The following is a 112,188-nucleotide window of genomic DNA, read 5'->3' as shown; positions in this document are numbered from 1 at the left end:
ATGTGAATCTATTTGAGTCGTGGCGGCGGGAGTTTCTTGAAGAGGTTGAGGCTGTTGCTCTTCTTCGGTGTTACCTGCGCTTTCAGCGTCATGCAACTCCTTGTAGCTGCTACACAAACCTGGTTGTGGCTGTGTTTTTTGTTCTTTCTTAGGCCTGTTGAGGTTTATGTTAGTGTTAGATGCCCATCGTTCAGAGGCAGATTTTTTGTTTGTAGTGCTCTGAAATCTAAGACCACCTCCTCACCACCATTATACCCTGCCGAACATATATGTATCTTCTCATTGCTAACGACCCCAAACTTCATTTGGCCCGTGCATTATTGGCTTATCTTATTTTTATCTAACATCCATGAGTGACATTAAGATTATTTCTTTAAACGTCAAGGTGGTCGGCCATGTTGTAAAAAGACAGAAGATTATCTCTTTATTGAAGAGAGAGAATGTACAAATCGCCCTTCTACAAGAAACACACCTGACAGATTTGGAACACGCTAAATTAAGGAGAAGATGGAAGTGTTCTACTCATCCTTCAATTCACACAGTAGAGGAGTAGCCATTCTCATTCATAAGAACTTACCGTTTACTCTAGATGAGGTTATTAAGGACGATGAGGGACGATTTGTTATTATCTCAGGTTTCCTTTATGGGGAGCGAATCCTCATCGGCTCTGTCTATGGTCCTAACGCATTCGAACCCTCTTTCTTTTCTAGACTGCTTGCAGCGGTGTCCTCGCATTTAACCCCCTTCACAGTATTCGGAGGAGACTTTAACTGTGTTCAGGATGCTAGTGTTGACCAATCTCCATCGAAACCTGCTTTTTTATCAAGAAAGACAGCGAGGCTGAAGGAGCTGTGTGCGGATTTGGGTCTCTTTGACGTTTGGAGAATTATAAACCCAACAGCAAAAGACTACACGTTTTACTCCCACCCACACCAATCTCTATCAAGAATCGACTATTTTCTAGTGTCTAGAGAGGTAGTAGATAGAGTGCAAGCATGCTCAATTGGAATACGCACGTTGTCTGATCATAACCCGGTATCTATGATTATACCCCCCCCCCCCATCTCGATCCCTCCACATACCACTGGAGACTTAATTCTACACTTCTAAGTAGCCCTCTATTTTTGGACTTTCTAGAGAAGCAATGGGAACTTTTTATGGCAACACATAACACACCAGGTATAAATCCTTCACTGCTATGGGAAACGGCTAAGGCGGTTATGAGGGGGTCCATTATATCTTACTCAGCAGCTCATAAGAGGGATACAATCAGGAAGCAATTGGAATTGGAACATTCGATACAGGATTTAGAGAACACGTTTAAAAGATCTCCATCTAAACAAAATCTTAAAAAGTTAGAAGCAGCAAGATCGGCACTTAATCAACTCTTAACAAGCAAAGCAGAGGCTTCCATCCTTTTTGCCAGACAGAGGCTGTATGAACACGGCAATAAGCCTCGACGCCTTCTTGCCCGCCTGGCAAGGGGCAGAAATTCCATTAATTCAATACCATCACTTAAAGATAGTAATGGAGACAAAGTTCATGAATCAAAGAAAATTAATAATGTTATGAGACAGTTCTATCACAAGTTATATTCCACCGAATGCAACTCATCGGATGAACTAAGAAAATCCTTCCTGGATCAAATCAGTCTCCCCTCTCTTACAGAAGAACAACAGGAGCTCTTGAATAGACCGGTTACCAGGGAAGAGGTCCTGGATGCTATTCGCACACTTCAAAGTGGGAAAGCACCAGGGCCGGATGGCTATGGGCCGGAGTATTATAAAAAAATGAGCAGAGTTGTGGTGGGCCCTCTGACCGATATGTTTTTGGACTCCTTTAGGAATAGACGTCCCCCCCCCCCCCCCCCCCCCTCTCTAAATCTAGCCAATATCTCTTTAATCCTGAAGAAAAATAAACCATCAGATGAGTGTGGTTCTTATAGACCTATTAGCCTCATAAATGTGGACAGCAAGATACTTTCCAAAGTGCTGGCCAGAAGATTAGAGAATTATTTACCTTCACTTATAAATGACGATCAGACAGGTTTTATCAAGGGGAGGTTCTCGTACTCTAATGTGAGAAGACTTCTTAATGTGGTACAGTACTCCTAGGGGATGCAATACCGGGCACTAGCTATCTCATTGGACGCGGAAAAGGCGTTCGATAGGGTGGAGTCGAGGTTCATGTGGGACGTCCTGGGCCGGTTTGGATTAGGAGAGGAGTTTATAAACTGGATAAAACTCATTTATCATTCACCAGAGGCCTGTGTCTTGACCAATGGCATGCGCTCTTCCCCCTTCCCGCTCGGTAGAGGAACAAGACAGGGCTGCCCACTCTCCCCCCTCCTTTTTGCCCTCACTTTACAGCCATTGGCGGAAGGCATCAGGAATAGTAAGGAGATACATGGCGTTACTCTAGGCAAGACCACTCACAAGATAGCATTATATGCTGATGACATTTTACTTTTTCTTTCAAATCCTGAGGTATCAGTCCCGGCCACTCTGTCAATTATCAACTCATTTGGCTCCATATCTGGTTACAAAGTAAATTACACTAAATCTGAGGCCATGCCCCTGGGGAATTACAGTAGCACAAGCTTAGATACGAATTTTCCGTTCAGATGGGCCACTTCAGGCTTTGTTTATCTTGGTATTAAAGTGTCACCTAATGTTGAGGACCTGAGGAGACTTAATTTTGTGCCTACAGTCAGAACAGACCTTGAGAGGTGGCATGACCTTCCCCTCTCCTGGATGGGCAGAATCGGTCTCATAAAGATGAACGTACTCCCCAGGCTGCTTTATCCTTTGCAGATGTTACCATTATGGATATCAAAGAAGGTGATCTTAGATCTAGAAAGGGCCCTTTCACAATAAAAGACCCAGAATCAGAATTAAGACTTTACAACTGCCAGTGGAACGAGGAGGCTTAGCCCTACCCAATCTGAGATTTTATAACTGGGCCTGCCTCACCCCAATAGTTTGGGACTGGCTCCAGTCTCATTTAAAATCTGAAGCAGGTGTTGATGAGTGGTTCTTCTCCCCCTACTCCCCGCTGAGTAAACTCACTGATTATGGGAAAAAGAGGTCGCCAGACATTAAGCGTAACTCTATTATTTACAACACTATCAGAGTCTGGCGAGACATGACAAGGCATTTTGGGGAAACCGCTTCATCCTTTGCATTAACACCTGTGACTAGGAATGAGGAGTTCGCCCCAGGAATTAATAATAGTGTGTTTGATAGTTGGCATAGGAAGGGCATCAGGCTTATCAGGGATGTATACCAGGGTAATACACTGATGTCCTTCCAACAGCTTCAACAAAAATACAACATTGCATCTGAACACTTTTATGGATACCTCCAACTCCGTAGTTTTATTATGTCAATGCTGAAAAATCTCCACACAGGCACTCCCTCTCTCAGTGATATAGATTCATTTCTACTGAATCAAAAAGACACAAGACACTTTCTTTCTCATTCCTATTCGCTGCTCTATTCCTTAGATCCGACAGATATAAGGAAGGTGATACAGAAGTGGGAATGTGATCTTGGGGGGCAATTCATCGAAGATGATTGGCATGAAGCAATAGTCTCTGCCAAAACCACATTTATTTGCAACCAAATGAGAGAGACCCAATATAAGATACTGCATAGATCCCACATAACACCGTTCATTCTTAACAGGATGGATAACCGGACCTCTCCCCTTTGCACCAAATGTAAATTGTCCGTTGGGACAAACATTCACTGCTTTTGGGAGTGCCGTCTGATTACAAGGTTTTGGAGCAATGTAGCCCAGGAATTGAGTAAAATTTTCTCACTTAAAGTTCCAAAGGATTCTGGCCTCTTCATATTAAGTCTGCCTTCAAAAACACTATCTCTGAGCAGGACGGATTTTAAACTTTGTGACAAACTTCTGCTTCTGGCTAGGAGATGTATTTTAAAGCAATGGATAAGTGATAAACCTCCAACTGTCACACAGTGGTACCAAGAAACGTATAAAGTTCTACCCTTAGAAAGACTTACTGCGCGAATGAAAGGGGATCATAACTTGTTTGAGGGAACATGGTCGGCCTTTCTGAGGTACTTACCCTCCGGGACACTGTAAATAAGGGGAGATATGCTTTTGACTGGAATATCTCCACTGGATGATTTATGTTATGATATCTGCTAGTCCTTCTCTGCATTTGCTCTGATTTTATGTGACTATTTAATTGCATATGTATGTATATACAGTATATGTGTATGTGTGTGTATATATATATATATGTATATTTGCTGTACTGAATTTATTTAGGTATTTTACATTTAATTTGATTGTTTATCTGTTTTTATTTCATTTACTTATCCATGTGTATTAATGTCACCCACCCTGTTATTGTCTCGGGTATTTTCTTTTTTTTTTTCTTTTACTTTCACTATATATGGGCAAGAGAAGACATAGCATGTGTTTAGGGTGACTGATACGACAGTAAGCGGTGGCTGTAGGACTCTTCTTTTGATGTCTTTATGAATACAGAGAGCACTTGTATGTTGTTTATGTTTTGTTGTGAGAAAAATCAATAAAATCTATTAAAAAAAAAAAAAAAAATGGCCACATTTTTTTCCCGCGATATTTCTGGAAGAGCAAACCCTCCAATTATTGGTCATCAGGATCAAAGTTAACAGAAAAAACACAAATAAAAAGTATGACAGACGATGTCAGGTTCAACCCATTTCCTTTAGCTTTTGAGACTTTGGCCCCCCGACTAATTATATTATAATGTTTATTTAACTGAAAGTCACTGTAACGTTTGAATGCAGTCATTTAATGCAGATAATATTATCTAATGCAACATACACAATGTTTTGAGTTTTACTACTGCTTGTATATTAAAAGGTGATAACTATTGTTATGATTAAACTGGTTTCAGGTCATGTAGTCTGGAAATCGCCTTGTAGGCAAACAACATCTCATGTCTCCTGGAATTATTTTTCTTTAAAAATTAAACATTTTGTATCATGTGGCTTGTGTCTTCTACTATTTTGATTGTTTCTTGTAATGTTGGAGGAAAAATGTATCTTTAAACAGGTGAAAACAGGTGAAACAGTGAGCTGGTGTTGAAGTCATTAGTGGTCTGAGGATTCCTCCTCTGGTGGCTTCATGTTACAAGTGTTCAGGCACTGAGGGGTTTTTGTTCAGCTCTACTGATGCTTTGTGTCACTGTGGCTCTCTGGCACAGTAATACACCGCAGTGTCTTCAGGCTGTACATTCTGTCCGTTTAGAGTCACTGTGTTGCTGGAAGAGTCTGGGTCGATACTGAACTTGTTCTTCAGCGAATCTTTGTAATATGCAGTGCATCCAGTACAGTGAAGTCCAATCCACTCCAGTCCTTTCCCTGCAGGCTGTCTGATCCAAGCTGTGTAGTAGCTGCTAACAGAATAAGAGACCTGACAGGTGATGGTCAGACGTTGACCTGGCTGCACAGTCACAGAGGCTGGCTGAGTCAGCGTTTCACACTTTACACCTGTGGAGGAAAACATGTTGAATATTCAATGAATGTAATAAGAGTGAACAGTCAGTGTGCTGTGATCATACTGTCAGTGTCTCTGCCTCAGTGAGACTCACAGGATCCAGCAGCCAGCAGCAGCAGCACAGCTACAGAGAACATGGTTGGTATTGAAGGTGATCTGATAGGAGCTTCTCTTCTTCTGCTGCAACTGACAGCATGATATCAAGTCTTTATAGCAGACTGTGAGGAAGTTCACTTTGCATAGAGAAGGACACTGACAGGCTGTAAAGGAAGGATGGACTGTCCTGTCATAAGTAGTGTGGGACTCTCCAGGTGTTTTAACCACTGGTTCAGACTCAGTCAGTGTTTGACCCTCAGTACCTGCAGACATTTAAACACCTCATTAGTTACTGTAATCTAGACGTATTGTCTTTGTACCAGGAGCTTTGACAGGAAAGCATTTATTGATTTGACCTGTCCAGTTAATTGACTGGGTTAAAAAAACAAGCAAAATTATGTCTGCTCGTTGTGTCATATATGGTGGCCCATTCATGTTCTAGACACATCATGTATAAATGTCCAAATATATTATCAATACCTGCTGTTATTCATTAAATCAACAATGGGAACATTATTAACCATGTTTAACCCGACAACACAGGAAGTCACAAACTACAGCATCAACTGTAGCTTTCACAGTGTGTGTGTGTGTGTCTGTGTGTGTGTGTGTGTGTGTGTGTGTGTGTGTGTGTGTGTGTGTGTGTGTTTAGAGACATCCTCTCCTTCTTGTCATCTGACTTCTTATCTTCTACTGCCACCTGTTGGTACTTGTGAGAATAACTAGTTTGAGGTTTTTGGAGAGTCTCTCTACTTCCTTTAACCACTGTGTGTTTGGCACAGTAATACACAGCAGAGTCCTCTGGCTGGAAGTTGTACAGTCTCAGATACATCGTGCTGTTGCTATTATCTCTAGTGACTTCTATTCGTCCTTGCACACTGCTGGCGTAAAATTTTGTACTTGCATCGTTGTAAATACGGCCGATCCATTCCAGAGCTAGATCCCTGCAGGAGCGACTGAAAGTCTCCCCGGGCTTTTTCACCACTGAACTGGAAGGAAGCAGGGGCAAAGGGGATGAAATCTTCTGAAAATGTTTCCTTTAATTTGTTCTGAAGGAAGTTTTGAAGAAAAGTCTTGATCAGACACGCTACGTCCTACCGGGGAAACTCCTCCTATCAGGTGACAAGAAGCGGAGTGCTAACTCCTCATGTATCGGAGGAAGCATGAGTCTAGTTCAGGGCTCTCCCCAGGCTGACAGAGACAAGGTAATGATATGAGTGAAAAGGATAATGATAATGGATAATGATATGAGTGAAAAATAAATGGGTTGCAAAAATCACAAACCACTGTCCACCACCGGGGGGGCAACAGGAGGAGAGACAGGACAGGAGCAAAGAGACACATGAAATGTAGGGTGAATCCTAGGAAAAGAAGCTGGGAGCTTCAGACAGACAGCACAGGGATTGACAACTTCTGACCTGGGATGTAGCTAGGAGCTGGCACAAGGCAGTTCGCTGGGGCCTGAGTCCTTGATGAAGCTCGGAGCAGCGCAGCACGGGCACGCTTCCAAGTGGCCCGGCAGCGGCGCATATGTGCCTTGACCGATGGAACGGCAATCTCCTCCTCCTGATCTGGGAACAGAGGGGGTTCATAGCCGAGAGAACAGTGGAATGGAGACACACCATCGATGGCATTACCCTGGCCTCCAATACCACCGTAAGGGATCTTGGAGTTATCTTTGATCAGGATCTGTCATTTAACTCCCATATAAAACAAACTTCCAGGACTGCGTTTTTTCACCTACGTAATATTACAAAAATTAGACACATCCTTTCCCAAAATGATGCTGAAAAATTAGTTCATGCATTTGTTACTTCAAGGTTAGATTTCTGTAATTCCTTACTGTCAGGCTGCTCCAATAAATCCCTTAAACCTCTTCAGTTAGTCCAGAATGCTGCGGCTCGTGTACTAACAAGAACCAAGAAAAGAGATCATATTTCTCCTGTTCTAGCTTCGCTGCACTGGCTCCCTGTAAAATCCAGAATTGAGTTTCAAATCCTTCTTCTTACTTACAAAGCTCTAAATGGTCAGGCGCCATCACATCTTAAAGACCTCATAATGCCATATTACCCTTCTACAGCACTACGCTCCCAAAATTCTAGGTTACTTGTGGTTCCGAAAGTCCTTAAAAGTAGATTGGGAGCCAAAGCCTTCAGTTATCAAGCTCCTCTCCTGTGGAATCATCTCCCAGTCTCAGTACGGGAGGCAGACACCCTCTCTTTATTCAAGAGTAAACTTAAAACTTTCATCTTCGACAAAGCCTATAGTTAGGGCTGGGCTTCTGATGTTTTTGCTACCTTGTCACTTTTAGCTAAGAATGCCGTGAGAAACCATGCAGAACCAACAGCACTGAGCGCATATTATCGGCGCCAGTGAGGCTCGACACAGCCTTAGCTGTTGGGGAGGGCCGCTTGGTTCTGATGTTTTAGCTAAGAATGCCATGCGGGACCAACAACACTGAGCATGCTTGTACGGCGTGAGTGAGGCTCGTCACAGCCTTATTCGTTGGTGGGGGCCGCATGGTACTTGCAGTGGTGGTGTGGACAGGGGTGTGTCCACTCCCTAGGACTATGGCACAACGGATAGTATCATCTTGTCCTGTGTATTATTGTATGTATGGACTGTGTCTTGATGCGAAATTAGAAATGTAAAGAATTTCTAATAGTTTCGGTTTAACATTTAAATTGCTGTTCTGTCTTTGACCCTTTTATGAATGAGGATTGAGGAATCTTTATTTTGTGTTTCTATGGGTTTTCATGATGTGTCAAATAATTCATAACAATGAGAAAAAATGTAATATTTTTAACACAAGACACTTAAACATTAATACAAGATTTATATCCACAGCAATTAATGAAAAACACTACATGTTCTATCAGCCAGTAAGAATGAGGACTGTAGGTTTTTGTACAGCTGCTCAACCAACTCCAGTCACTGTGGCTCTCGAGCACAATAATAAACAGCAGAATCTTCAGTCTTCAGACTGTTCATCTGCAGATACACCTGCTTTCTGCTGTTGTCTCTGGAGATGGTAAACCGCCCTCTGACTGACTGAGAGTAGTAGATGCTGCTGCTGCCACTGCTGATATAAGCGATCCACTCCAGTCCTTTTCCAGCAGCCTGTCTGATCCAAGCAGCGTGTATATCACTACTAAAGCCAGGGACTCTGGCTGTGGGACTCTCCAGGTGTTTTAACCACTGGTTCAGACTCAGTCAGTGTTTGACCCTCAGTACCTGCAGACATTTAAACACCTCATTAGTTACTGTAATGCAGTCATATTGTTTTTGTCAGAAAAACAGTTATTGTTCTTACCTGCCCAGTTAATTGACAGGATGAGAAAAACAAGCAAATAATCAGGTGTGATCATTGTGAAAGCCAGTTGTCTCTGTCCAGTCTGCAGTGTGTATGTCAGTGATTTAATGTCTGTCCTTCACTCTGCAACACATATGTAGAGATGGAAGACGTCACAGATTTGCATTGACTCCTCCTCAGAGTCAAACACCACATCTCTAGAAAACATTTGACTTAGATAATTTTGTATTACTATTATGGTAATTGTGATGATTTCATTAATGCTTTCCAAGTAATTCACGTAGCTTAAAATATTTATAATCAAATAAAATATATGTTTTTATTTCACTTATGCATTAACATATCATGCATAAAGGTCAAAATATCTTTTTCAGGACTGTTACAATTTAATGGGGACATCATGAGCCATTTTTCACCTTGGCAAAACAGGAAGTCACAAACCACAGAATCAGCTGTGGCTCTCACAGTGTTTGTTTGTGTTTAGAGACACTGTCATATTAATTATTTGACTTCTTGTCTTCTACTGCCACCTATTGGTATGTGTGAAAGTAACTAGTTGAGTCCTCGTTGTAGTGTCAGTTTTTGTATGTATTGTCACCGGCCTCTGACTGACTGAGAGTAGTAGATGCTACCACCACCATTAGTAATAGCACCAACCCACTCCAGTCCTTTTCCAGGAGCCTGTCTGATCCAGGCCATCCAAGAGCCAACAAAGTTAAAACCAGAGGCTGTACAGGTCAATCTGTGAGATCCTCCAGGACTTTTAACTGCTGGTTCAAATTCTGTCAGAGTCTGACCATCAAAAAATATAAAAACTGAAATTCACTGCTAAAACAAATAAAAGCAATGCTATATTTAGATCAGTGTATATGTTCACCTGCCCAGCAGACAGTTAGAAGCAGCAGTCCTGTCCTATAGTCCATCATGTTAAACTGTGTGTCCACTGTCCTCTGTCCTCCTCTCTGCAGTCAGATAAGTAGAGGTGGAAGACATCTGAGTTTTGCATTGACTCCTAAGGTCAGCCTTATCATTCAGTTTTTGTTCAGTGAAGTGAGGATTTGATTACGGGCAGTGGTGAAATGTAACAAAGTACATTTACTTGAGTACTTCATACCCTTCTGTACCAGTGAAAACCTTGTTTCTCCAGATGTGGTGATGGTGAATTTGAATGTTTTTGAAGGATACATAATTAGAATTTTACTTAAATCCTATAAAGTTTTAAATACAGGACTTTTCATTGTCATGGAGTAAAGTGTATACTTTTACTCAAGTTAATGGTCTGAATACTTCTTCCTCTGCTGGTGATGAGCCCTGTATTTGTAAAATGTTCAGGATGTAACCCACTTCTCACCCAGTGTCACCTGGACTTAACTGCAACCTGTATTACATTCAAGAATAAACGAGTACTGCTATTGGAAAGTTTGATCGATGGAATGTTAATTTTACATTCTTCTGAATCTACACGTTCAAGTAAAGACTTTTCTGACATGGTCTGATCATATTTGTTTTAAAAGCCTGATATGAAGATGCCTCCCTTGTTTCTTTCAGAGAATCAGAATCATACTTGTGTTTTCCTCAATATCAACACCTTGAACCCCCCCTCAGCATGACCTGTACTGCCCTCTCCTCAGTTCAATTGTATCTTTATCATGGTAATGTAGTGGAAACTACTACCTCAAATTGAGTGAGAAAGTAAATCAAAGATCAAGTCGAAGTTCCTTTTGGTTTTTTCCATTATCAGACATCAGAATACACAGCCTAGGTACAGCAGAGGAGAACTTTGTCCAACCTCAAAGGCTTCTGAAAAAAGTCCTTCTCTAATCAAGCCTGAAGTCTCTCTGCATTTTTCTGTCTGTGTCAGATCATTTAATTCAATTCAAGGTAACATCCCACACCCCACGTAAAGGGCATGTTTTACGGGAACGCACACACTGCCAAGTCTACTTTTTAACCGTAAAAGGAATTCAACTTATACGGTTTATATTTCTGCCTCCACAGCCTCTAATGTCTGACAAATCCCAGATCCTGCAGTACATTATTCTGGTTAAAACCGGCTGTTACAGTTCTATTCTGAACAAAAGGTCAGACTGGGGCCCTTTAGTAAAGCAGAAGACTTACATTAAAAGTAACATAAAATATACCACTTGTAACATAAAATATACTACTTTGTACCAAGGCGTCCCCCAGGGCTCTGTGCTAGTTCCTCTGCTGTTTTTTATGGTCTTCCATCTGTCACCCATGAAGTTGGAGTAACATAGTTTTTACCTCTTTCCATGAAATGATTGTGACAATGTGACTTATTATTAGTAGATTAAGTGTATATTTCCTCAAAATGTTTTTAATGAATCTCTTCCAAACATATCAGAATGAAAATGAATCAACAAATAACAGAAGATTGTATGTGGAAACAAAATTATTCCAACTTTATTTGGGACTGTGTATCATCTGTCATGATTATTTCAGACACACAAATATGATCAGTCACACCTACTTCTTTAGGCCACAAACAGTAAGAAAGATAAAGGAACCAAATTGGATTACTTGTTGGACTGTGTTAGAAAACTAACTGAAAATGAAATATTTATTACCAAGACAAAAATGTATTAAACGGAGTGTCTTTGTGTTGATTGATACATTCCATGCCTGAGATGTTTTTGTATTTACGATCAGAGTGTTTCTGTCTCTGTGTACATTTGAGTGTACCTTCATGCAGAGACGTAGTTGATAAAAGAAAGCAATACATTTAAAATTAGTTTGTCTTTAGTGGATCCCAAGTGGAATTTTGGTCTTGAATAATACAAATGTAGGACAAGATATACTGTGAAAACTGAATGATCCTTGTGGTGGTGGTAAATAGAGGAAGTAGTTTTTGTATGCACTGCTATTACTGTTTCTCATTGTGTGTCTTCAGGCACAGTAATACACTGCTGCGCACTCGGTCTTCAGACTGTTCATCTGCAGATAGAGTTTACTACTTCAGTCATCTCTGGAGATGATGAATCGACCCTAGACTGACTGGGGGTAGTAGTTTGGACTACGACATGTGCATACATAGGCAATCCACTCCAATTATTTTCCAGAGGCCTGTCTGGCTTCCTCTGAGTTTAGTTATAAGACTTCTTCGACCATGAGTTTTGTAGATATTTTTCACCTGCCCAGCAGACAGTTAGAAGCAGCAGTGCTGTCCTATAGTCCATCATGTTAAACTGTGTGTCCACTGTCCTCTGTCCTCCTCTCTGCAGTCACATAAGTAGAGGTGGAAGACGTCTGAGTTTTGCATTGACTCCTCCTTTCTGATTGAACAGTGTCTTCCATTCAATCTCCTTCAAACTAATTTATTATTTTGGCTTTTTCCTCACGCTTTCAGTTTTTTTAAACTAAAGTTATTATCACATTATATCATAATTAGGGCCGGGACTCGATTACATTTTTTTAATCTAATTAATCAGAGGCTTTGTAATTAATTAATCACATTTTAATCGCATATAAATATTTGACCTGAGAACAGTGAGAAGTAATTTTTTTCACATGGATTTTTAGTATACCATTGAATAATGACTGAATACATAAGCTTAAGCAACAAAAATATTGTTTATTTTTGTTCAAGTCCAACAGACCAGTGCAATTTTTGCCATTAAGTGTAGCAATAGCATATTTAGAAATATAGTACATTTCATAAATTCAGGTAGCCTATAGGTAGGTAGACCTTCTGTAAACTATAATACTTTGGTTTTTTAAGTAAAACACAATCCACGCTAGCTACCACACGAGCCGCTAGCTGCTATATGTTTTGCATTGAGGTGATACTTGAGGCTGGATGTGCTGCGGTGATATGTGAATTCCTTGTTGCATAGCAACACAACCATGCTCTTATCGATGCTTCCATCCGTTGGTTTTTTGTAACAAAATGTCCCATCATCCACGGGGCCAACCAAAGCGTCTCGGCCCTAATCATAATGCTTATTTAACTGCAAGTCACTTTGTAAAATTTGAATGAAGTCATTTAATGCAGATAATAATGTTAAATCCAAAATTCACAACCTTTTGAGTTTAAATACTGCTTTTACATTAAAGGGTCATAACTATTGTTATGATTGAACTGGTTTCAGTTCATGTAGTTTGGAAATGGCCTTATAGGCAAACAAAATCTCATGTCTCCTGAAGTTATTATTCTTTAAAGGTAAAGTTTAAAGTATTTTGTATCATGTGGCTTGTTTCTTCGACTGTTTTGATTATTTATTGTGATGTTGGACCAAAAATGTATCTTTAAAGAGATGTAACAGTGAGCTGGTGTTGAAGTCATTAGTGGTCTGATGGGCTCCTCCTCTGGTGGCTTCATGTTACAAGTGTTCAGGCACTGAGGGGTTTTTGTTCAGCTCTACTGATGCTTTGTGTCACTGTGGCTGTCTGGCACAGTAATACACAGCAGTGTCTTCAGGCTGCACATTCTGTCCGCTTAGAGTCACTGTTTTGCTGGAAGAGTCGAGGCTGATACTGAACTTGTTCTTCAGTGAATCTTTGTAGTGTGAACTACCATACGAATCTTTCATTCCAATCCACTCCAGTCCTTTCCCTGCAGGCTGTCTGATCCAAGCTGTGTAGCTGCCAAGAGAATAAGAGACCTGACAGGTGATGGTCAGACGTTGACCTGGCTCCACAGTCACAGAGGCTGGCTGAGTCAGCGTTTCACACTTTACACCTGTGGAGGAAAACATGTTGAATATTGAATGAGTGTAATAAGAGTGAACAGTCAGTGTGCTGTGATCATACTGTCAGTGTCTCTGCCTCAGTGAGACTCACAGGAGAGTCCAGCAGCCAGCAGCAGCAGCACAGCTACAGAGAACATGGTTGGTATTGAAGGTGATCTGATGGGAGCTTCTCTTCTTCTGCTGCAACTGACAGCATGATATCAAGTCTTTATAGCAGACTGTGAGGAAGTTCACTTTGCATAGAGAAGGACACTGACAGGCTGTAAAGGAAGGATGGACTGTCCTGTCATAAGTAGTGTGGGACTCTCCAGGTGTTTTAACCACTGGTTCAGACTCAGTCAGTGTTTGACCCTCAGTACCTGCAGACATTTAAACACCTCATTAGTTACTGTAGTGCAGACATATTGTCTTTGTACCAGGAGCTTTGACAGAAAAACATTTATTGTTCTTACCTGAAAAACAAGCAAAATTATGTGTGCTCATTGTGAAATGTGATTTATATTTTTCTTTTATATTATTATTGTCATTGTGATGACTTAATTCATGATTTTCAAAAGATTTAACTACAATTAAATGTATTCATTTATTTTGCTCAGCAGCATTTGGTGGTCCATCCATGTAAACAAACAAGATTGAGAGAAATAAGAGGGGGACACAAATAGTAGAAACATATTAATGGTATCTGAGAAACTGCTCACCTGCCCAGCAGACAGTTAGAAGCAGCAGTCCTGTCCTATAGTCCATAAATACATTTAAAAAAAAGAACCACATGGGCAAAGGAGACATATGACATATAGTGTATGTGTGCGTGTGTGTGTGTGTGTGTGCAGAGAGAGATGTCCACATTCCACAGGACAAAATTTAACAGTGTCTTATTAAGCTTTCACACCCAACAGCCACTGATACATGTTCCAAGCTAACTAGCTAGGTTAAGTACCTATTTTTGCTATCTTGCTAATTTACTTTTCCGCCAAGGCCATGATGATTGATTGGGTGCTACCCACACGTTTAGCCACGTTGCTCATTCCATGAATGCACGATCCTTACAAGCTGTACCTCGTTGTAAAGGTGACTAATCAGGCTTTCCAACAATATACAATTCATCACCAGTTGGTATTATTAAAAGGGCAGTTTTTATTCATCATTGATTTATTCGTATAACAAATGCCTGCTACGGCCACTAGGGGGTGCTTTTGAGGTGGCCCAATATCCAGATTTGTTTGAAACATATTCACCAACACATCTACCAAATTTCATGCTTTTATCACAAAGTGAACGATTGGTGTAAAATATTGAGCTAATCCGCCCCACTATAGTAGTTTCAGTTTAACAATCAAATTGCTGTTCTGTCTTTGACCCTTTTATGAATGAGGAAACTTTATTGTGTGTTTCTTCTTGTGTGTTTTTATGATGTGTCGAATAATTCATTCAATAATTCAACAATAAGAAAAAAAGTATTTTTTTAACACAAGACACTTAAACAAACATTAATACAAAATGTATATCCACAGCTCTTAATGAAAAACACTTCATGTTCTATCAGCCCAGAACGAAAGAGGACTGTAGGTTTTTGTACAGCTGCTCAACCAACTCCAGTCACTGTGAGTCTCGAGCACAATAATAAACAGCAGAATCTTCAGTCTTCAGACTGTTCATCTGCAGATACAGCTGCTTTCTGCTGTCGTCTCTGGAGATGGTAAACCGCCCTCTGACTGACTGAGAGTAGTACTGGCTGCCACCACCATTGGTAATAGCAGCGATCCACTCCAGTCCTTTACCAGGAGCCTGTCTGATCCAGTTCATATAGTAGCCACTAACATCAAGTCCAGAGGCTGTACAGGTCAATCTGTGAGATCCTCCAGGACTTTTAACTGCTGGTTCAGATTCTGTCAGAGTCTGACCATCAACACCTGTGAATAGAACAAAAAACATTGAGTGAAATAAGCGGGTGACACTAATAGAAGAAACGCTTTATTAATATCTGAGAAAGTGTTCACCTGCCCAGCAGACAGCTAGAAGCAGCAGTCCTGTCCTATAGTCCATCATGTTAAACTGTGTGTCCACTGTCCTCTGTCCTCCTCTCTGCAGTCAGATAAGTAGAAGACATCTGAGTTTTGCATTGACTCCTCCTTTCTGATTGAACAGTGTCTTCCATTCAATCTCTCCACAAAACTAATTTAATCCTTTCACTTTCTTCTAACTCATTCATTTTTTTTAAACTCAAGTTATTATAACATTATATTATAATGCTTACTTAACTGTAAATTAATTTTATCTGTGGATAATTACCCAATTCAACATACAAACAACACAGTTTTGCTACTGTTTGTAAATTAAAGCTTATTAAATGTTATTATGATTATTCTGGTTTCAGGTGATTTAATATGAAAATTGCCTTATAGGTAAAAAAACAAACAAAACACCTCATGTCTCCTGAAATTATTTTTCTTTAAAGTTTAAAGATTTGTGTCACGTGGCTTGTAACTTCTGCTGTTTGGAATATTTCTTGTATTATTAGACCAAATATGTATATTTAAACAATTAAAGGTCAAAACAATAAGTTTAACGTTTGAATACATTATAGGTTAATTGATTATATTATTTGTAAAGTGTAATATTTATCAATGGTTTGTTGGTGATTGTAACCTAAAAGCATTTAAAGAGATGTAAGGGTTAATTTCTACTATAGTGAGAAAGGTTTTTGTACACACAATGATGTTTCAATGATGATAATTGTAGATTATCTATTTGATATGATATGTTGCTGTAAAATGAGACGAAGAACCTTTGTTCTTAGACTTCCTGTTTACTGTAACAGTGAGCTGGTGTTGAAGTCATTAGTGGTCTGAGGGCTCCTCCTCTGGTGGCTTCATGTTACAAGTGTTCAGGCACTGAGGGGTTTTTGTTCAGCTCTACTGATGCTTTGTGTCACTGTGGCTCTCTGGCACAGTAATACACAGCAGTGTCTTCAGGCTGCACATTCTGTCCATTTAGAGTCACTGTGTTGCTGGAAGAGTCTTCATCAATACTGAACTTGTTCTTCAGTGAATCTTTGACGTTGGTGTCACTACTCATCCACTCCAGTCCTTTCCCTGCAGGCTGTCTGATCCAAGCTGTAGTTTCGCTGCTAACAGAATAAGAGACCTGACAGGTGATGGTCAGACGTTGACCTGGCTGCACAGTCACAGAGGCTGGCTGAGTCAGCGTTTCACACTTTACACCTGATGGAAAAAGAAAATGTTTTGTAAGTTAAAATGCAAAAGAAGAAGTGATGACTTGACAAATGCAGAGAGACTCACATCCAGCTGCCAACAGCAGCAGCAGAGCTACAGAGAACATGGTTTATGTAGAAAGTGACGTGCTGTGAACTCCACTGACAGCCTGATGGTATGTTTTTATAGCTGAGGAACAAGGAAGCTCACTGAGTTTGCATACAATCAAACATATGAAGCATCAATGTTGGTCTGAATGGAGTCAATACAAGAGTCTGGTACCAACATATATACAAGTAGTAGTCAGGCAAATATAATAAACACTTTAATTGTGATGCTGCTGGTTTGCAGGTTTGAATAAAACACTTTTAGTGGTTTCAGTCTCTTCAGATGTTGCAGACACAGACATACAGAGACACCTGGAGCCTCTAGAGCAGAACAGCTGCTCGGGAACTGAAATATGACAAAATGCAAAAACAAAAAATGTATCTCAGATGAAAACTACTATAATTTGTCTTACTTTTAATAATCATCAAAATAGTTTACCCTCATCTGTGTGTGGTTATGTCAGAAATACAAATCATAACTAATCCATTATTAAGCAGGTGCATGGTTCAAATTACTGTTTTTGTGACCAAAAAATATAATGTGTGGGTTTATTCATGTCCATAGAGATATGTCACTATATTTGTCTTTATATACATATTCTTTATTATTGACTGTTAATATTCTCTCCACAATGTCTCTGCACATTTCACTGAAGTTAAAACACAACAATGATTCTTTGATCATTATATTTTTATACTTTATTAAGGATGAAAAAACTTTCTTCATGAAGTATTTACCTACATAAAAAATATGCATTTGATTCATTTAAAGTCACTTTGTTTGTAAAGTTAAATAGTGTCATTATTCCACTGTCCCTCCACTTTAGAGATCACTGCTGTCTGCTTGCATCAATTATTCTAATGAAGCTGCAGTATGTGATGCAAAGAGAGATCATTATTTTATCATGAAATGTAACTTTAAAGTCGGTCGTACATTAGTGGGACATTAATGTCTGTGAGTTGTGTCATTTTAAATTAGACAAGAATACACTATTTGTAGTAATATACATTTTTTGCAGAAGTTTAATTGCAGCAAACAGATGGTTTTGATCTTATTTGTGTTTTTAATGTGTTGGTATTTAATATTCATATTTCTAAGAGACAGTTTTAAAGAATGTGTTTAATGCAGGAAGGAGTTTTTATTATAATGTTCAAACACAAAAAAGTAAACCTGATCCTGTAAAGCAACATGCTAAAATTTTTAAAAAAAATAATCAAATAAAGTGTGATATATAAATACTAAAACCACTTAATGCTTTTTCCTCTACCAGCAGAGTGAAGGTGAGGACTGTAGGTTTTTGTACAGCTGCTCAACCAACTCCAGTCACTGTGTCGCTCGAGCACAATAATAAACAGCAGAATCTTCAGTCTTCAGACTGTTCATCTGCAGATACAGCTGCTCTCTGCTGTTGTCTCTGGAGATGGTAAACCGCCCTCTGACTGACTGTGAATAATAGATCTCAGAACTGTCAGCTCTGATTAAAGCGAGCCACTCCACTCCTTTTCCAGGAGCCTGTCTGATCCAGACCATCCAGTTGCCAGCAAAGTTAATTCCAGAGGTTGTACAGGTCAATCTGTGAGATCCTCCAGGACTTTTAACTGCTGGTTCAGATTCTGTCAGAGTCTGACCATCAACACCTGTCAAGACAACAAGAAAACATGTAAAATCTGTCAGCTAGTCACAAATGGAAATGTCAGATCAGTGAAAGTCTCCACCTGCCCAGCAGACAGTTAGAAGCAGCAATCCTGTCCTATAGTCCATCATGTTAAACTGTGTGTCCACTGTCCTCTGTCCTCCTCTCTGCAGTCAGATAAGTAGAGGTGGAAGACATTTGAGTTTTGCATTGACTCCTCCTTTCTGATTGAACAGTGTATTCCATTCAATCTTTCCTTCAAACTTATTTAATATTCTGATTTTTTTTAACTGATTCAGTTTTTTTTTTAAACTAAAGTTATTATAACATTATATTATAATGTTTATTTAACTGAAAGTCACTTTATAACATTTGAATGCAGTCATTTAATGCAGATAATATCCAATGCAACATACACAACGTTTTGAGTTTTACTACTGCTTGTATATTAACAGGTAACTAGAAAATTTCTAAAGAAATTTTGATTGTGTGCTTGTGTACAAGTTTCTAGGACAAACAGTTTATTAGTTATGAAAGGGGGCGTGGCTAATCAAAAAGGGCGGGACTTTATTAAATATTGTTGTGGTCAGTGATGAACCATCATCATGCATGACATGAAGTTTGAGGCAGATTGGACAATGTATGGTCAAGTTATAAGGTCTCATGCTTTATGAAAAAACGCCATGACCGTTAAGTTAGAATGTCTGTCTTGGAGGGCGGGGGGGGGAGGCGGGGGGTGCTTTGGTAGCTAAGCAACCAGGTGGCCAGGTGGAGTTGACCAATCAGAGCAGAGCAATCAACTGAAATTAACTGCTGGTGGAGACGGTTCCACCAAAGTGAGCAGGCAGAGGTGGACTATAGTCAATTTGACACATTGGGAGCGGGGCCAAGGCTGACCCCGGGCCTCTTATGATTGGTCATTTTCCAGCCCTCCACGTGGGTGCCTTTTCAGTTTACTGCTTACAGTTGGTAGCGGTGGCATCATCTAAACAACAACAACGGTTGTTTCATGACGTTCACGACCACAACTCTACGCTTCATCGCTGGTAATAAAAAGGTTAAAAAATGCTGTTTCTTGTTTCTAAATGATCATACAGTAGTTAAAGTGTTAGATCCATGGGTTTGCCGTGACACCGAGCAGAGACCTGCAGTCCAGCGGTGCAGGCTGTCTCTCTGAAGCAGAGGATGGCGGTCGTCTTAATTTACGACAGTCTTCTCAGACAGCCCACAAACATTGGAAGACTTTCTGATCATATCCTTGTCAAGGTTTCTTTTTCTTTTTTTCTTTTTTTTTAAGGGTTAAAGGTTAAAAAAAAAAAAGTGCTGTTCCGGCCTGTATTTGTTCATGTAAACAACGCCCCCAGCCATTAGCTATATGAGACCGGCTATTTATTGAGGAAATACGGTAAATAACCATCACAATTAATGATGTAAAATAAAACCAACATAGCAGTCAGAAATACTTAAGAATCAATTAATCAATAAAGGCCTGATCCAAGCACAGGCCGGATCAAAACATTAAAAACATTTGTGGGCTGTCTAGTTTTCATCATTGTTTGTATAATGCAACCATTATTTTGTTGTGTACACTTTTTTTTACAATTTATTTGTTTATTTTATTTTATTTGTTTGTTTACATATATGTTTATATATATATGTGCATACGTAAGATACCCAAGTTTTTTTATTTTATTTATTTACTTAATTGAAATATATATATATCTCTAAATATATATATATATATTAATATACATTATTATTATTTTGTAATTATTATTTGTGAGTCTGTTTGTTAATTCACTGTTCAAAATCAATAAAAATTGTTGATACAAAAAAAAAACTGAAAAACTCAACAGTGTAATAATGACTGTTTTCCATATTCTCACTGGCCATTTTTTTGAAATCCTGCTTCATCTTGATGATTTGAAGAAATCAGGAGTGCTACATAATGCACTATAAGGAAAAGTCAAAGACTGTGAGGATAAAATATTTTAATGAAACAATGTTACGTACAATTGAAAAACAGCCACTGGTAAATTTTTACCTGTTTTCGGTTCCACTGATAATGAATATTTAAACAATTTCCTTGTTGATTTCCTTGTTCCTTGTTAGTCTTAATAACTGTTGATGCTTTCTTTTGTGGCTGACTAATGTAACATCATAAAGACAATTCAAACAACACATTAATATAAGGTGTATACAATCCACAGATGATATTAACTGGATTATGGTGAGAAAATTCAGATATCATTGAGATCACTTTGACTCCTGACTGACCAGGGAACCAACTTTACATCTCGCCTGCTGAGCCAGCTGCATAAGGAGTTGGGCATAACAGCTATCAGGACATCTCCTTATCACCAAGAGACAGATGGTTTGGTGGAGAGGTTCATTCAAACCCTTAAGAGGATGCTCAGGAAGTTTGTATCTGATACACGGAAGGACTGGGATAAGTGGTTTCCCTTTCTGCTCTTTACCAATAGGGAACTACCTTAAGCATCCACCGGATTCTCCCCGTTCGAATTGCTCTACGGCTGGCCAGTCCAGGGCCCCTTGGATTTGTTCAAACGGAACTGGCAGGAGAAGGTAGGAGTAAAGGCTGTAGAGGGGCAAGGTGTTGTGCAGTATGTTCTCCAGATGAGAGACCGGCTGGAGTAGTACAGAGAAGAGGCCAGACTTAACCTCCTGAAAGTGCAGAAGACACAGAAAGGGTGTTACAACCAGCAGCCACGCCAGCGTGAGTTCCAACCAGGTCAAAAGGTCTTGTTACTTCTGCCTTCCTCGTCTAGCAAGCTGCTGGCCAAGTGGCAGGGACTTTTTGAAGTTCTACGGAGGATGGGGCCGGCAACATATGAGATCCTACATCCGGAGAAGGGGAAGCGCACACAGACGTACCATGTAAATCTCTTCAAAGCCTGGCAGGAAAGAAGCAGCCCTCCTTCCTTCACCTCATTACTGGCACGTCGGGTGATTGAGGAAGATGACTCTAAGGTGTAGTAGACGTTTGGAAACAGCCTGCCGACGTGTATCTTTCTCATCTGCATGGTATGAAGCCAGTTGAATTAGAAGTTATTCTCAACACTTTTCCTCAGTTGTTCACACAGAAACCAGGCCATACAGATGTTTTACAGCATACCATCTGGGTCAAACCGGGGCAGAATCCAGTACGGCAGGCATGCTACAGAGCACCAGGGCATTTGGTGGAGGCATTGAAGGGGGAGATATTTTTGATGTTGGAACTGGGAGTCATTGAGCCGTCTCAAAGTGAGTGGAGTAGCCCTATTGCCATTGTGCTGAAGAAGGATGGAACCCTTCGCATTTGCATTGACTTTAGAAAACTGAATGCTATCTCATTCTTTGACGCCTACCCAATGCCCTGGATTGAAGATCTGCTGGAGAGGATTGGGCGAGCTAACTAAATCACTACCTTGGACCTTTGCAAAGAGTATTGGCACATCACACTGGAGAGCCAGTCCTGGCACCTCACTGCATTCAGGACCCCTCTAGGCCTCTTCCAGTTCACTGTGATGCCCTTTGGCTTACATGGCGCAGCAGCAACATTCCAGAGGTTTATGGATAAAGTGCCCCAAGGCTGTGAAGACAGCAGTGCTGCCTATCTGGACAATGTGGTCGTTTACAGCCGGACTTGGGAGGAGCATTTGGTACACCTTCCTCGAGTCCTAGGCACAATCAGTGCAATCAGTGAACCTACAGAAGTGTGAGTGAGCAAAACAGGAAGCTCATTACCTGGGGTATTTTGGGGAGAGGCCAAGCCTCAGGTGGACAAAGAAGAGGCGATCCGGACCAGCATACAACGCATACAAAGACCCAAGTCGGGTCTTTCTTTTGCCTGTTCATTCCTCAGTTTGCCACTCTGGCAACTCCCTTGACAGACCTCACCTGCAAGATGGCCCCTAATCTCGTGAAATGGAGTGAGTGTGAAAGTGCCTTCCGAGGTCTAAAAGGGAAATTGTGCCCCTCTCCTGTGTTGCAGAGTCCTGACTTTGAATGCCATTTCCTGGTCCAGGTGGACTCATGCATCCACCTGCATCCACCGGGCATTGGGGCAGTGCTGGTTCAGCGAGAACCAGGTGAGGAACGACCTGTGCTGTATCTCAGCAGGAAACTACTGCCTTGTGAAACCCGGTACTCAACCATTGAGAAGGAGTGTCTCAAGGTTCAAGTTCAAGGTTCAAGGTACTTTTATTGCCATTTATGTAAAAAAAACATATTGGAATTTGTTTCAGTAGTTACAGTGTGTGTGTTTTAAATAACATATAGTGCAGCTAGGCAAAGACAGTGATGACACAACAGACAGATATGTACAGTAAGTGCATATGTAATGATCGAGGTAGTAGTAATAATAATAAAGTGCAATGGGGTGGGCATCAGTCCTAGTTCAATGGTCAATGACACTCAGATGACATTCAGTGGGGTAGGGGTGGGGGTAGAGGACCAGCCGCATTGATCAGCCTGATGGCTGAGGGGAAGAAACTGAGGCGGTGGCGGGTCTTCGTGGTCCTGAGCACCCGCAGCCTTTTCCCAGAGGGGAGGGTGGAGAACAGGTAGTTCCCTGGGTGTGTGGGATCAGCCATGATTTTTCTTGCCCTCTTCAGTGCCCTGGTGTCATGGAGGGACTTGAGAGAGGGCAGGGGAGTGCCAATCACCCTCTCTGCCGACTTGATCACCCGCTGCAGCTTGGCCTGGTCCTTGGCCGCTGCAGCAGGGAACCAGGTGATTATGGAGTGTGTGAGGATGGACTCAATGATGGTGGTGTAGAACTGAGTCATGATGGGCCTCGGCAGGTTGAATTTCTTTAGCTGCCGGAGGAAGTACATCCGTTTCTGGGCCTTCTTCAGAAGAGCTGTGGTGTTTAGTTGCCATTTCAGGTCCCTGTTGATGATCAGACCTAAAAAGCAGCATGAGTCTACTAAAGTCACCGGTGTTTCCCCCAGCGTGATGGGTGGGGGCGGGGTAGGATTCCTCCTGAAGTCCACCACCATCTCCACTGTCTTTGATGCATTAAGCTCAAGGTTGTAGTGGCTGCACCAACACTGTAACTGTGAAATCTCCCTCCTATATGCGGATTCGTCCCCCCTGGAGATGAGACCCACCAGGGTTGTGTCATCCGCAAATTTCAGGAGTTTTACAGACGGGTGGAGTGAGGTACAGCTGTTGGTGTACAGGGAGAATAAGGCGGGGGACAGTACACATCCCTGGGGGGAGCCCGTGCTGATGGATCTGGGGCTAGATGTGCATTTCCCCAGCTTCACCTGCTGGGACCTGTTGGTGAGAAAGTCCGTTATCCACCTACAGGTGGGGGCTGGTACCTGCAGCTGGGAGAGCTGGCGCTCCAGGATAGGAGGGATGATGGTGTTAAATGCCGAGCTGAAGACCACAAACAGAATCCTAGCGTAGTTCCCTGCAGTGTCCAGGTGTTCCAGCATGTAATGCATAGCCATGTTCACAGCATCGTCCGTGGACCTGTTGGCTCTGTATGCAAACTGCAGGGAATCCAGTGCAGGATCAGTGATGGACTTCAGATGGACCAGGACAAGACGCTCCAGCACCTTCATGACAACAGAGGTCAGGGCGACAGGTCTGTAGTCGTTAAGGCCTGTGGCCTTGGCCTTCTTGGGGATGGGGATGATGACTGAAGCCTTGAAGCATGTTGGGACACGGCACAGCTCCAGAGAGGTGTTAAAGATGTAGGTAAATGCTGGAGCCAACTGGTCAGCACAGTGCTTCAGGGCAGATGAAGAGACAGAGTCCGGGCCGGCTGCCTTGCGAGGATTCTGACTCCTGAACAGCCGTCTCACCTGCCGCTCGGTGACAGAGAGGGGGGGGGGCACCTTCTCGAACCTGCAGTAGAACTCGTTGAGCTCATTAGCAAGGGGCAGGCTATCAGGCGCCTGAGGGGACTTGGGTCTGTAGTTGGTGATCTTTTTTAGGCCCTTCCAGACAGAGGCAGGTTTCCCCTCTGACAGCTGCAGCTGCAGTTTCTCTGCGAAGCGTTGTTTCGCCTCCTTCACCGCTTTGGTGAACCTGTACTTGGCCTGCTTGAACAGATCGCCGTCCCCACTGCGCCTGGCTGCCTCTTTCTCTCTCCTTAGTCGCTTGAGCTGGAGTGAGAACCAGGGCTTGTCGTTGTTATAAGACTTCCTGGAGCGGAGGGGGACACATGCCTCCTCACAGAAGCCGATGAACGAAGCCACAGTGTCTGTGTACTCATCCAAGTTGTTGCTAGCCACTGGCCCCGCCCACTCGAAGTTCTGGTCACAGCCTCCTTTCTCCAGCCAGGCTTGGAGTCGCTCACATGCTTCACTGGACCACACTCTGAACCAGCTTATCACAGGCTTGGAGAGTTTCAGTTTTTGCCTGTAGCAGGGGATCAGGTGAATGAGATCGTGGTCACTGTTGCCCAGTGCAGCACGGCAGACGGAGTGGTAGGCCTGACGGATTGTGCAGTAGCAGTGATCAAGGGTGTTTGCTCCCCGGGTGGGACATGTTACTTGTTGTTTATATCTGTATATATGTCTGGTGATCAAGTGGTCATTAGACAGCCTACCATACTGCCTTCTTGGGAAGGAGTTTGACCTCCAGACAGATCTGTGATCCCTGACCTGGATCCAGAAAATGAAAGACTGGAACGCCAGAGTGACTAGGTGGTACCTGAAACTGCAACTTTTCAAGTTCTATGTGCGGTACAAGGCAGGAAAGGAGAACATCACAGCAGACTACCTATCAAGACTGCCAAACATCGTTGCTGCCGGAGAGGAGGGTGGTGATGTGACGAAGCCCCGTCACTGAGGTTAACCACACATTTAGTGACTCCAGTTTTTCTTGTTACTTACCTTTGTTACCACTTCCACAGTCCCATGGTCTGAACCAGAGCTGAAGAATGGGCCTGTCTTTTATACAGGCTAGAGTGACCACACAACTTATTAATTATATCATTTATGAAATGTAAAAAATGTATGATCTGATGGTGATTGTAGCCGAAAAGCATTTAAACAGGTGTAACAGTGAGCTGGTGTTGAAGTCATTAGTCGTCTGTATGAAGTATTAAGTCACATGATTGCTGAGTATTTGTGCAGGTCTGTTGTTGGTTTGTATCACTGTGGAGCTACACAGACACAGTAATACACAGCTGTGTCCTCAGGCTGCAGATTCTGTCCTGTTAATGTCACTGAGCTTGTAGAAGTGTGTGTGTGGTAAAGGAACTTGTTCTTCAGAGCATTATTTTGAGAGAAGCCACCTCCACCCCACTGATGGGAGATCTAGTCCAAGGGTTTTCCTTCACACTGTCTGATCCAACCTGTTGCATAGCTGTCATCAGTCAGAGAATAACCAGAGACCTGACAGCTGATGGTCAAAGACTGTCCAGGCTGCACAACCATTGAGTCTGGCTGGATGAGATCAATACTGTTCACACCTGTGGAAACACAAATCAACATGATCCCCATCATTCATGTGAATATTCAATGTTTCTAATGTGTTTATTAGTGTGAATCCACTGAAAGCTGCTCGCAGGATCCAGCTGCCAGCAGCAGTATAAGAGTTAATTTCTACTGTACTTTGAAAGGCTTTCATACATGCAATGATGTTTCAATGATTAGAATTTCAGATTATCTTTTTTATATAAAATGTTGCTGTAAAATGAGATGAAGAACCTTTGTTCTTAGACTTCCTGTTTACTGTAACAGTGAGCTGGTGTTGAAGTCATTAGTGGTCTGAGGGCTCCTCCTTTGGTGGCTTCATGTTACAAGTGTTCAGGCACTGAGGGGTTTTTGTTCAGCTCTACTGATGCTTTGTGTCACTGTGGCTCTCTGGCACAGTAATACACAGCAGTGTCTTCAGGCTGCACATTCTGTCCGTTTAGAGTCACTGTTTTGCTGGAAGAGTCGAGGCTGATGCTGAACTTGTTCTTCAGTGAATCTTTGTAATATGCAGTGCATCCAGTACAGTGAAGTCCAATCCACTCCAGTCCTTTCCCTGCAGGCTGTCTGATCCAATGTGTTTGATAGCTGCTAAGAGTATAAGAGACCTGACAGGTGATGGTCAGACGTTGACCTGGCTGCACAGTCACAGAGGCTGGCTGAGTCAGCGTTTCACACTTTACACCTGTGGAGGAAAACATGTTGAATATTGAATGAGTGTAATAAGAGTGAACAGTCAGTGTGCTGTGATCATACTGTCAGTGTCTCTGCCTCAGTGAGACTCACAGGATCCAGCAGCCAGCAGCAGCAGCACAGCTACAGAGAACATGGTTGGTATTGAAGGTGATCTGATGGGAGCTTCTCTTCTTCTGCTGCAACTGACAGCATGATATCAAGTCTTTATAGCAGACTGTGAGGAAGTTCACTTTGCATAGAGAAGGACACTGACAGGCTGTAAAGGAAGGATGGACTGTCCTGTCATAAGTAGTGTGGGACTCTCCAGGTGTTTTAACCACTGGTTCAGACTCAGTCAGTGTTTGACCCTCAGTACCTGCAGACATTTAAACACCTCATGAGTTACTGTAATGCAGACATATTGTCTTTGTACCAGGAGCTTTGACAGGAAAGCATTTATTGTTTTGACCTGTCCAGTTAATTGACAGGGTTAAAAAAAACAAGCAAAATTATGTCTGCTCGTTGTGCCATATATGGTGGTCCATTCATGTTCTAGACACATCATGTATAAATGTCCAAATATATTATCAATACCTGCTGTTATTCATTAAATCAACAATGAGAACATTATTAACCATGTTTAACCCGACAACACAGGAAGTCACAAACCACAGCATCAACTGTTGCTTTCACAGTGTATGTGTGTGTGTGTGTGTGTGTGTGTGTGTGTTTAGAGACATTCTCTCCTTCGTGTCATCTGACTTCTTATCTTCTACTGCCACCTGTTGGTACTTGTGAGAATAACTAGTTTGAGGTTTTTGTAGAGCCTCTCTGCTTCCTTTAACCACTGTATGTTTGGCACAGTAATACACAGCAGAGTCCTCTGGCTGTAAGTTGGACAGTCTCAGATACGTCATGCTGTTGCTTTTATATCTGGTGACTTCTATTCGTCCTTGCACACTGCTGGCGTAAAACATAAACATGTACAATAAACATGAGTTAAGTTAACTCAAAATCATTAATTGGGTTAACTATAAAAATATAAGTTCAGACAAGTCATACAATGGCAGTAAACTTGAGAATAGTTAACTCAAAATCATTAGTTAGGTTGACTATAAAATGTCAATTTTGACTACTTAAACTTGTGAGTTATGTTAATTAAGCAGTACTCATGAAAATAAGTTATCCTTACAAGTTTAAGCGTTCACATTACTAGAAAAATATCAGGAAACCGATTGCCTTGATATGTTCAAGTGAGCTGAACCAAAAGTGATAAGTTATTGAAACGAAGAGACAACAGATAACAATTTGAATGGAAAACAAAGTTTAATGATTAAACAGATATTAAGTCAACAGATATATCTTTCAACAGATATTAAGTCTGAGATAACTGACAATCAATATCACCACAATCATGTCAGCATTAACACAAAAGGGGAAAAAAGCTAGAAGGAAAGTAAGTGTCCACAAAAAAGGATCAAACAAGAAATAAATATCACTTTTCCAATAAGGCTAAAGGTATCAACATGACCCATAATGTCACGTCACATTCACATTGTGAACACATTCACTCATTGCATCAGAAGATTTTTGAGTCATTGTATTTTTGGTTTTGGGGATTTATGTCCAAGTGAGAGAAGCACCCTATGGATGAAGTCAAAGGTGTACTTCAGTTGTTGAGGGTACTCCAAATTCAGAAGGTAAGTAAGTCCAAAAAGCAAGCACATGGCATGTGGAAGATTCCCAAGGTCATCCATGACAATTCTTCCTTCCAAAATGATTGCAGTACCTGAAGACTCAAGGTGCAATGAGTCAGGGGCGGTCTGTCTGTCCTCAGGAATGACGGTCAGGATCCCGATGGGGGTATGAGCCATGTCTGGGTGTGAAATTCAAGGTGACATATCAGATGTCACTAAAAAGATGAAACTAAAAAGTTTCTTGATTGACCTGTACTGTATTTGACGTCAAGCTGAAGTTTTGATGAGTTAGATTAGAGGAGCTTTAAATAAAATTGTCAGCTGAATATTTTAATTAATTGAGTGTTTTATGTTTGACTAGGTGTGATTTAGTTTTCACTGTGGAAAATGCATGCAGCATATTATCAGTGATTATTTGTCTCAGTATTTAAATTGAGGATATTTTATCTGAAGTCATTAGTGGTCTGAGGGCTCCTCCTCTGGTGGCTTCATGTTACAAGTGTTCAGGCACTGAGGGGTTTTTGTTCAGCTCTACTGATGCTTTGTGTCACTGTGGCTCTCTGGCACAGTAATACACAGCAGTGTCTTCAGGCTGCACATTCTGTCCGTTTAGAGTCACTGTGTTGCTGGAAGAATCAAAACTGATACTGAACTTGTTCTTTAGGGAATCTTTGATGTGTGTGCTGTATCCAACACCTCCTCTGATAATCCACTCCAGTCCTTTCCCTGCAGGCTGTCTGATCCAAGCTGTTGGAGCACTACCAACAGAATAAGAGACCTGACAGGTGATGGTCAGACGTTGACCTGGCTGCACAGTCACAGAGGCTGGCTGAGTCAGCGTTTCACACTTTACACCTGTTGGAAAAAGAAAATGTTTTGTAACAAATGATAAAGTTAAACTGCAAAAGAAGAAGTGATGACTTTACCAAATGCAGAGAGACTCACATCCAGCTGCCAACAGCAGCAGCAGAGCTACAGAGAACATGGTTTATGTAGAAAGTGACGTGCTGTGAACTCCACTGACAGCCTGATGGGATGTTTTTATAGCTGAGGAACAAGGAAGCTCGCTGAGTTTGCATACAATCAAACATATGAAGCATCAATGTTGGTCTGAATAGAGTCAATACAAGAGTCTGTTCACTGATATAACTGCAGTGTCAACAATCAGTATCGTTATCACTATAATAACCAATATGAATACATTATATCAATGTACATCAGTTTTGTCACATTTTGTCACATTCACAGGTGAGGGACCGCTGGCAAGCTGCTGCCGCGCCTCGCCCGCTGTTTTTGCTATTTTATATGTTTTATAATCGATTCACCAAGTTGGTCTTTGATGAATGTTGGACCTCAAACCCACCTACTAAATTCGGCTTGCTCAAATCTAACCGTTGCGACACCGAAACAGCAGTTTTGTCTCTGCCTGTCTGCTGTCACTGCCTCACCACTCGTTAGCCCGAAGCTAGCTTCGCCGGTACAGGGCTCACCTGTTGGGATTCCTGTGGCTCCTCTCCGCACTCTGTGGCCGGATAGCCTGCGCTGGTGTGCCCCACGAAGCACACCCGTTCGGACTGGCTCGCTGCCACCCTGCCTGCTCTCCTGGATGCTTACCTGTGCCCGTGGACTGCTGTCAACGCGGAGGACGCCGCTTCCCTGCTACACCGCTACCTGACAGTGTTTACCTGCCAGCCGGCTAGCCTGCGGCTAATCCCCGACACCGTCCAACCGGCTTCCCAGTCTCCAGCGAAGCTACAGCCGGCACGCTCCACTCCAAGTGCCTCCAAAGCAACCCTCTATACTCCACTCACCTGTCTGAAATTCTGTCTGTTGAACACCAGATCCCTCAGTAATAAAGCTCTGTTAATCGCTGACTTCATTGTTGACCGCAACCTGGACATTCTCTGCCTCACTGAGACCTGGCAACAACCAAATGACTTCTCCCACCTTAATGAGGCTGTCCCACCGGGTTTCTCTTTTGTTAGTAAACCCCGTGCTACTGGGAGGGGGGGTGGCCTCGCTCTTCTGCACCGGGATCATATCAAAGTCACTGCTGTCACAGTCCCCCATCACTCCTCTTTTGAATGTCTAGCTGTAAAACTCACAGGCCCTAAACCCACTATCATTGTCACCATCTACAGACCACCAAAACCCTCTGCTGTTTTCCTCAATGAATTCTCATCACTACTAACATCTGTATGTGCAATGTCCCCCACTGTTATCCTCCTCGGCGATTTCAACATCCACATCGACAACCCATCCAGTATCTTTGCTAAGGACTTCACATCACTTCTGGACTGTCTTGGTATCACACAACATGTCAATCTCCCAACCCATAACAAAGGTCACATACTGGATTTAATCTGCTGTACTGACATCACTCCCACCAACCTTGATGTCACTGATTTCCCCATTTCTGACCACAGAGCTGTACTTTTTGACATTCGCACCCAATTACACAAAGCCAAGGAACAACGGACCATCTCCTTCAGAAACATCAAACACATCGTCACCACTGATCTCTCCACCCTGATCAGCTCCTACCCCAGCCCTCCCCCAGCATCCTCCCTGACTGACCTGGTCACTCATTACAACAACTGCCTCTCCTCTTCCCTCACCGCCCTGGCTCCTCTGAAAACCCGCTCAGTCTCATTCACTCACACTGCTCCCTGGTTCACCCCTGAGCTCCGCCAGCTCAAAGCCACTGGACGTCGACTGGAGCGACTCTACAAAAAGACTGGACTCACTGTTCACAGCCAAATGTACTTTCACCACCTCCATCACTACAAGAACGCCCTCGCCACTGCCAAATCTTCATACTACTCCAACATCATCAACACTGGTACAGGTAACAATAGAGTCCTATTCTCAACAGTCAGCCACCTACTTCAGTCTCCTAAAACCCTCCCTCCAGACATTTCCACCGACCAGTGCACTGCCTTCTTGGACTTCTTCAGCTCTAAAATCAACACCATTCACCAACAACTGGCCTCATCTTGCACCCCCTCAAACGACCCACCCTGGATGACCACCACCGACCAACCTCACATCAGCCCCCTCTCTGACTTCACCCCAGTATCAGAACACACCATCGTGGAACTCATCCATAAAGCTAAAACCACCACCTGCCAGCTCGATCCTCTTCCCACCTCCCTTGTCAAAGCATGTCTGCCGTCCATTTCCCCCATGATCACCAACATAATTAACTCCTCCCTCACTACTGGTACTGTACCCCTCACTCTCAAACTGGCTGCCATCACACCCATCCTGAAAAAACCCGGTACTGACCCAGCCGACCTTAACCACTATCGACCCATCTCCAACCTCCCCTTCATCTCTAAAACACTTGAAAGGGTGGTCGCCGCACAACTACAGTCCCACCTCGAAACAAACAATCTTCATGAACCCTTCCAATCCGGCTTCCGTCCAAAACACAGCACTGAAACAGCACTAGTCAAAATCACCAACGACCTCCTCCGTGCAGCTGACTCTGGATTACTCACCATTCTCATTCTCCTCGACCTCAGCGCAGCATTTGACACCATCTCCCACCCTCTGCTCCTGAACCGCCTGGCTGGCATTGGGATCACTGGTGCTGCCCTCTCCTGGTTCACATCATACCTCACTGACCGTCAACAATTTGTGCAATTAAGGGACCACAAGTCTGGGTGTCTGGGTGTCTCACTGGGTGTCCCCCAGGGGTCAGTCTTGGGTCCACTTCTCTTCACCATTTACCTCCTCCCCCTGGGCACAATCCTCCGTCACCATGGGGTCCATTTTCACTGTTACGCTGACGACACACAGGTCTACATCTCCTCCAAACCCACCGCTGCCATCCCTCCCACCTCACTCACCACCTGCCTTGATGACATCCGGAGCTGGATGAGCAGGAACTTCCTCAAACTGAACGGCAATAAAACCGAGGCCCTGCTCATCGGCTCCAAATCCACCCTCACCAAATCACAACGTACCCCAGCTCCACCCATCATCGTCGACGGATTCCCTGTACCCTTCTCCTCCCAAGTCAAGAGCCTCGGCGTCATTCTGGACAACACCCTCTCATTTGCACCCCATATTCAAAACATCACCCGGACTGCATTCTTCCACCTCCGCAACATCTCCAGACTCCGCCCATCACTGACCCAATCCAGCACCGAAATCCTGGTCAACTCATTTGTCACGTCACGCATTGACTACTGCAATGCCCTCCTCACTGGACTCCCCACCAAACTCATCAACAGACTGCAAATAATTCAGAACTCAGCCGCCCGGATCATCACCCGCACCAAATCAGCTGACCACATCACCCCTGTTCTCATTCAACTCCACTGGCTCCCGGTACAATACCGCATCCAATACAAGAACCTCCTCCTCACCTACAAAGCTCTCCACAACCTAGCCCCCACTTACCTCTGCGACCTCCTTCAAGAGTACACTCCCTCCCGCTCCCTCCGCTCATCCTCTGCTGGACTATTAATCACCCCCACATCACGCCTCAGTACCATGGGGGCCCGATCCTTCAGCTGCTCAGCACCCAGGCTCTGGAACTCCCTCCCCCCACACATAAGACAGTCCGACACCATCACAACCTTCAAGTCACAACTCAAAACTCACCTGTTCAAACTGGCATACACCGCTTAACTGGACACTACTTCACTTGCTTTTATCACATTGTCTTGTTTTTTACCATGTTGTGTTGCTTTTAGCATGTTGTCTTGTTTTTAAAGATGTTTTTGTACTTTGTAAGGTGACCTTGGGTGACATGAAAGGCGCCTATAAATTAAATGTATTATTATTATTATTATTATTATTAATAATATATTTGTGTGTGTGTGTGTATGAAATAATGATCATTTGATTGCTATGTTACTATTCCTAAAATATATTTAAAAAACTCTCTGTATCAAGTATTAAGCTGTAGTCCAGTCCAGTGTTTGAGTTTGTGTTGAGATCAATGAGAACAGCTGATTTGTGTCTCATTTTACTAACAGAGGAGAGAGAAACTTGACACTGACTGCCCTCTAGTGATTTTATACTAGAAACCACAACATTATAGATTCAGATTCTTGTCTCTTGACCCTTTTATGTATGAGGAATCTTTATTGTGTGTTTTCATGATGTGTATAATCCAAATAAATTATTAATAGATTAATACAATTAATAAATAAACTAAAAAATGTAACATAAATCTTATGAGCACCTCTTCATGCTTGTGCTCTGCCAACCCAGTAAGAATGAGGACTGTAGGTTTTTGTGCAGCTGCTCAACCAACTCCAGTCACTGTGGGTCTCGAGCACAATAATAAACAGCAGAATCTTCAGTCTTCAGACTGTTCATCTGCAGATACAGCTGCTGTCTGCTGTTGTCTCTAGAGGTTGTAAAACGGCCTTGAACTGACTGAGAGTAGTATTTGCTGCCACTAGTGGTCTCTGCAGCGACCCACTCCAGTCCTTTACCAGGAGCCTGTGTGACCCAGTGCATCCAGTGGCTACTAAGTGAAAATCCAGAGACTGTACAGGTCAATCTGTGAGATCCTCCAGGACTGTTAACTGCTGGTTCAGACTGTGTCAGAGTCTGACCATCAACACCTGTGAAGTCAACAAGAAAACATGTCAAATCTGTCAACTAGTCACAAATGGAAATGTCAGATCAGTGAAAGTCTCCACCTGCCCAGCAGACAGTTAGAAGCAGCAGTCCTGTCCTATAGTCCATCATGTTAAACTGTGTGTCCACTGTCCTCTGTCCTCCTCTCTGCAGTCAGATAAGTAGAGGTGGAAGACATCTGAGTTTTGCATTGACTCCTCCTTTCTGGTTGGACGAAAAAAAATAAATTAAAATCTGTATTTCATTTATATTTTTTAGCTGATGTCATCACTATCCTTATTTTACTGACAGTCACTTTGTTACTTTTAAACATGTTTATTTTTCCATGTTTTTTTTTTTCAATTTTGCTTATAAGTAATGGCATATAGCTTCTGTTTATGGATCAAAATTATTAATAATATTGCTTGAATCTTTATTCAGTGTGAACCTCCACTTGAGATAGTCAGGATGAGACATTGTGTCACAACAATAAGGACAGACTTATCTGCATTTGTTTGGAGGAAACTTTGACATCCAACATGTTGTCAGTTGTTTGTTTTTGGCTTGTAGCTTCTGTTTATAGAGCAGAAATTCAACTTCTGAAGTAAGTTCAGCTGAATTTATTTCATCTCATAAAAAGTTTAATGTTTAACAAGTTTTATAGATCATTGTGGGGAAATAAACAACGCTGTGTGAGTGAGCTGGTGTTGAAGTCATTAGTGGTCTGAGGGCTCCTCCTCTGGTGGCTTCATGTTACAAGTGTTCAGGCACTGAGGGGTTTTTGTTCAGCTCTGCTGATGCTTTGTGTCACTGTGGCTCTCTGGCACAGTAATACACAGCAGTGTCCTCAGGCTGCACATTCTGTCCGTTTAGAGTCACTGTGTTGCTGGAAGAGTCTAAGTCGATACTGAACTTGTTCTTTAGTGAATCTTTGTAATATGCAGTGCATCCAGTACAGTGAAGTCCAATCCACTCCAGTCCTTTCCCTGCAGGCTGTCTGATCCAAGCTGTGTTGTAGCTGCTAAGAGAATAAGAGACCTGACAGGTGATGGTCAGACGTTGACCTGGCTGCATAGTCACAGAGGCTGGCTGAGTCAGCGTTTCACACTTTACACCTGTGGAGGAAAACATGTTGAATATTGAATGAGTGTAATAAGAGTGAACAGTCAGTGTGCTGTGATCATACTGTCAGTGTCTCTGCCTCAGTGAGACTCACAGGATCCAGCAGCCAGCAGCAGCAGCACAGCTACAGAGAACATGGTTGGTATTGAAGGTGATCTGATGGGAGCTTCTCTTCTTCTGCTGCAACTGACAGCATGATATCAAGTCTTTATAGCAGACTGTGAGGAAGTTCACTTTGCATAGAGAAGGACACTGACAGGCTGTAAAGGAAGGATGGGCTGTCCTGTCATAAGTAGTCAACATCAACAATTAAATAAAAAAAATAATATTTTTACAGTGTCTATGGATCTAATACATGCAAATAGTTACATGCTTCATTTGGGGTTGGAGTTTATTGTGAATAAGAGACCAGGCAGGTGATGATGAAGTCTGAACTTGATGGATTTATAAATCCACCTGCATATATTTACAGAAATTATCCTCACAGCAACCACTCCCTAAAGTTTAGGGAGTTTAGGGCCAAAACAGTCTGAATACTACAGTGTGATCAGTTTTCTTCCTCCTGGACAGGGCCAATTTGTTATGCTTAACAATCAGTTATGTCCCTAACAGTTGTTCTGTCATTCAATATGTGTCTAATCATTTTATATGCTTAGTTAATTTGTGTTCTTTCAATCACTACAATTTCTATCACAGTTTCTTCTTTTAACAGTTAAAATATAACAGAAAATCCTTCACACCTGCCTGACACAATAACAGATGGGAATATCATTTACCAGTTATTTGATGTTCAAAGCACATGCTGTTAAAAACTATTTTAAAAAAGAGGAAGTCATAAACCACAGCCTCAGCTGGTGCTTTCACATTACTTTGTTTTTTTTTCTCTGTTTGTGTGTGTATGACACCGTTTATTTGCTGCCATCTGGTGGTGATTGTAAAAATGAGTTGTTTGAGGTTTTTGTAAAGCCTCTCTGATCAAATACACACTGTGTGTTTGGCACAGTAATACACAGCAGAGTCCTCTGGCTGTAAGTTGGACAGTCTCACATATGTCATGCTTTTGCTGTTATCTCTGGTGATTTCTATTCGTCCTTGCACACTGCTTGCATAGTTTGTTTTACTTGCATCATAGTAAATAAGCCCCATCCACTCCAGTGCTTTTCCTGCAGGCTGTCTGATCCAGTGCATTCCATAATTACTGAAATCAAATCCAATTCCCTTGCAAGAAAGACTGAGGGCTTCTTGAGGTTGTTTCAACACAGGAGTGGATGGAATGGACTCCAGAGCCTGGCCATTGAAACCTGTCAAAGAACCAGAAGTTAAAAGAGGTGAGTGAGAAAAAAAGTGGTAAAATACATTATTGGATCGGTATTACAGCATGAAGTGACTTACATGCCAGACAGAGCACTGTCAGCAGAACACAAAGTTTGTCCATCATCTCGAGACTGAGGATGTGAACCACTACACACTAATGAAGAAGTCAGTGGGAGGACAGATGTATACCCTCTGAAAACCCCAGATTTGCATGGGATTTCAAAGAGGAGGACCTAATATATATGTAACACCCTTTAGTTACACACACAGTGTAATCCACAATATTTCTAGTTTAACCATGTTGAGCTATATGTCACCGGCCTCAAGTCTAGGGGGACCTGGGCCACTAGCTAGTTTGCTGCACAGTCCTGAGGGACTGAGAAGCAGTAAGGACAGAGACACGTTATGTGTTTGCGATCAACTTGGCGCCATGTTTTATTCTGCCGGTCACAAAATGTCATTAACCATTCAACTGGCCTTAAATACACACTTGTAAAATTTACTGACCTCCTTAGCAAAAGCAAATACTGAAAGTGCCAGCATTGTAGCTGAAAAATACTTATATGCAAGGAGAATATTATTACAATGTCAAATGCATGACAATAATGAAACAAAACAGTTAAATAACAATTAAAACACATTAACATATATTTGGCTTTTCCTTGAGAACTGTTTCAGTCTGTTTACATAAGACAAAATGATTTGGTAGCTACGTTATCAACAATTACAGGGCTCCAAAACACTACAAATTTACCACAGTTTTACAGTTAACTCATGGATCCAAAACAGACTACTTTTAGCAAATATATGGTCATACATTCAGTAACATTAATACATATTATTTCCACACTATGAAACATAGCAGATTTAAGCGAGGCAGTGGAACACACAAACCAATTAACCCACACCTTCTCTGAGTGCCCATCTCACTCATATCACTGTCAGAACATGTATGTAACACATTATTTTTACTCATTTTATGCTGTTTTAACCACATTTAACATACCTGTGAAGCAGTAAGGACAGAGACACGTGATGTGTTTGTGATCAACTTGCCGCCATGTTTTATTCTGCCGGTCACATGACAACACAGGCTCAAGTTGTCTGTCCCCCACTGTGCCTGTTCTAACCTGCTGTCACAAGAAAATAACAGCAAGGTTTCCCCAAAATGTGAAAGGAACTGATTTATATCTGAGAGGGACTCATTTATCAAGTAGTTATTAGAACAAAATAAAAAAATAAGGGGGGTGTCAGTTTTTCTTTAACTTATTCCTGTCCATGAATAGATGCAGCTACATTTTCTTTATGTTCAGAAACAGTTTGCATCAAACTCTCAATATTCTCTCATTTTAAGATATTTCTCTGCTGTTAAAACACAACAATGATCTTTTGATTAGTCGCCCAGTGAGGAGGAACAAAGACAGAAATGTTCATTAATTTATAAGTATTTCTCAGGGAATACCCTTAGTAATTTGTGTAATGCAGAGGAGTCATTTATTAGTTTGAGAAAATGTGTATAGTAAAACATATAATTTAAGGCAACATATAAAAAGATAATATACATAATGAAATACAGTATATCATATAAATACAATAAAAATATGACATTGTTTTCCTCAAACAGCCAGTCAGAATGAGGACTGTAGGTTTTTGTACAGCTGCTCAACCAACTCCAGTCACTGTGGCCTTCGAGCACAATAATAAACAGCAGAATCTTCAGTCTTCAGACTGTTCATCTGCAGATACAGCTGCTGTCTGCTGTTGTCTCTGGAGATGGTAAACCGCCCTCTGACTGACTGAGAGTAGAACTGTTGGCTGCCATCAGTGTAGATCAAGGCGATCCACTCCAGTCCTTTACCAGGAGCCTGTCTGATCCAGCTCATAGAGTAGCTGCTGAATGTGAATCCAGAGGCTGTACAGGTCAATCTGTGAGATCCTCCAGGACTTTTAACTGCTCGTTCAGATTCTGTCAGAGTCTGACCATCAACACCTGTGAAGAAAAGAAACAAGATTGAGTGAATTAAGAGGGTGACACAAATAGAATAAACGTTTTATTAATATCAGTGAAAGTCTCCACCTGCCCAGCAGACAGTTAGAAGCAGCAGTCCTGTCCTATAGTCCATCCTGTTAAACTGTGTGTCCACTGTCCTCTGTCCTCCTCTCTGCAGTCAGATAAGTAGAGGTGGAAGACATCTGAGTTTTGCATTGACTCCTCCTTTCTGATTGAAGGAAACATATTTTATGCCATGACTTTCACCTCACTGATTATATTTAGAGTTATTTTTTAAAATAATCATCATTGTATCTGATAATTTCTTATTCATTAAAATATTTTAGCTGATGTCATCACTATCTTCATTTTACTGTCAGTCATTTTGTAACATTTGAACATGTTTATGTATTCTACATGTTTTTGTCCAATGCAACCAATATGTAATGGTATATTGCTACTGATCATGAATTAAATGTATTAATAACATTGTTGAAATGTTCTTTCCCCTTGAGATAGTCAGGTTGAGAGAGGGAGAGAGGAACATGTAAATGTTTATGGTGGGGAGGGGAGAGCTGAATGGTTTCTATCTGATAATGTATTGGCACAATATGATGATCCAGCCCTTGGCTTGTTATGAAAAACAGTAAAGATAATGTTTTAAAAAAAACAATAATGGGAAAATGTTGATAAGGTCTTAGTAAATACATCACAAAACATATTATATTTAACAATTTTAGTGTTATTCAGTTTCAATTGTTGGAAAATATACAGTGATGATGTGTGAGTGAGCTGGTGTTGAAATTATTAGTGGTCTGAGGGCTCCTCCTCTGGTGGCTTCATGAGACAAGGAAAGGTTTTTGACTTGTTCAGTTTTTGTACAGTGTTGCTCCTTCCTGTGTCATTGTGGCTCTCGAGCACAATAATAAATATTATTAGACATAGTCGGAGGAGTATTAACATTATAGTTACTTACTTGTAAGAAGCAACAGATGAAAACACAAGGAGTGATCATGCTCCAAACACGAAATACATTTTTTAATCTGTTCTTTCTGATACAAATATTTTCAGCTGGTGAAAACCAAAGAATCAAGAATTAATTGGTTTGATTTAGTTAAAGGTAACAGTCCTTTGAGAAGTCACAGAGGCTGGCTGAGTCAGCGTTTGACACTTTACACCTGTTGAAAAAGAAAATGTTTTTCAACAAATGATAAAGTTAATCTGCAAAAGAAGAAGTGATGACTTTACCAAATGCAGAGAGACTCACATCCAGCTGCCAACAGCAGCAGCAGAGCTACAGAGAACATGGTTTATGTAGAAAGTGACGTGCTGTGAACTCCACTGACAGCCTGATGGGATGTTTTTATAGCTGAGGAACAAGGAAGCTCACTGAGTTTGCATACAATCAAACATATGAAGCATCGATGTTGGTCTGAATGGAGTCAATACAAGAGTCTGCTGCAAACAGAAATACAAGCAATAGTAAGAATCATGTAAATTTGTGCATTTCAAAGTTATTTTTAATAATGAAAATGATGTCAGAAATAAAATAAGGGTTAATCAGTTATTATACAGGTGCATGGTTCAACTTGTTTTCATTTATTTATTAAATCATTCATATTACAGCCAAGTAAAATAGTTATAAAATTGTGACCAAAAAATAAACGTGTGGGTTTATTCTTGCCCATTGAGATATGTTGCTATATTTATCTTCATATTCACAATCTTGATTATTGACTGTTAATATTCTCTCCACATCTTCTCGGCACATTTCACTGCAGTTAAAACACAACGATTCTTTTCTTTTTTAAGAATAATAAAACTTTCCACACAAAGTATTTACCTACATTAAGAATATGCATATGATTCAACTAAATTAACTTTGTTTGTACAGTTAAATAGTGTCATTATTCCTCTGTCCCTCCACTTTAGAGATCACTGCTGTCTGCTTGCATAAATTATTCTAATGAAGCTGCAGTATGTGAGGAAAAGTGAGATCATTATTTTATCATCAAATGTAACTTTAAAGTCGGCCGTACATTAGTGGGACATTAATGTCTGTGAGTTGTGTCATTTTGGATTAGACAAGAATACACTATTTGGAGGAATAATCATTTACTTGCAGAAATATTTCTAAGAGACACTTGTGAATAATGCATATAATGCAGTTTTTTATTATTATTTTAAAATTCCAAAATAAAGTAAACCTGATGGTGGAAAGCAACATGAAAAAATAAATAAAAAAAGAATCAGTTTAAGTGTCAAATATAAATATTACAACCACTTAATGCTTTTCCCTCTACCAGCAGAGTGAAGGTGAGGACTGTAGGTTTTTGTACAGCTGCTCAACCAACTCCAGCCACTGTGGCTCTCGAGCACAATAATAAACAGCAGAATCTTCAGTCTTCAGACTGTTCATCTGCAGATACAGCTGCTGTCTGCTGTTGTCTCTGGAGATGGTAAACCGCCCTCTGACTGACTGAGAGTAGTACTGGTTGCCTGTATCAGTTGCAATCCACTCCAGTCCTTTTCCAGGAGCCTGTCTGATCCAGGCCATGTTGTAGCTGCTGAATGTGAATCCAGAGGTTGTACAGGTCAATCTGTGAGATCCTCCAGGACTTTTAACTGCTGGTTCAGATTCTGTCAGAGTCTGACCATCAACACCTGTCAGTCAAGAGGATAAAAGAAAACATTAAATTCAATAAACTGGCGACACAAATATGATCCGTGTAAAATTAAGAAAAGTCTCCACCTGCCCAGCAGACAGTTAGAAGCAGCAGTCCTGTCCTATAGTCCATCATGTTAAACTGTGTGTCCACTGTCCTCTGTCCTCCTCTCTGCAGTCAGATAAGTAGAGGTGGAAGACATCTGAGTTTTGCATTGACTCCTCCTCAAAGGGAGGATACAACAAGATATATTTGGCAATAAATTATGGTTTTGATTATTGGTTCTGTGATTGATTGGGGAGCTTCTGAGGATGTACCCTGAAGCTCGCCCAGAATCAACGTTGACTTTGGCCCCAATATAATCCTTAAGAATAAGCCAGTTTCACTGATGGATGAATTAAATCTTAATTTTACATTTCTTTAAGTTGGTACAATTTAGTCTTGTCTGGCTGACCTTTATTAAAACTAAGTATTTCAGTAAAGCATAAATAATGCTTGAGGTCTCCTCCTGTGAATATTTTAATGACTTTAATCCTCTCTTAACATCACCTGCACTGCCTTCTCCTGACTTAAGTCATATCTCATAGACAGACAGCATTTTATCAGCATGAACACCTCCATCTTTACCATGTTTACTCCGTCCCAAGGCATCCCCCTGAGCTCCATGCTTGGTTCTCTGCTGTTCATGCTCTATATGCAGCTCCTCTAATATGATCTGTCATCATGATCTCCACTTTTACACTGATTATATCAACCTCTATATATCCACCCAATCCATCTTCACTTACCTATCTCCACCCTGCCCAACAACCTCACCATATTAGTTAATGTATGGACGCCACATTTCAAAAACTGTGAATGAAGAATAGAAGAGAGAGTGGAGCAAAGTCCTCCATGACCAGGCCTCCTCTGATCTCACCAACCTCCACACCAACACTCCTTTCTACATTTGACTGACTCTGAAAACAATCATGTGTTGTTTTTGTCTAATATATATATATATATATATATATATATATATATATATATATATATATATAATACTGACTGATTAACTGTCCATTGTTTGATGCTGAGTATTTAATATTTTTGAGTGAATGGTTTTCATTAGATGACAGTTCTTCTTTAAAATTGTATCACAATTTGACTTTGATGGGGATGAATATATAAAGGGATGAATATATATTCATGTATATGATTATAAGATCCAATTACTTAAACTGAGAACCATTTATAAAATAAATAAAAAATGTTTGTCTCCTCACTGTAACAGTGAGCTGGTGTTGAAGTCATCAGTGGTCTGAGGCCTCCTCCTCTGGTGGCTTCATGTTACAAGTGTTCAGGCACTGAGGGGTTTTTGTTCAGCTCTACTGATGCTTTGTGTCACTGTGTCTCTCCTGGCACAGTAATACACAGCAGTGTCTTCAGGCTGCACATTCTGTCCGTTTAGAGTCACTGTTTTGCTGGAAGAGTCTAAGTTGATACTGAACTTGTTCTTCAGTGAATCTTTGTAGTATGAAGCACTAGTATGTTTCATTCCAATCCACTCCAGCCCTTTCCCTGCAGGCTGTCTGATCCAAGCTGTGAAGTGGCCAAGAGAATAAGAGACCTGACAGGTGATGGTCAGACGTTGACCTGGCTGCACAGTCACAGAGGCTGGCTGAGTCAGCGTTTCACACTTTACACCTGTGGAGGAAAACATGTTGAATATTGAATGAGTGTAATAAGAGTGAACAGTCAGTGTGCTGTGATCATACTGTCAGTGTCTCTGCCTCAGTGAGACTCACAGGATCCAGCAGCCAGCAGCAGCAGCACAGCTACAGAGAACATGGTTGGTATTGAAGGTGATCTGATGGGAGCTTCTCTTCTTCTGCTGCAACTGACAGCATGATATCAAGTCTTTATAGCAGACTGTGAGGAAGTTCACTTTGCATAGAGAAGGACACTGACAGGCTGTAAAGGAAGGATGGACTGTCCTGTCATAAGTAGTGTGGGACTCTCCAGGTGTTTTAACCACTGGTTCAGACTCAGTCAGTGTTTGACCCTCAGTACCTGCAGACATTTAAACAGCTCATTAGTTACTGTAATGCAGACATATTGTCTATGTACCAGGAGCTTTGTCACAAAAGCATTTATTGTTCTTACTTGCCCAGTTAATTGACAGGGTGAAAAAAATTAATCTGCTCATTGTGTCAAATATGATATATATCTTATATATATCATAGGGATATATATAAGATATAGGGGCGGCTGTGGCTCAGTTGGTAGAGTCAGTTGGCACCCAACCGAAGGGTTGGTGGTTCGATCCCTGACCGTCGCAGCCTACATGCCGAAGTATCCTTGAGCAAGATACTGAACCCCAAATTGCTCCTGATGCTGCGTTAATCGGTGTGTGAATGAACATGAAACATTATTAACCATTTTTAACCGGACAACACAGGAAGTCACAAACCACAGCATCAACTGTTGCTTTCACATTGTGTGTGTGTGTGTGTGTTTAGAGACATACTCTCCTTTGTGTCATCTGACTTCTTATCTTCTACTGCCACCTGTTGGTACTTGTGAGAATAACTAGTTTGAGGTTTTTGTAGAGCCTCTCTGCTTCCTTTAACCACTGTGTGTTTGGCACAGTAATACACAGCAGAGTCCTCTGGCTGTAAGTTGGACAGTCTCAGATACGTCATGCTGTTGCTATTATCTATGGTGACTTCTATTCGTCCTAACATGCTGCTGGCATAATCTGTTCTACGTGCATCGCTGTAAACACGGCCGATCCATTCCAGAGCTTTTCCTGCAGGTTGTCTGATCCAGTGCATGCTGCAGCAGCTAAATGTGAAGCCAGATCCCCTGCAGGAGAGACTGAGAGTCTCCCCGGGCTTTTTCACCACTGAACTGGAAGGAATGGACTCCATGCTCTGACCTGTACAACCTGATGAGATGAAAGGAGAGAGGAACCACAGAAGAAAGTGAGACAGTCAGTCAGTGGGAAGTTTTCTGGTATCACTGAGCGACCATCAGTCCATGTTGTCTGATCAAAGATCAAACAGCAGTCAGCAGGAGAACTCACAGGGCAGAGAGAGAGCAACCAGCAGAAGAGTGAGTGTGTTGATCATCCTGAGGCTGGAGATGTGACCTCTGATGCTCCACACAAAGTACAAGAGCAGTCAGCAGGACACAAGTACACTGCACACACTGAACATTTGCATCAGCACATCATGGGGCGGGAGGGGCTCCTGAAGCATATTGTTTATATTTCTTTATTTGTTACTGTTCTTTATTATATTTTAATTTTTTTTGCGTGAATTTAGAAAATATAGGGTTTTTTTTTCTATTTTTTTCCTATTTAAGTTTTGTTTGATTTTAAATCAGTTTAATACAGAAATCTTAAAATTCAGAAGAAGAAAAAAAGACTGATTGTATTGATTTATGTATTTGTATTTATTTCATTTTAGGATTATTTCAATAAATACCTGAGATTTCAGCAGCTGGTTGAAGATTTTTTTTTGTAAAGTTTCAGGATTCAAATTGTGTCCGTTTGAAGCAACAGACACTCAGAGGATCAACTAGTTCAGAACTACAACTATTGTGACAAGATGCAAAATAATAGGTCAGGAACTTTTTTTCCTGTATTTTCTCTCAAATAATGTACATGAAATTGTTCCTGTCATAATGAAGACAGCTAGAACAATATAGTTAGTTTCCAGATGAAAAACACTTCAAACCTCCATTTATTCTCCCAATCCACAGTCTTTGCAGTACTCTGTAAGCTAGAAACAGTAAAAAGGCTTGTAAACTAAATGTTGGACAATTAGAAAGTTAATTTAAATACACAAGAGTTGTTTCTTGTTCAGTTGCTGTCTTCAGTGAGGAGGTATTTTAAATAAAGCTCTGTTATGAGTGTTTGTTCATCTGCAGACAAACCTGCAAGTCAAGTCAAGTAGAATATGATCTGATTTCTATTATGGCCAACTTATTCCTGTCCATGAATAGATGCAGCCACATTTTCTTTATATTCAGAAACAGTTTGCATCAAACTCTCAATAATCTCTGATTTCTCTCCTGTTAAAACACAACAATGATCTTTGTATTAGCAGCCCAGTGAGGAGGAACAAAAACAGAAAAGGTTATTCATTTAATAGTATTTATCAGGAAATATTTTTAGGAACTTGTGTTATCAAGTGTTGTGTTATACAGTCATTTATTAGTCTGAAAAAATGTTTAAAGTAAAACGTAGAATTTAAGGCAACATATATAATATAGATAATATAATACAGTATATCATATGAATACTATATAAATATGACATGTTTATCCTCAAACAGCCAGTAAGAATGAGGACTGTAGGTTTTTGTACAGCTGCTCAACCAACTCCAGTCACTGTGAGTATCGAGCACAATAATAAACAGCAGAATCTTCAGTCTTCAGACTGTTCATCTGCAGATACAGCTGCTGTCTGCTGTTGTCTCTGGAGATGGTAAACCGCCCTCTGACTGACTGAGAGTAGTACTGGCTGCTGCCACCACCACTGCTGATATAAGCGATCCAGTCCAGTCCTTTTCCAGGAGCCTGTCTGACCCAGTTCATAGGGTAGCTGCTGAATGTGAATCCAGAGGTTGTACAGGTCAATCTGTGAGATCCTCCAGGACTTTTAACTGCTGGTTCAGATTCTGTCAGAGTCTGACCATCAACACCTGCCAGTCAAGAGGATAAAAGAAAACATTAATTAAATGAATTGGCGACACAAATATGGTCTGTGTAAAATTAAGAAAAGTCTCCATCTGCCCAGCAGACAGTTAGAAGCAGCAGTCCTGTCCTATAGTCCATCATGTTAAACTGTGTGTCCACTGTCCTCTGTCCTCCTCTCTGCAGTCAGATAAGTAGAGGTGGAAGACATCTGAGTTTTGCATTGACTCCTCCTTTCTGGTTGAAGGAAACATATTTTATGCCATGACTTTCACCTAACTGATTATATTTAGAATTATTCTTTAAAATAATTTTCTTAACATATCTGATCCTTATTTCATTTTAATATTTTAGCTGATGTCATCACTATCTTTGTTTTACTGTCAGTCATTTTGTAAGATTTGAACATGTTTATGTATTCTACATGTTTTTGTCCAATGCAACATAGATGCAATGTGATATTGCTACTGATCATGAATTAAATTGATTAATAACATTGTTTAAATGTTCTTTCCCCTTGAGATAGTCAGGTTGAAAGAGGGAGAGAGGAACATGTAAATGTTTATGGTGGGGAGGGGAGAGCTGAATGGTTTCTATCTGATAATGTATTGGCACAATATGATGATCCAGCCCTTGGCTTGTTATAAAAACAATAAAAATAATGTTTAAAAAAACAATAATGTAAAAATGTTGATAAGCTCTTGATAAATATATCACTAAGAACCATATTATATTTAACAATTTAAGTGTTATTCAGTTTCAATTGTTGGAAAATATACAGTGATGATGTGTGAGTGAGCTGGTGTTGAAATCATTAGTGGTCTGAGGGCTCCTCCTCTGGTGGCTTCATGAGACAAGGAAAGGTTTTTGACTTGTTCAGTTCTTGTACAGCGTTGCTGTCGAGCATAATAATAAATATTATTAGTCGTAGTTGGAGGAGTATCAAAATTATTCTTACTTACTTGTAAGAAGCAACAGATGAAAACACAAGGAGTGATCAGGCTCCAAACACCAAATACATTTTTTTAATCTGTTCTTTCTGATACAAATATTTTCAGCTGGTGAAAACCAAAGAAACAAGAATGAATTGGTTTGATTTAGTTAAAGGTAACAGTCCTTTGAGAAGTCACAGGATTTATCAGTTTTGTTTGAAATAATCAACTTTCAAAAGTCTGAAGAGATGATGATGATGATAATGATGTCAAAGTGTGCTGGCAGTTGATCATGTACTAACTTGTCTAGAACAATGACAGCAATGTGTGCTTCCTTTGGTATCTTGTTTCATAATTAAAATGTTTTTTGCTTCTATGCATTATAGATGTATGAAGAGAAAAACTAAAAAACAATCCATCAAGTCAGAGGAGGATATTTGAAAAATGCCAGAAAAAGTGCCATAAAGGTCAAAGGGGTGTTAATAACCAAGTCCTCTACAAATCCTGAATTGTTTCCACAGTATACACACACACACACACACACACACACACACACACACACACACACACACACACACACACACACACTGAATGTTCCCTGTCGTGGTGAAAAATAGAGGAAGTAGTTTTTGTATGACTCTCCTATTACTATTTTTCACTGTGTCTCTTCGGGCACAGTAATACACTGCTGTGTCCTCGGTCTTCAGACTGTTCATCTGCAGATAGAGTTTACTGCTGGAGTCATCTCTGGAGATGGTGAATCTACCCTGGACTGACTGGGAGTAATAAATCGGTGTACTAGCTGTACCTATATAAGCGATCCACTCCAGTCCTTTTCCAGGAGCCTGTCTGATCCAGCTCATAGGGTAGCTGCTGAATGTGAATCCAGAGGTTGTACAGGTCAATCTGTGAGATCCTCCAGGACTTTTAACTGCTGGTTCAGATTCTGTCAGAGTCTGACCATCAACACCTGTCAAGATTAAAAAAGAATAAATAATAATAAACATCACATGCAACAATTGGCAACCGAAAAGAAAACTTCAATTTCAGATCAGTGAAAGTCTCCACCTGCCCAGCAGACAGTTAGAAGCAGCAGTCCTGTCCTATAGTCCATCATGTTAAACTGTGTGTCCACTGTCCTCTGTCCTCCTCTCTGCAGTCAGATAAGTAGAGGTGGAAGACATCTGAGTTTTGCATTGACTCCTCCTCATAGGGAGGATACAACTGAAATAGATATGTTTTCAACCTTCTGTTTGGTGAATGTAGAATTTAATTGGTGTTAAATATGACCAGAAACTTATCAACAATCAATACTATACATTTTTCAACAGCTGTCCCATTGAGATAATCATTCAGATTGTGAATCTAACATGTTTCATTAAGTATATTGTAATGACTATCTGTCCAGAATGTATCCCTCCTGAAGCCCAATGTCACCTCGGATTGGTTCCAGTCCTCTGTGACCTTGAGAATAAGTTGACATGGAATGATCTCTCAACATCACCTGTACTGGCCTCTCTTGGTTTAACTCACGTCTCACAGCTTTAACAGGCATCCCGCAGGGCTCCATGCTTGGTCCTCTGCTGTTTTGCTACCACTCTGTAATCTTATCTTTATGGTCTCCACTTCAGCTTTTACACCAGTGATGTCTATCTCTACATATCCACTAAATCCATCATCGATGCAACTCTCTCCAAGCCTGTTGCATGAATGCAGGTCAACTTTCTCTAACTGCTCCACTCTCTCTCCCACATTCCACATGTGCAAGCTTGAACTAAACTTTGGCACTGACTTCTCATTCCAACACCAATTTATTCTTCAATTGTAAACTCTGTTTGTCTCTGATTGTCTTTCTCCTTCTACTGCTAAATCTCCAATCCACTCCTTCATCACACCCAGACTTGACAAGTGTGATCGTAGTTTTTATGTAAACCCTCCAAATTCTGTTATGTGTATAATATTTAGTAATTTTTTCAGTTGTGAGGCCTCCCCACCACCTGACGCTTCTTCACTGAAAGCATTGAGAAGTACTCATGAATCTGTTTCTCTTGTCCACAGCAAAGGTTAGCCTAGGATTCATAATGAAGCTGTTACATACACTAGTAGAGAGAGAAGCTGTTGCCAATTGTAATACACAATTTAAAAAAAATAAAATAAAAACTCAACAGTGTAAAAATGACTGTGTCTTCCATATTCTCACCGGCCATTTTTTAAAATTCCTGCTTCATCTTGATAATTTGAAGAAATCAGGAGTGCTACATAATGCACTTTTAGGAAAAGTCGAAGACTGGGAGGATAAAATATTTTAATGAAAGTGTGTTAGGTACAATTGAAAAACAGCCACGGGTAAATTTTTACCTGATGTCGGTTCCGTTTTTATTAAATATTTAAACAATTTCCTTGTTGATTTCCTTGTACCTTGTTAGTCTTAATAACTGTTGATGTTTTCTTTTTTGGCTGACTAATGTAACATCATAAAGACAATTCAAACAACACATTAATATAAGGTGTATCCAATCCACAGATGATGTTAACTGGATTATGGTGAGAAAACTCAGATATCATTGAGATCACTTTGCTGTTTGTTGTCTGTGGAGGTTTTTGTGCAGCTGCTCTACTGTCTTCAGTCACTCTGTCTCTTCGAGCACAGAAGTATATGTCATATGTACATATTTCAATTCGGAAAAACCTAAATAAAGAACAACATAAGTCATTTCTTTTAACATAATAACAAACAAGCAAACAAACAAAAAAATGTTTAATATATTGGTGAAAACAACAACTGCTAACTGCTAACATTCTTTATTCAGACCATATTGTTAGATTAAAATGTAGCATCTGTTGGGAATTATGAATAAATGATAACCTTGCACAGGGTGTCAAATATGTGAATAAAAGGGTGTTTTCATAAATGCTATCCCTCCCATAAGGATATCAAATATGTAATGATGAACCTGAGCGACACTTGTGTGAATCTCACAGTTCAAAAGTGTGGTTAGATGGCTGTAAGAATTACTAATAATTATCATAAATAATTATTAATTATAAGAAATTATATGACTTGATTTGCTCTAAGTCAGCTCGTTGAGGGCACCACTCTGTAAAACAGAGAAAAATATAGCCAATTCACCTAAATCAGTCTCATAAAGTTACTAAACTATCAATTTGGAACACTGATTATTAATTATGAACATAGCTCCTCACACAAAGGACCATAAACTCAAGCTGTGAAGGGGTGACTAGGCCTTGCCTTTTGGCCTAGTCAGAGCTGCAATACTGTGTTTGGTTGAAGTTAATTTAAAGTATATTATGTGCAAATCAATGTGTGGGCAAATCAAAGGTTAGTAAGTTAGTTGCATATAAGACTGACTGTCTGTATAGAGCGAGGTTAGCAGACAACTTTGAACAAGGTTGCTACATGACTATCACAACAAATATACTTAAAAACACACATATAAACCAAAACATTAATTACAGGTGACATCCTTGATACTAATGTCCTTGCTGATTGTGGATCTAAGCCCAGTTACATTAATCACAAATCCTTTTTCAGTGGCGGGTGTGGAAAGAAGGAAGTTGGATCTCGGGCTGAATTTCAATAATTTGCTGTCTTGCAAATTATATTGCTGGTTTGTCCTTGTTGTTGAGGTGAAGCTTTCTCTGGCAGTTGCAATGAACTTTGCTTTTATGGATGCAACTTTGGTGCGCAGGGAAGATCAGAGTTGCAGTTGTTCAGAATCCCCTGTAGAATCCCTCAGACGGAAGACAGTCTCATCTCAGCAGGCTCTGCAGGAGATGAGGGGGAAGGGCTGGTGGATCCAGAGTCCCTTCCTGGATGGAGCTGCTTCAGCAAGCAGGGTAGAAAAGAGAGAGAGGCAGATCGGGGGACACTGATCGGTTTTATCAGGGGACCCCATGTGGAGTCACAGGTCTCTTGACCAATGAGTTGGTCTGTGGGTTGTAAACACAAGGCACTTTGGGAGAGAATTTTCTTCAGAGGACACAAAATGGCCCTGACCTGCCATTTTGTGAGTTGACTCAGAAAGCTGTTGCATTTAGTCCACAAATGTTAAAGTCCACAAATTAACCCAAGATTCACCTGTGGTACGATCCCAACACATCATAATCTGCTATCATAGTTTAACAAAGCTATTGAAATATTCATGATATTTAAAAAGTATTTGAGAGATTGTTGGAGCTGTTACACTATCAGCGTTTTAAGGGACTCACAGAACTCTACACCAACACATTCAGTTAACAAAAGCAATATATTATGTTGTTAATTCTTTAAATCTTTTTGACAGGACATAATTGGCTCTGAAAGGCTAAGTTAATTGTTAAAGGTATTGTTCAACAGATACAGTGCAGCTCAGCCTCACAAGAGATGTTTAAATTTATGCCGTCTAAACTTGTGACTTGTGAGAGAAGCATAGTGTAGGGGAATGCATACATTATTCTGAATTAATGGGGTATTATGAAAACAATTTTATGTCTGTCACAGTGACATCTATAGTGGTTTATATACAGCTCTCTGGCTTCCTGTGTCACTGTGGCTTTTGAGCACAATAATAAACAGTAGAATCTTCAGTCTTCAGACTGTTCATCTGCAGATACAGCTGCTGTCTGCTGTTGTCTCTGGAGATGGTAAACCGCCCTCTGACTGACTGAGAGTAGAAGATACGATCACTATCATCTTCAATAGTTGCAACCCACTCCAGTCCTTTTCCAGGAGCCTGTCTGATCCAGGCCATCCAAGAGCTACTAATGTCAAGTCCAGAGGCTGTACAGGTCAATCTGTGAGGTCCTCCAGGACTTTTAACTGCTGGTTCAGATTCTGTCAGAGTCTGACCATCAACACCTGCGAAGAGAACAAAAAACATTGAGTGAAATAAGCAGGTGACACAATTTGAAGAAACATAGTGTTAATATGTGAGAAACTATCCACCTGCCCAGCAGACAGTTAGACGCAGCAGTCCTGTCCTATAGTCCATCATGTTAAACTGTGTGTCCACTGTCCTCTGTCCTCCTCTCTGCAGTCAGATAAGTAGAGGTGGAAGACATCTGAGTTTTGCATTGACTCCTCCTGTCTGATTGAAGGAAACATATTTTATACCATGATTTTTACCTAACTGATTATATTTATTGTTATTCTTTAAAATAATTTTCTTACCGTATCTGATCCTTATTTCATTTTATTATGTTAGCTGATGTCATCACTATCTTTGCTTTACTGTCAGTCATTTTGTAACATTTGAACATGTTTATGTATTCTACATGTTTTTGTCCGATGCAACATACATGTAATGTGATATTGCTACAGATTATGAATTAAATTGATTAATAACATTGTTTAAATGTTCTTTCCCCTTGAGATAGTCAGGTTGAGAGAAGGAGAGAGGAACATGTAAATGTTTATGGTGGGGAGGGGAGAGCTGAATGGTTTCTATCTGATAATGTATTAGCACAATATGATGATCCAGCCCTTGGCTTGTTATGAAAAACAATAAAGATAATGTCAAAAAAAAAAAAACAATAACGGGAAATGTTGATAAGCTCTTGACAAATATATCACTAAGAAACATATTATATTTAACAATTTAAGTGTTATTCAGTTTCAATTGTTGGAAAATATACAGTGATGATGTGTGAGTGAGCTGGTTTTGAAATCATTAGTGGTCTGAGGGCTCCTCCTCTGGTGGCTTCATGAGACAAGGAAAGGTTTTTGACTTGTTCAGTTCTTGTACAGCGTTGCTGTCGAGCATAATAATAAATATTATTAGTCGTATTAGGAGGAGTATCAAAATTATTGTTACTTAGTTGGAAGAAGCAACAGATGAAAACACAAGGAGTGATCATGCTCCAAACACCAAATACATTTTTGAATCTGTTCTTTCTGATACAAATATTTTCAGCTGGTGAAAACCAAAGAATCAAGAATTAATTGGTTTGATTTAGTTAAAGGTAACAGTCCTTTGAGAAGCACAGGATTTATCAGTTTTGTTTGAAATAATTAACTTTCAAAAGTCTGAAGAGATGATGATGATGATGATGATGATGATGATGATGATGTCAAAGTGTGCTGGCAGTTGATCATGTACTAACTTGTCTAGAACAATGACAGCAGTGGGTGCTTCCTTTGGTATCTTGTTTCATAATTAAAATGTTTTTTGCTTCTATGCATTATAGATGTATGAAGAGAAAAACTAAAAAACAATCCATCAAGTCAGAGGAGGATATTTGAAAAACGCCAGAAAACGTGCCATAAAGGTCAAAGGGGTGTTAATAACCAAGTCCTCTCCAAATCCTGAATTGTTTCCACAGTATATACACACACACATACACTGAATGTTCCCTGTCGTGGTGAAAAATAGAGGAAGTAGTTTTTGTAGGACTCTCCTGTTACTATTTTTCACTGTGTCTGTTCGGGCACAGTAATACACTGCTGTGTCCTCAGTCTTCAGACTGTTCATCTGCAGATAGAGTTTACTGCTGGAGTCATCTCTGGAGATGGTGAATCTACCCTGGACTGACTGGGAGTAGTAGATAGAAGAACTGCCTGTGCTAATGAAAGCGATCCACTCCAGTCCTTTTCCAGGAGCCTGTCTGACCCAGCTCATACGGTAGCTGCTGAATGTGAATCCAGAGGTTGTACAGGTCAATCTGTGAGATCCTCCAGGACTTTTAACTGCTGGTTCAGATTCTGTCAAAGTCTGACCATCAACACCTGTCAAGATTAAAAAAGAATAAATAATAATAAACATCACATGCAACAATTGGCAACCGAAAAGAAAACTTCAATTTCAGATCAGTGAAAGTCTCCACCTGCCCAGCAGACAGTTAGAAGCAGCAGTCCTGTCCTATAGTCCATCATGTTAAACTGTGTGTCCACTGTCCTCTGTCCTCCTCTCTGCAGTCAGATAAGTAGAGGTGGAAGACATCGGAGTTTTGCATTGACTCCTCCTTTCTGATTGAACAGTGTATTCCATTCAATCTTTCCTTCACACCTGGCTTTTTTTTAACTGATTCAGTTTTTTTTAAACTAAAGTTATTTTAACATTTAGTCAGGCAGCCAAAGTCTCAAACTTGGGTTGAACCTGACATCATCTGCCATACTTTTTATTTGTGTTTTTTCTGTTAACTTTGACCCTGAGGACCAATAATTGGTGGGTCTGCTCTACTGGAAATATCGCGATAAAAAATGTGGCCATTTTAGTGTATGCACCCTATCTTTTTTATCAGAAAAATGTGAAAAAAAGTTTTTTTCCCTCAACTCCTCAGTGGGTTGAGAAGGCTGTCAATAAATGCATTCCAGATGCACAGAACACATGTGCTGACAACATCCACTGAAAAAATAACTCTTAAAACACATTTCTACATGATTTTGCATCAATTTAATGGAAAAAATGTAGGCGTTTTCTCACTTTTTCCCAATATTTTAATCTTTACTTCATTGGCAATCAATTATTCCCCCAAGTTATGACATCAGTCAATATGCCATTCTTTTCACCAAACAGTATACTCAGTCCACAGAATAAATTATAAAAATCCAACAAAAATAAATGGTTCTGTGATGATTTCAGGCGAACAACAGGCTCAGAACCTCAATAGAATTTTAGGCTACTCCCTAAATTCCGAAAGACATCATGGCCTAGGCTTTTTATAAAATGTCAACATAACCCTGTTCTACCATTGGAAATGTGTCACACAAGAAATATAATACAGCAAAATGACTTTCATTATTTTATTGCCTCAGATGACAACTATTACAACTTTCATGGAACAAAATAATTTAACATATCTTAATTAATGAGGTGCAGGTCCCTGTCCCTGTGGTGGAATAATCAGGAGGGTGGCACACTGCACCCCCTTTACTTGTCCCTGTCTTCAAGTGCAAGTTCAATCCTTGAACATCTGTTGGGGTCCCCGGTGCAGAGACATGCAATGCCACACTTCACATTGGCTCTTGCACAGGAGCATCCTCGGGCACACATGCATTTCTTGCAGCGGCAGTATTTGCTGTGTTTGAGTTCAGAGGGTTTTGCCTCTTTCAGCATCATGGTTGCCAACAATTTGCCATTGACAAGTGTTCTCCCAAAATCAGTGGCAGCTCGGTAGGTTGGTTGAACCATGTGTGCCGGCTTTCACACAGCCAACTAATGCAGGGCTCGGCGTATGGCGTCATATTTGAGTCAAAAGTCGCGCGAGCGATAACACATCTGCACGCGCATTTATTTCATGTCACGCGCGCAGATTTCAACTGCCGCGCGCACTTTTTTGATCTTCGCGCACATATTCAGCAACCAAGTGAAGCAGATTCTCCCCCATGCTCGCTCGCGGTGGAGCTCTGCTCGCGTGGAGCGAGGACTTTTGACACATTGGGGGCGGGGCCAAGGCTGACCCCGGGCCTCTTATGATTGGTCATTTTTCAGCCCTCCACGTGATAAATTCAGCACAGAGCAGATCGTTCGGGACAGGAAGTCGTGCACAGACACAAAATAAAACATCCGGTATATTTTCAAAATAAAGTACCTGAGGTTAACGTATTTCACAAATTGAAGACGTCATGATGGGCGGGGACAGACCTGAAGTTTATTTATATACAGTCTATGAAACAAACAGAGATCGCTAAGTGAACACCTCCTGCAGCAGCAGCACATACACACTGTACTGCTACAGAGCTAACTGTTAGCCTGTTAGCACATACACACTGTACTGCTACAGAGCTAACTGTAGCTAACTGCCGCTAACGAGGTCGGCCGGCTTGTTAACAAGAGGCTCTTGTCGGCACCGGCCGACCTCGTTAGCGCTCGTTAAGACCGAGTCGCTGGATTTGTCTCCAGTCATTAATGAGGAGATGTTGATTCTCTTCCGGTTATATCACTTCATTACGCGTGAAATCGCGAGATCTTGTGCGTCCTCGGGACACAGACGGACCCGGTGTGTGTTGACGGTCTGCGGAGATACTGTATGATCATTTAGAAACAAGAAACAGCATTTTTTAACCTATTTATTACCAGTGATTAAGCGTAGAGTTGTGGTCGTGAACGTCATGAAACAACCGTTGTTGTTGTTTAGATGATTCCGCCGCTACCAGCTGTCAGCAGTAAACTGAAAAGGCACCCACGTGGAGGGCTGGGAAATTACCAATCATAAGAGGCCCGGGGTCAGCCTTGGCCCCGCCCCCAATGTATCAAAAGTCCTCGCTCCGCGCGAGCAGAGCTCCACCGCGAGCGACCCAATGTGTCAAAACACCTCACTCCGCACGAGCAGAGCTCCACCGCGAGCGAGCACGGGGTAGAATCTGCTTGCTGAATATGTGCGCGAAGATCAAACAAGTGCGCGCGGCAGTTGAAATCTGCGCGCGACTTGAAATAAATGCGCGTGCAGATGTGTTGTCGCTCGCGCGACTTTTGACTCAAATATGAGGCCATATCGGCCAAGGTGTAATAGGAAGGCATCTTCAGTTGGTGGAAGGCAGCCCATGTCTCCTTTGATGCTTACAAAGAGATGGGCTCGCAGTGCATCTAGAGTACCACCAAAGTCACTCCTGTCATAGAGTGACACCATGTATCGCCATGCTGCTCTTATAACCTCTTCCTGAACATCCATGCATTCCTCAGGGTCACCGTACCTACACAGCAGCAGAATGTCTGTCAGGTGTTTAATAGCAGTTGTGTAGGCCCGCCTTTTTCCTCTTCTGTCACATCCGGTAAGTATGTAGGTGCTAAGGAGAAGGGATGGACACCTTCTGCCTCCTTTGCACCTTGGCTGTCCTTGTCCTCATGGTGTTTGGTGTCATTCGCATCCAGGTGTGCCATAGCCTTTGTCTGCTCTGACACAGCTGTCAGAATTGGAAGAGCTTTTAAGTTTTTCTCCATGGCTGCTGGTTGCTGACTGATGCCAGTGAAGAGTTTTGTCTTGGCATCACGGTTGTAGGTTTTTTCAAGTGCCATGTCTGTCCAGACACCATTGAACCATCCTTCTGTTTGATGACAGTGAACTTCCCATTCTTGTGTGCAAGTGTGCAATTATGCTAAATATCCAGCATGTCTTTCGGAATTTTGAGAGTAGCCAAGCATGTTGATCGCCAACTAGTAGTGAAATCATCACAGATTCATTGATTTTGGTTGGATTTTTATTTATTTTTTTCTGTGGAATGAGTATACTGTTTGGTGAAAAGAATGTCATATTGACTGATGCCATAATTTGGGGGAATAATTGATTGCCAATGAAATAAAATGAAAATATTGGAAAAAAAGTGAGAAAACGGCTACATTTTTTTTGCATTAAATTGATGCAAAATCATGTAGAATCATGTGTTTTAAGAGTTGTTTTGTCAACACATGTGTTCTGTGCATTTGGAATGCATTTATTGACAGCCTACCCAACCCACTGAGGAGTTGAGGGGGAAAAACTTTTTTCACATTTTAAAAAAAAAAAGATAGGGTGCATACACTAAAATGGCCACATTTTTTTCCTGCGATATTTCTGGAAGAGCAAACCCTCCAATTATTGGTCATCAGGGTCAAAGTTAACAGAAAAAACACAAACGATGTCAGGTTCAACCCATTTCCTTTAGCTTTTAAAACTTTGGCCCCCCCACTAATTATATTATTATGTTTATTTAACTGAAAGTCACTGTAACATTTGAATGCAGTCATTTAATGCAGATAATATTATCAAATGCAACATACACAACGTTTTGAGTTTTACTACTGCTTGTATATTAAAAGGTGATAACTATTGTTATGATTAAACTGGTTTCAGGTCATGTAGTCTGGAAATCGCCTTGTAGGCAAACAACATCTCATGTCTCCTGGAATTATTTTTCTTTAAAAATTAAGTATTTTGTATCATGTGGCTTGTGTCTTCTACTATTTTGATTGTTTCTTGTAATGTTGGAGGAAAAATGTGTCTTTAAACAGATGAAAACAGATGAAACAGTGAGCTGGTGTTAAAGTCATTAGTGGTCTGAGGGCTCCTCCTCTGGTGGCTTCATGTTACAAGTGTTCAGGCACTGAGGGGTTTTTGTTCAGCTCTACTGATGCTTTGTGTCACTGTGGCTCTCTGGCACAGTAATACACAGCAGTGTCTTCAGGCTGCACATTCTGTCCGTTTAGAGTCACTGTTTTGCTGGAAGAGTCGAGGCTGATACTGAACTTGTTCTTCAGTGAATCTTTGTAGTATGAATTACCATACGAATCTTTCATTCCAATCCACTCCAGTCCTGTTCCTGCAGGCTGTCTGATCCAAGCTGTGTAGCTCCCAAGAGAATAAGAGACCTGACAGGTGATGGTCAGACGTTGACCTGGCTGCACAGTCACAGAGGCTGGCTGAGTCAGCGTTTCACACTTTACACCTGTGGAGGAAAACATGTTGAATATTGAATGAGTGTAATAAGAGATGAACAGTCAGTGTGCTGTGATCATACTGTCAGTGTCTCTGCCTCAGTGAGACTCACAGGATCCAGCAGCCAGCAGCAGCAGCAGCACAGCTACAGAGAACATGGTTGGTATTGAAGGTGATCTGATGGGAGCTTCTCTTCTTCTGCTGCAACTGACAGCATGATATCAAGTCTTTATAGCAGACTGTGAGGAAGTTCACTTTGCATAGAGAAGGACACTGACAGGCTGTAAAGGAAGGATGGACTGTCCTGTCATAAGTAGTGTGGGACTCTCCAGGTGTTTTAACCACTGGTTCAGACTCAGTCAGTGTTTGACCCTCAGTACCTGCAGACATTTAAACACCTCATTAGTTACTGTAATGCAGACATATTGTGTGTGTACCAGGAGCTTTGACAGGAAAGCATTTATTGTTTTGACCTGTCCAGTTAATTGACAGGGTTAAAAAAAAAAACAAGCAAAATTATGTCTGCTCGTTGTGTCATATATGGTGGTCCATTCATGTTCTAGACACATCATGTATAAATGTCCAAATATATTATCAATACCTGCTGTTATTCATTAAATCAACAATGGGAACATTATTAACCATTTTTAACCCGACAACACAGGAAGTCACAAAACCACAGCATCAACTGTTGCTTTCACAGTGTGTGTGTGTGTGTGTGTGTTTAGAGACATACTCTCCTTCGTGTCATCTGACTTCTTATCTTCTACTGCCACCTGTTGGTACTTGTGAGAATAACTAGTTTGAGGTTTTTGTAAAGCCTCTCTGCTTCCTCTAACCACTGTGTGTTTGGCACAGTAATACACAGCATCAAATCAAATCAAATCAAATCAAACTTTATTTATATAGCGCTTTTCATACATAAAAATGCAACACAAAGTGCTTTACAAAAAAAAAAAAAAAAGAATAAAAACAAACAATAAAAATGACAAAACCCACCCCTCCCTCCCCCACATACACATCTGTAAGTATACATACACAAACATGCACACACGCATTTAGTCATGCACGCACACAAACACACTCAGACTCACACACAGCACATATTGATTGACAGTGTAGAGACATGGCAAGGCACCGAGGATCCAGATAAGGAAAAAGCAACCTGTGGGAGCATCCACACTGAGAGGTGGCAGAGCCCACAGCCATAGAGGACGCCGTCACAGAGACCACCAGGACTCCACACATGGTGCAGAGCCGGCCAGTCCCCCGGGCCAAGGGAGTCTCCAAGACCACATCCCCACGGGCAGACCCAACACACCCCCCAGTGAGGAGGCCCCCATGAGGGAACACTGGAGCTAAAAACTAAAAGACTAAAAGACAACAGGACAGGGTAAAAATAAGAGACTAAAAGACAACAGAACAGGATAAAAACTAAAAGACAACAGGACAGGATAAAAACTAAAAGACTAAAAGACAACAGGATAGGATAAAAACTAAAAGACTAAAAGACAACAGGATAGAAAATAAAAGATAAAAACTAAAATACAACGGGAATAAATAAATAGATAAATAGTAAAATAATCAGTTAAAAGCTAGACCAAACAGGTGGGTCTTGAGCCTCCTTTTAAAAACATCAACAGTCTCTGCGGTCCTGATGTCCTCTGGCAGGCTGTTCCATAGGCGCAGGCCATAATGGCTGAATGCAGCCTCCCCGTAGGTTTTAGTTTTAACTCTTGGAATGATTAAAAGGCCGGTGCCAGAGGACCTTAGGACCCGCGAGGGTTGATATGATAAAAGCATATCCGATAGATAAGATGACCCAAGACCGTTAAGACATTTAAAAACTAATAAAAGAACCTTAAAATCAATCCTGAAACACACGGAGAGCCAGTGCAGTGATTTTAAAACCGCTGTAATGTGCTCCCGCCCTCTGGTCCTCGTCAGCACGCGTGTGGCTGAGTTTTGTAATAATTGTAGGTTGTGGATGCTGTTTTTGGGAAGACCAGAGAGCAGGGCATTACAATAGCCTAAATGACAAGAGATAAAAGCATGCATCAGCACCTCCGTGTTGGCCTGAGAGAGAAACTGGCGGACTCTGGCTATGTTCTTAAGATGGTAAAAACCTATCTTTGTTGTATTTTTAATATGAGGAATAAAACTTAGCTCAGAGTCGAAAATGACGCCCAGGTTCTTTACACATTGTGAGGTTTTAAAATCTCGTAGTTTTGGTAAAAGTTTCTCTCTCTTGCCTTCAGGACCGATGACTAAAACCTCATTTTTTTCAAACCTTGGAAATCTGCCCTAACAGACTTAGATTCCCACAGCCCTTTGAGTGCTCTGAGTGCGAGATGTGAAAAAAAATAAAACTTTGTCATAGAGCTAAACCATCCTTAACCTTAACCCTGGGGCATATTTAAATGATTATAAGAGACAAAAAGGGTTACAGACATTAGACCTACTGTTATAGAAAGGTGTTGACATGGACTATAATGTGAGCATAGTCACTAAGGGGTGGGAGTGGGGGGGCTTTAGGATATGCTGAAAAAATAAAAAATCCCCCATTGAACAAGACAATATTTAAATTCTGATGCCAAAAATGTGATTGACATCCCCTCAAACCCCTGGAAAGCCACTAATTAAGTATTTCCAACTTCCAATTTTAGGGGAAAACCTGTTTTATTAAAAAAACTACAACCTCTCATTTTGTAGTTCTTCCGTATTAGGGTTGTGAAAACCTATTTCTACCCAATATATCGAATATCACACACTGTCTAATAAATAATTATACTGTATGTATATTATCTATGCTAAAAAAAGACAACAATGTTTGTTTAATGAAGATATTTTAACTAAAACAGGAGAGCAGCCATTTACAGTGAAGCGCGATTCAATGAGATCGCACAGCACATCCGGGAGGATCGGACCACATCCGGTATGATCGCGGTAGATTACAAAATAAAACAGATTTCAAAATAAAACACAGCGGATCGCCTTTCTCTGGCGAGATCTTCGCCACAAAGTGATTATGTACATTCACTGAGTGAATATTAAGAAAATAAAACATATTTCTCGCTAGAAATGTAATCAAAATCCATTTTTATGCAGAAACAAAGTCAAAATATTTATTTTTTTTCACTAAAAATGAGAGAAATGTCCGCCAGCGGAGTGCCGTAAAACAAACGAATAAAAGTTTATTTCTCAGAATCGAAGGAGAAAAAAATGATACTGAGAGCCACAACATGAAGCTATTTTATTGTTGAATTATCAGTGAGACTTTGATGTGTTTGTGTTGAGAAATGTTGACGATGTCATTAAAAGAAATCCTTAAAATAGGGAGAAAGATACTTCCGTGCACAGGGTCCTCGGTTCTCCAATCAGATTTTCGCTCGCAGCGTCATGGAGGGCCGTGGTCGGGATATTATTGGAGTGAATAGACAGCTGTAGCCTCTGCTCTAAGCGTTTCTCAGCGCCGCCAGGTTTATATTGGAGTCAATTGAGAACCCAGAGCGTTTCAGACAGACGTGGAAGGGTACCCTTTGCGTCAGTATGATACGTCTAGGGGTGTGACAAATCTTCGGTATATTACGCTTTGGGAATGAGAACGGGTTGCAACCTACACACAGTAGTGGTCAGACACAGCCAGGTCCACAACAGAGGACACACCAGCGGACAGGCCGTAGGTTATGACCAGGTCCAGGGTGTGTCCTCTGTTGTGAGTTGGCTGTGCGACGTGCTGTTTAAAATCTAGGCAGCATAAAAGGTTTAAAAATTCTCTGGACATTGTGTCCGAGATGTTGTCAACATGTAGATTAAAATCACCAGCTATTAAAACCCTGTTGTAAGTGGTGTGGATGATTGATAAAAATTCAGAAAATTCACTGATAAAAGAGGAAGAATATTGGGGTGGTCTGTAAACTGTTGTTAGGGGTAGCGGGGAGAGGCTCGAGCGCACAACACAAGAGGCAGGATTTAGTAGAGTTCAGGGTTTTATTAGTAGGGTGATGTGGGGGGAAAAGGCTGGGTGAGCTGGAGGGGAGCTGGAGGTGAGCTGGAGGGGAACCGGAGGTGAGCTGGAGGTGAAGAGCAGGTGAGGTGACTGGGCTGGTTGACGGGCAGGCAAGCCGGATCACTGCTGGAGAGGGGAGATCTGTGGGAAGAGAGGTTGAATATGAGTTGGAGCAAGGCAAGGAGGCAAAAAGGTTCAAAAAGGCAAAAGGCAAAAAGGCAACAGCAACAAAACACTTCTTTTCTCGGTACTTGCCAGGTAACAATCAGGGAAGATCTGGCGATGACTGGCAGGAGAGCTGGAGTCTTGTAGGCAGAGGGGTTGATTGGAGAGTGGCAGCAGGTGTGCAGTGATCCGGCTCATTCACCTCGTCAACTAACCTGTTGCAGCTGTGTCTGAGGAGTGCCCGCTGGGAGCGAGCTGAGGTGCTGGGAGTGGCTGAGGCCGGAACAGAGGGGTGTGAAGGAGCAGAGGAGGAGGGTGTGGGTGGAGCCGTAACAACTGTGATGCAGATAATCGGAGGGCTGCTAAAAACAAAGGCGTGGTATTCAAATGATGTGTAACTGTTAAAAGAAACCTCTTTTGAGTTCAGCGTTTCCTTTAAAAGTGACGCAGTACCGCCTCCCCTCCTAACCCCCCTTGTGGAAAATAAAAAATTAAAATTAGGTGGGCAGGGCTCAGTGAGAACAGCTGGTGCATCGGTGCCAAGCCATGTCTCTGTCAGTAGAAAAATGTCCAGGTTATGATCTGTAATTAAGTCATTTATGATGTAGGTTTTGTTGGAGAGAGAGCGCACATTCAGCACGGCCAGATTAATGTTCGTGCCGAATGTGCGCTCACAAGTTGTGGTGATGGGGACCTGCAGGAGGCAGGTCAAGTTGCTCAGAGCCTTATTGCGAGGGCATGAGCGCCTGTTTGTTATTCTGACTGGAATGGGTAGGAGAGAAATAACAGGGAGTTTGGGCAGAGCAGTAGTAAGCCCGCCTCGCCACACGGGGGAGCCAGCTCTGTATGGGCTAGCTCCCCCGTGTGGGGAGGTTGGGGAGGGGGAGGCTTGCCTGTGGTGACCTGCGCTGACCAGGTGCGGATGATTTGGTGATGATAGTCAGTGCGAGGGAGAGGTCCAAACGGAGTAAAAGATATTGTCAGTGAGAGTCCGTGAACCTCGGCCGTTTGGATGGATACCATCATGGCGGTAAAGAGATGGGCGTTTCCAGAAGAGATTAAAATTGTCAATAAAAGCTACGTTGCGGGCTGCACATGTTGATTTCAGCCAGGTGTGGAGGCTCAGTGTGCGGCTAAAACGAGCGACACCTCGCCAGAGTCCTCTGGCTGTAAGTTGGACAGTCTCAGATACGTCATGCTGTTGCTATTATATCTGGTGACTTCTATTCGTCCTTGCACTTCGACTCGGCGCAGTAATATCATCACTCCTGAGGGGAGAAGATTTTTCAGGAGTGATGATATTACTGCGCCGAGTCGAAGTGCTCCCAAGTGCTATTCCGCCATACATTATAGTTCTCCTTTTTATCCGCTTCGAAAAGCGCCACGTTTTATTTTGTGTCGCCATACTTGGTCGTTTAACTACTCGTGTAGCTGTATTTAAATAGGGAAAACGTGAAGGAGTTTGGTCGCTTCTAACTGTCCATCTGTTTGGATCCTAATGAATGAACTGGGCTAAGCTAAGTGCTAGCCAAGTGGCGCCGCGCGCCAGGGCGATTGAGTGCACGCATTGAGAAGCAAGAGGTCTGTATCAACTCGTCTTACTTGACCGAATAACACGTTTTAATATGAAAAAACGGTGGAGTGTTCCTTTAACATTTATCATAACATCAATAAGGTGAACAGCAAATATAGCTCAACTGTTTTCAACCCACCTATTGCATGACTACAAAATAAGATCACTATTTCAACTGAATGTGCAACTGTAAGCTGATGTTTAAGATAGCTCCTGCTGAAACCTGCTCAGAGCGTTCTGATTTAAATTCTGAGGGGATGAATTTAGAACTGCACTAGAGATTGACTTTCAAAAGATATTAAGTCAACAGATATATCTTTCAACAGATATTAAGTCTGAGATAACTGGCTAAAGAGCCTGATGCTGGTATTCAATATCACCACAATCATGTCAGCATTAACACAAAAGGGGAAAAAAAGCTAGAAGGAAAGTAGGTGTTCATGTTTCTCCTCATGAACATAAAACCATTTAGTCGTCTGAAAGTGTGATGAGGCTCCCTCCCACAAAAAAGGATCAAACAAGAAATAAATATCACTTTTCCAATAAGGCTAAAGGTATCAACGTGACCCATAATGTCACGTCACATTCACATTGTGAACACATTCACTCATTGCATCAGAAGATTTTTGAGTCATTGAATTTTTGGTTTTAGGGATTTATGTCCAAGTGAGAGAAGCACCCTTTGGTTGAAGTCAAAGGTGTACTTCAGTTGTTGAGGGTACTCCAAATTCAGAAGGTAAGTAAGTCCAAAAAGCAAGCACATGGCATGTGGAAGATTTCCAAGGTCATCCATGACAATTCCTCCTTCCAAAATGATTGCAGTACCTGAAGACTCAAGGTGCAATGAGTCAGGGGCGGTCTGTCTGTCCTCAGGAATGACGGTCAGGATCCCGATGGGGGTGTGAGACATGTCTGGGTCTTCACAGTCCTAACAACAATAGAAGCAATAACACCAAAATGACATATCAGATGTCACCTTGAATTTCTATGGCAGAAAACACAGCCACTGAAAGCACAACGTAACACTTCTTCATTGCTGCGGCTTCTGGGCAATGTACTCGCTACTACCACAGGAGGCTGATGAGTAAACTTGAAACTCCTACAGTTTGCAGCTGTCACACCTATTGCAGTCCACTCATCAGCCTCATGTGACAGTATAGCGAGCGCATTTCCCAAGAGCATCAGCGATAAATTAATGTTGATGATGTTGCAAGGGAAAGTTCATAACATTTTTGTGTAATTACGTGTTGCACTTCATGAGCTAAGTGAAATTCATTATACTATTTTGTTCCTGAAGACATTTGGATTTCACATGGGGTGACGCTAGAGAACTGCGACTGTATCCTTTTGAAAGACAGCAGACATCACTAAAAGTGTTCTGATTGAGCATAGGTCATCAGTGCATCATGTAAGAAGTACAGTAGCACTGATTCAGGCTGAGTGGAAGAACAGTAACTAAAACTAGAAAATTTCCTCTGGGGAAATTCTGAAAGGGCCACGGGGGCTACTGCTGGTGTGTGTACACTATGATGAGATTCTTCAGAGATTTCAAAGAGGAGCACACCTACAACAAGCATTCCTTTTCAAGTATTTATTTATACAGCAACCTATGACCTTTAACCTCAAAATGTGTGTGTGTGTGTGTGTGTGTGAAGGATGTGTATCTGGAGTATGAGGGGCATTTTATGCCAGCACACTATACTAAAACGCGTGTACAGCGCCTATGCGATGACATCAAACGTCTAACGTGCACGTGTAAATTCCATTCACTTTCAATGGACAGACAGGCGTCACATAGGCGTCAAGCAGACGCTGTACACGCGTTGTTGCGCATACGCCTACGTGACGGCTGCGTGACGGGTGAACTACGCCTCAAATACGTGACATGAAGACCCGCGTGACTGTTAAGTACAATTCTACATAGGCATACAGACACGCTTATTGCGAGTACACCAGATAACATGGGTGACGGGTGAAAAGTGCCACGAGCGAACGTAGTGGACGCCTGTGTGTGTGTGTAACGCGTGTACGCCTATAACAGTTCAGCTGTTACACAGAGTCTCAGCTTCACACGGGATTGTCAAAGCAGAACTTATAGATGAACTCCAAGCCCACACAGAGCTGTCAGGATATTTCTATCATTTTCAGGCCCGTTTTTATTTTCTTGATGATATTTAATGATAGCAAGGGTGAAAGGGATAATTAAAATAATTTCAGCTACTTAAAAATAGTAATACTAAAGTGCGACGCTCACAGTCAGTTCCCAGTTCGCTCTTGGACATACAGTTCATTACGCATCAGCTGTAATGTACAAATTGAATATTAAGTAGCCATGCGGACCTGTCCAATGAATAAGGAAGCTTTTTGAGTAATTTTATGCACTTGGACATACAGTTCATTAAGCATCAGCCGAGGCGTGTACTTAAATTGCATTTAGGTAGACTGAAACAGCCTAAACTGTGTAGGCTAATAGGTCTCTCTTGGTAAAACATGGATTGCTTTAATTGTGAAGCGAAGCGGCTGTTAAACTCAAAATTCGCCATCATAGTTTTATAAAAACATATTTTGTTACAAAAAATGTAAACAAGTATGTAAGAAAGGAAATAAATGTATAATTGCATTTATAACTCGGCCCTTGTGACCACCCTGGAACTCTTCGTTGACGGGTGGTCGTTATATTTGCGGCTCGCACCGCGTCGTGCTTTATTTCTCACAACGGCTGGCGGCTCAACCTTAAACAGTACAAGTAAACACTGGCGTGAGACAACAGAAAGATTAAAGGCCGGTGTTGTGTCCTTAATGGTTTCCACACTAACTTGTTGCCGTAGGCTATGCGCATGTTCTGTTGCGCATGAGCTGTCCGTGGTACTGAAACAACAATCGCCATTAATGTGAGGATTCTGTCTGATGTTGTGCTGTTCCTTAACACCTTATCTACTGTTTGGGTTCATCTGTAGTCGGCACTTTGTACAATAAAATGATTTATTGTGCCGTGTGATAGAGCCGATACGCATGTTTTGTCTTTACTGTTGTATTGTGTACAGCCTTTATACAGCTCTGTTGGGAGAGCTTGTGTACGGAAGCGCATTGCATTCACTGGATTAAAAAAAAATAGACACCTTTTCTCGTAATTACGAGATCCTGATCTCATAATTACAAGATCCTCGTAAAATAAAGAAAAAGGAAACGTCTGTTAATCCTCTCTCAGTGGCAATGATGGCGCTATCGCAGTTAATCTGCTACTACTAGGCCTACCTTCTTGGTTTGAGATACTGGGAAATACTGATGTTTCTTAAAAATGAGGATGGTATTAATATTAGTATGTCAACACTGCGTGACAAAAAAAAAGTCCTGTATTAATAAATACTTATTATCAAGCATAAAAAAGAGGGGAAAAGTATCATCATGCACTAGTATAGGTTACTGTTCTCTGAACCATGCACGGTTCACCAGGGCCGGTTATTCCTACAGGCCACCAAGGCGGCTGCCTAGGGCGCCAAATTGGCAGGGGGCGCCCCCTTGTGGCGCCCTTAAGCATACATCTTTGTTTTAACAACATTGATTAACGAAACATTTTTTGAAAAGCATGGGCAATAAAACCCTCATTGAATTAAATGAACATGCCCCAACCCATATTTCGAATGAAAATGTAATATTATATTATATAAAATATGATATGTTTTCTTATTTATTTATTTATTCGTATTTTCAATTCAGTTGTTGTTGGTAAAGTTCCAAAGTTTCTAAAAATAAAAATGTTCTGAGACCATTACCTTGCTTGTAGTTCATGTATCAAATATTAGTGTACAGCATAATCCATATAACATAGTGTACCTATGTTATACCCCAATTGGGGTCGCGAGATGATTTCTGGGGGTCGCCAAATCATTTTGGAAGTCAGCTCTGTCTCCACTGTGTTAAAGTGTTCATGTGTGAATGTGTTTTAAGCTTTTTGGTCACTTAATGTCTTTTTTTGTTCATTTTGTGTCTTTTTAGGTCATTTTGTGTCTTTTTTCGATCATTTTGTGCTCAATTTGTGTCTTTTTTGGTCATTTTGTTTCCTTTTTTTTTGGTCATTTTGTGTCTTTTTAGGTAATTTTGTGTCTTTTTTCGATCATTTTGTGGTCAATTTGTGTCTTTTTTGGTCATTTTGTTTCCTTTTTTTTGTCATTTTGTGTCTTTTTAGGTAATTTTGTTTCCTTTTTTTTGTCATTTTGTGTCTTTTTAGGTAATTTTGTGTCTTTTTTCGATCATTTTGTGGTCAATTTGTGTCTTTTTTGGTAATTTTGTTTCCTTTTTTTGTCATTTTGTGTCTTTTTTGGTCATTTTGTGTCTTTTTTTGGTCAATTTGTGTCTTTTTTTGGTCATTTTGTCTTTCTTTGATCATTTTGTGTCTTTTTTGATCATTTTGTGGTCAATTTGTGTCTTTTTTGGTCATTTTGTTGACTTTTTTTGGTCATTTTGTTTCTTTTTTGGGGTCACGGACAACATACATGTTAAATTGGGGGTCGCGACTCAAAAAGGTTGAGAACTACTGGCCTAGGGCAGCCAATGGGCTAGAACCGGCCCTGCGGTTCACATTTATTAACATAATTATTATTGATTATTAATCATAATCATAACTAATGCCGGCGGGTGAGCCATGATATACACAGCGCCAGGCAGAAGTTGACCGGGCAGAGCCCGGTCACCGGTGCTGCTGATCGCTTCTGAAGTAAGCTACTTTCATGTTGTTTATCTCATCATCATGGCAACGCAGTAGCTGCATCATAATAAATCCCTGGAATATGGGGGAAGCATGCTTGCGATGGCAGCTCCTTTGATGAGAACGCGCACAGAGCACAAAGCTCAGAACCGGACAATGCTCGGCTGATGCTTAATGAACTGTATGTCCAAGTGCATAAAATTACTCAAAAAGCATCCTTATTCATTGGACAGGTCCGCATGGCTACTTAATATTCAATTTGTACATTACAGCTGATGCGTAATGAACTGTATGTCCAAGAGCGAACTGGGAACTGACTGTGAGCGTCGCACTTTAGTATTACTATTTTTAAGTAGCTGAAATTATTTTAATTATCCCTTTCACCCTTGCTATCATTAAATATCATCAAGAAAATAAAAACGGGCCTGAAAATGATAGAAATATCCTGACAGCTCTGTGGGGGCTTGGAGTTCATCTATAAGTTCTGCTTTGACAATCCCGTGTGAATCTGAGACTCTGTGTAACAGCTGAACTGTTATAGGCGTACACGCGTTACACACACACAGGCGTCCACTACGTTCGCTCGTGGCACTTTTCACCCATCACCCATGTTATCTGGTGTACTCGCAGTACGCGTGTCTGTAAGCACGCCTATTAATCAGACTTTATGCTGGCACAGGCGACGTGTTTTAGGCGTTTAAGTATAGTGTGCTGGCATAAAATACCCCTGATATCTGGAGGAGTGTGCGCACTTATGCGCACATTTGTGTGTGTGTGTGTGTGTGTAACTAAAATCACATAAAGTTCCATGTGTGTGTGTGTGTGTGTGTGTGTGTGTGTCTGTAGTGTACTGCTGCCCCTCCATGCTCTGTGTGTGTGAGCTGCAGTGAGTCCAGCCGCTGGTCTGCCCTGTTCCCCTGCGCTGATCCGGATTGGACACTCCCGCCAATGAAGCCCCTGCTCCTGTCTCCATGGAAATGGATGGGAAATGAGGGGAGATGAAGAAAGCTCCAGCGTGTGAACCAGTGAAAGCTGCCAGCTTCTCCTCGTTCTCTGGAGGCCCCAACATCGGCTCCAGGCGCAACAAGATGGTTTACTTTGCTGAAAAGTGTCGTCCCTGGAGAAGAACTGCCCTGTCTGCACTGTGAGCACTGCTCCAACCCTTTGGCCCCCTTGAGAGCAGGGCCGTGCCCTGAGACCAAGCTCCGCCTCCAGGACCCCAGTGTCTCTCCAATTTGCCTTCAATTGCCATGGCGACAAACGACACATTCGCACCGTGCTCACAACACTAGATGTACGTGTTTGTGTATTTGCATATCGTTAGTCTATTTTTTTGTGCAACACATGTAACGTCCTCCACATTCTTTGCCAAACACATATTAGCTGACGGTTGTGTACCGACTTGAATGTATCTGTGGCTGTTTTTATATAGGCCTCACAAAAAGAAGACTGAGGGACAGGGTGGGGGAATATAGATATGCCATTCAAACAAGAAATTTGAACTATCCCATGGCCAAACATTATATGGAAGCACAACACACAGGTGATTCTTCTCTACGAGTATCAGGGATTGAGGTTATCAGTGTCGATGCAAGGGGTGGGGACAGAGTCAGGTGCCTCAAGCAGAGAGAGGCGGACTGGATTCATGTCCTTAGGGCCACCAGCTTTCTTGGCCTCAATGAGGATCTTGACCTTTCATCCTTTCTGTGATAAAGACATCTTCGTTGTATAATGATTGGATTTTTTTGTTGTATAATGATTGGACTTCTTCCTTTGGGTTTCTATATTTGCTTTGCTATATTTGCATTTATATTTATATTGCTCTTCTGTTCTGTGTCATTACTTTTTAGGCCAGTTTTTGGTTTATTGTTTTGTTTTTGGGGAGGGGAGATTTTCTCTATATATTGAGTTTGATTATTCTATGTAGGGTTTCATTTTTGTCACCCATGACTTATGTTATACTGCTAAACTTTTTATCTTAATAATAGTCAAGTGGTTTTGTCTGATTGTTCAGGAAGCTGAAAATCTTGGTGCTTCTGCCGGGGCCTCATGTAGGCCTGGAGGAGCACTGCATAGACCTGAGGAGCCACAGCTGAACTGAATCTCCCTATAATTGCATTTGTTTTTGTCTCTTGTCTCCATACACCCTGAGGAAGGCGCAAGTGTTTTTAGATGTAACCCATGTATAATAAAGTGTTTTTAACTTTTGTCAATCCACCAGAGTGCCTGAATTTTCTTCTTTTGAGTTCATATTAGCGTGCCTATCGCATACTCTCTGCACTAGGGTACAACCATCACACTGTCAACCACAGCAGGTGGTATGTAGATTCCCAAACTGGTGCCCATACCCAACATCTTGAGAGGGCCTGGAGATCCTACAAGGAGCAGATCTGGAGGCTTAGGGGAAATCAGTTTGCTTTCCGACCACCTTTCAGTGATTGAGTGGCATGAATGGCTTGCAAAGAAACACTGCAAGGGTGCATTTGGCAGACTGATCCATGACATTTCCAAAAAATACAACTAGTCATATGCAGTCACTGTAATCGTTGTTTGCAAGAATTTGTCTTTCTGTGAGACAAAGTCCAAGAAATCAGTGCACTTTGTTTTTGTAGTGTCGTAAAATTCCTTTTCCTGTATTATTTTATCATGTGTTGAACATATTTATTTTATCAGTTTCAAATAATTTTTAGACGTTTCTTTGAGATAGGATCTAGAATTATGTTAAATTGTGACACTGAAATATTTTCTGACTTTATTTGATTTGATACAGAAAGTTTTTAATTAAAAAAAAAAAGATTTTATTTGTCATATTTGAAACGTCTGTGATCCACTGTTGATGTTGGCAAGTTTTTATTCATAAGCCATAGCCATAGCGCTCACTTTAGATTAGCTCACACAAAATACTTAATCAACGAGTAGTAAGTGCTTCATAACAGCCTCAATTCATGAATTCCTGCATTAATAACTGTTTATAGGATCTGCTAACACAGTCACTAATCATTAATACATGTCTGAATAGTGGATGTGCAAGTGCATGCAGAAATGCACATCTAAATACTTTGTTCATCATTTACATACACTTTCTAAATGATATTACAAACCACTGACAAATCCTATATAACTGGTTAGTAAGTGATGTAATGCTTGATTTAGAATTGCTGAATCCATCATATATAAAATATGAAAATGCAATCATTAGGACATTATAGATGAGCTTATTAATGAAGAGTAAAACATTTATAATTGTGATTATAAACCACATAGTAATGAGTATTTACGGCAGAAACATGCTAATAAATGATGAATTCAGTATTTACTAATCCATAACTAATGTGCTTATCAATAATGAATAAAACATTTTAACTGTGTTTATAAACTACATACTAATGTGTGGTAATGTCAGAGAAATGCGTTATAAATGATGAATTGAGTATTTATTAATGCTTAACTAATGCTTAATAGTGTGTACTCATTATAAAGTGTTACCCAGCCCTCTGACTGACTGAGAGTAGTACTGGCTGCCACCACCATTGGTAATAGCAGCGATCCACTCCAGTCCTTTACCAGGAGCCTGTCTGATCCAGTTCATATAGTAGCCACTAACATCAAGTCCAGAGGCTGTACAGGTCAATCTGTGAGATCCTCCAGGACTTTTAACTGCTGGTTCAGATTCTGTCAGAGTCTGACCATCAACACCTGTGAATAGAACAAAAAACATTGGGCCTCATTCATGAAACGTGAGCAGAACGAATTTGTGTGTAAACCGTTCGCAGACGGAAATTTACGTGCATCTCCGCATTCATCAATATTTTAGTAGCTCCGATCTTTTCGTAGCTACTAACAAAATCTACACATGCTGCTGACCACACGTAGTGCTTGTGTAAATTTAAGAACGCATATAAATAATGCTCGTCACTGTTGGAAATTACAATTTTAATTCATAATGCGTTCTGTTATGTACACAATACGCAGATGCCTTTGAAACATGTGATATAAACATGTCAAACGATTAAAAATATAACATATTTAGTTAAATTAGTTGGCAATTGGCGGGATTAAGATTCAGATTAAACTCATAATTGTGAATTATCTATGTAAATTGACGCATCCTGCCTGCAGTTCTCAGAGGTATCATTAAATTAATGCCAGAGTATATCCAATTTCCATACGACGCACAACGGCAGACAGAAGTAATGCAGGGGTTCAGTGCAGTTGCAAACATGCCAGGTGTTATCGGTGCCATAGACTGCACACACGTACGCATCAAGGCTCCATCCGGTGATGCATTTGCTTACATTAACCGGAAAAACTTTCATTCCGTGAATGTGCAACTGATCTGTGACGCAAAGTGTGTGTTGTTAAACGTTGTGGCACGGTGGCCCGGTGGGACGCATGACGCATTCATCCTGCGTAATTGCGCAGTTGGCACGCGTTTGGAGGATGGAGCTGTGCGAGACGGCTGGCTCATTGGTAAGAATATAGCCTGCATAATCACATGTGTGTGTTATATATGGACTTACCTTTCTATATCCATAGGGGATAGGGGTTACCCACTGACGCCGTGGCTTATGACCCCACTGGCCAGCCCGCAGACACCACAGGAGCATACAATGAGGCGCACGCGGCTACTCGGGCCGTTGTAGAGCGCACCAACGGGGTATTTGGACTCTGAGCGTCCTCCTCCTGTGGCAGATGTACTTTTTTTGTGTGCGCTAATGCGTTTCTTTGCGTCAAGTTTAATGTCAAACCATTTACGTTTAACCTCGGACGTAGTTCTTTGCACTACAGAAACCACATTTACTGCGTCCGTCACCTCCCTCCACGCTTTCGCTTTGCCTGTCCCTGTCACACCACTACTAACAGATGAAAATAAAAAAAAATTTTTGGATTCCTTCTCCCAAAATAACTTCAATCTCCGCTTCGGAAAAATTCTTTTTTCTTTCTCGTTCTTTTTTTCTTTGTGCCATGACTGACAGGTTGACAGGATGCCTCTACACACCTCCTTATATGGTGGTCATTAGCAATTCATGGGCGGGGTTCATGCTAATTGCTGATTATCGGGAGCGCGCTGCCACCTTACGATGGATTGGCATTCATGATCATACACACGTGTTTACGATCAGATCTGAGTTTCCCGCGGCGTTCATGAATCCGGAGTAGGTTTTTAGTAGCGTAGGCTTTTATGTGCAAATCTACGCACAAATCTACTAACGTTTCATGAATGAGGCCCATTGAGTGAAATAAGCAGGTGACACTAATAGAAGAAACGCTTTATTAATATCTGAGAAAGTGTTCACCTGCCCAGCAGACAGTTAGAAGCAGCAGTCCTGTCCTATAGTCCATCATGTTAAACTGTGTGTCCACTGTCCTCTGTCCTCCTCTCTGCAGTCAGATAAGTAGAAGACATCTGAGTTTTGCATTGACTCCTCCTTTCTGATTGAACAGTGTCTTCCATTCAATCTCTCCACAAAACTAATTTAATCCTTTCACTTTCTTCTAACTCATTCATTTTTTTAAAACTCAAGTTATTATAACATTATATTATAATGCTTACTTAACTGTAAATTAATTTTATCTGTGGATAATTACCCAATTCAACATACAAACAACACAGTTTTGCTACTGTTTGTAAATTAAAGCTTATTAAATGTTATTATGATTATTCTGGTTTCAGGTCATTTAATATGAAAATTGCCTTATAGGTAAAAAAACAAACAAAACACCTCATGTCTCCTGAAATTATTTTTCTTTAAAGTTTAAAGATTTGTGTCACGTGGCTTGTAACTTCTGCTGTTTGGAATATTTCTTGTATTATTAGACCAAATATGTATATTTAAACAATTAAAGGTCAAAACAATAAGTTTAACGTTTGAAGACATTATAGGTTAATTGATTATATTATTTGTAAAGTGTAATATTTATCAATGGTTTGTTGGTGATTGTAACCTAAAAGCATTTAAAGAGATGTAAGGATTAATTTCTACTGTAGTGAGAAAGGTTTTTGTACACACAATGATGTTTCAATGATGATAATTGTAGATTATCTATTTGATATGATATGTTGCTGTAAAATGAGATGAAGAACCTTTGTTCTTAGACTTCCTGTTTACTGTAACAGTGAGCTGGTGTTGAAGTCATTAGTGGTCTGAGGGCTCCTCCTCTGGTGGCTTCATGTTACAAGTGTTCAGGCACTGAGGGGTTTTTGTTCAGCTCTACTGATGCTTTGTGTCACTGTGTCTCTCCTGGCACAGTAATACACAGCAGTGTCTTCAGGCTGCACATTCTGTCCGTTTAGAGTCACTGTTTTGCTGGAAGAGTCTAAGTCGATACTGAACTTGTTCTTTAGTGAATCTTTGTAGTATGAATCACTAGTATATTTCATTCCAATCCACTCCAGTCCTTTCCCTGCAGGCTGTCTGATCCAGGCTGTGTAGTAGCTGCTAAGAGAAAAAGAGACCTGACAGGTGATGGTCAGACGTTGACCTGGCTGCACAGTCACAGAGGCTGGCTGAGTCAGCGTTTCACACTTTACACCTGTGGAGGAAAACATGTTGAATATTGAATGAGTGTAATAAGAGTGAACAGTCAGTGTGCTGTTATCATACTGTCAGTGTCTCTGCCTCAGTGAGACTCACAGGAGCCAGCAGCCAGCAGCAGCAGCACAGCTACAGAGAACATGGTTGGTATTGAAGGTGATCTGATGGGAGCTTCTCTTCTTCTGCTGCAACTGACAGCATGATATCAAGTCTTTATAGCAGACTGTGAGGAAGTTCACTTTGCATAGAGAAGGACACTGACAGGCTGTAAAGGAAGGATGGACTGTCCTGTCATAAGTAGTCAACACTTGGAATTATGGTGTGAAAATATATTTTTTACATATCGGAAAGAAAATGTATAATTTTACAGTGTCTATGGATCACTCTAATACATGCAAATAGTGACATGCTTCATTTGGGGTTAGAGTTTATTGTGAATAAGAGACCAGGCAGGTGATGATTGCAGTCTGAACTTGATGGATTTATAAATCCACCTGCATATATTTACAGAAATTATCCTCACAGCAACCACTCCCTAAAGTTTAGGGAGTTTAGGGCCAAAACAGTCTGAATACTACAGTGTGATCAGTTTTCTTCCTCCTGGACAGGGCCAATGTGTTATGCTTAACAATCAGTTATGTTCCTAACAGTTGTTCTGTCATTCAATATGTGTCTAATCATATTATATGCTTAGTTAATTTGTGTTCTTTCAATCACTACAATTTCTATCAGAGATTCTTCTTTTAACAGTTAAAATATAACAGAAAATCCTTCACACCTGCCTGACACAATAACAGATGGGAATATCATTTACCAGTACTTTGATGTACAAAGCACATGCTGTTAAAAACTATTTTAAAAAAGAGGAAGTCATAAACCACAGCCTCAGCTGGTGCTTTCACGTTGCTTTGTTTTTTGTCTCTGTTTGTGTGTGTATGACGCTGTTTATTTGCTGCCACCTGGTGGTGATTGTAAAAATGAGTTGTTTGAGGTTTTTGTAAAGCCTCTCTGATCAAATACACACTGTGTGTTTGGCACAGTCATACACAGCAGAGTCCTCTGGCTGTAAGTTGGACAGTCTCACATATGTCATGCTGTTGCTGTTCTTTGCACTTCTTGTTCCCCGCTGGTGGAACACACTACCAGTTCCTACCTGAGTGAGAAAAAAAGTGGCAAAATACTTACATGGCAGACAGAGCACTGTCAGCAGAACACTAAGTTTGTCCATCATCTTGAGACTGAGGATGTGAACCACTACACACTAATGAAGAAGTCAGTGGGAGGACAGATGTATACCCTCTGAAAACCCCAGATTTGCATGGGATCTCAAAGAGGAGGACCTAATATATATGTAACACCCTTTAGTTACACACACAGTGTAATCCACAATATTTCTAGTTTAACCATGTTGAGCTATATGTTACCGGCCTCAAGTCTAGGGGGACCTGGGCCACTAGCTAGTTTGCTACACAGTCCTGAGGGACTGAGAAGCAGTAAGGACAGAGACACGTTATGTGTTTGAGATCAACTTGGCGCCATGTTTTATTCTGCCGGTCACAAAATGTCATTAACCATTCAACTGGCCTTAAATACACACTTGTAAAATTTACTGACCTCCTTAGCGAAAGCAAATACTGATGGTGCCAGCATTGTAGCTGAAAAATACTTATATGCGAGGAGAATATTATTACAATGTCAAATGCATGACAATAATTAAACAAAACAGTTAAATAACAATAAAAACACATTAACATATATTTGGCTTTTCCTTGAGAACTGTTTCAGTCTGTTTACATAAGACAAAATGATTTGGTAGCTACGTTATCAACAATTACAGGGCTCCAAAACACTACAAATTTACCACAGTTTTACAGTTAACTCATGGATCCAAAACAGACTACTTTTAGCAAATATATGGTCATACATTCAGTAACATTAATACATATTATTTCAACACTATGAAACATAGCAGATTTAAGCTAGGCAGTGGGACACACAAACCAATTAACCCACACCTTCTCTGAGTGCCCATCTCACTCATATCACTGTCAGAACATGTATGTAACACATTATTTTTACTCATTTTATGCTGTTTTAACCACATTTAACATACCTGTGAAGCAGTAAGGACAGAGACACGTGATGTGTTTGTGATCAACTTGCCGCCATGTTTTATTCTGCCGGTCACATGACAACACAGGCTCAAGTTGTCTGTCCCCCACTGTGCCTGTTCTAACCTGCTGTCACAAGAAAGTAACAGCAAGGTTTCCCCAAAATGTGAAAGGAACTGATTTATATCTGAGAGGGACTCATTTATCAAGTAGTTATAAAATAAAGGGGGTGTCAGTTTTTCTTTAACTTTTAACAGAAGCTATTTTCCCACCCTCTACAAGTGCATTTATGTTTTGTACTGAACTTTTGCCAGTAAAGACTTTTTGTTATACCTTCAACTGCCTGAGAGTCGTGCATTTGGCTCCACCAGTTTTGTGTCTGAGGTCGTTAAAATTGGCTACAAAGAGAGATATCGGCTTCAGCCAGGATCATGTAAATATTATAAACACTTTTAGTCTGATGCTGCTGTTTGCAGGTTTGAATAAAATACTTTTAATAGTTTCAGTGACACAGACATAAAGTTTGTGAAGTTAGTGCAGGTTAATATAGAAAAAAATGAACATTTTATGATGCTGAGCTTTATATTGCAAGTCAACTGGTCAACATGTATTATATACATCAGAAATATTAAAGGGGTAAACATGTGGTTCTTGACTATGAAAGCAGAGAGGGGGAGACTGCAGAGAGCAAATGACCTGAAACTGGTTCCACATTCACATTCAGCTGTTTTTCTTTTTACTTCACTGTTTGGTTACCAAGTGATTTCCAGAAAGACATTTATATAATTGTGTCTTTAATGGTTAGATAGAAATGATTTTTTTTTTTTTTAAAAGATAAAAAGATTTGCACAATGGGCCTCCTCACCAACATCTTCTGAAAGTATTTTCTTATATTTGTTCTGGAGAAAGATCCTAAGAAAAGTCTGAACAATAGTGAGACTTTTTGTGATATTTAGTGACAACAATAGTGGATACTTTGGACTATAAATAAAGTGATCAATCACAAAACAAACATTAGAATCATAAGATTTCACAATATTTACACAACTTATTGTGTCTTTGTGTAGAAATGTAAATGATTTCTAATTGTTTCAATTTAACGATCACGTTGTTGTTTTTTGTTGTTGTCGTCTTTTATGATCTTTATTCTGTTATTTTAGGTTTTCATGATGTGTATGCAGGGAAAATTATTGATTCATTTTTAATACAAAACACTTTTAAATTAAATTTAACACAAATAATATAATCAAAAACAATTCATGAAAAACACTTCATGTTCTATCAGCCCAGTAAGAATGAGGACTGTAGGTTTTTGTACAGCTGCTCAACCAACTCCAGTCACTGTGGCTCTCTAGCACAATAATAAACAGCAGAATCTTCAGTCTTCAGACTGTTCATCTGCAGATACAGCTGCTGTCTGCTGTTGTCTCTGGAGATGGTAAACCGCCCTCTGACTGACTGAGAGTAGTAGATGCTGCTGCTGCTGTCACTAATAGTAGCAACCCACTCCAGTCCTTTTCCAGGAGCCTGTCTGATCCAGGCCATCCAAGAGCCACCAAAGTTAAAACCAGAGGCTGTACAGGTCAATCTGTGAGATCCTCCAGGACTTTTAACTGCTGGTTCAGATTCTGTCAGAGTCTGACCATCAACACCTGTAAGGACATAAAAAGATCAAGTAAAATACGCTACTAACACAAATAAAGCTATGTAAGATTTAGATCAGTGAAAGTCTCCACCTGCCCAGCAGACAGTTAGAAGCAGCAGTCCTGTCCTATAGTCCATCATGTTAAACTGTGTGTCCACTGTCCTCTGTCCTCCTCTCTGCAGTCAGATAAGTAGAGATGGAAGACATCTGAGTTTTGCATTGACTCCTCCTCACAGGGAAGAAATCACTGGTGTGGAAATATTTAGTGAAACTGGGAAAATAATGTCTGACAATTTTAAGACCACAACATTTGTTGTAAAAATACCCTACAGTTCATCTTGTTTCAGACCATAGACTGTATCCAACACATGAACATACAAGGTTTATTCTCATGTGTTGAATTATAACATCTGAGTATCATGACTCAGTGTCTCATCAGTCACGTTGAGCATAAAGTGCAGCACATGAGAGCTTTTACATTTATATAAATCTAATGAATTTAATTAGATTTCTCACAGTGTGTTTATCCTTAGTTTTTAGTCTATTCCAATCCATGGGTTTTCCTTCACACTGTCTGATCCAACATGTTGCATAGCTACTATCAGTCAGAGAATAACCAGAGACCTGACAGCTGATGCTCAAAGACTGTCCAGGCTGCACAACCATTGAGTCTGGCTGGATGAGATGAATACTGTTCAAACCTGTGGAAACACAAATCAACATGATCTCCATCATTCATGTGTTCACTTCACTTCTTTATGAGGCAACACAAGGAGGAGGATTTACATACTGTTGTAACTAAATCAGCTGACTAAAGTATATTCAAATAATTCTAAATGAAGATGAAACTTTCAGGTGTTGTTCTTCATCTCAAACAAAGAGAAGGTGGAACTTGAATCTCTGACAGTTTAGATTGTTAGGTTTGACTTTGATCATAATGAAGTTGTCTAAAGACTTGATTTAGTCATTTAAGCAGAAATGATTCACGTTTTCTTGAAACAAAAATGTAATGGAAGAGAAGCTGACTTTAAAGGGTTCATTTCTACTGTAGTTGGAAAGGCTTTTAGACATGCAATGATGTTTCAATGATTATAATTTCAGATTATCTATTTGATATGATATGTTGCTGTAAAATGAGATGAAGAACCTTTGTTCTTAGACTTCCTGTTTACTGTAACAGTGAGCTGGTGTTGAAGTCATTAGTGGTCTGAGGGCTCCTCCTCTGGTGGCTTCATGTTACAAGTGTTCAGGCACTGAGGGGTTTTTGTTCAGCTCTACTGATGCTTTGTGTCACTGTGGCTCTCTGGCACAGTAATACACAGCAGTGTCTTCAGGCTGCACATTCTGTCCGTTTAGAGTCGCTGTTTTGCTGGAAGAGTCGAGGCTGATACTGAACTTGTTCTTTAGTGAATCTTTGTAAACTGCAGTGTATCCAACATGGTGAATTCCAATCCACTCCAGTCCTTTCCCTGCAGGCTGTCTGATCCAAGCTGTAGCATAGCTGCTAAGAGAATAAGAGACCTGACAGGTGATGGTCAGACGTTGACCTGGCTGCACAGTCACAGAGGCTGGCTGAGTCAGCGTTTCACACTTTACACCTGTGGAGGAAAACATGTTGAATATTGAATGAGTGTAATAAGAGTGAACAGTCAGTGTGCTGTGATCATACTGTCAGTGTCTCTGCCTCAGTGAGACTCACAGGATCCAGCAGCCAGCAGCAGCAGCACAGCTACAGAGAACATGGTTGGTATTGAAGGTGATCTGATGGGAGCTTCTCTTCTTCTGCTGCAACTGACAGCATGATATCAAGTCTTTATAGCAGACTGTGAGGAAGTTCACTTTGCATAGAGAAGGACACTGACAGGCTGTAAAGGAAGGATGGACTGTCCTGTCATAAGTAGTGTGGGACTCTCCAGGTGTTTTAACCACTGGTTCAGACTCAGTCAGTGTTTGACCCTCAGTACCTGCAGACATTTAAACAGCTCATTAGTTACCGTAATGCAGACATATTGTCATATTGTCAGAAAAACATTCATTGTTCTTACTTGCCCAGTTAATTGACAGGGTGAAAAAAAATTATGTCTGCTCATTGTGTCATATATGATTTATATCTTTCTTTCATATTATTTTTGTAATAATGACAAATGAATTCATGATTTTCAAATTATTTAACTGCCATGTTTGTCAATTGTAAAATTTAATATATTCACTTATTTTGCACACTGTGTGTGTGTGTGTGTGTGTGTGTTTAGAGACATCCTCTCCTTCGTGTCATCTGACTTCTTATCTTCTACTGCCACCTGTTGGTACTTGTGAGAATAACTAGTTTCAAGGTTTTTGTAGAGCCTCTCTGCTTCCTTTAACCACTGTGTGACTCTGGCACAGTAATACACAGCAGAGTCCTCTGGCTGTAAGTTGGACAGTCTCAGATACGTCATGCTGTTGCTGTCATCTCTACTGATTTCTACACGGCCTCTCACATTGCTGGCATAATTGTTTCTACTGGCATCGGAAAAGCCATTCCCGATCCATTCCAGAGCTTTTCCTGCAGGTTGTCTGATCCAGCTCATAACACAGCAGCTAAATGTGAAGCCAGATCCCCTGCAGGAGAGACTGAGAGTCTCCCCGGGCTTTTTCACCACTGAACTGGAAGGAATGGACTCCATGCTCTGACCTGTACAACCTGATGAGATGAAAGGAGAGAGGAACCACAGAAGAAAGTGAGACAGTCATGTGGGAAGTTTTCTGGTATCACTGAGCGACCATCAGTCCATGTTGTCTGATCAAAGATCAAACAGCAGTCAGCAGGAGAACTGACAGGGCAGAGAGAGAGCAACCAGCAGAAGAGTGAGTGTGTTGATCATCCTGAGGCTGGAGATGTGACCTCTGATGCTCCACACAAAGTACAAGAGCAGTCAGCAGGACACAAGTACACTGCACACACTGAACATTTGCATCAGCACATCATGGGGAGGGAGGGGCTCCTGAAAACACAGAGTTAAATGAATGATTTATAATTGATTACATTTTTTGTCCTTTTAATGGTTATACAATAACACAGAGACAGGAACACTTTTTGGAAGTGATTATTGATAATTAATTAAAGATAATTAAAACAATAAAATAACAGTAATAAAAACAAAAACATCAAAATACATATTTGCACAATGGGCCTAATCACAAATATCTAGAAAAATGTTTTCTTCAATTTATTCTGAATGAAGCTCATAAGAAGAGTCTATCTCAGGTTCATGAAGGTGTTTTTTGCTCGGTTGTCTAAACTTATTCCCCGAATCAAACATCCTTTTGACAAAACCATAAACTATCTTCATCTAGTAAAACACTATTTGCAGATCTCAGTCATTCCTTTTGCAAAACTCTAAACACAATTCTCCTGCAATAAGAATTCTGAGAAAAGGACAGGAGGATTCGAAAAATGTGTTTTAGCAATTGAGAAAAACTGGATTACAGGAGGTACATTAGAAACACTGTTTACAATATGATAGAACAGAAAAAGTTTTACAGTATTGCTTACAATGAACAAAATATCCATGAAACACACATGAGCATTCTGAACAAAAAAACAACAGCAAAATGCCCAGATAAAAAGGGAGGGGGGGACTAAAAAAAAAGCACAAAATTACTGTATCTAATCTCTGCGATCTTCAGGGTTAGGCCACATGTTTTCATCAACATTGCATCTGATATTGTTTTTGAACTGATATCATTGCAGAAGCAGAGGTTTTTATACTGTATCTAAGGTTTGGAATATTGTTTTTTTCTATTGTGGGATGTTGTGTGTTAACATTCTTAAATAAAACAAAAACAATCCATAATTTTGTTGCGAGGTATAGCTTGTCTGTTAAGGAAATGTGTTTGACTGCATATTGTGTGGAAACGACATGAAATGTGTGAATGGTACGGCTACAAAATACCATGCTGTGCTAATTGTGTGAAGAGTTTAGAAAAAGTATCTGAAGTGTGGGTAAGCGCTTCTTTGCGACTGAAAAAAACTGTAATATGAGGTGTATACAATCATCATTGAGATCACTTTGCTGTTTGTTGTCTGTAGAGGTTTTTGTGCAGCTGCTCCACTGTCTTCAGTTAATTTGAGTTTGAATACATTTAAAAAAATGTGCATTCAAATTTGCATAATCATAAAAATAATAGCTGTTTGATTAGTTAAGCATCTTCATTAAAGCCATGAGATGGTGCTATGTATCTCTGTAAAGCAGAACAACTTCATGATTAATGTCCAATATATGCTTATATATTATATTTAGTAATTTCTTCAGTTGTGAGGCCTCCCCACCACCTGACTCTTCTTCACTGAAAGCATTGAGAAGTATTCATGAATCTGTTTCTCTTGTCCACAGCAAAGGTTAGCCTATGATTTATGATGAAGCTCTGTTAGATACAGTAGAAGACACAAGCTGTTTCCATCGTAATATACAATTTTAATTTAAAAAAAGTGCTAGGGAGGAGTGCTACACAATGCACTTTTAGGAAGTCAAAGACTGGGAGGATAAAATATTTTAATGAAACAATGTAACGTACAGTTGAAAAAAAGCCACAGGTCAATTTCACCAATTTTATTGTTTATTGTTTATTTATTAGGATCCCCATTGGCCGTCACTCCGTTGTGGGAGTAATGGCTATTCTTCCTGGGATCCTCAAACAGGACACAATTTAAATACATAGTAAAAGCATACAGAGTAACAATTAGAAACTAGAATCTCTAGCAGTTATAAGAAAAAACTACAATATTAAATTCAATAATTTACCAAAAAGTGGAATATCGATTACAATTAAAATAAATTATTAAAAACTGTTTTTAAAACATACAAAATCAATACCTGGGTTATGAAACAGAAAAACAAAAGCTAACGAACAAAGCAAAAAAAAAAAAACCAAGAAGTCAGACCCTATATATTCACCTTTCTAAAGTCATCTTTTTTTTTAAAAACTACTTCTGCTCTCCAGTGATAAGAGCTCAGATGGAAGCCTGTTCCACTCTGCAACCGCTCTACACATGACTGTTCTCCTAAGTGTGTTGGTTCTCGGCAGAGGTAATGTGAATCCGTTGTTTACTGCTTGTCTTGTCTCATGGTTATGTCTGTTATTGGTTGGTACTAGTTGTGAATACAAACAGTTAGGTTTACCAACTGTATATATATTCTTTAAAAACAAAATAAGACTGCATGTCAGTCTGTCTATTACCAGAAGCTACGATAGTCTATCATGCATTTGTAACACATTCTCCCTTATGGAGCACTGAAGTGCAAGGCGGGCTGCTCTATTTTGAGTTAACTGGAGTTAAGACATTTCTTATTGTGGTGCACCAGACCAGACTGTTGAACAATAGTCCAGATGTGAAAGGACTAGAGACTGAGTTACAATTGTTAGAGATGACTTTTCTAAGAGACTAGCATTTTTTTTAATGATGGAAATACCCCTACTCATCCTCATGACTATACTACCAATATGAGATGGCCAATGACAATGTTTCATCTAAAGTAACCCCGAGCAGTTTAGCCTCCCTGACCTGTGCAATTTCAGTATCGTTTAGGGAGAGAGATAGTTTGTGGTTGGACTTTAAGGCATATCTAGAACCTAGCATTAGACATTTGGTTTTAGAACCATTTAATTTCATTTTGTTTTCATTAACCCATTCTGACACCAACATGATTTCCTTTTGAAGTGTATTATTTCCCTGTTCTGAGCTTAAGCTTGATGCAAACATGGTGGTGTCATCAGCATAAATCACCATGCCTGCATTCTCTAACATATCAGACATATCATTTATGAAAATTGAGTAAAGGAGCGGTCCGAGGCAACTGCCCTGGGGAATACCACATTCAAGTGTAATTAAGTTTGAATTTGAGCCATTAAAAACAACACATTGCTGCCTGTCTGACAGATAGCTTCTTAGCAACTCTGTGGCAGTGTTTCTGAAACCATAGGCACTCAGTTTCTTGATTAAGAGTTCATGGTCTATAATATCGAACGCAGCACTAAAATCCAGAAGTACTGCACCCACCACCTCTTTTTTATCAATGAGTTGCAACCAGCAGTCTGTTAAAGATGTTAAATGTTGTAGTGTTATTAAATATTTAAACCATTTCCTTGTTCCTTGTTAGTCATGAATAAATGCACTGCAAAAAAGGGGTGTCTAAAAACAAGATAAACACACTAAATCTGAGGGAAATTATCTTGCTGCATGGACAGATAATTTCACCAGACAAGATTTCTTGGATTAAGATTGTTAAATCTAGAAATAAGCATGTTGAACACGAAAAAAGAAAGAAAGAAATTAACTCTTAAAACAAGATAAATTATCTAACACTTCTAAATCTAAGTTTTATTTTGTCTGTTTGTAAGAACCAAATAATTTGAAGTGTGTTGATACTTTCTTTTGTGGCTGACTAATGTAACACCATAAAGACAATTCAAACAACACATTAATATAAGGTGTATACAATCCACAGATGATGTTAACTGGATTATGGTGAGAAAACTCAGATGTCATTGAGATCACTTTGCTGTTTGTTGTCTGTGGAGGTTTTTGTGCAGCTGCTCTACTGTCTTCAGTCACTGTGTCTCTCGAGCACAGAAGTAAACAGCAGAATCTTCTGCTGTCAGGCTCTTGACCTCCAGGTACTGAGTGCTGCTGGGAACATCTTCAGTCATGATGAAACGGCTTTGAAAGGAGCTGCCGTAGATAGCAGAGTTTTTGCCTGTGTCCATCCTCCCAATCCACTCCAGAGCTTTCCCTGACCTCTGTCGTATCCAGTGAATATTATAGCTTGTCATGCTATAACCAGATATGATGCATGACATCTTCACTGTCTCTCCAGGTCTCTTCCCCTCAGAGGGAGACTGCTCCAGTTTGATCTCACTCCAAACTCCTGGAAGTAGAAACATTTTGATCATTATCCATCAAACCTGTAAATCACAGGTCGGACATTTAAAAAGCACCATTGATTTTCTCACCATGAATAGCAACTGCAAATAATAAACTCCAGATAATTGTATTGTCCATTCTGTGATGAACACTGTAGTTCAGAGCTTTTAAGTCCTTTCTATACTCAGTAAAGAGTGTTTATTTTATGAATGTTCACATTTAGAACTTGTTTTTGTGGTTGAGTCACATGGTTGCTGAGTATTTGTGCAGGTCTGTTGGTGGTTTGTATCACTGTGGAGCTACACAGACACAGTAATACACAGCTGTGTCCTCAGGCTGCAGATTCTGTCTTTTAGAGTCCCTGTTAGAGCAGACGTGTCTCTGCTGGAGCTGAACTTGTTCTTCAGAACATTATTAGGTCCCCGGGGCAATCACACCGAGCACTGGCCCCTACAGCAATAGCTGTAGCCACTGTTGTTATACTGTGGATTTTTTCTTCTTCCTCTTCCCGACACAATTTTGTCCTGCTACTAGTCCTACAACTCGAAGAGTAGCAGTACAAATTATATATCAGATTGTTAGGTTTGACTTTGATCATTATGAAGTTGGCTAAAGACTTTTGATTCAGCCATGAAATCAGTAATGATTCAGATTTTCTTGAAGCAAAAATGTCATGGAAGAGAAGCTGACTTTTAAGGGTTAATTTCTACTGTAGTGAGAAAGGTTTTTGTACACACAATGATGTTTCAATGATAATAATTTCAGATTTTTTAACTGATATAAAATGTTGCTGTAAAATGAGATGAAGAACCTTTGTTCTTAGACTTCCTGTTTACTGTAACAGTGAGCTGGTGTTGAAGTCATTAGTGGTCTGAGGGCTCCTCCTCTGGTGGCTTCATGTTACAAGTGTTCAGGCACTGAGGGGTTTTTGTTCAGCTCTACTGATGCTTTGTGTCACTGTGGCTCTCTGGCACAGTAATACACAGCAGTGTCTTCAGGCTGCACATTCTGTCCATTTAGAGTCACTGTGTTGCTGGAAGAGTCTTCATCAATACTGAACTTGTTCTTCAGTGAATCTTTGACATTGGTGTCACTACTCATCCACTCCAGTCCTTTCCCTGCAGGCTGTCTGATCCAATGTGTGAAGTAGCTGCTAACAGAATAAGAGACCTGACAGGTGATGGTCAGACGTTGACCTGGCTGCACAGTCACAGAGGCTGGCTGAGTCAGCGTTTCACACTTTACACCTGTTGGAAAAAGAAAATGTTTGTAACAAATGATAAAGTTTAACTGCAAAAGAAGAAGTGATGACTTTACCAAATGCAGAGAGACTCACATCCAGCTGCCAACAGCAGCAGCAGAGCTACAGAGAACATGGTTTATGTAGAAAGTGACGTGCTGTGAACTCCACTGACAGCCTGATGGGATGTTTTTATAGCTGAGGAACAAGGAAGCTCACTGAGTTTGCATACAATCAAACATATGATAAATTATTTAAACACAATGAGTTGTTTCCCTGTGACCACCTAGTAGACATTATATTCATTTTTATTTTCAAATGTATATTTTTTGAATGTTTTGTACAATTTCTGCATTCATTTAATTTGTTTTTCTCACTGATTGCATTGGCTACAAAGAGAGAGAGAAGCTGCAGCCAGGATCATGTAAATATTATAAACCCTTTAAGTCTGATGCTGCTGTTTGCAGGTTTGAATAAAAGAAAGTGACGTGCTGTGAACTCCACTGCCAGCCTGATGGGATGTTTTTATAGCTGAGGAACAAGGAAGCTCACTGAGTTTGCATACAATCAAACATATGATATATTATTTAAACACAATGAGCTGTTTTCATGTGACCACCTACTCTACATTATATTCATGTTTATCTTCAATGTATGATTTTTTAATGTTTTGTGCAATTGCTGCATTTATTTATTCATTTTTCTTACTTACTGTATTGGCTACAAAGAGAGAACGAGGCTGCAGCCAGGATCATGTAAATATTATAAACACTTTAGGTCTGATGCTGCTGTTTGCAGGTTTGAATAAAATACTTTTAATAGTTTCAGTGTTTGCAGACACAGACATACAGAGAAAAGCATCGAGCAGCAAACAGCTGATCAGGAATTGAAACAAGTGACAAACTGCAGAAAACTACATCCTTTAGCTTAGTGACAACTATGGTAGTTCAGACATGTAGAAGTTATTTTATATAATAATCAGCATATTTCACTTTCATCTGTGTCCCAAATGAAAACAATATCAGGCAGTGTGTGTTATACTGAAGGTTTTTATTTTCCAAGTCAAGTCAAGTAGAATATGATCTGATCTATTATGGCCAACTTATTCCTGTCCATGAATAGATGCAGCTACATTTTCTTTATATTCAGAAACAGTTTGCATCAAACTGTCAATATTCTCTCATTTTAAGATATTCCTCTGCTGTTAAAACACAACAATGATCTTTTGATTAGTCTCCCAGTGAGGAGGAACAAAGACAGAAATGGTTATGAGTTTAATAGTATTTCTCAGGAAATATTCTTAGTAATGTGTGTTATGCAGGGAGAGTCATTTATTAGTTTAAAAATATGTGTAAAGTAAAACATATAATTTATTGCAACATATAAAAAGATAATATAAATAATGAAATACAGTATATCATAAAAATACAATAAAAATATGACATTGTTTTCCTCAAACAGCCAGAGAGAATGAGTCAGGCAACACTGCATAATCCTTTTTGGTTGATATAAAATGTGTTTATTTACTTCCAACTAAATAGCTGCTGGTTAGTGAACATGCAGGAACACATGGTAAATATGTTTACTGAGACTGGGATGTCTACACTCCAACCAACATTGAAAACACCCAGAACTGTAAGAGTTAAGTAGAAAATTTCCCCTGGGGAAATTCTGAAAGGGCCACGGGGGCTACTGCCGGTGTGTGTACACTATGATGATATTCTTCAGAGATTTCAAACTATGTCCTTTAACCTCAAAATGTGTGTGTGTGTGTGTGTGTGTGTGTGTGTGTGTGTGTGTGCACGTGTGTGTTTGAAGCATATGTATGCATGTGTGAGGAGTGTGCGCACTTTAGTGCATGTGTGTGTGTGTGTGTATATCTGTAACTTTAATCACATCAAAGATCAAAGGCAATCAGATCAAAGCAATCAACAGAATTAACTTGCACCTGTTCCGTCTTAGTGACAGCAGAGGTGGACAGACTGAAATTTCTGGCCTCGAACAGAAAGCATTTTTGGCAAAACCATAATACCTATTATTGATCCGACTTCACTTTGTGCGTCCTGAGTTCTTCCTGAACGTCTACATATGTTTTTTTTTAAGAAAAATGAAAAAAAATAGCTTTGTTAGAGCGATCTACAAAAACTGTTAAATGTCCCTTTTTCTGAAATCTCCCTGCGTTTTTAATATGGGAGCCAATGAGGCTGTTCGTGGTGTTGGTGGCGCATCTGTGCGTCCTATGCCCAAACTATAACTCTGACAGCTTTACCAGAGGATTGTGAGTGAGAAGACAAATTTTCCTTAGTTTCTATGTATAAATTATCTCTGTAGAGTGAAATTTGCGGCCTGGAGCGCAGTTTTCAAATTTATTTTTTGACAATTTCTTCTCTCCCTCTACACTCTGGCGATGATGTCACACACTGTGACACGAACATTCCGTGCAATACACACCCATTATAATCTCAAAATTTCTCCAAAAATGATCATGGTCATTGAACAGGGATTGATAAAAAACTATATGACCTATCGAAACGTGGATTAATACACCGATACACAAGACTTGTGTCTACTGTTTAAAGTTTAAATGGAGTCTCTAGGTGAAATTATGCCGGAGGAGTAGACGTTTAAAAATCTCCAATTATTGTTATTTTTCGCTCATTTTTTTTCGGCCGTCCCATTCATTTCAATGCAAAACTTTGGGCAGTTTTTTGCGACTTACGTCGCGAAAAATTCGTATTCTGTAGAGAAAAGTAATAGCACACCGATCCCGATCAAACCGCACATTTTGATATATAATTTGTCCTGCAACTCTTCAAGTTGTAGGACTAGTAGCTGGACGAAATTTCGTCCGGAAGAGGCCCCGAGCACTGGTCCCTACAGCTATTGCTGTATGGGACCAGTAATCGGTGCGATTGCCCCGAGGCCCTAATAACCTTGTTGGGGCTAAGATGGATAAACCAAAGGAAATAAAGGCAACATTTATTATGACCTCTTTGAATCTGGAACCCAGCACATAGCCCATTACAAAAAACTAACACTAAAACTTATGAAAAACTAAACTAAAACTAAGCATTTTCAAAAAATAAAAACTTAACTAAAACTAGCAAACACACTCTAAAAACTAACTAAAACTAACTGAATTTGAAAACAAAAATTCACAACAAAATTAAGACAAAAGCTAATTAAAAAATCCCAAACTATTATAATCTTACCCACCACCTCACTCTTCTTCACTGAAAGCATTGAGAAGTTTTCATGAATCTGTTTCTCTTGTCCATAGCAAAGGTTAGCGTCTGATTTATGATGAAGCTCTGTTACATACAGTAGTAGAGAGAGAAGCTGTTGCCAATCGTAATACACAATTTTTATTTAAAAAACCCCCAGAAAAACTCTACAGTGTAAAAATGTTTTCCATATTCTCACCAGCCGTGTTTTTAAAAATCCTGCTTCATCTTGATAATTTGAAGAAATCAGGAGTGCTACATAATGTACTTTTAGGAAAAGTCAAAGACTGGGAGGATAAATATTTTAATGAAACTGTGTTACATACAATTGACAAACAGCCACGGGTAAATTTTTACGTGTTGTCGGTTCCAGTTTTCTTAAATATTTAAACCATTTCCTTGTACCTTGTAAGTCTAAATAACTGTTGATGCTTTCTTTTGTGGCTGACTAATGTAACATCATAAAGACAATTCAAACAACACATTAATATAAGGTGTATACAATCCACAGATGATATTAACTGGATTATGGTGAGAAAACTCAGATATCATTGAGATCACTTTGACTCCTGACTGACCAGGGAACCAACTTTACATCTCGCCTGCTGAGCCAGCTGCATAAGGAGTTGGGCATAACAGCTATCAGGACATCTCCTTATCACCAAGAGACAGATGGTTTGGTGGAGAGGTTCATTCAAACCCTTAAGAGGATGCTCAGGAAGTTTGTATCTGATACACGGAAGGACTGGGATAAGTGGTTTCCCTTTCTGCTCTTTACCAATAGGGAACTACCTTAAGCATCCACCGGATTCTCCCCGTTCGAATTGCTCTACGGCTGGCCAGTCCAGGGCCCCTTGGATTTGCTCAAACGGAACTGGCAGGAGAAGGTAGGAGTAAAGGCTGTAGAGGGGCAAGGTGTTGTGCAGTATGTTCTCCAGATGAGAGACCGGCGGGAGTAGTACAGAGAAGAGGCCAGACTTAACCTCCTGAAAGTGCAGAAGACACAGAAAGGGTGTTGCGACCAGCAGCCACGCCAGCGTGAGTTCCAACCAGGTCAAAAGGTCTTGTTACTTCTGCCTTCCTCGTCTAGCAAGCTGCTGGCCAAGTGGCAGGGACTTTTTGAAGTTCTACGGAGGATGGGGCCGGCAACATATGATATCCTACATCCGGAGAAGGGGAAGCGCACACAGACGTACCATGTAAACCTCTTCAAATCCTGGCAGGAAAGAAGCAGCCCTCCTTCCCTCACCTCATTACTGGCACGTCGGGTGATTGAGGAAGATGACTCTAAGGTGTAGTAGACGTTTGGAAACAGCCTGCCGACGTGTATCTTTCTCATCTGCATGGTATGAAGCCAGTTGAATTAGAAGTTATTCTCAACACTTTTCCTCAGTTGTTCACACAGAAACCAGGCCATACAGATGTTTTACAGCATACCATCTGGGTCAAACCGGGGCAGAATCCAGTACGGCAGGCATGCTACAGAACACCAGGGCATTTGGTGGAGGCATTGAAGGGGGAGATATTTTTGATGTTGGAACTGGGAGTCATTGAGCCGTCTCAAAGTGAGTGGAGTAGCCCTATTGCCATTGTGCTGAAGAAGGATGGAACCCTTCGCATTTGCATTGACTTTAGAAAACTGAATGCTATCTCATTCTTTGACGCCTACCCAATGCCCTGGATTGAAGATCTGCTGGAGAGGATTGGGCGAGCTAACTAAATCACTACCTTGGACCTTTGCAAAGAGTATTGGCACGTCACACTGGAGAGCCAGTCCTGGCACCTCACTGCATTCAGGACCCCTCTAGGCCTCTTCCAGTTCACTGTGATGCCCTTTGGCTTACATGGCGCTGCAGCAACATTCCAGAGGTTTATGGATAAAGTGCCCCAAGGCTGTGAAGACAGCAGTGCTGCCTATCTGGACAATGTGGTCGTTTACAGCCGGACTTGGGAGGAGCATTTGGTACACCTTCCTCGAGTCCTAGGCACAATCAGTGCAATCAGTGAACCTACAGAAGTGTGAGTGAGCAAAACAGGAAGCTCATTACCTGGGGTACCATTTGGGGAGAGGCCAAGCCTCAGATGGACAAAGAAGAGGCGATCCGGACCAGCATACAACGCATACAAAGACCCAAGTCGGGTCTTTCCTTTGCCTGTTCATTCCTCAGTTTGCCACTCTGGCAACTCCCTTGACAGACCTCACCTGCAAGATGGCCCCTAATCTCGTGAAATGGAGTGAGTGTGAAAGTGCCTTCCAAGGTCTAAAAGGGAAATTGTGCCCCTCTCCTGTGTTGCAGAGTCCTGACTTTGAATGCCATTTCCTGGTCCAGGTGGACTCATGCATCCACCTGCATCCACCGGGCATTGGGGCAGTGCTGGTTCAGCGAGAACCAGGTGAGGAACGACCTGTGCTGTATCTCAGCAGGAAACTACTGCCTTGTGAAACCCGGTACTCAACCATTGAGAAGGAGTGTCTCAAGGTTCAAGTTCAAGGTTAAAGGTACTTTTATTGCCATTTATGTAAAAAAAACATATTGGAATTTGTTTCAGTAGTTACAGTGTGTGTGTTTTAAATAACATATAGTGCAGCTAGACAAAGACAGTGATGACACAACAGACAGAGAGTGCATATGTAATGATCGAGGTAGTAGTAATAATAATAAAATGCAATGGGGTGGGCATCAGTCCTAGTTCAATGGTCAACGACACTCAGATGACATTCAGTGGGGTAGGGGTAGGGGTGGGGGTAGAGGACCAGCCGCATTGATCAGCCTGATGGCTGAGGGGAAGAAGCTGAGGCGGTGGAGGGTCTTCGTGGTCCTGAGCACCCGCAGCCTTTTCCCAGAGGGGAGGGTGGAGAACAGGTAGTTCCCTGGGTGTGTGGGATCAGCCATGATTTTTCTTGCCCTCTTCAGTGCCCTGGTGTCATGGAGGGACTTGAGAGAGGGCAGGGGAGTGCCAATCACCCTCTCTGCCGACTTGATCACCCGCTGCAGCTTGGCCTGGTCCTTGGCCGCTGCAGCAGGGAACCAGGTGATTATGGAGTGTGTGAGGATGGACTCAATGATGGTGGTGTAGAACTGAGTCATGATGGGCCTCGGCAAGTTGAATTTCTTTAGCTGCCGGAGGAAGTACATCCGTTTCTGGGCCTTCTTCAGAAGAGCTGTGGTGTTTAGTTGCCATTTCAGGTCCCTGTTGATGATCAGACCTAAAAAGCGGCATGAGTCTACTAAAGTCACCGGTGTTTCCCCCAGCATGATGGGTGGGGGCGGGGTAGGATTCCTCCTGAAGTCCACCACCATCTCCACTGTCTTTGATGCATTAAGCTCAAGGTTGTAGTGGCTGCACCAACACTGTAACTGTGAAATCTCCCTCCTATATGCGGATTCGTCCCCCCTGGAGATGAGACCCACCAGGGTTGTGTCATCCGCAAATTTCAGGAGTTTTACAGACGGGTGGAGTGAGGTACAGCTGTTGGTGTACAGGGAGAATAAGGCAGGGGACAGTACACATCCCTGGGGGGAGCCCGTGCTGATGGATCTGGGGCTAGATGTGCATTTCCCCAGCTTCACCCGCTGGGACCTGTTGGTGAGAAAGTCCGTTATCCACCTACAGGTGGGGGCTGGTACCTGCAGCTGGGAGAGCTGGCGCTCCAGGATAGGAGAAATGATGGTGTTAAATGCCGAGCTGAAGTCCACAAACAGAATCCTAGCGTAGTTCCCTGCAGTGTCCAGGTGTTCCAGCACGTAATGCATAGCCATGTTCACAGCATCGTCCGTGGACCTGTTGGCTCTGTATGCAAACTGCAGGGAATCCAGTGCAGGATCAGTGATGGACTTCAGATGGACCAGGACAAGACGCTCCAGCACCTTCATGACAACAGAGGTCAGGGCGACAGGTCTGTAGTCGTTAAGGCCTGTGGCCTTGGCCTTCTTGGGGATGGGGATGATGACTGAAGCCTTGAAGCATGTTGGGACACGGCACAGCTCCAGAGAGGTGTTAAAGATGTAGGTAAATGCTGGAGCCAACTGGTCAGCACAGTGCTTCATGGCAGATGAAGAGACAGAGTCCGGGCCGGCTGCCTTGCGAGGATCCTGACTCCTGAACAGCCGTCTCACCTGTCGCTCGGTGACGGAGAGGGGGGGGATGGAGGGAGGAGGGATGCGGGGGAGAGGTGGGGGAATGGCAATGAGGGGGAGTAGAAGGGGCCGGTAGATAAGACCCAGGAGGGGGGGCGGGGGGGCACCTTCTCGAACCTGCAGTAGAACTCATTGAGCTCATTAGCAAGGGGCAGGCTATCAGGCGCCTGAGGGGACTTGGGTCTGTAGTTGGTGATCTTTTTTAGGCCCTTCCAGACAGAGGCAGGTTTCCCCTCTGACAGCTGCAGCTGCAGTTTCTCTGCAAAGCGTTGTTTCGCCTCCTTCACCGCTTTGGTGAACCTGTACTTGGCCTGCTTGAACAGATCGCCGTCCCCACTGCGCCTGGCTGCCTCTTTCTCTCTCCTTAGTCGCTTGAGCTGGGGTGAGAACCAGGGCTTGTCGTTGTTATAAGACTTCCTGGAGCGGAGGGGGACACATGCCTCCTCACAGAAGCCGATGAACGAAGCCACAGTGTCTGTGTACTCATCCAAGTTGTTGCTAGCCACTGGCCCCGCCCACTCGAAGTTCTGGTCACAGCCTCCTTTCTCCAGCCAGGCTTGGAGTCGCTCACATGCTTCACTAGACCACACTCTGAACCGGCTTATCACAGGCTTGGAGAGTTTCAGTTTTTGCCTGTAGCAGGGGATCAGGTGAATGAGATCGTGGTCACTGTTGCCCAGTGCAGCACAGCAGACGGAGTGGTAGGCCTGACGGATTGTGCAGTAGCAGTGATCAAGGGTGTTTGCTCCCCGGGTGGGACATGTTACTTGTTGTTAATATCTGTATATATGTCTGGTGATCAAGTGGTCATTAGACAGCCTACCATACTGCCTTCTTGGGAAGGAGTTTGACCTCCAGACAGATCTGTGAGCCCTGACCTGGATCCAGAAAATGAAAGACCGGAACGCCAGAGTGACTAGGTGGTACCTTAAACTGCAACTTTTCAAGTTCTATGTGCGGTACAAGGCAGGAAAGGAGAACATCACAGCAGACTACCTATCAAGACTGCCAAACATCGTTGCCGGAGAGGAGGGTGGTGATGTGACGAAGCCCCGTCACTGAGGTTAACCACAGATTTAGTGACTCCAGTTTTTCTTGTTACTTACCTTTGTTACCACTTCCACAGTCCCATGGTCTGAACCAGAGCTGAAGAATGGGCCTGTCTTTTATACAGGCTAGAGTGACCACACAACTTATTAATTATATCATTTATGAAATGTAAAAAATGTATGATCTGATGGTGATTGTAGCCGAAAAGCATTTAAACAGGTGTAACAGTGAGCTGGTGTTGAAGTCATTAGTCGTTTGTATGAAGTATTAAGTCACATGATTGCTGAGTATTTGTGCAGGTCTGTTGTTGGTTTGTATCACTGTGGAGCTACACAGACACAGTAATACACAGCTGTGTCCTCAGGCTGCAGATTCTGTCCTGTTAATGTTACTGAGCTTGTAGAAGTGTGTGTGTGGTAAAGGAACTTGTTCTTCAGAGCATTATTTTGAGAGAAGCCACCTCCACCCCACTGATGGGAGATCTAGTCCAAGGGTTTTCCTTCACACTGTCTGATCCAACCTGTTGCATAGCTGTCATCAGTCAGAGAATAACCAGAGACCTGACAGCTGATGGTCAAAGACTGTCCAGGCTGCACAACCATTGAGTCTGGCTGGATGAGATCAATACTGTTCACACCTGTGGAAACACAAATCAACATGATCTCCATCATTCATGTGAATATTCAGTGTTTCTAATGTGTTTATTAGTGTGAATCCAGTGAAAGCTGCTCGCAGGATCCAGCTGCCAGCAGCAGTATAAGAATTAATTTCTACTGTACTTTGAAAGGCTTTCATACATGCAATGATGTTTCAATGATTAGAATTTCAGATTATCTATTTTATATAAAATGTTGCTGTAAAATGAGATGAAGAACCTTTGTTCTTAGACTTCCTGTTTACTGTAACAGTGAGCTGGTGTTGAAGTCATTAGTGGTCTGAGGGCTCCACCTCTGGTGGCTTCATGTTACAAGTGTTCAGGCACTGAGGGGTTTTTGTTCAGCTCTACTGATGCTTTGTGTCACTGTGGCTCTCTGGCACAGTAATACACAGCAGTGTCTTCAGGCTGCACATTCTGTCCGTTTAGAGTCACTGTGTTGCTGGAAGAGTCTACGTCGATACTGAACTTGTTCTTTAGTGAATCTTTGTAATATGCAGTGCATCCAGTACAGTGAAGTCCAATCCACTCCAGTCCTTTCCCTGCAGGCTGTCTGATCCAAGCTGTGTTGTAGCTGCTAAGAGAATAAGAGACCTGACAGGTGATGGTCAGACGTTGACCTGGCTGCATAGTCACAGAGGCTGGCTGAGTCAGCGTTTCACACTTTACACCTGTGGAGGAAAACATGTTGAATATTGAATGAGTGTAATAAGAGTGAACAGTCAGTGTGCTGTGATCATACTGTCAGTGTCTCTACCTCAGTGAGACTCACAGGATCCAGCAGCCAGCAGCAGCAGCACAGCTACAGAGAACATGGTTGGTATTGAAGGTGATCTGATGGGAGCTTCTCTTCTTTTGCTGCAAATGACAGCATGATATCAAGTCTTTATAGCAGACTGTGAGGAAGTTCACTTTGCATAGAGAAGGACACTGACAGGCTGTAAAGGAAGGATGGACTGTCCTGTCATAAGTAGTCAACATCAACAATTAAATAAAAAAAATAATAATTTTACAGTGTCTATGGATCTAATACATGCAAATAGTTACATGCTTCATTTGGGGTTGGAGTTTATTGTGAATAAGAGACCAGGCAGGTGATGATGAAGTCTGAACTTGATGGATTTATAAATCCACCTGCATATATTTACAGAAATTATCCTCACAGCAACCACTCCCTAAAGTTTAGGGAGTTTAGGGCCAAAACAGTCTGAATACTACAGTGTGATCAGTTTTCTTCCTCCTGGACAGGGCCAATTTGTTATGCTTAACAATCAGTTATGTCCCTAACAGTTGTTCTGTCATTCAATATGTGTCTAATCATTTTATATGCTTAGTTAATTTGTGTTCTTTCAATCACTACAATTTCTATCACAGTTTCTTCTTTTAACAGTTAAAATATAACAGAAAATCCTTCACACCTGCCTGACACAATAACAGATGGGAATTACATTTACAAGTTATTTGATGTTCAAAGCACATGCTGTTAAAAACTATTTTAAAAAAGAGGAAGTCATAAACCACAGCCTCAGCTGGTGCTTTCACATTACTTTGTTTTTTTTTCTCTGTTTGTGTGTGTATGACACCGTTTATTTGCTGCCATCTGGTGGTGATTGTAAAAATGAGTTGTTTGAGGTTTTTGTAAAGCCTCTCTGATCAAATACACACTGTGTGTTTGGCACAGTAATACACAGCAGAGTCCTCTGGCTGTAAGTTGGACAGTCTCACATATGTCATACTTTTGCTGTTATCTCTGGTGATTTCTATTCGTCCTTGCACACTGCTTGCATAGTTTGTTTTACTTGCATCATAGTAAATAAGCCCCATCCACTCCAGTGCTTTTCCTGCAGGCTGTCTGATCCAGTGCATTCCATAATTACTGAAATCAAATCCAGTTCCCTTGCAAGAAAGACTGAGGGCTTCTTGAGGTTGTTTCAACACGGGAGTGGATGGAATGGACTCCAGAGCCTGGCCATTGAAACCTGTCAAAGAACCAGAAGTTAAAAGAGGTGAGTGAGAAAAAAAGTGGTAAAATACATTATTGGATTGGTATTACAGCATGAAGTGACTAACATGGCAGACAGAGCACTGTCAGCAGAACACAAAGTTTGTCCATCATCTCGAGACTGAGGATGTGAACCACGACACACTAATGAAGAAGTCAGTGGGAGGACAGATGTATACCCTCTGAAAACCCCAGATTTGCATGGGATTTCAAAGAGGAGGACCTAATATATATGTAACACCCTTTAGTTACACACACAGTGTAATCCACAATATTTCTAGTTTAACCATGTTGAGCTATGTTACCGGCCTCAAGTCTTGGGGGACCTGGGCCACTAGCTAGTTTGCTGCACAGTCCTGAGGGACTGAGAAGCAGTAAGGACAGGGACACGTTATGTGTTTGCGATCAACTTGGCGCCATGTTTTATTCTGCCGGTCACAAAATGTCATTAACCATTCAACTGGCCTTAAATACACAACCCTTTCTTTTACAGTCCCCTAATTACTGTGTATTTACTGTGTAATTACACGGTAAAAAGACAGAATTACAAGGTAACTAACACTGGTAAAATGATGGTAACTATAGAGTAAATACTAACTAATTGCCTTGTAATATCTCAACTATTACTAAAAAACAACTCTGCATTAATTGGTAATTACAACCGGCATTATGAAGGTAACTACAGTAAAATACTAACACAATTACTATGTAAAAAGAGAGAAATTACAACACATTTACCTGGTAGTATAATCCAATATATCACCTGTCCATCTAGTTACTAGGTTATAGGGCCGTTTTAGCTGGTAATTACTTTGCTCATTCATTTATCATGCCTAGTTTTATTTAGTACTTACCTGGCAAATATGACATCAGGATCCTCTTGATATCTAAACTTTCTGTAGTGTTACCAGGTAAAACATGTCTATTTACCAAGTAAATAAGATGAAAGTGTGCTGTAAAAGAAAGTGTGGCTTCTTTCCACAGTATTACCAGTTTCTTACTATGTAACTAAACCAAGACTTCAGTTTTATATATTGTCCATTCTCAACATTACCATGTATTTTCTGTAGTGTTACCAGGTAAAACATGTCTATTTACCAAGTAAATAAGATCAAAGTGTGCCGTAAAAGAAAGTGTGGCTTCTTTCCACAGTATTACCAGTTTCTTACTATGTAACTAAACCAAGACTTCAGTTTTATATATTGTCCATTCTCAACATTACCATGTATTTTCTGTAGTGTTACCAGGTAAAACATGTCTATTTACCAAGTAAATAAGATCAAAGTGTGCCGTAAAAGAAAGTGTGGCTTCTTTCCACAGTATTACCAGTTTCTTACTATGTAACTAAACCAAGACTTCAGTTTTATATATTGTCCATTCTCAACATTACCATGTATTTTCTGTAGTGTTACCAGGTAAAACATGTCTATTTACCAAGTAAATAACATCAAAGTGTGCCGTAAAAGAAAGTGTGGCTTCTTTCCACAGTATTACCAGTTTCTTACTATGTAACTAAACCAAGACTTCAGTTTTATATATTGTCCATTCTCAACATTACCATGTATTTTCTGTAGTGTTACCAGGTAAAACATGTCTATTTACCAAGTAAATAAGATCAAAGTGTGCCGTAAAAGAAAGTGTGGCTTCTTTCCACAGTATTACCAGTTTCTTACTATGTAACTAAACCAAGACTTCAGTTTTATATATTGTCCATTCTCAACATTACCATGTATTTTCTGTAGTGTTACCAGGTAAAACATGTCTATTTACCAAGTAAATAAGATGAAAGTGTGCTGTAAAAGAAAGTGTGGCTTCTTTCCACAGTATTACCAGTTTCTTACTATGTAACTAAACCAAGACTGTCCAGTTTTACATATTGTTCCATGTATTTCCTACAATGTTGCCAGGTTAAACATGACTATTTTGCAAGTGAATAAACAAGTTGTTGTTATACAAAGCCTTCTTACGAAGCAATTACATCAAAATGTTCAATTTATTAACACAAGATGAGTAATAAGTAAACAAGTAATAATGAAAAATGTGCAATAATGCAATAATGAACAAAAAAAAGCTACTGTAAATAGTGCCACAAAGGACAACTAAATGAACTGACCTCTTAAAACCAAAAGCCTAAACTTAACCAACTTATTTATTGAACTTGTGTGCAATGGGCAGCAGGTCAGCCGTCTTCTTCATTGAGTCTATTTTTTTCATTAGCTCCTCATCTTCCTGGAGTACAGCTTTGCACTTTTTCGAATAGCCTGCAAGAGTGTCTCCATCGTCAAAGGGTGGCATTTTCTCTGGACCTGCAATTTTCATTTCCGCAATGATGCCGGTGAGAGCAATGGTGTTCCTGTCGATGCCAAATTTTCGGCAGGCGAGCCCAACACTTCTGTGTTTTCTGAACTCTGCAAGTATGTTGGTGTATCGCTGTAGTACATCATCTGGATTTGAAGCTACGAGACATATCAAACACAATTGAGAAAAAAATCACACAAATATCACAAAAATCAGACAAACCTTATAATCAATCATACATTGTCAAGACTCAAAATAACAACAAAGTACACTTTCATGGTCTGAAGTGAGGTGACTAAGTGGATTGTATTACACTTTGATATGGTAGGGATGCTCCAATATGATATTTGGATCACATATTGATCCTGATATGGACAAAATAGCTGTATCTGGTATTTGAAAAATGTAGCCAATCCATTAGCTGATGCGCTGCTTAGCACAACAGGGAGACCCTCACAATTAGTCCTAGGCTGTTTAATGAAGGTAAAAGTGAAACACAAGGTATATCCTGCATAGTTTAGGAGAGGTGATCTTGCGATCTTGCACCCTTAATGCACCATCTGCCCCTGTTCAATGGCTTTACAGATTGTTTATGTTATTAGGGTTTTTTATTTTTATTTTATTTTGTCAATTCTTTATTTTGGTGTTTTGGTTCAGTTTATTCAGCTGACAATTATTTCCGGTTAATGTTGTTGATTCTCTCAGGCTGCAGTATTCATTAGACAGTAGTAACATGATAGAATGCACTGCACGGTTTCGCCACATGGAAGAGACCAACTGCTCTGGTTCTGGGATGTTGGTGGTAGTGGAGCGGCTAAGTGCTCATTTTTGCCAGAATCTTTCAGTTTATGATACAAGTGTGAAAATTGGCATGAACACTCTCCATGGGTCACTTAACAAGAAAATTGTCCGAGACATTTGAAATTTTAAGATGGCGGCCATTTTTCAAGATGGCCGACACCTAAGTGGAGCAGTTAAGTGATATAATGGTTTATTTGGTGATACAAGCATAAAAATTGGCATGAGCAGTCTCTGCTGGTCACTTGACAATAAACCACCCACAGTTACTTGAAATTCCAAGATGGCGGCCATTTTTCAAGATGGCCGACACCTTAGTGGAGCAATTGAATTATATAATGGTTTATTTGGTGATACAATCATAAAAATTGGCCTGAGCAGTCTCCATGGGTCACTTAACAAGAAAATTGTCCGAGACATTTGAAAGTGTAAGATGGCGGCCATTTTTCAAGATGGCCGACACCTTAGTGGAGCAATTAAATTATATAATGGTTTATTTGGTGATACAAGCATAAAAATTGGCTTGAGCAGTATCTGTGGGTCACTTCACAATAACCCACCCACAGTTACTTGAAATTCCAAGATGGCGGCCATTTTTCAAGATGGCCGACACCTTAGTGGAGCAATTGAATTATATAATGGTTTATTTGGTGATACAATCATAAAAATTGGCCTGAGCAGTCTCCATGGGTCACTTAACAAGAAAATTGTCCGAGACATTTGAAAGTGTAAGATGGCGGCCATTTTTCAAGATGGCCGACACCTTAGTGGAGCAATTAAATTATATAATGGTTTATTTGGTGATACAAGCATAAAAATTGGCTTGAGCAGTATCTGTAGGTCACTTGACAATAAGCAACGCACAGTTACTTGAAATTCCAAGATAGCGGCCATTTTTCAAGATGGCCGACACCTTAGTGGAACAGTTAAGTGATACAATGGTTTATTGGGTCATATACGCATAAAAACTGGCATGAGCAGTATCTGTGGGTCACTTGACAATAAGCCAGCCACAGCTACTTGAAATTTCAAGGCGGCAATTTTTTTTTTCAGGATGACTGCCGCCTGCCATGTGAGCCTTTAAATTACAATAGGCCACCCACAGTTACTTGGGTTGACAAAAAACCACTCCCAGCCACTTGAAATTTCTATTTTCAAGATGGCTGCCCCCTGGATCCTCAAAAGATACATTTTCTCATAGAAATGTATTGGGTTTTAGATTATTCTGGAAAACAAGTTTTAAAACATCATAATACAGTTGTTTTGATTTGTTGATCATAGACAGATTAGATAAGAGTGAGTATCTGCACTACCAGGGCACACTGGTGATATATGACTGCTGTTAAACTCAGAGTGGGGTTCAGTGTCAGCCAATTGTAAAGTTAGTCAAAGAAGAGACGACAACTCTCTGAGTAGTTTTAGTTAACCGGGTGGTGTACAGATCGCACGGGGTAAAAATGGCATTGGATGAACGATTGGACTAAGTGTAGGGTTAAGGCATGAACTTAGTTGTATCCCATACATCAAAGTGCTTATTAAAAAGTGGTAAAAGGCTAAACCCTCGGCCTCTGCCTTTGAATTTGCTGCAGACATTGCAAAAGCAATCATAACAGTTGAGAAAACAAACAGCAGGACACCAAGATCATACTGGTTATGATACCATTGCCACAAATGTTCCATAATTTCATAAAATAAATGCTCTGCCTATCTTACGTAGTCCAACCCGACTAGATGAAGGTGATGGCATAGAAAGCACATTGACAAGAAACAGAGCAAAATATCATTCAAGCTGTAAACTTATGTTCAACAACACACAGCTGGAAAGGGCACAAAAAAAGGCATCCACTGCTGCTAAAGACACTGAAGATACCAAAGATATTCATGTCAAGAGGTCAAGAAGATCCCAGACTTCTTATGAGGCTGGATATGTGTGGGGACAGGCATTGAAGAGACACCCACAAATGCCGAGCCCGTCCAACTGGGGATGGGGTAAACAGGACAAGGAGTGGAAAGTCTTCTGGACTCCACTTCCACCTATTGCGGAGAGTTGTTGGGAGTTGACAAAATGTGGGTGCACCAAGGCTTGTACTGGAAGTGCTACAGATATGGACTCAGTTGCCCCTGCTAGAACTTATTTGCTTGTTTCTTTTGCCAGTGTTATTCCTTGTTGTCCTTTGTGTTTTCAAGTGTAGGCCTATGGCTCGGCTTCCCCTCGCCACATCGGCGCATTATGTTCTATTTTGTCACCAGCCTATTACTGTGACATGTTCAGTTTTTACTTTGTAACATTGCTTTCACATTTTCAGTTTAGTTCCCTAGTATAGTTTCAGATACTGTTTGTCATGGTTCCGTGTCAGCCAGAGCTGCTGTTGCCTCTGGATCTGTCATTATTGCCATCCAGTATTAACCATTGCTCAATTATTATTTTGGAGCACTGTCCGTTCAGCACCACAACTGTGTTTCCCCACCCCTTAGTATTTATTTGGCATGTTTAATGGCAGTAGTAATGGTTAGTTATAAAAAAAGTAAGTTAAAAAAGTATTTTAAAAAGCCCTCATGGTAAGGGAGCATGTGTACCTCGGTGAACCCGCAGAGCTATGCCGGTGGGAGGGAACTCCTGTCAGGTTTTACCAAACTGGACAGGTCGTGGGCAAGGAGTCAGACAAAGCAAACAACCTCTCTTGAGGAACCCAATACATTTCTATGAGAAAATTCATAATTTAAAGGCCCACATGGCAGGCGGCAGTCATCCTGAAAAAAAAAAATTGCCGCCTTGAAATTTCAAGTCGCTGTGGCTGGCTTATTGTCAAGTGACCCACAGATACTAATCATGCCAGTTTTTATGCGTATATGACGCAATAAACCATTGTATCACTTAACTGCTCCACTAAGGTGTCGGCCATCTTGAAAAATGGCCGCTATCTTGGAATTTCAAGTAACTGTGCGTTGCTTATTGTCAAGTGACCTACAGATACTGCTCATGCCAATTTTTATGCTTGTATCACCAAATAAACCATTATATCATTCAATTGCTCCACTAAGGTGTCGGCCATCTTGAAAATGGCCGCCATCTTGGAATTTCAAGTAACTGTGCGTTGCTTATTGTCAAGTGACCTACAGATACTGCTCATGCCAATTTTTATGCTTGTATCACCAAATAAACCATTATATAATTTAATTGCTCCACTAAGGTGTCGGCCATCTTGAAAAATGGTAGCCATCTTACACTTTCAAATGTCTCGGACAATTTTCTTGTTAAGTGACCCATGGAGACTGCTCAGGCCAATTTTTATGCTTGTATCACCAAATAAACCATTATATCATTCAATTGCTCCACTAAGGTGTCGGCCATCTTGAAAAATGGCCGCCATCTTGGAATTTCAAGTAACTGTGGGTGGGTTATTGTCAAGTGACCAACAGAGACTGCTCATGCCAATTTTTATGCTTGTATCACCAAATAAACCATTATATCACTTAACTGCTCCACTTAGGTGTCGGCCATCTTGAAAAATATCTGCCATCTTAAAATTTTAAATGTCTCGGACAATTTTCTTGTCAAGTGACCCATGGAGAGTGTTCATGCCAATTTTCACGCTTGTATCATAAACTGAAAGATTATATCACTTAGCCGCTCCACTATGGGTTGCTATGGAAATGGAAGCGAACGACAGGACAGACTTTTGACGAGTGATAGGAAACTGTAGATAGGCAGCCCTGAGTATAAATTTAAATATTTTCACTGTGTTAAAAAAAATTATTTTAAACAAATTATAATATATATATATATATTTTTTTTTTGTGTGTGTGTGTGTGTGTGTCGGAGCATTTAATTAATTGGTTGCAATCTGGGTATTAAGGGGATTTTTAAACAATATGATAAAAGAAAATGCTCCAGAAAATCATCATCCACCCCACCTTTAAAGCAAAATAAAATCTGCTGACTGAATATTTTTCGAGGCCAGGCCAGTGTGTCTGTTATTATTCTAAATATTAATAAATATGTCAACGTTTTATTAGGTGTGATGTGTGATGGCGCATGCAAGTTACCTCTTCGTCCAAACGATGCTTTTGGATTTTTGTCCAAACGATGCTTTCCGATTTTCTTTTTCGGCATCCTTGCTTTGACCTCCACTAAATCCTCATCGGTGTCAGACGTGGTATCATCATCATCGGAGTCAGATGAGTCCATCATGACAGAAGCCCTTTTCTTCAACTCTAAAAGTGTAGCAGTACAGTAGATTTAAAAATAAAGAAAAGAAACAGCCAGCTACTAAATATCATCACAGGAAAGGTTATGACAAGCATATCTTTGTATACCCTTTTTGTTAGAGGCGTTGACAGTGTGCTCACTGGCTTTCTTTCTTAGAAAATCTCGTTCTTCTTTCAGAATTCTGTTTTCTTCTTTAAGAAGACGCATTTCCTCTTTAAGGAGATTTGTATCCAGCGTTGCTGCAGCATTGGATGCGCTTGATTGGACCTCAACAACTACAAAAAATGCAAACAGAAATATTAACATCCCTGTATTATCACAGTTTTCCTTTACTCCTATTTGGTTATGTTTATGTTACAGCCAGCAACTTCACAACAGGTGACAGGCAGAATGAAGTTTTGAGCTATCTGCAATTCATCTAACCTGATCATATCACCAAAGGATTTTAAGGGGAAATGAATAGGCCAAGAATGTCCAATTTTTAAAAAAAAAAATTTTGAGAGCAAGCATGCTTGTCCATAATGTTAACATGAACATATTTAAGGAATTTTATAGTCCTGTTGATTGAAGTCAATGACCAACTTACAGACTGGGTGAGACCCATAATTCCATTCAAAATGCAAATATGGGACAATCATTGGCTAGATAACTTAAGGATTTCTATACTCAACTTGGAAAATGGAACTAATTTCCTGCTAATAATCCAGTGTATATTAACATGAATGACCTTTAAAAAATCCACAAAGAATGGACACAAATACACAGAGCAGTAGGGTGACCAAACATCCTCTTGTGTCTCTTTATATGTCATAAAAATGTTGATGTTGTTTCACTGTTGATAGCAGCTCCCTGACACGCCACTAATATATGAGGTTCTCTCAGCTTCAGGAGCCCCTGACTGCGTTATCTAATTTGCGTATTTAAAGTAATCAGTAACATTACTTCAATTTCGTGATACTTAGAGTAAGTTACTAATTACATTTTTAACACATTTTCATGAATTTCTTAACCACGACCCCCCCCCCCCCTTCATGCCTAAAAGAAAAAAGCCAAACCACGTTAATCTTACCTTCAACATCGCTTGGCGTCTTGTCAGCTGGTGGGTTTTGCACTTTCTTTTCCCCCTGAAGATTAGTTCTTCGAGTTTTTCTTGTTGGTGCCATATCTATTTCACTTTAGACATAACTCAACAACAACGCTGTTGAGTGTGCTAGTTTAGCCAGATTCGACCGATTCGACCTGCTGCTCTCCTCAGTCTACTTCACGCGCGGAGTCGGGGATGGTCCTTCCTGTTTTTGTTTTTTTCCCTCTAGTTTGCGCGGGGAAATTTAAATAATAGCGCCGGTCTTTCTCCAACTGTTGCTTCACTTCACTTCAGAAGGACACTCTCAGTGATTGCAGGTAGGTTATCTGACATCTGGATAACTATCAGATAGACTTTCCTCAATACCATTTATTATTTGTTGCTAACGTTATAGCAGTGTACCGTAATGTGCGCAGCATGTTGGCTTTGATGATGATGATAGAGATGGTGTGTTTTTGGATATGTTATGATTGAAAATGCAAATATGGGTAACGTTTCTCAGCCTTGTAACGTGACCTGACTGGTCAGCAATGTTAACGTAGCTTGTTTTGGCTTTACTGTTGTGGAAGTGTGTTCTGTCATAGGCATAAATTATATTCTCTGACACAGAACACTCCTTGTAACTTTGTGATGGCCAATATGCATGTGTTATTCTTATGTCAGTAGTGGGCAGATAAAGTTTACAAACTATGGTTAATTTCATTGGTGATAAATTATGATAGCACAAGCCTACTTAAATAAAGTATCTTCATGCACTTTGCTTAGGCTAAGATATTTATAGTTATTATAGATACAGGTCTGGAAAAAATAGCACATTTTCTGTAAAATTCCCTTTAATGTAAACATGTCTAGGGTAAAACCTCTCAGTATTGACAACAAAATATACTTCTTTTCTTTCCTAGTAACGTGTCACTGACAAGAGTGATGCTGCTGAAGACGGCGCAAGGGGGCAGGCGCTTAATAAGGTGGCTACAACGCGAGAAACTGTTAGCAAGAAAAAAACGATGCCCAGTGTGCCAGAACCACATGAAATTAAAAAAAACCAACACAACTAAGGATACAGGTGGTAAGGGATTCATTTTGGATCTTCTGAAATAGTGATGTTATTTCCAGTGAAAATGTACACTGTAATAGTGAGGAACAAAATGCTACTTGTTAGATCTGTCATTATGTCAATTTGTTATCGAACACTAAAATGGGATTTTCCATGAGATATCCCTTGAGATTTATGCATGTTGGAACAGGAATGGGCCATCTCCAACTATTCAGACAAAGTACTTCAACAGCAACAGCTTTATTTATTTATTTGTCCCCATATATTAACCAAAATGTAGTATTAAGAACTAAATACCACAAAATAGACAATTTTGGACAATTTATGCTCCCAAGCTAAGTCTATAAAGACATGAATGAGCAAGTTTGGTGTTGGTGTACACCTGAGGAATGAATTGAAGTGATCCAGGCCTGCTCATCTAATATCAGTGTCTGACCTCACAAATGCCTTTATTGAAGAATGGTCAAAAATTCTCATTAACACATTCATAAACGTGGGGAAAGCCCTCCTAAATGAGTTGAAGTTGTTATAGCTGCAAAGGTTGGACCAACATCATATTACTGTAAATCATAGTTTATGAAAGGGATGCCACTTAAGTTCATATGTGTGGGAAGGCAGGTGGCTCATAACTTTTGGCAATATATCCAAAATGGCCCTGATATGTATTGGATATTTATACTGTTGATGATTTAATATTTTGCAGGATCTGTAGAAGGGCAACCCATCGTGGGAGGGGAATTACAAGGACAATCAGAGAGGGATCGATATTTTCCCGATCTCACATTCCATTAGGGTCATGGATGGCGATTATGCACAGGTTAGATCCTCATACTTTATATTTCTATATTTTCAAAGATGAATGAAAGGAAAAATTCAGTGTGAATCAATCCAGACCCCTGTTATATTTCTACTATGCCTATATATTGTAGTTCTAAAATCAGGCTGCATTAAAATCACATACTGACAATTGACATATTTCTTTATATGTATGTGTGTTTTCTCAGCTTGTCTCAAGGTTTACGGAGGAGGCAAGTGGACATGATTGAGGATGGCATTTGTGGAAGCAGCAAGACGCTCACAAGGGTCACAACAAAGCTGCGGAATGTGTGCAATGCGGGGATAAAAAGACTCGAGAGGAGAGGACAAATGCGCATTGGAGGGAGGAGAGCATTTGTTGCAATCGACGAAAGTAAATTTCGCCACAAAAGAAAGGTATAGCAATTATAGCATTAGAAATGGCTCATTTTCATTTCACCTAAAGTTGTTTCTGCCATGCAAGCTCATATGCTCATAAAATTAAGGGAATACTTGAAAAAATCAGTTGGTAAAGTCATTACCTTGATAATATTTACATATAATGAGGCTATGACCAATCGGCTGTGTATCAAAATACTTCTGCCCACAATTAGATAGCACACAAAGCTATACCAGATAGACTGATGTGACAAAATCATGCCATTTTAATGAATATATATAGAGCTTGAACGATTAGTTGCAGACACCACTGCAGAGCAAATGAAAATTTGACTGTCTCGATTTCCAGGCTAGGTTGCCACAATGTGATTGGCTGTAACTGTGTACATGAATGATAGGTCAAAACAGGGTGGATGAATATGAGGGCTTCTATGAACTACCTACATACTGAAACCCCATGAGATTTGGCATTGGCCTGCCCTAGGAAAAAGACAAAGGTCAAAATCTCTTATGATTTGAGATGCAACAACGAGCTAAAGTAAGGATGGGATGGCCTCAAGGCAGGACTTGTGAAAATTGAGAGAGATGCTTGATTATCAAGCCATTCTGTAAGGCCTGTTACATAGCTGACTAGTCCTCATCAGTGACAAGTCTGTTACCAGACTGCCCTCTTTATTTATCTTAACTTCTCTGACTACAAGTCTGAATTACTAACACCTTAAACATTGTAATATTTTCAGTCATGACTGTGGGATGGGTTGTATTCAAATGTAATATTTATCGTTTTGTTTGTCAAGTATGGACGTGGTCGAAGAGGTCCCACCTGGAGGAGACGCTCATGGGTATTCGGCATGATAGAGGTGAAGAGATCTCGCCGCCGGCCCATCCTGAAATTGGTGGAAAATCGATCAAGGGAGCGACTTCTTCCGATTATCGAAAAATATGTCCGACCTGGAAGTAAGGTCATCAGCGATTCTTGGAGGGCCTATAACAACTTGTCGCATAATGGCTATATTCACTACCAAGTGAATCACCATCGGCATTATGTGCACCCAGATACAGGTGCACATACTCAGCATATTGAGAGGGCATGGAGGACCTATAAGGAGAATGTGTACAGATATAGGGGAAACTTGACGGAAAAATCTTTGAAAATGAACTTGCAGTTCATCGAATGGAACCACTGGTTGGCCAAAGACTACCGTAAGGGTACACTGGGGCGCATGTTTAAGGACATACGGGCGTGTTATAGGATGTAGTTATCAACCTTTTGTTCTGAAATAGGAATGTTAAGTAATGTGAATTCTTTCACAGCACACCTTCTCTTATATACTTGAGAGATTTTATTTAATAGACATGTTTAACCTTGGTTACTTTTTTAGTTTGTCTTAATAAATTGAACTTTTTGATGTAATTCCTTGGTAAGAAATCTTTGTATAACAGCAGTTTGTTTTATTCTCTTGGTAAATAGACATGTTTTACCTGGTAACACTACAGAAAATACATGGTAATGTTGAGAGCGGTCAATATGTAAAACTGAACAGTCTTGGTTTAGTTACATAGTAAGAAACTGGTAATACTGTGGAAAGAAGCCACACTTTCTTTTACAGCACACTTTCATCTTATTTACTTGGTAAATAGACATGTTTTACCTGGTAACACTACAGAAAATACATGGTAATGTTGAGAATGGACAATATATAAAACTGAAGTCTTGGTTTAGTTACATAGTAAGAAACTTGTAATACTGTGGAAAGAAGCCACACTTTCTTTTACAGCACACTTTCATCTTATTTACTTGGTAAATAGACATGTTTTACCTGGTAACACTACAGAAAATACATGGTAATGTTGAGAATGGACAATATATAAAACTGAAGTCTTGGTTTAGTTACATAGTAAGAAACTGGTAATACTGTGGAAAGAAGCCACGCTTTCTTTTACGGCACACTTTGATCTTATTTACTTGGTAAATAGACATGTTTTACCTGGTAACACTACAGAAAATACATGGTAATGTTGAGAATGGACAATATATAAAACTGAAGTCTTGGTTTAGTTACATAGTAAGAAACTGGTAATACTGTGGAAAGAAGCCACGCTTTCTTTTACGGCACACTTTCATCTTATTTACTTGGTAAATAGACATGTTTTACCTGGTAACACTACAGAAAGTTTAAATAACAAGAGGATCCTGATGTCACATTTGCCAGGTAAGTACTAAATAAAACCAGGCATGATAAATGAATGAGCAAAGTAATTACCAGCCAAAACGGCCCTATAACCTAGTAACTAGATGGACAGGTGATATATTGGATTATACTACCAGGTAAATGTGTTGTAATTTCTCTATTTTTACATAGTAATTGTGTTAGTATTTTACTGTAGTTACCTTCATAATGCCGGTTGTAATTACCCATTAATGCAGAGTTGTTTTTTAGTAATAGTTGAGATATTACAAGGCAATTAGTTAATATTTACTCTATAGATACCATCATTTTACCAGTGTTAGTTACCTTGTAATTCTGTCTTTTTACCGTGTAATTACACAGTAAATACACAGTAATTAGGGGACTGTAAAAGAAAGGGTTACCCAACAATGTTTCAATGATATTAATTTCAGATAATTTATTTGACATAAAATGTTGCTGTAAAATGAGATGAAGAACCTTTGTTCTTAGACTTCCTGTTGTTAGAGAAATGCATTGAGGAAACCTTTAAAATTAAATTATCTCACACCAACAGTAAATCCTCTCACCTATTTCTCTGCGCAGATCGTTTGATGGGGAATGATGAGCGGGAGATGTCCAAGTTCTTAGTTTTTACATTTTAATACAATACGTCAAAAAATGTGCAGTTGCAGAAATCTCTGGGTTCAAACATCACTGTCCTGATTTACATGATTAAGGCGGATCAGTTCATGAGGTCTGACCCCCCTTCTGTCCCTCAAACCCTTTTTTACAACCTAAAAATGTTTTACTAAAAACTGAAGGTAGACTTCTTCCAAGTGCCGCCCTCTTGATCCGTTGATTCGTCAGTTTATTGCATACGTGGACACGTCATGTCACCAAGCAGAGAAGACAGTAATCTCCTCTGCCCAGGACACCATATCTGTGTCCTGACCTGGTACCAAAACATTCAACACGACCTCCTGCCTTGTTATGACTTGCAGAGATATTAGTGGAGACACAGATGTTGCAATGTGCACATAAAATACAAAGCATACAATATATATTTTTATGATGCTAGAATCTTACTAAGTTTAAGCAGTTGGTATAAATGTGTTTCATTTTGATGTATCTAGAGTAATCATAGTTTTAAAACAATATTAGCACATGATCATTGTATCAAAAGCATCTTATATGATTAATATATAAATGCATAGAGAGAGGGCGCACACAGTGAAGTACGCATGCATTTGATAGTGACAAACACATCACAAAGATAGTGACCCCCATGCACAGAGACAGACAACAGAGACAGAATAACAGATCATTTCTAACACTCCTTCTCAGAGACAAACACCACATCTTATGCATGTGTTTAAAAAAATA

General features: G+C 40.7%; 4 protein-coding genes, 1 pseudogene and 13 gene segments (V, D, J or C); 2 read left to right on the top strand and 16 right to left on the bottom strand.

The window, feature by feature from the left end:
- Window positions 1–5,202: 5,202 nt before the first annotated feature.
- Window positions 5,203–5,654, bottom strand: LOC131982859 (Ig heavy chain V region 5A-like). The segment is given in 2 exon segments: window positions 5,203–5,510; window positions 5,612–5,654. Coding segments are annotated over 2 exon segments (351 nt in total).
- A 1,489-nt stretch (window positions 5,655–7,143) lies between these two features.
- On the top strand, window positions 7,144–7,884 carry LOC131982996 (uncharacterized). Its single transcript, XM_059347580.1, has one exon. The coding sequence runs from the start codon at window positions 7,144–7,146 to the stop codon at window positions 7,882–7,884; it is 741 nt and encodes a 246-aa protein (XP_059203563.1).
- Window positions 7,885–13,335: 5,451 nt separating this feature from the next.
- Window positions 13,336–13,772, bottom strand: LOC131982873 (Ig heavy chain V region 5A-like; the record flags this gene model as incomplete). The annotated part of the segment is given in 2 exon segments: window positions 13,336–13,625; window positions 13,727–13,772. Coding segments are annotated over 2 exon segments (336 nt in total), but the record flags the coding sequence as incomplete, so codon positions are not given.
- Window positions 13,773–13,973: 201 nt separating this feature from the next.
- On the bottom strand, window positions 13,974–15,682 carry LOC131982995 (Ig heavy chain V region 6.96-like). The segment is given in 3 exon segments: window positions 13,974–13,994; window positions 15,250–15,545; window positions 15,633–15,682. Coding segments are annotated over 3 exon segments (366 nt in total).
- Window positions 15,683–16,578: 896 nt separating this feature from the next.
- Window positions 16,579–16,974, bottom strand: LOC131982879 (Ig heavy chain V region 5A-like; the record flags this gene model as incomplete). The annotated part of the segment is given in 2 exon segments: window positions 16,579–16,856; window positions 16,935–16,974. Coding segments are annotated over 2 exon segments (318 nt in total), but the record flags the coding sequence as incomplete, so codon positions are not given.
- A 9,430-nt stretch (window positions 16,975–26,404) lies between these two features.
- LOC131982860 (Ig heavy chain V region XIG14-like) lies at window positions 26,405–26,856 on the bottom strand. The segment is given in 2 exon segments: window positions 26,405–26,712; window positions 26,814–26,856. Coding segments are annotated over 2 exon segments (351 nt in total).
- Window positions 26,857–27,645: 789 nt separating this feature from the next.
- On the bottom strand, window positions 27,646–29,384 carry LOC131982993 (Ig heavy chain V region 5A-like). The segment is given in 4 exon segments: window positions 27,646–27,662; window positions 28,492–28,578; window positions 28,958–29,254; window positions 29,345–29,384. Coding segments are annotated over 4 exon segments (441 nt in total).
- A 5,405-nt stretch (window positions 29,385–34,789) lies between these two features.
- On the bottom strand, window positions 34,790–35,241 carry LOC131982855 (Ig heavy chain V region XIG14-like). The segment is given in 2 exon segments: window positions 34,790–35,097; window positions 35,199–35,241. Coding segments are annotated over 2 exon segments (351 nt in total).
- An 838-nt stretch (window positions 35,242–36,079) lies between these two features.
- LOC131982992 (immunoglobulin heavy variable 3-30-3-like) lies at window positions 36,080–38,545 on the bottom strand (annotated as a pseudogene).
- A 2,162-nt stretch (window positions 38,546–40,707) lies between these two features.
- LOC131982990 (Ig heavy chain V region 914-like) lies at window positions 40,708–42,904 on the bottom strand. The segment is given in 2 exon segments: window positions 40,708–41,072; window positions 42,862–42,904. Coding segments are annotated over 2 exon segments (408 nt in total).
- Window positions 42,905–43,900: 996 nt separating this feature from the next.
- Window positions 43,901–47,806, bottom strand: LOC131982989 (Ig heavy chain V region B1-8/186-2-like). The segment is given in 4 exon segments: window positions 43,901–44,003; window positions 45,570–45,765; window positions 47,339–47,659; window positions 47,758–47,806. Coding segments are annotated over 4 exon segments (669 nt in total).
- Window positions 47,807–51,233: 3,427 nt separating this feature from the next.
- On the bottom strand, window positions 51,234–51,683 carry LOC131982988 (immunoglobulin heavy variable 3-7-like). The segment is given in 2 exon segments: window positions 51,234–51,547; window positions 51,635–51,683. Coding segments are annotated over 2 exon segments (363 nt in total).
- Window positions 51,684–57,743: 6,060 nt separating this feature from the next.
- LOC131982856 (Ig heavy chain V region XIG14-like) lies at window positions 57,744–58,196 on the bottom strand. The segment is given in 2 exon segments: window positions 57,744–58,048; window positions 58,151–58,196. Coding segments are annotated over 2 exon segments (351 nt in total).
- A 12,574-nt stretch (window positions 58,197–70,770) lies between these two features.
- LOC131982983 (Ig heavy chain Mem5-like) lies at window positions 70,771–79,514 on the bottom strand. Its single transcript, XM_059347570.1, has 5 exons — window positions 79,354–79,514; window positions 75,126–75,217; window positions 74,707–75,024; window positions 71,977–72,186; window positions 70,771–70,865 (listed from the first exon to the last, which is right to left on the bottom strand). Exons 1-5 carry the CDS (start codon window positions 79,512–79,514, stop codon window positions 70,771–70,773), a joined length of 876 nt encoding a protein of 291 aa, XP_059203553.1.
- Window positions 79,515–80,072: 558 nt separating this feature from the next.
- On the bottom strand, window positions 80,073–80,524 carry LOC131983797 (Ig heavy chain V region XIG14-like). The segment is given in 2 exon segments: window positions 80,073–80,380; window positions 80,482–80,524. Coding segments are annotated over 2 exon segments (351 nt in total).
- A 4,849-nt stretch (window positions 80,525–85,373) lies between these two features.
- Window positions 85,374–87,062, bottom strand: LOC131982982 (immunoglobulin gamma-1 heavy chain-like). The gene is made up of 3 exons (XM_059347569.1): window positions 87,023–87,062; window positions 86,652–86,933; window positions 85,374–85,690 (listed from the first exon to the last, which is right to left on the bottom strand). Exons 1-3 carry the CDS (start codon window positions 87,060–87,062, stop codon window positions 85,374–85,376), a joined length of 639 nt encoding a protein of 212 aa, XP_059203552.1.
- Window positions 87,063–96,357: 9,295 nt separating this feature from the next.
- Window positions 96,358–96,809, bottom strand: LOC131983679 (Ig heavy chain V region XIG14-like). The segment is given in 2 exon segments: window positions 96,358–96,665; window positions 96,767–96,809. Coding segments are annotated over 2 exon segments (351 nt in total).
- Window positions 96,810–108,181: 11,372 nt separating this feature from the next.
- Window positions 108,182–109,893, top strand: LOC131982981 (uncharacterized). Its single transcript, XM_059347567.1, has 3 exons — window positions 108,182–108,257; window positions 108,445–108,652; window positions 109,432–109,893. The coding sequence occupies exons 1-3, from the start codon at window positions 108,241–108,243 to the stop codon at window positions 109,891–109,893; spliced, it is 687 nt and encodes a 228-aa protein (XP_059203550.1). The 5' UTR covers window positions 108,182–108,240.
- Window positions 109,894–112,188: the final 2,295 nt, after the last annotated feature.

Source organism: Centropristis striata, chromosome 13, assembly GCF_030273125.1.
Source record: "Centropristis striata isolate RG_2023a ecotype Rhode Island chromosome 13, C.striata_1.0, whole genome shotgun sequence".
In the NCBI taxonomy this organism is placed as follows: Eukaryota; Metazoa; Chordata; class Actinopteri; order Perciformes; family Serranidae; genus Centropristis; species Centropristis striata.
Note: the sequence above shows the minus strand (reverse complement) of the source record. Positions and strands in the feature narration are given on the sequence as shown.

What these genes read in the sequence shown, in the direction of transcription:
- LOC131982996 (XM_059347580.1), top strand. Translation starts at nt 7,144, where the DNA reads ATGTGCCTTGACCGATGGAACGGCAATCTCCTCCTCCTGATCTGGGAA.
- LOC131982983 (XM_059347570.1), bottom strand. Translation starts at nt 79,514, where the DNA reads ATGGAGATCATGTTGATTTGTGTTTCCACAGGTTTGAACAGTATTCAT. An exon ending in GCAACATGTTGGATCAGACA is followed by an intron (nt 75,218 to 79,353) that starts GTGTGAAGGAAA and finishes TCATGCTGTCAG; the next exon opens with TTGCAGCAGAAGAAGAGAAG. An exon ending in TCAGTCAGTCAGAGGGCTGG is followed by an intron (nt 70,866 to 71,976) that starts GTAACACTTTAT and finishes TGCTCCTTGTAG; the next exon opens with GATCTCCAGGCCCTCTCAAG.
- LOC131982982 (XM_059347569.1), bottom strand. Translation starts at nt 87,062, where the DNA reads ATGTTCTCTGTAGCTCTGCTGCTGCTGTTGGCAGCTGGAT. An exon ending in GCTGCTGTTGGCAGCTGGAT is followed by an intron (nt 86,934 to 87,022) that starts GTGAGTCTCTCT and finishes TTTTTCCAACAG; the next exon opens with GTGTAAAGTGTGAAACGCTG. An exon ending in TGTGTATTACTGTGCCAGAG is followed by an intron (nt 85,691 to 86,651) that starts AGCCACAGTGAC and finishes TTCTACTTCCAG; the next exon opens with GAGTTTGGAGTGAGATCAAA.
- LOC131982981 (XM_059347567.1), top strand. An exon ending in AATTTCGCCACAAAAGAAAG is followed by an intron (nt 108,653 to 109,431) that starts GTATAGCAATTA and finishes TTGTTTGTCAAG; the next exon opens with TATGGACGTGGTCGAAGAGG.